The 144,179-nt window shown below is 44.3% G+C and overlaps 1 protein-coding gene across 1 annotated transcript; it reads right to left on the reverse strand.

Annotated features, from left to right (window-relative positions):
* Window positions 1–3,078: 3,078 nt before the first annotated feature.
* On the reverse strand, window positions 3,079–42,984 carry LOC121569816 (cadherin-10). The gene is made up of 12 exons (XM_041881036.1): window positions 42,764–42,984; window positions 34,004–34,356; window positions 19,103–19,397; window positions 15,119–15,238; window positions 14,269–14,436; window positions 13,064–13,251; window positions 12,203–12,462; window positions 10,910–11,046; window positions 10,456–10,577; window positions 10,255–10,363; window positions 5,779–6,027; window positions 3,079–3,664 (listed from the first exon to the last, which is right to left on the reverse strand). Exons 2-12 carry the CDS (start codon window positions 34,217–34,219, stop codon window positions 3,171–3,173), a joined length of 2,358 nt encoding a protein of 785 aa, XP_041736970.1. The 5' UTR covers window positions 34,220–34,356; window positions 42,764–42,984; the 3' UTR covers window positions 3,079–3,170.
* Window positions 42,985–144,179: the final 101,195 nt, after the last annotated feature.

A 144,179-nucleotide genomic window follows, 5' to 3' on the forward strand; every position in this document is an offset into this window, starting at 1 on the left:
TGGTGGAACAAGCTCCCTCATGACGCCAGGACAGCGGAGTCACTCACCACCTTCCGGAGACATTTGAAACCCCACCTCTTTAAGGAATACCTGGGATAGGATAAAGTAATCCTTCTACCCCCCCCCAAAACAAAAACAAAAATAAAATATTGTAAAGTGGTTAACCCACTGGCTATAGGGTGAGTGCACCAATTTGTAAGTCGCTCTGGATAAGGGCGTCTGCTAAATGACTTAAATGTAATGTAAATGTAATAAAACACTTCATGAGAGCCAATGAGCTCATGTTGCACAACATTTCTATAGGCTATGCAATTGCTTGAGAAAACAGAGTGATGGCCTCCATTAAAAAGAGGAGGATCCCATCAGCTAGGCCTACTACAGTGAGGGAAAAAAGTATTTGATCCTCTGCTGATTTTGTACGTTTGCCCACTGACAAAGAAATTATCGGTCTATAATTTTAATGGTAGGTTTATTTGAAAAGTGAGAGACAGAATAACAACAAAAAAATCCAGAAAAAAGCATGTCAAAAATGTTATAAATTGATTAGCATTTCAATGAGGGAAATAAGTATTTGACCCCCTCTCAATCAGAAAGATTTCTGTCTCCCAGGTGTATTTTATACAGGTAACGAGCTGAGATTAGGAGCACACTCTTAAAGGGAGTGCTCCTAATCTCAGTTTGTTACCTGTATAAAAGACACCTGTCCACAGAAGCAATCAATCAATCAGATTCCAAACTCTCCACCATGGCCAAGACCAAAGAGCTCTCCAAGGATGTCAGGGACAAGATTGTAGACCTACACAAGGCTGGAATGGGCTACAAGACCATCGCCAAGCAGCTTGGTGAGAAGGTGACAACAGTTGGTGCGATTATTCGCAAATGGAAGAAACACAAAATAACTGTCAATCTCCCTCTGCCTGGGGCTCCATGCAAGATCTCACCTCGTGGAGTTGCAATGATCATGAGAACAGTGAGGAATCAGCCCAGAACTACACAGGAGGATCTTGTCAATGATCTCAAGGCAGCTGGGACCATAGTCACCAAGAAAACAATTGGTAACACACTACGCCGTGAAGGACCGAAATCCTGCAGCTCCCGCAAAGTCCCCCTGCTCAAGAAAGCACATATACAGGGCCGTCTGTTTGCCAATGAACATCTGAATGATTCAGAGGAGAACTGGGTGGAAGTGTTGTGGTCAGATGAGACCAAAATTGAGCTCTTTGGCATCAACTCAACTCACCGTGTTTGGAGGAGGAGGAATGCTGCCTATGACCCCAAGAACACCATCTCCACCGTCAAACATGGAGGTGGAAACATTATGCTTTGGGGGTGTTTTTCTGCTAAAGGGACAGGACAACTTCACCGCATCAAAGGGACGATGGACGGGGCCATGTACCATCACATCTTGGGTTAGAACCTCCTTCCCTCAGCCAGAGCATTGAAAATGGGTCGTGGATGGGTATTCCAGCATGACAGTGACCCAAAACACACGGCCAAGGCAACAAAGGAGTGGCTCAAGAAGAAGCACATTAAGGTCCTGGAGTGGCCTAGCAAGTCTCCAGACCTTAATCCCATAGAATATATGTGGAGGGAGCTGAAGGTTTGAGTTGCCAAACGTCAGCCTCGAAACCTTAATGACTTGGAGGAGATCTGCAAAGAGGACTGGAACAAAATCCCTCCTGAGATGTGTGCAAACCTGGTGGCCAACTACAAGAAACATCTGACCTCTGTGATTGCCAACAAGGGTTTTGCCACCAAGTACTACGTCATGTTTTGCAGAGGGGTCAAATACTTATTTCCCTCATTAAAATGCAAATCAATTTATAACATTTTTGACATGCGTTTTTCTGGATTTTGTTGTTGTTATTCCATCTCTCACTGTTCAAATAAACCTACCATTAAAATTATAGACTGATCATGTCTTTGTCAGTGTGTAAACGTACAAAATCAGCAGGGGATCAAATACTTTTTTCCCTCACTGTAGCTCACCATGTAGGCAATACAGTGCCATTTTGGGACACAGCCATTTGCTACATTGGATTTGATTCCACTCGTCTCAAAATATGCATACAGCTACATTATCCATAATTGTGCTTGGACTAAACAAGTAGGAAGTTAATGTTGTGTGTAACATCGGAGGGAAGAGAGAGAAGGATAGCTGGAATATAATAAATTGGATGGGGGAAAAAAACAGAACACTAATTCAACAAGAGAAAATGTGTCCATAAAGGGAGATTCAAGAGCTATTGATCATATTATGAAAAACCTCCCTAGCAATACCCATGATGCTGATATATTACTGCTACCAGATTTATATTGCACCATAGTGCCTAACAATAAATTGAGGTGGTGGTTGTAGCTCGTGTAGTTTTCCGTAGTTCAGATGTGGCCATGTAAGATTTACAATGCGCATCATCTGCTGAATATTGTGGAACTGTGATACTATCAAATTCCACTGATATGATGTATCAATTTGTATTTCATAGAGGCCAAGGCATGAAATATGCACTTATCTATGGAAAAATAGGGAAAAAGTGAAGTGTTTTTTTTAGATTTTTTATTAATAAAATAAGTATAAAAATATAAATATAAAACAATTCGACTTGGCATTCAAACAACATGAATTCAGTGTGTGACAGTTACCCTACAACGTACACGTCCTTATTACATTGTATACCTATGATGAAATGGATCCACTGTTTGACGAATAAATCTTACCAACCGTTCACATGAACATTGCTTGTCAAACAAAGATAGCAAATAGGATATAGTATGTCCATCATGGAAAAACAGTTCATACATGTATCTATTTCAAATTCACTTTGCAAGAAAAGCTATTTTTTGAACTTTTTTTTTTAATGAATATGTTTTCCCATTAAACATTGATAGTATACAAGACTACTATCTCGCTCCTCAGTTACAAAACACATTGTCCACACCATTGTTCACAAATTTTCCTAAAATTTTAAATTCAAAGGCATCTTTACTGATTATACCAAAAACAGTAAAACTGTGAGAAATGTCACCACCAGTATTGAGTTTAATGTTCAAGTCTTGAATTCTACTTGACCATTCATATGAATCAATGGATTGGTGGGAGGAAAGTGTGTGAGAGATTATTGAGACATGACGTTGATGATGAGCTGCTTTATTATAGGCCTAACTGTGATCTAGGTTTCTCTCGCCGTGTCCTTCCCTATATACATGTCTGCTAGTTTTTTGAATGGTGGTCCCCAGTTGCTGAGGTAATCATACTCCTGGTCCCCCTCCGTACATCCAGACTCCAGGGAGCTGAGGGACTCGGCTAGCGAGCCGCTCCCCTCGTAGGCGTAGGTGGCCAGGGAGTCGTAGGGCGGTGCGGTGGGGTCCGAGTCGTTCTCATGGAGCCTCCCGTGAATGAATTCTCTGACGTCGGCGTTATCCTTTATAGGTGATGTCCTCTGGAAGGGAAAGAGCATCTCTGGGATGATGTCCCTGCGCAGCTTCTTAGCGTCCATCACCTCTGGGTTGCGCAGCGTGCCGATATCAAAGGCCTGGGTGTCCTCCTCTCCGCCCCCTTCATCGTTGTAGCTGACGACGTTGTCTCTCACATCCTCTTTGGAGATGATCAGAGGCTCCTTCTTCCTCTGCTGCCTCCTCAGGGCAGCGAACAGCACCACGATCACTATAGACACAAAGAGAGAGGGAAAGAGAGAGAAGAACTTGAGTATGAGATGGGAGAGGAGAGGAGTGTGCTTCGATACATGTGTCATGCATTAAGGAGACTCAGAAATTCACAGAAGAGAGAAAGACACATTTGCTATCTGGGATAAATCCGCTGCACTCACCTCCTTGTATTAAAGATTGAGCAGAAAAGATTTTCTTTCTCTTTTCCGCTTAACGTCACATTCACTGTAGAAAAGCTGTAGCACTTGAAAGAGTGCTTCCTTTTTTCTCTCTGAAGTCAGACTACCCTTACACACATGATTAAATGCATCTTATCATATTTTCATTTTTGAGCCAGACTTTTAATCAAAACTTGCCAGCATGTGCAGGAATTTGCATCCAGAGTGGCACTATGAGAGCGTGGGATTATTGTGGGATACAGCTCATTATTTTCATGAAAAAGGAGCAAAAATAGCAAAAAATATTCCCTCTCATTGGGGCTTCATGCTGAAGCCAGCCAGTGTTACTCCCTCCTCCTCCTCTTCCTCCTCCTCCTCTTTCCACCTCTCAGCAGGTGCTGTAGTGCTCTACCTGCCTCCCACTTAGGCGTTAATTATAAAGCTCTCTCTGCAGGAGGGGCTCTTTAGAGGCCCTGTTTCCAGACCTTTCTGACTGACCCATGCCGTGGTTTTGGGTTGTTTGGGGTGGCGAGGAGGAGGAGGAGGAGGAGGAGGAGGAGCAGGAGGGCAAACCGTTCCAGCCCAGCGCCTACTGACTGCCTGCCTGTCTGTCGGAGGCGTAGAAGAGGTAAATTAGACAGCCTGTCATAGGGGTTCAAGCGAGAAAACCATTGGATAATGAGCAGATGTCATGATATTTCGCTCAAGAGGCGAGCATGGGGTTCAACCTTCAGCACTTCCAATCTGCGTGAGCCAGAAGCCAGAGCTACAGTAGAGCTCTCTTCAGTGCGAGACAGACAAGTGAAGTGGGACTGCGAGGAGGAACAGGCATGCAGTGGAAGATATGTCAATACTTAATTTGCTAGCGAGGGATCAGTGGCTAGGTGAGGATGCGAACATGATTCTAGTTAAACGGAGATCATGGAACAAGTGTTTGTGAAAGAAAGAGAGCATACACATGAACAGGTGAACACGTCAATAGATGAGCTGGGTGTCTGCAGTATCGAGTGAGGAGGAAGAATGGCAAACACTCAGGCACATTAGAACCGTTGTAATATCGTGCATAACACTTGGCTAAGGGCTGTTCTTAGGTACGATGTGAAGCAAAACTGAGTGGATTGGTATTTATGTTGCCGTTAGGTCACTGTCATGACTTTTTATGGCTCCTAGATGATGCTCTTTAGGTGGCACTGGGTTATGCTTGGCCAAGTGCAGTATCAGGTTCAAAGTAAGTTTTTTGTCCATTACTTATTGATATACCCTTGAACATAAGCACTACATATTTTAGCTTTTTGCCGGGGAAAATTACATGCACACTTGCTGTTTTGCACTGTGTGCGTTTACATACTGCATTAGCTCACAAAGGGGGCTGAAGTGGTGCTTTAGGAAGTCAGGAAATAGCATGTGACCTACTTTAGCACGGAAAAACACAAAGACCTTTTTGTCAAGTGGATATATCCACTAATGAAAGCTTTCATCCCGCTGCACCATTTTCATGAGAAAACACACTATTTACACAAGCAGCCAGCAAAGTAATGTCTCAGCGAGTGGTCCTACTTTCAACTATCTTTAGTTGAAGAAGTTTGATAATGAAAGGAATAGACACAAAGAAGAACAAGGTGTAGAGTCACAGAGGTAGCACAGTGGATTTAAGTGCTGTCGAAGGACTTTGTGGCTACAGACCAGTTCAGTACAGTGCAGTATAGTTAGTTGTGGTAGAGTCCAACACAGCCCAGAATAATTGCCCCCACCTTTTAATAAGTGGATAAGTGGGTTCTACTGTACCGTATGTTTAGACTTAAGAAGAGTACTTGAGTGCTCTGACTCTGTTTGATTTGGGAGTCTCCCAAATGGCACCATATTCCCTAGATTTCTCTAAATTTGACCAGAGCCCTATGGGCTCTACACAAGGCTGTTGACTGTCTGTACCAGTGTGATTGATAGTAATACTTACTCAAGAGGATAATGACACAGAGCAGGATAGCCACCAGGGCTCCAGTGCTCAGCCCGGCAGACAGCAGAGCCTCAGTGTTGCAGGACTGCATGTTCCCCCGGCTGTCGCAGGCACACACGTTCACAGTCAAAGTGCTGGTGCTGCTCTGGATAGGGTAGTCATTGTCCGAGATCACTACGGGCAGTAGGTAGGTATTCATCTCATGCCGGCTGAATCCTGCCCTCCGAGTCAGGATCCTGGCTGTGTTATCTAAGGGGTGGATCGCAGAGGAAAGAAATAGAGGATATGAGAAATGAAAGGTAGTTTCTAATGTTTTAAACAAATGGTCCCCCTAAAGCTTGTATTGTTGCAGCTCCATAGGTTAAAAAAAGGACATAATACATCTCACACCATCACTGTAACAAATTGCTGTAAATTTACAGCAAAAATTGTACAGTTAGCTACTGTAATTCTATATTACAAAACAGTACTGTAAAGAGCAATGCATTTTGGGGGCTCAATGGCATTCCGCTACACTGACATGCAGCCAAAACAGGCCTATCGCAATATTTCAAATCCAATCGTGGGAAAAGACAGATTGGAAAGCAAATGGCTCCTGTGGAAAAGAGAAGACCAATCAGCCTGTAGGCTCACCAAATAGGCCTATTGAGCGAACAGCATTGTTTTACAAAGTAAAACAGGAGAGAGGCTTTTGACACCAGCCATCGCCGGTGAGTGAGCTGCGCATCATTGGGTGAGTCAGTGAAACTGTAAAGCTTTTTTAGAACTATATTTTCTTCCGCATATTGTACAATATACTGTATGTGTCTCCACACACCTAGCCCTAGGCTATTGATGGATTCAAGACAAGGTCGTTTTTATTGATCTCAGATTCTCAGTTTGTCTGTGTCAAAGTAGCCTGTCATTTCGATTTGTGAGGTATTAAAAACTATTCTGCTAAAGTCTTCAGTCATCTAAAAATACACTGCTCAAAAAAACAAAGGGAACACTTAAACAACACATCCTAGATCTGAATGAATGAAATAATCTTATTAAATACTTTTTTCTTTACATAGTTGAATGTGCTGACAACAAAATCACACAAAAATGATCAATGGAAATCAAATTTATCAACCCATGGAGGTCTGGATTTGGAGTCACCCTCAAAATTAAAGTGGAAAACCACACTACAGGCTGATCCAACTTTGATGTAATGTCCTTAAAACAAGTCAAAATGAGGCTCAGTAGTGTGTGTGGCCTCCACGTGCCTGTATGACCTCCCTACAACTCCTGGGCATGCTCCTGATGAGGTGGCGGATGGTCTCCTGAGGGATCTCCTCCCAGACCTGGACTAAAGCATCCGCCAACTCCTGGGTCTGTGGTGCATCGTGGCGTTGGTGGATGGAGCGAGACACGATGTCCCAGATGTGCTCAATTGGATTCAGGTCTGGGGAACGGGCGGGCCAGTCCATAGCATCAATGCCTTCCTCTTGCAGGAACTGCTGACACACTCCAGCCACATGAGGTCTAGCATTGTCTTGCATTCGGGGAACCCAGGGCCAACCGCACCAGCATATGGTCTCACAAGGGGTCTGAGGATCTCATCTCGGTACCTAATGGCAGTCAGGCTACCTCTGGTGAGCACATGGAGGGCTGTGCGGCCCCCCAAAGAAATGCCACCCCACACCATGACTGACCCATCGCCAAACCGGTCATGCTGGAGGATTTTGCAGGCAGCAGAACGCTTTCCACGGCGTCTCCAGACTCTGTCACGTCTGTCACATGTGCTCAGTGTGAACCTGCTTTCATCTGTGAAGAGCACAGGGCGCCAGTGGCGAATTTGCCAATCTTGGTGTTCTCTGGCAAATGCCAAACGTCCTGCACGGTGTTGGGCTGTAAGCACAACCCCCACCTGTGGACGTCGGGCCCTCATACCACCCTCATGGAGTCTGTTTCTGACCGTTTGAGCAGACACATGCACATTTGTGGCCTGCTGGAGGTCATTTTGCAGGGCTCTGGCAGTGCTGCTCCTGCTCCTCCTTGCATAAAGGCAGAGGTAGCGGTCCTGCTGCTGGGTTGTTGCCCTCCTACGGCCTCCTCCACGTCTCCTGATGTACTGGCCTGTCTCCTGGTAGCGCCTCCATGCTCTGGACACTACGCTGACAGACACAGCAAACCTTCTTGCCACAGCTCGCATTGATGTGCCATCCTGGATGAGCTGCACTACCTGAGCCACTTGTGTGGGTTGTATACTCCGTCTCATGCTACCACTAGAGTGAAAGCACCGCCAGCATTCAAAAGTGACCAAAACATCAGCCAGGAAGCATAGGAACTGAGAAGTGGTCTGTGGTCACCACCTGCAGAACCACTTCTTTATTGGGGGTGTCTTGCTAATTGCCTATAATTTCCACCTGTTGTCTATTCCATTTGCACAACAGCATGTGAAATGTATTGTCAATCAGTGTTGCTTCCTAAGTGGACAGTTTGATTTCACAGAAGTGTGATTGACTTCGAGTTACATTGTGTTGTTTAAGTGTTCCCTTTATTTTTTTGAGCAGTGTATGTAGAATTGCATGAAATCCGTTCATTAAAGGCCAATAATGTTCCTGTCCCTGGGCTACAAACTTTTCCCCCAATGTGTGCAAGCGCCTCTACTCTACTGCTGTATGCCAGTACACAAAAGCAATAATAATGCTTTATTATAAAGGTGATTTTTTTTCATGCGTTCTGGTACCTCAAAGCCCCTCAGGTCACCCCTAATATGTGTAGGGGACAGATCAGAGAGGCAGCAAATCTCAAACCTGTAATGGTTGTGTGTTTAGCCATATCCTTTTGATCTGTTTTGCCCTGTAGTCACTGCCAGTTTAGAAACATTTGTTAAGGCCTCTACAAGTGCAAGTAATATAAAACACCAAATATTCATTGGTATGCTGTAATATATAATTACATATTCAGTGTTAGCAATTGTTGTAATTGTATTACAATACAATTTAACAATGAAGTACTGTATTGCTGTTTTGCTCTATATTTACTGAAGCATTATGTAAATGAGGGTGCATTGTGGAAAAATGTTGTTGGAGGGGAAAGGATTGCTGGCTCATTAACATATTTAGAGGCGTGCCTTGTAAGTGGCTATATTCACCCGTTAGTGAGAATGCTGTACCAATTGAACTGATATGTGGTAGTAGTGTCCTACAAATGTATAAATGTAATGTGTATAAGAAACATATTAGAGTGGTAGCAAGTCTTAAACCTTTACTGGTTGCCTGTTTTGCTAAGTTCTTCTGGTCTGTTTTGCCTTGTACTCACGGCCAGTTTTGAAGCATTTGTTTAGATCTCTAGAAGCGCAAGTGATATAAAACACCTAATATTCATAAATATGCTGTAATATGGAAATACCTATAGTAGGCACATTTTACAGTATGGTACTGTAGCATTGCTCTGATATTACATTAACTTTAAGGACGCTGGTGGCAAGTTACTGTGAATATTATAGTAACATACTTGGCACTAGCCAGAGCTGGGCAAAGATGCATCAAAAGGTATCTTGTTACAAATAAAAAATATCTTGAAGACCAATGTATCCTTAACTACAACAACATTCTCAGTGATGGTTACAGAAACGTTTTACTTGCTATGACTGTGATATGTGTTTATTTATTTATCAACTTTAGTTTAATGCACTGACTGTAAGTCGGTCTAGACAAGAGCGTCTGCTAAATGACCAAAATGTAATTGTGAAAATGGACACTTGCAAAGTATACTGCTGGGTATTATTCTAATGAGTTCCACTCTCAAACTATTTGTATTTTGATCAAATGTGGCCTTCTTTGAGGGCGGAGCTCATTAGAATAATACCTAGCAGTGTGCTTTGCAAGTGTTTATTTTTAAATGTACATGTACATTTTGGTCATTTAGCAGACACTCTTATCCAGAGCAACTTACAGTCAGTGCATTAAACTAAGGTAGATAAACAAGAGCATATCACAGTCAAATTGTAGCAAGTAAAAATATTATGTTACCATGAATGTTGTTGTAGTTAAGCGGGCTACTTACAAGTTAATTTCTATATTTGAAAATACAAGATAGATGTATTCTAATTAAACTGTCACAAAATAAATAAATTGTACTTCAGGCCAATGATATACAAATTACAAAATAAGTATTGAAATACCTATATCAAATAACAGAAATACTGCCCATCTTTGGCACTAGCTGCCTTCACTGTAAGTCTACAACAGTTTCCTAACCTCTAGAAATACAGCATGTTGCTGTAGTCAGGTGTTACAGTAATATGCTGTAGGATTGTGTTTCTGTAAATGTCCTGTAAATCTACAGTAAGTTACTGGCTTCTGTGCTGCCAGTATTGTACTGTAAAAATGACAACATATTTGTTTACAGTGTACAGTATGAACAGATAATGGCCAGATACAAAGCATCATTGACTACTTGTAAATGCTACTAGTCAATAAAAAATGACAGAAGGCTAACGTTTACCTTCATTGTCAACGATAGTGAAGTTTGGATTGGAGGAGCTTATGCTGAAGACAAACTTATGTCCAACAAGAGGTTCATCTGTGTCAACCGCACTTATCGTCTGAATCAGCTGTGGATAGTGAAACAAAAAGGCATTCGAAAACATATGTACTTTCTTCAGGCTTTTCCTCAGCATTCTTAGTATTATGATGTCTACTTTACCTGTCCAGATTGGACATTTTCACAGACAAATGTCTCGTAATACATGGCAAATTCAGGTGCATTGTCGTTAACGTCCAGGACCCTGATGAACACTGGGACTCGAGTGGTTTGGCGAGGGTTACCTAAACAAGATGTTTGGAAGTGTGTTAGCAGGCCCATACAGTAGACCCCTTAAATTTAAATCTGGACCTCGAAGCCAGTTCCACTGCTTTTTTTATTTCTTCCCCTCTAATCAGGGACTGATTTAGACCTGGGACATCTGATGGGTGTAACATAAGCAGATATGTGAACATGTACAGCTTTCACATCCCATTTATGTGTCTTTGTCTATTTTGAAAAGTGCATAAAAGCCTCTAGCATCACCAATTTGTGTAATAACAAAGGCCACAAAATTGAGAGAACATGCACAAGATGTTTTACAAAAAAAGTTATAGAAAAGGGATGTTTATCTTACTTATTTCAGTTGCAACAACAGAGATGTTATGCCATCTTGACATCTCCCTGTCGAGGCCTTTCAGTGTTGTAATGGTGCCGTTTACAGAATCAATGTTGAACAGTCTCTCCAGATCGGTATGGCGGTCAATGGAGTATCTGCAGAGAGTAATATAAATACATCATATTTGATTGTGTAAAAAATATCCATATTTTGAATATACCCATACTAATCTACACATTAATCCAATCAAATTAATAATATAGACATGATGTCTTGCCCCAGACATAAAGCTGTTGTTCCTGTCTCCTGTGATCAATTCCATCATAATAATACAGGACTCTATTAAAAAATACATTACAAATCACCCAGCGTTGGCCCACACAGTATATCATACCTCTCCTTCTATTTCCTTTGTCAGGAAATAATGAATACTTCTATACTGCTGTCTCATTTATCATTGTCAACTTATATATTCTACTGACAGTCCTCATTGTGCTGCACGAGCAGAGACTGGCATGTCTCCATGTTGGAGAGACAGACGGACAGACGAACGGATAGTCAGACGGGTAGACAGGCAGGCAGGTAGATACACAGACAGATACACAGACAGACAAATACACAGACAGACATGTGCCATATGTGTGGAACAGAGCAGTGTTAATCGATAAAGCAAATTAGGCTCTTTCACTTTGACTTTGTGCCGCTACCGCACTGGGCTTGCTTACATAATTCTGTGGAGATAAACAGTGTCTGTATTCTCTTCCCAGTGCTGTCAACGAGGAGGGACCCATGAATCATTTACTTTTCTTCCACCCTCCCTCCACGCTGACACTCAGATACACTGATGGATTAGATTTAGCCAAGCGATCCGCATTTCCACCCCAAAAAACCTAATAAGAGGAAACTTTGAATGGTTGTTATAGACTTATTACCACACCAGGAATTGTTTGTTTCTATTGCTACCTTTTAATTATTGGTTTCTTACACCATAACAGTCCATTAGGTTATGAAAATCTAATTACCTAAATTAAAACAGCTTTATTCAGTGAGTGAACATTTATAAACAATCAGTAAGTCAACTAATCAACCAACTACATGTAGTCAATCAATCAACCAATCAAATCCTGTAGATTATCTGACTTTATAACAAAGATGCTGAGCCAGATCAGTTTAATGTATGGTCTGCTCCCAACTGGCACCATATTACCTATTTAGTGCACTCTTTTGACCAGTGCCCTATGGGTCCTGGCCAAAAGTAGTGCACTGTGTAGGGAATAGGGTGCAATTTGACATGCAGACACAATTACTTACTTGACTGGGTTGTTGTCAGCATCGGGGTCCCTGGCAGACACCACACCAACAAAGCTGCCAGCGGCTGTATCCTCGTGCACCTCAATGATATAAGGTTTCCTGCTGAACACTGGCGGCTCATCCACATCCTCTATCGTCACCCGCACCATGGCGTCGTCTTTGAATGGAGGGTTCGGACTGTACATGAACCTGGGGTCCAGATAGGTGTTAGTCACCTCCACTTTGAATGAGTATGTCCTTTGTCTCTCGTAATCCAGTTGCTATGAAGAAAAGGAAACAGATAAATGATCAATAATTATTCATAACTGAAAGTTGATACTTAAATTGATAAATTTGGTGGATTCTTGGTTGAAGTAAAAACTAGTGAATTAGTAAAGTAAAGCGGAGCTCCCCTACTTATCTCCTTACAGCTTTATACTTACTGTATCTATGAGTTTCTTGGTGGATGGTCAATTCCATTAATCTTTAGCGCACCTTTAGATATAAAGGACTGCTATCAGGGTGTCATTTCTAATCTGAGCCTATGTATACAGTATGTACGCACCGTCCTCTTTTCACTTAGGCTCTCCAATTTGCATAATTGGCTGAGGCTCTGAAAAGTATGGCCCTGGCTAAGAAAAGAGAAGCTAAACCTGGATTTCAAAAGTCTCAGACTCTTTATACAAATTCCCAGGAGGAATAAGGGTCTCTTGACAGTGAACAGAATTAAGTACTTTCATGAAGATGATAATAATAGAAGATGGGTTTAGTTTAGAGAGAGGATAACTCTCTCTATACACAAAGTGGTATCTTGTGATTTGAAGCAGTTGGGTCATAGGCGATTAAAACATGAGAGCATAGTATTGGAAGTTTAGGGCCTACCTTTTTCACCCTGATAACGCCCTCCTGTGTGTTTTGGTCGGTGATGATAGTGAACATATCCTGTCCATCTCGGTCGACGATGCTATACTGCATCTCAGCATTCCGCCCCACGTCCGCATCGTTAGCCTTGATCCGACCTATGGCCGCTCCCACTTCAGCCGACTCCAGAGTGCTCAGACGAAACGTATCTGGTGAGAAGAAGAAAATACGATTCAAAAAATGGAAGAGAAACAGAATAACCACTGGAGTTGTATCCCCCAGATTCTTTGCACTCTGGGACGATGTGATTTGTTGTGTATTTTTAAATGTTTGTTTATCTACGTCTCCTGGGGGAGAGGTATTATTGATTTATTTTTAAACTTTCAGCTTCAATTAAGTAGTGCAGATTCTTTATAGATGTGATGAGGTGGTGTTGAAGACGTCAGACGCAGGAGGGTAAATCACAGAATAACAGGCTTTAATCCGCAAAATACAGGTTTACGCAGAAATGCGTCAAACACACTCCAGGGCACAAAACAGGCACACTGGAAAATACAAGGCACACGGGAAAATACTCCCGTCGATACACAATACACGAGCTCACCGAGCTTCACAAACCTCCACAATAAACAATCACCCACACAGACAAGGAAACAGATTGAACGCTTATACCATGACTAATGAGGGAATAAGGACCAGGTGTGTGTGATTGAAGACAAGACAAATGGAGTGATGATAAATGGATCGGCAGTAGCTAGTAAGCCGGTGATGCCGAACGCCGAAACCTGCCCGAAGAAGGAAGGGAGGCAGCCTCGGCGGAAGTCGTGACAATAGAGTTTGTCTTGTGTCGAAATGTTCCGGTTTGTTATGTCATTAGTTGTGGGACTCCTTCAGAAAGGATTATTACATAAAGATTGTTACCTTTTGCCAGTCCTACCCGTAGGCTACGTACATAGCACAATATCTGCCTTTTAACTGACAAAGTTTCGGTATAATTGTAGTAAATGTGTTATTGGTTATGTCATAACACATTGCTCAAAACCAACTTTTGACAGAGCTCACAGGATACTGTCGATGCAAGCTAGATGATCCATTGTTGTCTCAGTTTTAAAAAATGTGCACAGTGATAGCAAAAAGAAAGCACATACAGTAGTATATGTACAGCACTTTTTGCCTTCACGAAAAACAGAATATCAACAAAGATGAGAAGAGGGAAGGTCTCTTACGGTTAGCAAAGCGGGGTGGGCTGTCATTCTCATCAGAGAGGGTAATTCTGACTGTGGTGGTCCCTGATAACCCACCCATCTGGCCAGCCATATCTTTAGCCTGGATCACAACCTGGTAGTTCTCCTTGGTCTCTCTGTCCATGTTAGGCAGGGCTGTCCTGATCGTGCCTGAATGAGAAAATAGACTATTATCAGTATGACTGGTCAGGTTTAACATGAGATTAAACTAATTTACAAGGACAAGATCTACTTAATTTAGAGTAAATACATTTGAATTGCCAGTCCTCATTAGTATAAGCGCAATATATCACAAGAATGTTGTAGTTATCAAAAGAAGGTATCAAAAGCAGAACACTACTGTAAAGTGCTATCTAGAACCTAAAAGGGTTCTTCGGCTGTCCCCATTGGAGAACCCTTTTTGATTCCAGGTAGAACCCCTTTGAGTTCCAAGTAGAACCCACTTGGGTTCCATGCAAAACCCTTTCCACAGAGGCTTGTACATGGAACCCAAAAGAGTTCTACCTGACACCGAAAAGGGTTATTCTATGGGAACAGCCATTGAACCCTAAGAGTTTATATTAACACCACAAGCCATTGAAGCTAAGAGTTCACAGCAGCCATTATATTCATCCACTATTAAAATATCATTTATTGATGCGACCTGACTAACATAGAGGTAGAGTAGAGAGGAAAACTATGAATCAGCTCAACTCACATCTCATTCCCTAAACAAACACCCCAAACTGAGTGCTGCTGGGTCTCTGTTTGCAGAGTAGAGGAGGAGAGATACACACATGATCGCTTCTTTCAAGTGTTTGCATGCCCGTTGTGGGTGTTGTGATTAGATTACCATTGTCTGAATCCACTGAGAAATATGGTTGACCCTGTAGAATACTGTACACAAGCTTGGCACTGTTCCCGTATGTTTGATCATCAGCATCTGTCGCGGTGACTTGAATAACTGATGTGCCTGTTGAGGAGAAGATAGAGACCTTACAGTACATAGCAAAATACAGATAATATAATTTGGTGGGTGCTTATATTTGTCCTATTTCACAAATGTACAAGTATGTATTAATATGCAATTGGAAATGTGTTTCTTGCATATCCCAACTCTCCCTGAGACACCCTCGGAGAGTGGGGTCACTGCCAGGGGCTGCCATTATTAACGGTGACCCTGGAGCAATTAGGGTTAAGTGCCTTGCTGAAGGGCACATCAACATATTTTCCCCTTGTTGGCTCGGGGATTCGAAATAACTACCTTTCGGTTATTGGCCCAACACTCTAACCGCTAGGCTACCTGCCGGCCCTATCTCTGCATCCAAGATAATGCACATCCATACATCCAACAAAATGCCCATAGCTATACATCCAAGATAATGCACATAGCCATACATCGAATTTAAGTACCCACAGAGCAATTACAAGGAATGATATAGCATGCATATAATAAAGTCATTATAACCACAATAAAATTTGACAAAATAATTTTAAATGCGATCCAGCTCAAAGGGAGGCTGAAGTTGTGTGAGGCTTTGCAATTGATGTTGCACAGTACCTTGTTAACCTTGCCTAGGGAAATATGCACAGCACATTGCTCTTGTCATTATAAATATAGCTAAAAATAATCAATTCCCCAAAAAGCATTTCCACAGAACGTATCATAATCATCTATGAGCGGGAAGTAAATTGAGCTGAAATTATCCAAGCTCTGCTGGGGTGAACAAGAGAGTACAGTTTATACTTTTTTGGGCAAAAATGTAATTCTTGTTCCAATACTAAGCCAAACTGTAGGTATACTTGGAGTTGCATCAGACCTCTAGTGGCTGGTTTCCCAGACACAGTCCTAGACAAAAAATCATGTTCAACTGATATTCTCCATTGAAAGTGCCACTTAGTCCAAGACTAGCCTTAATCTATGTCTGCGAAACTGACCCCTAGTGTGTGGATCATAGCCCTGTGATGTACGTCATAAATTGTCAAGCCACCGCTCAGATTATGTCTGCATCCCAAGTGGCATCCTATTCCCTATTTAGTGCACTATAGGGAATAGGGTGCCAGTTGGAACGCATTTGTCCTTGGCATTCTGGAGACCTCTGTAACGTCCTGGCTAAGTCTGACTGTCTTCAAGCATACTAATGACTGCAGGAACAGCTGTCTGCAATGAGAACATGAAAGGGAGCTAGCTGCTGACTCTTCGCGGATGCCTGCTCTGACAAACCAGTTTGCACCTTCTAAACACACGTGATGCATCCCTATGGGCCCTGGTCAAAAGAAGTGCACTAGGGAAAGGGTGCAATTTGGGCAATTTGGCCATGGGCAGTTTGTTCATCTGTTTGGTGAAGCATTGGTGACCGTGACCTACCATTTGGTAATGGCTATGCACTTAACACACAAGAAATCACATGATAAATGCATCATTCTGACATTACCGAGGGTATGTATGTATGAATGAATGAATGAATGAATGAATAATGAATGAACGAAATAACAAATTAATGAAAGAATGAATGAAAAAAATGGATGAATTAATTAATTAACAAACAAATAGACACTTCTCATTCTGGAAACTGGAAGCATCGACCTTAAAGGGAAGTCTGCCTCATAGTACTAGTGGTTTACAGTGCTTTTACTGTACAACTTTTACTTTTACAGTACACCTTTTCACAGTGCCCAAACCAGAACTTGTTGAGTCTGATCTTCAATAAATGGTGGTTGGTTACCTCCCAGAGAGACATGTATTCGATGCATGTTCCCAATGCTACGTGGTTTAACCTCAACATCCTCTCTCTGGAGTCAGTCAGTGATTCAATCATTATTTGAACACAATAGAGGACCATTATCTTCCATATTCGCAAATACGTTTTGATTCAATGGTGATTACACGTTCTATTAATTTGTGGGCTCATGAATGAAAATTGATTCCAGTTCTCCTGTTTGCATTTTTAAAGCTTTGTTGGTATTCATGCCTACAGGTTAGTCCATATTATCTTAATTAATTTCAGTGCAATGAGGCAAAACCTTCACTTTAATGACAGCTTTAATTTCAACCTTCCACTATTACTTAAGCATAGTATGGTGTGAATGACATGATTTGACTGATATGCAGTTCATTGATTAGAGTGGCTTGTGAAAATATTCACCCCCTTGGCATTTTTCCTATTTTGTTGCCTTACAACCTGGAATTTAAATGGATTTTTGGGGGGTTTGTATCATTTGATTTACACAACATGCCTACCACTTTGAAGATGCAAAATATTTTTTTATTGTGAAACAAACAAGAAATAAGACCCCAAAAAAACAGAAAACTTGAGCGTATATAACGATTCACCCCCCCAAGTCAATACTTTGTAGAGCCACATTTTGCAGCAATTACAGCTGCAAGTCTCTTGAGGTATGTCTCTATAAGCTTGGCACCTCTAGCCACTGGGATATTTATTCAAGGCAAAACTGCTCCAGCTCCTTCAAGTTGGATGGGTTCCGCTGGTGTACAGCAATCTTTAAGTCATACCACAGATTCTCAATTGGATTGAGGTCTGTGCTTTGACTAGGCCATTTCAAGACATTTAAATGTTTCCCCTTAAACCACTCAAGTGTTGCTTTAGCAGTATGCTTAGGGTCATTGTCCTGCTGGAAGGTGAACTTCCGTCCCAGTCTCAAATCTCTGGAAGACAAAAACAGGTTTCCCTCAAGAATTTGCCTGTATTTAGCGCCATCCATCATTCCTTCAATTCTGACCAGTTTCCCAGTCCCTGCCGATGAAAAACATCCCCACAGCATGATGCTGCCACCACCATGCTTCACTGTGCGGATGGTGTTCTCGGGGTGATGAGAGGTGTTGGGTTTGCGCCAGACATAGCGTTTTCCTTGATGGCCAAAAAGCTCAATTTTAGTCTCACCTGACCAGAGTACCTTCTTCCATATGTTTGGGGAGTCTCCCACATGCCTTTGGCGAACATCAAACATGTTTGCTTATTTCTTTCTTTAAGCAATGGCTTTTTCTGGCCACTCTTCCGTAAAGCCCAGGACTGTATGGCTTAAAGTGGTCCTATGGACAGACACTCCAATCTCCGCTGTGGAGCTTTGCAGCTCCTTCAGGGTTATCTTTGGTCTCTTTGTCTCTCTGATTAATGCCCTCCTTGCCTGGTCCGTGAGTTTTGGTGGGTGGCCCTCTCTTGGCAGGTTTGTTGTGGTGCCATATTCTTTCAATTAAAAAAAAAAATGATTCAATGGTGCTACGTGGGATGTTCAAAGTTTCTGATATTTTTTTATAACCCAACCCTGATCTCTACTTCTCACAATTTTGTCCCTGACCTGTTTGGAGAGCTCCTTGGTTTTCATAGTGCCACTTGCTTGGTGGTGCCCCTTGCTTAGTGTTGCAGACTCTGGGTCCTTTCAGAACAGGTGTATATATACTGAGATCATGTGACACTTAGATTGCACATAGGTGGACATAATTTAACTAATTATGTGACTTCTGAAGGCAATTGGTTGCACCAGATCTTACTTAGGGGCTTCATAACAAATGGGGTGAATACATATGCATCCACCACTTTTCCGTTATTTATTTTTTTGAATTTTTTGAAACAAGTTATTTTTTTCATTTCACTTCACCAATTTGGACTATTTTGTGTATGTCCATTACATTAAATCCAAATACAACTCCATTTAAATTACAGGTTGTAATGCAACAAAATAGGAAAAACGCCAAGGGTGATGAATACTTTTGCAAGGCACTGTATCTCTGCCTCTGTGAACTAAATAGGTTAAAGAAATAATTGTCATTCACATTTCTTCACAGAAATAAAGCATCACAAGAGGACCAATTACTCACCTACATCAGACATCTCTGGGACACTGGCGAAATAAATGTCTTTAGAGAACTTTGGCTCATTGTCGTTGATGTCGTGGATCTTGATGTTAAATTCAGTATCAGCCTCCAGTGTCTCATTGGTCCTCTTGTCCACCACCTTAGCGTGGAGTGTGTATATGGCCCTCTCCTCCCTGTCCAACCTCTTAGTGGCGTGAATGTCACCTGAGTTCTCGTCTATTAAAAACAAGCTTCCCACCCCGTCTCCAGTGAGAATGTACTTCACGTTACCATCGCCTCTGTCCATGTTGGAGTGCAGCTGTGGATAGAGAGACAAGCTTTTATTTGAGATGGAGAGAGCATTCAGTGTTAGTCAGGAAATGTGAAATGTACACGAAAATAAAAGAACAAGTACAGTTCGCAGGTTTAGGTAAAGAACAGATTCAACTTCAAATGTACCATTAAAACTTTACATCTGCCTTCGATTTGTCTCTCTGGACAGATAGCTAGTTTGGCTATATACAGTATGACTATCTTGCGATCTTGAGTTTGAAATCTTGAGCTATTTTGAGCTCACAATATTGTCCTTGGATACATTCAATCCACAGATATTTTATTTCAGTTATTTATTTACTATTGGCTGAAAATCACCATCCCTCAGAATTTCTTTAATTAATCTGTATATTTGAGAAATGGAAAAACAAGAATGCTAGGTCAGAGACTGCTCTAAAAAAATTGTCATTGTTTGTATCTTGTATTGTTCTTGTATGGACATGAATGGTTGCTCAGAGACTGCCCTAAACAAAAATGGTTCATGTTTGGCACAGAATTCCCATCTTGAATCTTGTATTCCAGCTGTTTCTTAGGAACATGAGTGTCTACTTAAAGTGTGTCCTTCAAATTGAATGCAATGCTTCTTATCCTGATTGTGACTGCCCCCTGAATTGGCCATTTCTAAAGCAGGATGTCCCTCTCTGATCAAAATAATTATATTCTGTGGGCAACTTCAAACGGACAACCCTTGAGGAGTCATGTATTTCATGTGACAACACACACACAATACTGTAACAAGTGCTGCCCCTTACATTTTAGTCATTTAGCAGACGCTCTTATCCAGAGTGCATACATATTTTTTTTTTATACTGGCACCCCGTGGGAATCGATCCCACAACCCTGGCGTTGCAAACGCCATGCTCTACAAACTGAGCTACATCCCTGCCGGACATTCCCACCCCTGCCCTTTCCCTCCCCTACCCTGGGCCAATTGTGCGCTGCCCCATGGGTCTCCCGGTCACGGCCAGCTACGACAGAGCCTGGATATGAACCAGGATCTCTAGTGGCACAGCTAGCACTGCGTTAGACCACTGCACCACTCGGGAGGTACAAACAAGTCATGCAGGAAAAAACCTACAGGAATCATGGAGGAAAATCATTCCTTTCCTGTGGCCACTTTCCTTCACAGGTAATAAACAAAACAAACATAGGGAATAAATATCCTACAGTATTCTTACAGCAAAAGGCAAAATCCTGATTGGAAATTTTAACATCAGCTTTTCCTTGAAGTAAAAACAGTCACAATGCACAGACCATTCTTATTTTCAGACTTCCATAATTCAAGACTTTGGTTGAAGACTAAAAATAGACAGAAGCTCAATCTGCTACCATATGCCAAGTAGCATAAAATCATGTCACTTTGACTCTAAATCCATTTAGCTCCCTAATATCTTCCATCTGCGACGTTGCCTTCAGGGCAGTTCCTAAAAATAAAGATTTCTAAGGAGATTAGATGAGAAGATTTGTTTCATATTTGATGGGCTATTTGTTTAGCTGAATGGTTACTTCATTCTTTAAGATACTGGCCTTTGCACTCGCATGTTACCATACTGTGTAGGCCTACAGCAGAGGATGACCCCCTCCTCCGCCTCTCAGTTTTAATGAGGTTTCTTCCTTCTAGGAAGTGTTTCCTTGCTACTGTGCTGATGCTTGCTCTTTGGGGGTATAGGATGGGCACTATAAGCGCTTTCTGACAAATGTTGTGGTAAAATGTCTGTGATTGATTGATAGATCTCAAGTGAGAGGCATGGGTCAAACAAATGGACCATTGTAAGCCTGCTCTGCGAGCACAACACCTCCACAGATATACACTCAAACTTCATAGAGAGCCATCAATCTTGATGGTGTGAACTCTACACAACCCCAGCCCATTGTTCTTCAATGGATGCTTGATACCTCCCCAATAACCCTCCACATGATCCGCAACACAAATGAAGCACCTTGCCGCAGTCCCAGACATGTTTTACAAATGAATGGTTCTCTCCCACAAAAATCCTCCCAAATGTATCACACTTCCGCTGTGTCACCAACACAGCCGCAAAATCTTCATATCGATGGCAATTACAACATGGCATCATAGGAGGAACATAAGCCGTCACCATGAAGCTCAGTTACCCTAGGACTGATCCTCTGTGGCAGGCAGGGTATCTTTGCCAAATGTCAGCAACGCACTCATGCTACCTGCTATCACTTTTTTCCTCCATGAGGAAAACTCTGAAATATATAGGCCTAAACAACCTGAAGCTCCCTTGAGAATATCCAACAACTCAGTAACCGATAATGTCCGGGGACACCTAATACACAGCACCTATAGGGAGGATAAAGCCCCTCTGGGAAAGACACCAAGGTTGCGTCCCAATAATCTCTCCTTCCTTCTGAAGTGTGCACTTTTTCACTACTACTCCACACACATTTAAAAACATTGGATTGGTGTAGGCATGGGATGGAAGGAGTTTCCATGTACCAGTCATTACCTTTCAAATCTAAGAAGGGAAATTAACACACTTGGCTACACACTTTGGGGGTAAAGGAAAGATACTTGGGACGCAACCAAAGCTCAGTGGTGTAAAATACTTAAGTAAAAATACTTTAAAGTACTACTTAAGTAGTTTTGGGGGGTATCTGTACTTTACTTTACTATTTATATTTTTGCCAACTTTTACTTTTGCTTCACTACATTCCTAAAGAAAATAATGTAGTTTTTACTCCATACATTTTCCCTGACACCCAAAAGTACTCGTTACATTTTGACAGGAAAATGGTCCAATTCACACACTTATCAAGAGAACATCCCTGGTCATCCCTACTGCCTCTAATCTGGCGGACTCACTAAACACAAACACTTTGTTTGTAAATTATGTCTGAGTGTTGGAGTGTGCCCCTGGCTATCCATCTGGTTTGCTTAATATAAGGAATTTGAAATGATTTATACTTATACTTTTACTTTTGATACTTAAGTACATTTGAGCAATTCCATTTACTTTTGATACTTACGTACATTAAAAACCCAATACTTTTATACTTTTACAAGTAGTGTTTTACTGGGTGACTTTCACTTTTACTTGAGTCATTTTCTATTAAGGTATCTTTACTTTTACTCAAGTATGACAATTGAGTACATTTTCCACCACTGCCAAAGCTGTAAAGAGCCATACTACTAGCATTCACCTCTTCCACGTGCCACACAGGAAGTCCTGTATGGTGTACATATTAAGAAAGAGGCACATGTACATGGATGTGTGACTCTGTCCTATTATTGACAACGTGCACCTGCATGTGTCGCTATACCCTACTACCTCAGTAGGTCGGCCACTTAAATCTCATCTGACAATAGACACAAGTAGCCTACAAGACCCGGCGACATGAACATGCAATCATTTAATGGAAAGACATAGGGGAAATCCATGCATCACAAGAACACAAGACAACATATATTCCTGTACTTTGTTTCTGTTAAGCTTGGTCCTATCTACCATCTAAGTGCCTCTTTCTGGACTACTCATCATCTTGAAAGAAAGTAGCATTACTTCAAGCAGGTATGATGAGTGACTGGCTTGAAGCTCATTACTGCACTGTTGATACTACAGTGTCAGAGGCTTATATTTAGCTCTGTATCTCATAGGCCCTCACATCCTAAATGACAAGCATTGAGGGACACAGCATCAACATCATAATATCATTAATATTAATATCAACATACTCAGGGAGAAACTAATTATTTTCTGCAATCTGAAAACTGCGATCAACAACATTGCAACTTGGGGAAGAAAGTGAGAAAGATGCACAATGTGACCCAACTATGGTTACGTCCCAAATGACACCCTATTCTATATTTGGTGCATGGCCCTGGTCAAAAGTAGTGCACTATATAGGGAATAAGGTGCCATTTGGGATGCAAACTATGAATAAAGCTGGGTCGTTCCCTAAATATATTTTAAGTAGAAATTGTGCACCAATATTGAGTTTTAAAAGCCTGATCTATTAAATTAAGTGCCCTTTAATATAGACCACATGGAGAATTCAATACATCTTATTTTTTATATGAATAAAGACTTGCTTCAATGCCACAATTCAGCATTTTTCATCAGTGACTTCTAGGAAGATTTTAACCCACATAAAACCTTTTACTGCAGTGGGCTAAATCAGGGTCACACATAGTGTTTCTTGGTAGTCTTAAACAAATCTACTTTAAAACAAACACATGGTTATGAGTTAAAAAAAAGAAGACACCAGTACCATGTCAGATATAGAGTTGAAACGTATTCCATTTTGAGTTTGCATTCCAATATGACACTTCATGTACATTACAGAAGACTGACATAACAAAAACGTTTGACATAAAAAATAGACAGACAGGCTAGAAATGTAAAAAATATACAATAAAATTGTAAAGCTTCATTCAATCGCCACTCCCTATTGCACACAACAAGCTTCCATTCATCCGGTCACAAATGGATTTATGGCTGATTTAACCCTCCCGTTGTCCTAGGGTCAAAATGACCCGCCACTGTGTTGAACCAACTTTATTTAATTTTTATATTTTTTGGATCATTTGTGAGAAGGAGGCAGTGATACTTTCTTTAAAGTCTCACTGCTTCCTTCTCACAAATGATCCCAAAAATATAAAAATTGAATAAAGTTGGTTCAACACAGTGGCGGGTCATTTTGACCCTAGGACAAAGGGAGGGTTAAGATGAAAATGTCAACCCTGTTACGGTCAACCCTGTTACTTTATTTGGCACTTAATAGGCACTTACTATAGTCATTGTCTTTAACCTCTTAAAACGGATTTGTTTATATTTGTTTTATAAAGTTGAACATGAGCTCTTTATGACAGAATGTTAAAATGAGGTGAAATCAACGTTTTTCTTGACCAAGTTACACTTTTCAAAAGGTACCGAATTGGTGGAACGACCCAGCTACAGTCTGTGAATAGTATTACTCATGATGCTCATTGTAGAACATTGAAGAATATGATGAAGTCAATATAATATTTCAACATAAAATGTACAGCACAAATGTAGGATCTTAATTTGATCACTCTTTTGTTGCCGGGAATTTTCCTGCACAGCAGGAAATGCAAACTTGTAGAGTATTTGAGGTTTGAAAAGGCTTCTAAAGTTTGTTATTTCCACTTAAAAATGTCAGACTTGATTTGCCTTAACGAAAAATGTATCAACCCCTACAAAATAACTTAATAAATTATGATCTACACAATAATTTATATTTCCTGTTGCTGCAGGATTGTTTTCCTGATGTAGCAAACTGGCTCAAATTAACATCATACATCTGTAGCTGCTCCTAAAATGCAGTCAGATTCTCCTACAGAACTAATTTATACCCTGTGTCTTTTCAGTTCCCAATGCACATTCCTCTGATGACTCCTGCAGTATGGCTGTGTCCAAAATGGCACCCTGTTTCCTATAGGCCCTGGTCAAAAGTAGTGCACTATAGAGGGAATAGGGTGCCATCTGAGACATAGTCTATGCCTCTCAGTCGTTAATCCCATAAAAAGAGAACTGACAGGAAGAAAACAAAGAGACAATCAAAGGGAAGGGAAGAGGGAACTCCATACAGTGGAGCCATACTGTCAGGTCTGCCAGCTAATTGGAGTTTGACAGTCCTCAGACAACACAGGCCTAAGGGATGTACTGTACACAGGCTTGCAATTATTGAATTAAAAAAGACAGAAGGTAATTGTTGGAGGTCCACTTATGGACAACCTCAGAAGCCACAAACCTCACAAGTTTTTGCACTGTCTGGCTGGATATTTGGCAGGCTGGCAGACTAGTATCTCAACATCAACTGGTCAGAGGAGACTGTGTGAATCAGGCCTTCACGGTCGAATTGCTGCAAAGAAACCACTACTAAAGGACACCAATAATAAGAAGAGATTTGCTTGGACCAAGAAACACGAGCAATGGACATTAGACCGGTGGAAATGTGTCCTTCGGTCTGGAGTTAAATTTGAGATTTTTGGTTCAAACCGCTGTGTCTTTGTGAGACGCGGTGTGGGTGAACGGATGATCTCCGCATGTGTAGTTCCCACCGTAAAGCATGGAGGAGGAGGTGTTATGGTGTGGGGGTGCTTTGCTGGTGACACTGTCTGTGATTTATTTGGAATTCAAGGCACACTTAACCAGCATGGCTACCACAGCATTCTGCAGCGATACGACATCCCATCTGGTTTGGGCTTAGTGGGACTATCATTTTGTTTTTCAACAGGACAATGACCCAACATGCCTCCAGGCTGTGTAAGGACTATTTTACCAAGAAGGAGAGTGATGGAGTGCTGCATAAGATGACCTGCCCTCCACAATCACCCGACATCAACTCAATTTAGATGGTTTGGGATGAGTCGGACGGCAGAGTGAAGGAAAAGCAGCCAACAAGTGCTCAACATATGTGGGAACTCCTTCAAGACTGTTGGAAAAGCATTCCAGGTGAAGCTCGTTGATAAAATGCCAAGAGTTTGCAAAGCTGTCATCAAGGCAAAGGGTGGCTATTTGAAGAATCTCAAATATAAAATATATTTTGATTTGTTTAACACTTTTTTGGTTACTACATGATTCCATATGTGTTTTTTTCATAGTTTTGATGTCTTCACTATTATTCGACAATATAAAAAATAGTAAAAATACAGAAAAACCCTTGAATGAGTAAGTGTGTCCAAACTTTTGCCTGGTATAAATAAACAAAAATGTCACGACTTCCATCGAGGCTGCCTCCCCTCCTTGTTCGGGCAGGTTTCGGCGTTCGGCATCACCGGCTTACTAGCTACTGCCGATCCATTTATCATCACTCCATTTGTCTTGTCTTCAATCACACACACCTGGTCCTTATTCCCTCATTAGTCATGGTATACAGTGGGGAAAAAAAGTATTTAATCAGCCACCAATTGTGCAAGTTCTCCCACTTAAAAAGATGAGAGAGGCCTGTAATTTTCATCATAAGTACACGTCAACTATGACAGACAAATTGAGAGAGAAAAAATCCAGAAAATCACATTGTAGGATTTTTTATGAATTTATTTGCAAATTATGGTGGAAAATATGTATTTGGTCACCAACAAAAAAGCAAGATTTCTGGCTCTCACAGACCTGTAGCTTCTTCTTTAAGAGGCTCCTCTGTCCTCCACTCGTTACCTGTATTAATGGCACCTGTCCACAACCTCAAACAGTCACACTCCAAACTACACTATGGCCAAGAACAAAGAGCTGTCAAAGGACACCAGAAACAAAATTGTAGACCTGCACCAGGCTGGGAAGACTGAATCTGCAATAGGTAAGCAGCTTGGTTTGAAGAACTCAACTGTGGGAGCAATTATTAGGAAATGGAAGACATACAAGACCACTGATAATCTCCCTCGATCTGGGGCTCCACGCAAGATCTCACCCCGTGGGGTCAAAATGATCACAAAAACGGTGAGCAAAAATCCCAGAACCACACGGGGGGACCTAGTGAATGACCTGCAGAGAGCTGGGACCAAAGTAACAAAGCCTACCATCAGTAACACACTATGCCGCCAGGGACTCAAATCCTGCAGTGCGAGACATGTCCCCCTGCTTAAGCCAGTACATGTCCAGGCCCGTCTGAAGTTTGCTAGAGAGCATTTGGATGATCCAGAAGAGGATTGGGAGAATGTCATATGGTCAGATGAAACCAAAATATAACTTTTTGGTAAAAACTCAACTCGTCGTGTTTGGAGGACAAAGAATGCTGAGTTGCATCCAAAAAACACCATACATACTGTGAAGCATGGGGGTGGAAACATCATGCTTTGGGGCTGTTTTTCTGCAAAGGGACCAGGACGACTGTTCCGTGTAAAGGAAAGAATAAATTGGGCCATGTATTGTGACATTTTGAGTGAAAACCTCATTCCATCAGGAAGGCCATTGAAGATGAAACGTGGCTGGGTCTTTCAGCATGACAATGATCCCAAACACACCGCCCGGGCAACGAAGGAGTGGCTTCGTAAGAAGCATTTCAAGGTCCTGGAGTGGCCTAGCCAGTCTCCAGATCTCAACCCCATAGAAAATCTTTGGAGGGAGTTGAAAGTCTGTGTTGCCCAGCGACAGCCCCAAAACATCACTGCTCTAGAGGAGATCTGCATGGAGGAATGGGCCAAAATACCAGCAACAGTGTGTGAAAACCTTGTGAAGACTTACAGAAAACGTTTGACCTGTGTCATTGCCAACAAAGGGTATATAACAAAGTATTGAGAAACTTTTGTTATTGACCAAATACTTATTTTCCACCATAATTTGCAAATAAATTCATAAAAAATCCTACAATGTGATTTTCTGGATTTTTTTTTCTCATTTGACTGTCATAGTTGACGTGTACATCGTTGACTATGATGAAAATTACAGGCCTCTCTCATCTTTTTAAGTGGGAGAACTTGCACAATTGGTGGCTGTTGGTGGCTTTTTTCCCCACTGTAAGTGTTCCATCTGTGTGGGTGATTGTTTATTGTGAAGGTTAGTGAAGTTCGGTGGAGCTCGTGTATTGTGTATCGACGGGAGTATTTTCCTGTGTAACTTGTATTTTCCAGTGCGCCTGTTTTGTGCCCTGGAGTGTGTTTGACGCATTTCTGCGTAAACCTGTATTTTGTGGATTAAAGCCTGTTATTCTGTGATTTACCGTCCTGCGCCTGACTCCTTCAACACCACCTCAGCACAGAATCACCCACCTTGATATGGAGTCAGCGGGAGAGACGCACATGCCTGGAGTCGTGGAACGGGTCCAGGAGAATTCAACTATGCTAGCCAGCTTGGGTGAAGTGATGGGTCGGGTTCTTCAGGTCATCCAACGCCTGGAGAGGAGAGAGCCCGATCTGTCGAGACCAGCTGGTCAACCGGATCCCGCCACCTACACCCCAGCACCCGGAGGGATCCATATATCCCAACCAGGGGAGTTTGACAGGACAGCGGCGCTGTGCCAAGGATTCCTTCTCCAACTGGAGCTCTACTTCTCCAGCATCCGGCCGGTTCCATCGGAGCGGGAGAAGGTGTCCGCCCTTGTCTCCTGCCTCTCGGGGAAAGCCCTTGAGTGGGCCAACGTGGTGTGGAACAAAGGAGGAGCCGCGTTGGAGAACTACGGGGAGTTCGCTCGCCTCTTCTGGGCGGTCTTCGATCACCCGCCCGAGGGTCGAGAGGCGGGCGAGCAGCTGGACCACCTGAGGCAGGGGACGGGGACTGCGCAGGACTTCGTATTGGAGTTTCGAACTCTGGCCACTGGGTCCAGGTGGAACGAGCGGGCCCTGATCGAGCAGTTCCGGTGCCATCTGCGAGAGGACATCCGACGGGAGCTAGCCTGCCCTGACACCATGTTGTCCTTCTCACAACTGGTGGACATGGTCATTCATTTGGACAACCTGCTGGCAACCAGAGGACGTCCTGGAGGAGGTCTGCCCGTTTCCATCCCGGCCGACTCGGATTAAGAACCGATGGAGATGGGTGGAACCGCTAGTCGAGAGAGCGGAGGACGACAGCGCCAGTGCCACACTGGTGGTGCGAAGGGACATTTCACCACACGTTGTCGTCAACGCTCTTCTGGGTTTGGAGGCGGCAGGCAGGGCACTCTCGCATCACCCACACTCGTTCAGAGCCCTCTGCTGCGCACTGTAAATTACTTGTCTCCTATCCTGAGCACATGGTAGTTCCCCAGTGTACGGCGCTAGTCGATTCAGGCGCAGCTGGGAACTTTATGGACAGGGCATTCACACACCGTATAGGCATTCCATTGATTCCCCTATCCATTCCACGCCCCGTCAGAGCACTTGATAGTCGACCATTAAGTACGGGTTGGTTAAGGAAGTTACTGCACCAGTCACCATGATTAACCAGGAGACTCATTGTGAGCAGGTTACTTTTTCCATGATTGAGTCTCCTGCTTTCCCTGTGGTATTAGGTATCCCTTGGCTAGCACTCCACAACCCCACCTTCTCATGGCCGCAGAGGGTTCTCACGGGGTGGTCGCGAGAGTGTCAGGGTAGGTGTCTAGGTGTTTCCGTTGGTGCAACCACCGTGGAAAGTCCAAACAGTACCTCCACCGTGCGCATTCCCCCTGAATACCTCGATCTGGCGCAAGCGTTCTCTAAAACGCAGGCTACTAAATTACCACCTCATCGGGTGGGGGATTGCACGATAAACCTCTGGGTAGACGCTGTACCTTGATTATCTACCACCGAACAGGGAGACGATAAGATTTAGTTATCCTCTCCCCCTCATTCCTTCAGTGATTGAATCAATGCATGGGGCGCGTTTCTTCACCAAATTAGATCTCAGGAGTGCGTACAACCTGGTGCGTATCCGAGAGGGAGATGAGTGGAAGACAGCATTCAGCACAACCACGGGGCATTATGAATACCTGGTGATGCCCTATGGTTTGATGAATGCTCCCTCCGTTTTCCAGTCCTTTGTGAACGAGGTGTTTCAGGACATGCTTGGTCACGGTGTAGTGGTCTACATCGATGACATCCTGGTGTATACCGCTACGCGCGCCGAGCATGTGTCCCTGGTTCGCAAGGTGCTGGCCCGACTGTTGGAAAATGGCCTTTATGCTAAGGCAGAGAAGTGTTTGTTTTTCCAGCAGTCCGTCTCCTTCCTCGGATACCGCATTTCCACCTCAGGTGTGGAGATGGACGGAGATCGCATTTCAGCCGTGCGTAATTGGCCGACTCCAACCACGGTTAAGGAGGTGCAGCACTTCCTTGGCTTTGCCAACTACTATCGGAGGTTATCCAGAGCTATTGGCTGTTGTCCGAGCCTTGACCGTGTGGAGGCATTGGCTCGAGGGGGCAAAACACCCTTTCCTCGTCTGGACAGACCACAATAACCTGGAGTACATACGGGCAGTGAGGAGGCAGAATCCTTGCCAGGCCAGGTGGGCCCTATTCTTCACCCGGTATGATTTCACTCTATCATACATCCCGGGTACGAAGAACGTGAAGGCAGACGCGCAGTCCCGGCTGTATGACACAGAGGAGAGGTCCAGCAACAACACTCCCATACTGCCGGCCTCTTGCATTGTAGTGCCGGTAGTATGGGCGATGGACGCGGATATAGATCAGGCATTACGCACGGATCCCTCTCCACCTCAGTGTCCAGATGGGCTGCAGTACGTGCCTGCTCTTATCTGTGATCGTCTGATCTACTGGGCACCCTCCTCTGGTCACCCAGGTATCAGCCGTACAGTGCGCTGCCTGACCGGAAAATACTGGTGGTCTACCTTGGCTAAGGACGTGAGGGTGTATGTCTCCTCCTGCTCATTGTGCGCCCAGAGTAAGGCACCTAGGCACCTCCCAGCTGGTAAGTTACAACCTTTACCAGTTCCACAACGACCATGGTCTCACCTAACTGTTGATTTTCTAACTGATCTTCCCCTCTCCCAAGGTGACACCACCATCCTGTTCGTTGTGGACCGCTTTTCTAATGCCTGCTGCCTCCTTCCTCTGCCCGGTCTCCCCACGGCTCTGCAAACTGCGGAGGCCCTGTTTTACACACATCTTCTGCCACTACGGGGTACCAGAGGATATAGTGTCTGACCGAGGTCCCCAGTTCACGTCCAAGGTCTGGAAGGCGTTCATGGAACATCTGGGGGTCTCGGTCAGCCTGTCCTCTGGGTTCCACCCCGAGAGTAATGGGCAGGTGGAACGGGTAAATCAGGACGTGGGTAGGTTCCTGCGGTCCTACTGCCAGGACCGGCCAGGGGAGTGGTCGGTGTTCTTGCCATGGGCAGAATATGCCCAGAACTCTCTCCGCCACTCCTCCACTAACCTAATGCCTTTCCAGTGTATTCTAGGTTACCAACTGGTTCTGGCACCGTTGCACCAGAGCCAGACCGAGGCTCCTGCGGTGGATGACTGGTTTCGGCACATGGAGGAGATGTGGGATGCTGCCCACGTTCACCTCCAACGCGCCGTGCATCGTCAGAAGGCCAATGCTGACCGTCACCGCAGTGAGGCCCCCGTCTTTTTACCGGGGGATCGCGTCTGGCTCTCGACCCGGAATCTGCCCCTCCGCCTGCCCTGCCGGAAGCTGAGCCCGCAGTTTGTGGTGCCGTTCAAAGTCCTGAGGAGAGTCAACGTGGTTACTTATAGATTATTACTTCCCCCTGATTACCGCATTAACACCTCGTTTCATGTGTCTCTCCTCAGGCCGGTGGTAGCTGGCCGCTCCAGGAGGCTGAGGTGCGGGAGGTCCCTTCACCTCCTCTGGACATCGAGGGGGGCCCCGGCGTACTCTGTTCGTTCCATCCCGGATTCGAGGCGTCGGGTGGGGGGCCTTCAGTACCTCGTGGAGTGGGAGGGTTACGGTCCGGAGGAACAGTGCTGGGTCCCGGTGAGGGATATTCTTGATCCCTCCGTGTTACGGGATTTCCACCGTCGCCATTTGGCTCGCCCTGCTCCGCGTCTTCCTCGTTGTACCCGAGGCCGGGGTTGGCGCACTGCTGGAGCCACGCGTCAAGGGGGGTGTACTGTCACGACTTCTGTCGAAGCTGCCTCCCCTCCTTGTTTGGGCAGGTTGCGGCGTTCGGCGTCACAGGCTTACTAGCTTCTGCCGATCCATTTATCATCACTTCATTTGTCTTGTCTTCAATCACACACACCTGGTCCTTATTCCTTCATTAGTCATGGTATAAGTGTTCCCTCTGCTTCCTTGTCTGTGTGGGTGACTGTTTATTGTGGAGGTTAGTGAAGCTCGGTGGAGCTCGTGTATTGTGTATCGACAGAAGTATTTTCCCATGTACCTTGTATTTTCCAGTGCGCCTGTTTTGTGCCTTGGAGTGTGTTTGACGCATTTATGCGTAAACCTGTATTTTGCGGATTAAAGCCTGTTATTCTATGATTTACCCTCCTGCGCCTGACTCCTTGAACACCACCTCATCACAAAAAATATGACAATTTAGACAGAGCTCCTGGGCCCACCCACCTTGCAGGTGCTGCGGGGCTTTCCACTACACCAGTGGAGAGGAGGAAGATACTGTAGCTGTGAGTGTGTTTAGGGAGGGGGTGGTGGATGGGGGACTTGATTGCATGTGAAATAAATAAGCCCTCCCACAGTACACTGTAAATGCCATAAAATTATCTTCATGAGAAAGACATGATGGCTTGGCGCTGGGCCTTTAAGTGCCAGTCCATCGGCCCAGTCTTTTCACCACTCCTCATCACAGACACCAACTCCAGAGTGATGCTGATGGAATTAGAGATAGTGATCACCACTAGCTTCAACAGTAAAAACAGCGTGTGTGGGCTTTGTTTTTTCACCCACTTTATTTATTGAGGCCTCATGACATTCTGACAGTTTAATTGTGAATGATATTGGACATCGGGTGAGTCAAGAGCCAGCGCATGTGATTGCTGTCATGCCAGGAAACTTGCCAGTGTACCAGCCAGAGACCATCAGAGTCAGGAAGTAAGCCAGAATTCAGCAGTAACTTACAACATCAGTGGAGGGCCTGTTTTGTTGCATTTTTACATTTACATTTGAGTCATTTAGCAGACGCTCTTATCCAGAGTGACTTACAGTTAGTGAGTGCATACATTTTTCATACTGGCCCCCCATGGGAATCGATCCCACAACCCTGGCGCTGGAAGCGCCATGCTCTACCATTGTCATTGGTCTGACTTGATTGATTCATTATTTTTCTCTCCATCACCCCCTTTCCCTTCTTCCCTCTTCTCTCCATCTTTGTCTTCTTGTTGTTCCCCTGTCTCCAACGCGTCAGGACGATGCTATCTGCCAAGCTGGTAGTCATATCCTCCTACATCAGACTGTACTCCACCCTGTACAGTGACACTTGTTTACTCCTGAGGATGAGGCAGGTGATGAAAGCCAGCTTCCTCTGAGAAAATTGGCTGTCGACAGTCACCTCGTTCCCCTCCCTCAGGATGATAACTGTAGCGTTGTCTCTAACACTGCGACTAGCTGTCTCTGTGTTAGCACTAACACTGGTGGCTTGACACGTCACTCCTTTGATCTAAAGTGGAGGGTTATAGCTCTGAGAAATATTTCAACTTTTATGTGTTCTTATCTGGTCCCTGACTGGCTAAAACAGGCCTCTGTCAGTTGAATAGCTGTATCATCATGATAGAGGAGGCTCTCAGGCCCTTGGCGATGTGAGGGACTGGGTCAGTGATTTTGTCTAGCCGTTATGTCCGCCCTCATGACTTGATTTGGTTAAGTTGTCTGTCGTATATGGAACATCTATTCCTCCTCTCTGTGTCATGTTACATCTCTAATTTGAGTGACTGATTATTAATTTTTTAACTCATTTATAACCAACTTTGTTGTTTTTGAATTGTGGTGTGAATGAGGGAAGGATGGCTGGAATTAGTTGCCTGTTGCTGGGATATAGGAGCCCATTCCCTTCACATATGATCATTGGCCTAACAAGCTAATACCTACATTAAGGGAGTTCTCATTTGGTGCACTCCTCTCTATTTATGTACACATTTTCAGAAACTATTGAAAGTTATGGCACGTCCAACAGGAACAGTCCTTTTGACTGAGTGTACTTCGACATAATCGATCATCTCAAGGCAGCATACAAAGAATGCCCCATAAAAACGGTGCACAAAACCCTTACCTTGCCAACATACTGGTTGTCATTCCCTGTGTACTCCTCCAGAAGAAAGAATTGATTCCACATCCATCCTCGTTTGGAGCGCTGGAGTATCCTTCCATCATCCTTCTCCGGCAATGTTCCCAAGAGATTCACAGTATTTCCAGGTGCCACAGGCAGGGCATTGATTGGCTGCAGGATGGAGAGCATCAGTAGACCCAGGAAGTGATTGGTTATCATGGTATCCAATCACACGGGGAAATAGTTCTGTATGTCTAATGAGTTATGGTAATGAGCTTCTGGTAGGATGCACGCTGGAATGAAATGTAACCAAATCAGGCATTGTAGTCCTCTTCCCTTTGATCCCTTATTGATCCCTGTGAAGAAGAAGAACATGGATGAATCAGAGAGATAACACAAGCAGGATATTGACTTCAGGCAGACATATTTGGTTTCAATATCCCCCCAAAGGTCATATCGTCTGAGTGTGTCTAATACAGATGTAGGATCTTAATTTGATCACCCATTGCAGGAGAACTTTCCTGCAATGCATGAAATAAAAAATGTGAGGTTTAAAAAGGCTTCTGAAGTTTGTAATTTCCACTTTGAAATTAAAGAACTCTCAAAAATGTACATTAATTATAATCCACATAATAAGTCACATTTGTTGCTGCAGGATAATTTTCCTGGTCTAGCAAATTGGCTCAAATTAAGATCTTACATCTGTATCAAGAGATAATATGCTTCAAAGCTGTTTAGTGTTGCCAGTGTTTTACATTGCTACTGTTTTATCTTCCTAGAGAAAAAACAAGGCAACAGTAAACATGTCGTCCCCCACGAATTATGTAGCGCCCCCCTCTTGGGCCAATTGAGATTGTGTGTCACTAACAAATTTCAGTTAATTACTATAGCTCCTGCCTTGGCCCAATCAGTGTAATTTTGTAAATTCCAGATCTCTATAGCAAGCCTCATCATTCACCCAAGCTTCATCAAAATCAGCCAGTGCTGTCTGAGATATCGCGTGACTAATGTTCGAACGGACGGACAAACGGAGACAGATCCACATGCCCCTCCCCTATTTCATAATGGGGGAGAATTATGAATTATATGGAATTTTAAACTTCCTTAAATGCGTTAATTGATTCTCTTGGGCTCTATTCAATCCATATCGCGGAAGTCCAGCGTTACAAAATGTAAGTTAGCTAAATTTAAAGGCAATGTTCCAGCGTTGGTGGAGACTGCATTCACGGTAAATGCTGCATATGTTGGCTAAATCTGAAATTACCTTTAATATTTCTATAGCGCAATCTGTAGTGCTTCAGCAATACAGACTGAATAGAGCTTTTAGTAAAGGAATTATAGTTCCAATCGGCATCTCAAACATTTTACCTAGGATTGGCTCTGGTAAGCTAGCTCAAACTTGCTGGCAGCCAAACTTGTAACACATTAGATCAATTTGATTTGTAGATTTCAATGGTAATAGAGTTATAGTAAGTAATACAGTCCAGTAAGTAATGCAGTCCAGAATAATATTAACCCGCAAGGCGTGCAGGTCAAATGATTTGCCATAAACATAAGCACCAACACTTGATAAATAGTGCATAAACAATTGTAAAGGATGAATTGCATAAATACATATTTGTGAAAATATATCCATGAAAATGTATAAAAACAAGAGTAATTTGTTTTTGGATAGATTCAAGGATATGTTTTGTATTATTCTACAAAGGCCTACTGCAACACACTGCTGAGCCTATTTTCGTTTCCCTTACAATAAAACATTACAATGTAATACATTGATCAATTGTTTTTTTAGATTTGATTAGAAATAGAGTAATATTAAGTAATACAGTCCAGTAACAGCTTCTTATTTATTTGTTGCTGCTGAAACAATAGGTATTGACAAAGTAAATTAAAATAGCGCCAACCTAGAATGAAATGGAAGGGAGCTAGCTAGCTTACTAGCTACTTAGCTAGCTAGCTAACTAAACCACCATTTTCCTAGCCTGCTTCATGTTCAGCTTAAGCTAGCCATCTTCCTGTGTATTGATAAATGGTGACTGACCACTGACAAAGCTGTATCTACTGGGCTTGCTGGCAGCCAAACCTTGGCTTCTAAACATAGCCATTGTATTATTGACTCCATGGCACGTGCTATGTAGACAGTGGGTTGTTTAGCAACAAAACCGATGTGTGCGCAACCGTGTAGCAAACAGGCTGGGTAGGCTTACACTCAAAGGAGTGTCGACAACATGTAAACTATATTTCCTCTCCAAATCTTTATTGAAAACATAAATACATTTCCCCAGTGAGCACGTGTTGTCTCTCAAATACATTGTTACAGTTGTCAAAACACCTCAAAACAAGACATGGTATCATAACAAGATACAATGAGCTGAAACGAGCCACCTACGATTCGCCACATGGCAGCTTCTTGTCATTGTTGTTAGCTATCTGACTGCCCAGAATCATAAAAAACACGGACCTCTGCCCCATCGACGCGCGCACATCGTTTTTGTGATGTTGTCAGCTAACCAGTCTATGGTACCTAGATGAAGGGGCCAGCCCACCAGGGCCAGCCTTGATAGGTTACTTGCGGATGCATGCATAATTTATGGGCTTTGGGAAGTTCATCCTAATAAATCTTGTCCTCCTTTTCTAAAAGAGCCCATTTAGTGTGAAGCTGGTGGAAAGGCCATAGTGCCAGCGCCATCCTGACAAGCATTCATTTTGTAACTCACGAGGGGCCTTGAACAAGCAAGGACCATATTTGATCATTTCTCTGCTTTTGTTCAACAATCAAAAAAATATATATAATGTCAATGAAGGCATTTGATTTGAATGAACAAAGGACCTTGTTTTTGTCTGTAACCAAATTGGTAAGGTTCCATTGATGAAACTGAAGCACCGCCACATGTAAATTAATATTATCCCATGAATGCAAATCAAATAATTCAGCTAATGAGATCCCAAAATGAAACATTATTCATTCCATCCAGTCTTAAAGAGCACTGTGGAATGTAATTCATGTCATTAAGGTTAATGTCTATACTGAATCAAAAAATTACTCTCATACAGGCAGGTTATGGCTTTTATCCAAATGTTAAAAGGTTAGGACAGTATCAGAGCGAGACAGTTGTGATTGGAAAAACTGGTATGGTCTCAGCTGTCATCCGAGGTCAAGCCTTCAAAATATAAAATGGAACTAGACCATTAAAGTTACTTTTGAGTCAGCAAGACCCGGTCTAGCGGTTTCCCAGATGTTTAACCTCGTTAAAGCACAAGAACATAAAACGATCCCTAATTTAATAAAAAGGTGCACTACATGAGGACAAAGTAATAATTTTCACAAAACATACAGTACGCTCAACAACATGTACTGTATGAACCAAGAAAATGTGATATCAACTGTGTGTGTCGCTCTCCCTACCACCCGATAGAAGATACAGAATGAAGCCATGACGATTGGGGGAAGTCGTGGGGTGCCAGTAAGCCATAAGCTGATGATGATGTGCAGTTATCACTTCACTACATGCCCAGGCTTTGCCATGAGTATGACAGGCGGCATGGCAGGCGCAGAATCCCGAAATCGGGAAACATTGACTGGCAATTAATCTGGTCTGATTCCTGTGATTGCATTTTCTAATTATCATTCAAGGCTGTCCTTGAGTTTTAATAGCATTCTGGATATTAATCTTTGATGCACCATGTCTATTAAGCATTAGGCCAGTGTGTCTTTTTAGAATTCCTCCAAACCCTCCATTAAAGGATGAGCTGAGCAGAGCGTACTGACTGGATTTCTTGGCCATATGCTATAGACTCCTCTCACTGAAGTATCTTGATTTGATTAGTCAATTAAATCCTGCAGTATTTTAAAAATGTTGTTTATGATTATTATTAGGTGGTAGGAAGCTTGAGAGGCTCGGCATGCAAACAGACAGAGATGCATGAAAGGACAAATCATTAAATGTGCTCTTAAAAGTTAAATCTTTGAGTAGAGCGTTTGGCAATTTATGGTTGTCCATTTTGGCAAAAGCTAGTGGAATAAACACTATTTCTATGAAGGCTTATATGGTTATCAACCATTTGTCTGTCCTTTGAGTATAACTTTTATGAACAATATCAGGAAATATTTAGAAACATACACAGTGTTGAAAAAGTTGGGAGTGTTTAGACATTTAACAATACACTGACAATTGCTCCCTAAGCCTCCCTTATAATGAAGTGTTTTTTATATATACAATGGGGGAAAAAAATGTATTTAGTCAGCCACCAATTGTGCAAGTTCTCCCACTTCAAAAGATGAGAGAGGCCTGTAATTTTCATCATAGGTACACGTCAACTATGACAGACAAATTGAAAAAAACAAATCAAGAAAATCTAATTGTAGGATTTTTTAGGAATTTATTTGCAAATTATGGTGGAAAATAAGTATTTGGTCACCTACAAAAAAGCAAGATTTCTGGCTCTCACAGACCTGTAACTTCTTCTTTAAGAGGCTCCTCTGTCCTCCACTCGTTACCTGTATTAATGGCACCTGTTTGAACTTGTTATCAGTATAAAAGACACCTGTCCACAACCTCAAACAGTCACACTCCAAACTCCACTATGGCCAAGACCAAAGAGCTGTCAAAGGACACCAGAAACAAAATTGTAGACCTGCACCAGGCTGGGAAGACTGAATCTGCAATAGGGAAGCAGCTTGGTTTGAAGAAATCAACTGTGGGAGCAATTATTAGGAAATGGAAGACATACAAGACCACTGATAATCTCCCTCGATCTGGGGCTCCACGCAAGATCTCACCCCGTGGGGTCAAAATGATCACAAGAACGGTGAGCAAAAACCCCAGAACCACACGGGGGGACCTAGTGAATGACCTGCAGAGAGCTGGGACCAAAGTAACAAAGCCTACCATCAGTAACACACTACGCCGCCAGGGACTCAAATCCTGCAGTGCCAGACGTGTCCCCCTGCTTAAGCCAGTACATGTCCAGGCCCGTCTGAAGTTTGCTAGAGTGCATTTAGATGATCCAGAAGAGGATTGGGAGAATGTCAAATGGTCAGATGAAACCAAAATATAACTTTTTGGTAAAAACTCAACTCGTTGTGTTTGGAGGACAAAGAATGCAGAGTTGCATCCAAAGATCACCATACCTACTGTGAAGCATGGGGGTGGAAACATCATGCTTTGGGGCTGTTTTTCTGCAAAGGGACCAGGACGACTGATCCGTGTAAAGGAAAGAATGAATGGGGCCATGTATCGTGAGATTTTGAGTGAATACCTCCTTCCATCAGCAAGGGCATTGAAGATGAAACGTGGCTGGGTCTTTCAGCATGACAATGATCCCAAACACACCGCCCGGGCAACGAAGGAGTGGCTTCGTAAGAAGCATTTCAAGTTCCTGGAGTGGCCAAGCCAGTCTCCAGATCTCAACCCCATAGAACATCTTTGGAGGGAGTTGAAAGTCTGTGTTGCCCAGCGACAGCCCCAAAACATCACTGCTCTAGAGGAGATCTGCATGGAGGAATGGGCCAAAATACCAGCAACAGTGTGTGAAAACCTTGTGAAGACTTACAGAAAACGTTTGACCTGTGTCATTGCCAACAAAGGGTATATAACAAAGTATTGAGAAACTTTTGTTATTGACCAAATACTTATTTTCCACCATAATTTGCAAATAAATTCATTAAAAATCCTACAATGTGATTTTCTGGAGAGAAAAAATCTCAATTTGTCTGTCTTAGTTGACGTTTACCTATGATGAACATTACAGGCCTCTCTCATCTTTTTAAGTGGGAGAACTTGCACAATTGGTGGCTGACTAAATACTTTTTTTCCCCCACTGTATATATATATTGGCCACTGATGCCAACATATTCTTCTGCAGTAATCAAACTTCAGTCACACACACACATCTTGCTCTGCAATCAGCAAACTCACTGAAGGGCACTAAAATGATATCTTACAGACCACCAGTGATCCACGTCCCACAGTTTGAGAATGTCTTGTTTATGCCATTACATTCTACAAAAGAAATATGACCAAATACATCCTGGGCTATATTTGGTTTATGTGATGTCCCTGTGGATAGACCTATCTTAGCAAGAAGGAGCGATGGTTTGAATACATATTTGCCAAAAACAGATTGTGGTGCTTCTTTTAGCAAAACGGTGCACTTGAGGTGAAGGCAGTTGTGGTGCATTGAGGTCAAGGACTATAAATGCCTGTTTTGTGATTGACAGATTGAGTGGCTGTAGCTACTGATTGCACACTGACAGACTGCACAATTGACAGACCACCACAGAGCCTAAGTGCTACTACAGTAGGGGCGGTGATGCAGCTGTGAAAAAGCAGCAGACCTGAAGAAAGTGTCCACTTGGTGGAGCCCTAGACCTTTCCAAGATCGCTAGCATCACGACTGCTGGCTGAAGTCTCTGGCAAGGCTTGACAGCCCTTTACAGAACCTGCCGCAATTTTGAAATGCTGTCTTCACTTTGTAACTTGAAAACTGGTCAAAAGGGGGTCGACTTCTAAAATATGTGAGGCCATGAACAGACAACATCCTTCCAATTGCATAAATCATCACTTAGAGTTAGTTGTGTAATTTTGATGCATATGGGATACAAACTGAGGGGAAAGCTTACAATTTCATTCACAATTTATTTTGCAGTCCATGTCAATTCATTGATCATATTTTGTGTTATGTGTTTTGGATGAGCCCCACTACACAAAATTAACTTTGTTGCCTGATCCAAGCATTTTATAACACTGACAACCCTTCTGATCCAAATGTCATTTTCTTCCTGATTTTCTATATAAATCCAACAGGTTCATTTAGAGATCGGTCTGTCATGTTTCAATTTGAGTCTGTTGAAAGCTTTGGTTGAGTGTTTGCAAGAGAGATAGAGAACCATGCAGTGTATGTGTAGGAGGGATACATGGTTTTGCTATTATTCATTCCAATGCTGAAAGGCCATTACATATCTGACAGTAATTCATGGGAAATGTTAGTGGTTAATGTGTGTTAAACAATAATGGCATTACCCAAATGACCCAGTGCAAACTGCACCCTTATAAATCACCTGTGTGACTATAAAGCTGTCTCTATCAAGCCCCATAGCACACAATAGCGGATAGGGAGAGAAAGAAAGACAAGGAGAGAGAGAAAAAGGAGAGAGAGAAAGAGACAGAGGGATGGAGAGAGAGATAGAGACAGAGACATGGGGATGGAGAGCGAGAGAGGGACAGAGACATGGGGATGGAGAGAGAGAGAGGGACAGTGACATGGGGATGGATAGAGAGAGAGGGACAGAGCGATGAGTTCTGTGCCTTAGGGTATATACAATATAAGCATCCTAACATACTTGTTGCCCCTCTTATTGCAGTGATTAAAACCCCATGATGAACCCTTTCACCCTTCCATGCATCTGAGCTGAGATAGGAGCAGTAGTAAAGTGCCTCACCATCAAACCTGCTCACACTTAATTACAGGTAAGGTTTTGCAATCCCTACCACACACACGGACACACACACACACACACACACACACACACACACACACACACACACACAAATCACTCTTGTAGCTGACATAAAAGCCTGAATATCAATTAGCTTATAGGAGGAGCATGAGTCCGTTCATGAAACATCTAATCAGAGTGATACCCTGGAGGAATCTGTAAATCTGTCGTATGAGCTAGCACAATGCTAGTCCTATTTTGTTTAGGAAAACTCTCTAAATGTACAGGTAACTGCCAAAATAAATTAAACTTGAGTAAATGAGGGATACATATAATTATAAGTATATTGAAAGTAGGTGCTTTCACACAGGAGTGGTTCCAGAGTTAATTAAGCAATTAACATCTCATCATGCTTAGGGTCATGTATAAAAATGCCCAGTTGCCCATTATTTTGGCTACCATGGTTAGAAGAAGAGATCTCAAGAGGGGTCTCAAAGGAGCATTGGGGTTTAAAGTGCGTGCGTGCGTGCATGCAGTCAGTCAGTCAGTCACCAGATCTCAACCCAATTGAACCCTTATGGGAGATTCTGGAGCGCCGCCTGAGACAGTGTTTTCCATGACAAAAACACCAAATGATTTGAAAAATGGGGGTCGCGTACCTCCAATAGAGTTCCAGAAACTTCCAGAATCTATGCCAAGGTGAGAAGCATTGAAGCTGTTCTGGCGGCTTGTGGTTGCCCAACGCCCTATTAAGACACTTTATGTTGGTGTTTCCTTTATTTTGGCAGTTACCTGTATGTAGCTACTGCCCTTCACATCTGTAATTCCGCTGCACGAGCACTGTGCCAGTCCTATTTTGTTGTTATGAAAAGTCTCTGAATTAATATAGTTACTGCCCTTCCCATTTGTAAATCTGTAGCATGAGCACTGTGCCCATCCTATTTTGTTTAAGAAAGTATCTGAATGCATTTACAGATGTAGGATCTTAATTTGATAGGAAATATAAAACCTGTAGTGTATTTGAGGTTTCAAAAGGCTTTAAAGTTTGACATTTCTGTTACCAAAAATGTATCAACCCATGTATCAACCCCAACAAAAATTTCCATTATTTATCATCCAAATAATAATTCACATTTCCAGTTGCTGCAGGATTATTTGCCTGCTGTAGCAAACTGTCTTAAATTAATATCTAGCACTTTTTATTTTGAAGTTTCCTAAGGCTGCAGTGGTTTTACAGAGATGGACAGGAGAGTTGACACCAGAGATTTGATATAAAAAATCCAGCAAAACAGAGAATAGAAAACTAAAAAACAGAACCTTACCTTTGTTATTTACAGCTTAATAGTATTGTCCATCTGTGTTTCTGAGTGTCATGGTTCTGTGTCCCCACTCCTCACGTAGTAGTGCTTAGTGGTGGCGCTTATTCTATATCCTCTCGGCTGCACTTACATCCAAGACTGAACAGTGCTGCGAGCGCTAGTGTGTGTGTTAGTGTATGTGTGAGCCTACTGCCTGCTTCCTCTGTCTCTCTCCATGCTCTTCTCCCTCTACCTCCCTCTCTTTCTCCACCTCCTGCCTCTCACTTTTGATCTTCTTCCCCCACCCTCTTTCTTTCTAACCTCTCTCCTCCTGCCTCTCTCTATTTTTTTATTTCCCTCTCTCCTTCTCTTTGTCCCTCTATCTGCCTCTCTCTCTGCCTCTCTCTCTCTCTCTGCCTCTCTCTCTCTCTGCCTCTCTCTCTCTCTCTCTCTCTCTCTCTCTCTCTCTCTCTCTCTCTCTCTCTCTCTCTCTCTCTCTCTCTCTCTCTCTCTCTCGCTGCACCACTTCTCGCTGTAGATGTCAGGGAGGCTGAAGCAAAGGGGACTGCTTCTGATTGGCTGCCATTCTCAAGTTTGGGATAAAGAAAGAGAGGGCAAGGGAGAGAAAAAAAAGAGAAAGAAAGAAAAGGAAGCAGAGAGGAAAAGGATAAGGGGGAAAAGCAAGTGCCCTTACTTACAGTGAGCAGCAGCAGTTGACTAAAGCAGCAGTGGAATTGAGGACGGGGAGGTAAAGTCTATACCTTTCGGTGGTCCACTATTGAATATATTCATACATGGCAACATAGAGAGTCAAAACATTTATCAAAAGGAAGTTTGTTTGTTTTGAACTGTCTGTCCTATATCTAAGTGATATAAGAAAGAAACTAAATTAATTTCAGATGAGGCTTGTGAGGCTTGTGGGCATCCTAGAGCAAAACAACCGACATGTACGTGGTTGAGTCTCACCTTTCAATGGTGGGGTCATATTAGTGTGTAGCCCAAACGGTTCAGACCCTACAGACGTTTTCGTGAGAAGACAGATTTTTGCCACCTTCCACCGCAGATGCGGAAGGCCGTCATCAGCGGGTGCGGTAGATTGAGACGCAGCCCATGCAAAACAAACTGATATCTCTAGCTTAAACAGACAGACTTTGATGGGGATTTTTTCATTTTGCTAATTAGATATCCGCTCGGGTATGGACATCGAGCTTCACTCAGTTGATCTATGTGCGTGAGTGGGATTTTTGGGGTAGCGGACACCTTTTGGTAACATTATATCATCACCGGTCCCACTCCCATTCACAAGGGGGCAATAGCAACGTTTTATTTTGAAACAAGGAAGAGTCGCCTTCCCTTGCTAGTAGTAGCGAGCAGCCTGGCTAAAAACATAGCAAGCTAGCTAGTGTTTTTAGCTTCCCACATCTCCATGTGAAATAATCAGATTTATAATAAAAAAATATGCTCTGGCAAATATTCTTATGTTTGCCGGTGTAACCTAAAACATTATCCCAGTTTGATATGCTGCTTGTGTATTCATTCCCATATCAGGTAAAAATAGAACGTCATCATGTTTTGAAAAAGAATGTCAACATGTTTTGAGTAAAAAAGCACATGGCTAGCTATTTGGCTATAGCAGGTTCTACCATTTCACAATAGGCTGTAATCACTAGTTATTACTTCTAAATAAAATACATTTTGGGGTGGATTCTTTTTGATTGGTTTACATTGATTCTTTTTTTAAATGGTCTACATTTTCAGGTAGTAAAAAAGTATGTTGAATGTCGGAGCATAGTACAAGGAGCCGCCCCTTTTATGACGAAAAACAACTTTGCAACACTCCAAATCTTGTGTCTGCGTAGAGCTTGTAGTAAGCTTTAGGAGGCTGTAGGGGGGGTGGACTCCTGGAAGGCACAGAATGATCTCCATGTGACTGCATGGAGAAAAGCAGCTCTGTAGAGAGGAGGCACGGTAGTCTAAGCTAGGTTATACTAAACAGTCCAGCTCCTCTGTGATGTTTGATGTCTCAAGCTATCGGCCCTATCTAATATCCTTTCAATGACATTGGAATGAAGGAGAGAAAGACCATAACTTGTAAATCACCCTTTCAGAGGGGGGGATGTTTCTCCAACTCCATCTCCATTGCTCTCTTGCCTGCCTGGGTGACTTGGCCAACCAGACTGCAGTGAAATTGAACGCGTGCGTTCAGGCATTTCGTCCAGGCAGGCAGCACTCCGTCATATCTTTTCATTATGTGCTTCGTCTTGGATGCATATCAATATAGCTCCTTCTCAATACCCTGCCTTTTGAAAGTGATATAGCATTTTAATTCAGTTGAGGGAAATGGAGAGAGTTAATATATCACAGGTGTGTTTGATTCTGAGGACAAAGAGGAGAGAGAGAGAGAGAGAGAGAGAGAGAGAGAGAGAGAGAGAGAGAGAGAGAGAGAGAGAGAGAGAGAGAGAGAGAGAGAGAGAGAGAGAGAGAGAGAGAGAGAGAGAGAGAGAGAGAGAGAGAGAGAGAGAGAGAGAGAGAGAGAGAGAGAGAGAGAGAGAGAGAGAGAATCAAATGCCAATACACATACGTGTACCCTGAGCTGATAAACAATGTGATGGAGTACCTTTGAAATGCATGGGATGCCACTCAGGGTCTGCAGTCTCAATGAATAATTTAAGGGAAGCAGCAGCTGTACCACTAGCCACCCTCATCCCACCGCAAGTTTTATCTCCCACTATCAGTGTGAATGGATGATTAACTCAACGTCCCAAATTGCCCCATATTCCCTACATAGTGCACTACTTTTGACCAAGGCCCATATGGGGAATTTGAGATGCAGACAAACTCTCACTGCAACAAATAAATAAATAAATTAAAAAGCAAACAAGCTAAACTAATTAACACAGGCACAGGCACTGAGGTACCATTTCTCTGATGCGAAGCCAAGTCCGCATCCTTCATAATTTACAATGTAGTTGTGTTGTTTATGCTGCCATGAGAGAGAGATAGTGTGTGTGTGTGTGTGTGTGTGTGTGTGTGTGTGTGTGTGTGTGTGCGTGTGTGTCTGTGTACATGACTGTGTGTGTGTGTGTGTGTGTGTGTGTGTGTGTGTGTGTGTGTGTGTGTGTGTGTGTGTGTGTGTGTGTGTGTGTGTGTGTGTATGCGTATGCGTGTGGATGTGTGTGTGTGTGCCGCCATGCCCCTGTGTCCTACACTAACAAGCCAGTGTAAGAACCAGGCTATTTTGTACATCTGTGCATATCCTTGGTTTTAATGTACTTGTTATTTACACCCCTGGGAGGTTTATGTTGTTATTATTGAGCCCAAACAACACAGTGCAATCAGAGAAAAACAGCCACATTGTGTGTCTGACTCAGGTTTACACCTTATAGGAGCATGACTATGTGTGCGAAAACTCTCTCACACACACCGTCACCGAATGATGTCCCTGCACTCCCCAAGGTGTAAGACTTATAACTCTTAAGTACATTGGTAGTTAGCTTAGTACAAGTACACCACTGAATATTTGTTGCATTAAAAAATATATATATTCCAGGGGCAAGGAAACAATTTCCTCCCAGTAAGAGCGTTTCAGGGATGCTATCCCAAGGCTCTGGGTCTGGTTCTATCAGTATTACAGGGCGACTGCAGCAGTAGCACTCCCATTCACCTCTACGGAGCTCACTGCTCCTTATTGAAACTGTGATCTGTCATCAGGTCTCGCCAGGATGATACTTAATGAAACACACAGATCTTGATGCTGTTGTTGTTCCACCGTCAGATGTGATGGCTACATACTCATTGATGACATACTCATTGATGGGAATGTGGTGTGCCAATGCACACTATTCCCTACTTAGTGCACTACTTTTGACCAGGACCCATAGGGTCTCAACCATTTGGGACACAACCATGGTCTGTAGAGAAAATATAGAATATAGAGCTATCAGTGAAATCCTATTTGGTAGTCTGGTCCCAGACTGTATGTGCTTTAGCCAACTGTTCTATAATTTTCATGCTATTCATGTTTGTCATGACATGACAATGAATAAAACACAGACAGGTTGTTGGCTTAAGCACAAACAGACTGGACCACTAAGCTAATCCTGTGGGGCATTATGTATTACATATTCAAATATTGTAGAGAGTTTTCTCTTTTCCTATTTTCATTATTTTTGTTCCAAGTTGCTTTGGTATTGGCTTGGTTTTATACTGACCTGTACCAATTTATTTATACAAAAAATGTAAACAAGTTATTGCCATGTCACCATGTTATGTCACCAGGACACAGAGATTTTCACTCAATTGATAGGAAGGGAAATTTGATTATAATTATTAGTACACTGTACTAAATACATCTAGTAAATTGAACTCAAAGTCAATAAAAATGCATTATTACTTAAAATGTTTATGTGGTACTGACTCAAAACTAAATGTGAAGTCATATCAACTATATTTTTTCTTAAAGTTATGATAACAAATTATAACTTTTTCCCAGCATGCTCTACTGCAGGTAGATTTTTGGGAATTGTTTTTAATATCTGTGTTTTTCCATGTACATTGAGTGATTGATTGATTGATTAATCTCATGCTACACAAAGATAAATAACATAAGTTTTTCTAAACTAATCCAATCATTTAGTTAGATTTGTTGCCGTTACTTAAATGGTTGTTCCAGTTTAAATGAGTCTCCTCACACTGTTACTAACCCTGGCAGGCATTATGAGTGATTGTGGATTAATAAAAATGTCACCTATTTTCCTAACTCTGGCTGGATCCCAATAGGAGTTACACCTCTTTGCAAGCCAGCATAATATGACTTGAAGGTAGGATTGCGAAGTTATCTTACATTTTTCAGGTTTTACAGAAATCCCAGTTGGAAGATTCCTGGAAATTCTTCAAACAGGAGTTTAAAGAAATCTGGTAATTTTTGGAAAGTTGATATAATTTTGCAACCCTACTTGCAGGCCTTATGTGGTCTGTAAACCATTAGTCATAAGAACTGTAATTAATAAGCTAACATCCCAGTCAGTTATTCAGTCAGAGGGAGGCGCTACAGGAGGCTAAAAGGGAGAAGGAGAGGCACGGCGAGAGGAGCTGGTTAGGCAGCAGAAGGAGCGGGGGTTAATAAAGGAACCCAGTCCTGCTCCTCGCACCAAGCAAGTGATGCGTGTCGCCAGTCCGGTCCGGCCCGTTCCTGCTCCCCGCACTAAGCCAGTGGTGCGCGTCGCCAGCACGGCCCGGCCTGTTCCTGCTCCTCGCACCAAGCCAGTGGTGCGCGTCGCCAGCCCGGCTCGGCCTGTTCCTGCTCCTCGCACCAAGCCAGTGGTGCACGTCGCCAGTCCGGCCCGGCCTGTTCCTGCTCCTCGCACCAAGCCAGTGGTGCGCGTCGCCAGTCCGGCCCGGCCTGTTCCTGCTCCTCGCACCAAGCCAGTGGTGCGCGTCGCCAGTCCGGCCTGGCCCGTTCCTGCCCCTCGCACCAAGCCAGTGGTGCGTTTTCCTAGTCTGGTCCGGCCCATGCCTGCTCCTCGCACCAGACCAGTGGTGCGTTTGTCCAGTCCGGCACGGCCCGTGCCCGTTCCACCAGTGCCTGGACCGGCACCAGTCAGCTGCTCCACTCTGGAGCCAGAGCAGTCTGCTCCACCGGTGCCTGATCCAGTTCCGGTCAGCTGTTCCACTCCGGAGCCAGAGCAGTCCGCTCCACCGGTGCCTGATCCAGCTCCGGTCAGCTGCTCCACTCCGGAGCCAGAGCAGTCCGCTCCACCGGTGCCTGATCCAGCTCCGGTCAGCTGCGCCACTCCGGAGCCAGAGCAGTCCGCTCCACCGGGGTCCAGTCCAGCTCCGGTCAACGGCTCCACTCCAGAGCCAGAGCAGTCCTCTCCACCGGTGCCTGATCCAGCTCCGGTCAACGGCTCCACTCCGGAGCCAGAGGAGTCCAGCGGTGCCTAGTCCAGCTCCGGTCAGCGGCTCCAGTCCAGACCATGACGTCAGCCCCTCTCCAGGTTCGGGGTCTCCCACACCAGGGTCCAGACAGGGCCTGGCGTATCGTGGGAGGAAGGAGAGGGGAAGCAGCGCGCCGAGGGATCTAGTATGTGTGGATCTATGTTGGCCGGTGTGGTTCCCAATCAGAGGCAGCTGTCGCTCGTTGTCTCTGATTGGAGACCATACTTAAGCAGCCTATTGGCACAGTCTAGTTGTGGGATCTTGTTCCGTGTAAGGTATGTTGTGTATTCTACCTTGGACTTCACTTCACGTTTCGTTTCGTTTTGTTTTGTTTTGTTTGTTGTTGTGTTTATTCGTTATAATAAACATGTATGCATATCACACTGCGCCTTGGTCCGACCTGTCATTCAACGAACGTGACACTCCCATTTCTTTTTTGACTAGCATTTGATTTTCAACAGCGGAGATTTGTAGAAACCTTGCTGTTTGTCTCTCCGACATTTGTTTCAATATTCAAATTTGTTCTCCAGCTGTCTCATAATAATGAACGTGTAGGGAGTAGGGACGAGACAAAGGCAGTCAGTGTTTCTCAGTCAATTGAAATGAATCAGCTGGAATCATTTTTATGGATATATACAAAGAAATGTCAATAGAAACAGGTAAAAAGAAACAAAATACAGCTAGTTTGCTGTCTTCCAGCTTCAGTTTGAAGTGATTGTGTTAGCTGTGTTGTTGGCTAGCTCCTCTGAACAACAGTGCCTTGACGAGAGGACACATTTTTTATGCCAGGCGAAATTGCGCCTAATTAGTTCATCCAAATAGTTGTATCCAAATAAGTGTCACTAGAAAACAGCTTAAACAAATGCAAATGTGGCTACTTTGCTGTTATTCTGGCTGCACTTTTTGACGTGACTATAAGTTAGCCATAGTTGGCTAGCTAGCAAGCAAGGGATAAGAACATTGCCAGCCAGTATGGCAATGGAACGTTTAGAACGAATGACTGTCCATAGTTACAGAACAAAAAGACTGAAGAACTGGGTCGTAAATTCATCAAAATAACGCTTTTAATGAAAATATGTTAATCATTGTTTGAATATGTTGGTAACCCGTTGTATAAAAGTGATAATTGGAGCAGTGTGGAGGACATATTGGCACGGTTTGCCATCCTCTTGGGCATTCTCCCTTAATTAATGCTGCGGATCTTAGATTACAAATGCTATAAATTGAGTTGGGTTCAATTCAATTGCCCCCTTCCATCAGTAGTCTACCCTGGACCTGGCCATATGAGGACATACATACAGTATGTTAGCTTTCAAGTTGTAACTATCCTCAAATTAAAATGTAGTTCATTCAACAACAAAAATAGGGACTTTGAATCATTTACTTTGTCATAGTGTGTAAAAAAAAAAAGATTTTAAAATCATTGAACCATGTCTTCTAAATATACTCCTCACTTAAAGCAAATTGTGCTGTTTTCATAGTAAGCTCTCATAATTTCCTCACGTTGGCACAAATTCCCACTAATGTATGTGACATTTGAGTGGAGTGAGGTTGTGAGCGGAAAGCAGGAAGAAGTGTTGCATGCTGCATGATGGTTTTATGAGAAAAGGCCAGAAGATGCCTCCGACTCCATCCCAGCCAAAGTGCTGACACTTCACTCAGCCTTACTGTGAACACTCACTTATGAAAATGTTCAGTTGGTGATACGTCCGCTTTATTGGATAAATTACCTCTCTACCATAAAACTTTACTGTCCTCTCACCTTTTGTCACTTACGATTTTCTAGCACTTCTCTGAGTAATATTTCTATTCAAACCGTAGTCGAAAAGTACTGAAATGCTACTGTACTGAATGTAAACGGCAAAGTACTGAATGTACTGAAATTACTGAATGCATGTATTGCAAACTCCAATTCAATAACTCCTAAATTCAATTTAATTAAACTCGCTTCACATTTCTTACAACAACATAGTTGAGAGCTCACTTGGGTCCAAACCAACTCATAAAAGCAATATTTTTTTACCTTTCATTTTATATTTATATAATATTATTTTTATCCCACCTACCAGACTTTTATATTCCTCTCATATCCAGTTAAAATTTTAATCTGAGTGGGATGGATGATGGATCCTGTGTGATATGAGTGAGAGGCAGACAGGCTGGGCCCCGTCCCAGAGGATGGCCTGCAGATACCCTGCAGGGTTTATTCACCAATCAGATGGGGGAGGAGGAGGTGACTAACATTTCAATCTGTTATCTAAGTGTCTGTGTGTCGCGTTTGAGTTGCAGTTTCCAGCCGACACCTTTCTGTTTCCCCTAGAGGTTTGCCAAGGCTCACTTCTCTCTCACTTCTCTCTCCCACACAGAGTATATCTGTACTGTATATGGTGTGATAGGACCTTATCAACATAGCTTAATAATGTCAGGGTTCTGAATTCTGATACATAGCCGCACCAAGGCAGGTACAGTAGGTTGGTAACATAGTTGAAAGACTATGCCATCTTGTTTTGGGTAGCATTCTGAATTCGGACAGCTGATGTCCAATACACATTTCTATATTATCATAATATAAATGTCAATAAATCAGCATTATTTTCCTCACCTTTGATCTCTCTGCTGCCTTCTCTCTGCATAGATCAATAAGAGCACCTGGGAATAAGTATTTGCAAATACTTACAGAATAAAAAAGTGCTACCTTGTCATTTCCACCCCCACCCATTTTTACCCTTGGAAGTGTATTATACTGTCCTGTACTGTCTGTCTTTCTCTTTGTGCTTAGCCACAAATCTGTACAATAAAAACACAGACATGGACTCTGACATGGACATGTGCCCAAATGTTTTTTCCTGTTAATTAATTTTCTAATTAATTTGTAATTTCCTAACTGAGGAGCTGATTAACCAGCAATCAAGACCGAGGCCTTGGGATATAAGGGTGTGCACAGTTTGTCTGTGGATTCCAAATAGCACCCTATTACCTATGTAGTTTGTAGTGCACTACTTTTGACCAGGCCCCATAGAGCTCTGCTCAAAAGTAGTGCACTATATTCGTAATACGGTGCCATTTGGGAGCCCAATATGATGAATATATTAAAGCACCAACACTGAATTTAATCTCATTTACCCTTACACATGAACCTAATAATTACTAACCATAGTAGGATGGCTGCATACATGAGGCATAAGACATAACACCAGCAGCATGGTATGCATTTCTAATGGTGCATTACTTTTTGCACTATTATAAATATCTTGGATTTTACACATTTGTTTTGTTTTCCTTTAATTTAATTGATTTAATTGATTTTTAATTGATTTAATAGATTTGCAAATACTTAATGCATCTATCAAGACATTAAAGCAATCCATGGGGGACCCGTAGGAGAATATATGCAGCTACTACTGTAATTCGCTCTGGATAAGAGCGTCTGCTAAATGACTAAAATGTACACGTAAAAATCTACTGGTACTCCTTTGGCCAGCTGAGCTGCCCATCATGTCCCAAATGGCACCCTATTCTCTACATAGTGCACTACTTTTGACCAGAGCCTTATGGGTCCTGGTCAAAAGTGGTATAAAATGTAGTGGTGTACTATGTAGACTAGAGGAATGCATACCATGCTGTTGGAGTTATGTCTTATGCCTCATGCATGCAGCCATCTTACTATGGTTAGTAATTATGTGTTCCTGCACTGAAGGCCTTCTGTCTATCACACTGGTCTTAACCTGGGAAGGATTATCAGTCTTTGTTTAGATAAATGACACACTCAGGTTCCGTCTGAGATACAGTGATCCACAAGTATGGGAATGTCAGCTCTGACCAATGGCCCTGCTCTACCAGGGATGTTGTCCACTCAGTCCCCTTCTACCAGGCCCATGTTGCATCCCAAATGGCACCATATTCCCTACATACTGTAGTGCATTACTTTTTACCAGGGCCCATCAGACCAAGGTTGTGTCCCAACTGGCACCCTATTCCCTTTAGAGTGCATTACTTTTAACCTGGGATCTAGTCAAAAGTAGTGCACTATCTATTGAATAGGATGCCTTTTAGGATGCAAATTAGTCCCTCTGTTGCATCCATCCACCCCTGTTGCTTCTTGTATTTAGCTTGTGATTTTCTGATGTATGAGAGTGTAATAAAATGTGTCAAAGGCTATTTTCACGGGGAGGAAGTGAGTTGGAAACAAAATGGAAGCAGATTGGACATAACATTTTATGTTAATGAATTCTGAAGCCCTGTTCTCATACCGATCAGCTTAGTATTAAGGAACAGGTGTTTGAAAGTGGAGGCGTCAACTGAAAATGATGTGATAACATACTGACTGCATGGCTTCCAATGACATAAATACACTCATCCCATCATGGGACCATGAGTGAAATTCAGCCAAAGACATAAAAAGACATACATTTGATATTGTTTCCCAAATAATGTTGTGCCACATTAGGGGTAAAACTGGACATACAATTGAATGGGCACAGTGAGTCAATTGGGTATGCGCTCTAACAGTGATGTCCCACATTAGTGTTTCACATTAGCAATCTGTTTCCTCTTTGGTAGTATCAATGTCACCCAATGTTATCAATTCTTTCAAAATAAAGCAACATTGTCAATCCTAAAACACGATATTGTAATAGGAATAGGAAAGGATCAGAATAAATACAAGTAGCTTGATTCTAAAGAGATGATTGCTCAATGACACCATACCTAAGTCTAACAATTGATCATTAAGTCTATAAAATGTGCCCTTGGCATCCCATATTTTGCAGGTAGTTAGCACCAAGACGAGACGGGGTGAAGTAACTTTGCTGAAGGGCGCAGGGCTAATGGACTATGCAAAATCCTCCTCGTTGACCCAGTGACAGTCCACAACCCCAATTCCTCATCCCCTATGATCACATTCACCTCCAGGACAAGCAAGATAAGAAAACGGATAAAACTGTAGTCATGCCATCTTATCGTCGCGACAATTACTGATTTATAACTTCAATATTACCTTGATGACTAAATCTCCTCAATGGCATCTATTCTCTGCTTTTTCTGTCACCTGCAATATGTAAAGTGCATTCGGAAAGTTTTCAGACCCCTTCCCTTTTTCCACATTTTGTTACATTACAGCCTTATTCTAAAATTGATTACATCTTTTTTTCTCTCTCATCAATCTACACACAATACCCAATAACGACAAAGCGAAAACAGGTTTTTAGACATTTTTGCAAATTAATATATATTTTATTTACATAAGCATTCAGACCCTGTGCTATGAGACTCGAAATTGATCTCAGGTGCATCCTGTTTCCATTGATCATCCTTGAGATGTTTCTACAACTTGACTGGAGTCCACCTGTGTTAAATTCAATTGATTGGACATGATTTGGAAAGGCACACACCTGTCTATTTAAGGTCCCACAGTTGACAGTGCATGTCAGAGCAAAAACCAAGCCATGAGGTCGAAGGAATTGTCCGTAGAGCTCAGAGACAGGATTATGTCGGGGTACAGATATGGGAAAGGGTACCCAAACATTTCTGTGGCATTGAAGGTCCCCAAGAACAAAGTGGCCTCCATCATTCTTAAATGGAAGAAGTCTGGAACTACCAAGACTCCTCCTAGAGCTGGCCGCCAAGCCAAACTGAGCAATCGGGGGAGAAGGGCCTTGGCCAGGAAGGTGACAAAGATCTGATGGGAGAACTATCTCTGCAGCACTCCACCAATCAGGCCTTTATGGTAGAGTGGCCAGATGGAAGCCACTCCTCAGTAAAAGGCACACGACAGCCCACTTGGAGTTTGCCAAAAGACACCTAAAGGATTCTTACACCATGAGAAACAAGATTCTCTGGTTTGATGAAACCAAGATTGAACTCTTTGGCCTGAATGCCAAGCGCCTCATCTGAAGGAAACCTGGCACCATCCATACGGTGAAGCATGGTGGTGGCAGCATCATGCTGTGGGGATGTTTTTCAGCGGCAGGGACTGGGAGACTAGTCAGGATCGAGAGAAATATGAACGGAGCAAAGTACAGAGAGATCCTTGATGAAAACCTGCTCCAGAGTCCTCAGGACCTCAGACTGGGCCAAAGGTTCACCTTCCAACAGGACAATGACCCTAAGCACACAGCCAAGAAAATGCAGGAGTGGCTTCGGGACAAGTCTATGAATGTCCTTGAGTGGCCCAGCCAGAGTCCAGACTTGATTCCGATCGAACATCTCTGGAGAGACCTGAAAATAGCTGTGCAGCGACGTTCCCAATCCAACCTGACAGAGCTTGAGAAGATCTGCAGAGAAGAATGGGAGAAACCCCCGAAATACAGGTGTGCCAAGCTTGTAGTGTCATACCCAAGTGTCATACCCAAGGCTGTAATCGCTGCCAAAGGTGCTTCAACAAAATACTGAGTAAAGGGTGAATACTTATGTAAAATGATTTTTCAGTTTCTTATGTATAAAAACCTGTTTTTGCTTGGTCATCATGGGGTAATGTGTGTAGATTGATGAGAGGAAAAACAACTACATTTTAGAATAAGGTTCTAACGTAACAAAATGTGGAAAAAGTCAAGGAGTCTGAATACTTTCCGAATGCACCTGTATATAATGTATATATTTAGCACATGCATATCCAGAGCGACTTACACACTAGCTTTTCTTCTGTTGTCATGGTCATACTATGTGCCTCCTTCAATTCTACCCCTTCTTTGTAACTGTATTCAGCAGACAGCTTCAGAATAGCATGTAAAACTCAACTTCCACAATGTACTTCTCCACTTTCCTGTCTGTTGAGCAGTGACAATAGACTGCCGATCATGACTCATCCATTAAGGAGAGGGTTGCACATTTCCACGCTGTGGGCTGCCAGCATTCTGCTCTTGTCTTAGTATTTTCTTTGAGACTTGTCATATACAGATAAATCAAATCAGGAAGTATCGAACTACACTGTTCTCTCACACTGGCTGCTCTGACAATGCAGGAGGCGAGCTAGGCAGGAGTGTGAACGGCATGTCTACTTGTGGAACAGAAGGTAACTATGAAAGAGACTGCCCTGGCAGTGCATGGAGAGAGAGCATAAAGTAAAAAAAAATGATGACTGGATTTGTGGTAACTAGGTACATCAAAACAACAAAATAGTAATTTTGGGTGAAATGCCATCCTCCAACACAATAAAAAAAAATACAAAAATTTTGTTCCACTGAGGTCTGGAGGAGATGCGTTAGACATTAGACACATGTTTAGTTTGTCAGCCCGACATGTGTAACCTAATACAGTGTAAGAGATATACATGTAAAACATAACACCCCATTTTTGTCAATAAGTATGCCTTGCCCAAGCCGGAACGGCCAACAGGGCAGGAGCCTATTTCCTGTTTTTGTAGCATAAGGCAGCTTGATGTAAGCACACTCCCTGGACAGGATGCTATTTTTGTTAATAGCATTATATTAATTATTGCCTATTGTTCCATAGTTTTCTGTAAAATGTTCTTCCCTGATGAGGGGTGAATCCTGTGTTAACCGCAGAGGGTACCCAGGTGCTGTCAAATCCTGGCTGTCTAACACTGGCTTGGAGACAGACCCCAGAGGGACCTCCCAGACAGTGTGTGTGTGTGTATGTGTGTGTGTGTGTGTGTGTGTGTGTGTGTGTGTGTGTGTGTGTGTGTGTGTGTGTGTGTGTGTGTGTGTGTGTGTGTGTGTGTGTGTGTGTGTGTGTGTGTGTGTGTGTGTGTGTGTGTGTGTGTGTGTGTGTGTGTGTGTGTGTGTGTGTGTGTGAGTGTGTGCATGCGCATGTGATTATGCATTTCCCTGGCTGAGGGATATTCCACGATTACTACTGGAATAACTCAGGTTTTTAGATTTTGTTATGTTGCACATTATAATTCACAGCTTCGATTCTCAGAGCCTTCAGAGCGTTCGGGCTTTGTCCCAAATGGCACCCAATTCCCTATGTAGTGCACTACTTTTGATTATCGGCCCATTGGGCTCTAGTCGAAAGGTAGAGCACTATTTAGCGAATAGAGTGCCATTTGGGGTAAATTCTAGGTGTATTGTTAGGTTCCACATGACGTGTCTCGTAGCCTATCGGATAAATACAATGGCTCGGGACTGTTGTGACGTCATGCACTTAACCAGAGCATAGGCAATTAAACAGAATGAGTCATCAAATTACAGTTAAATCTCAGTACATTTGCACAAAAGACCATCTATCTGCTAAACCACAAGATATATTTATTGAACAGAGATTGCTACTGGCATTGATTGTAGGCTATGGCATAATATCTAGCATCACTAACATTGATTGAAATGCATTATGGAGTATATATCTTTGCTCCAGGCTACTGTTTGTTATAATCTGTTTCCAACCATTGTCTACTTGATGATGTTTTGACAGATACAGTTGAAGTCGGAAGTTTACATACACCTTAGCCAAATACATTTAAACTCAGTTTTTCACAATTCCTGACATTTAATCCTAGTAAAAATTCCCTGTCTTAGGTCAGTTAGGATCACAACTTTATTTTAAGAATGTGAAATGTTAGAATAATAGTAGAGAGTAATTTATTTCAGCTTTTATTTATTTCATCACATTCCCAGTGGGTCAGAATGTCAGTAGCTGAGTGTAGATGCGGTGAGGAAATCAAGAGCAGGAAACACGGGCGTTCGTCAACAGACTTTAGTTAACAAAATGCAGCACCAAACAGGCGAACAGCCAACCCAACCAGGAGGCAAAATACAAATTACGCACAACACACACAGTGCGTAAAATGAAGATAGCGCACACAGTGCGGACTCTCGGAAAACAACAAACACAAGAGTAATACAAAAGAGCAACAGCTTGAAAATAAACAATACCACATAACACCTGCCCCCACACACGAAAACTAAATAGGCAACCAAATCAAACACTAACAAGGGACAGGTGTACAAACAGACAAAACCAAACAAACATGAAACATCGAACGGTGGCAGCTAGTACTCCGGGGACGACGACCGCCGAAGCCTGCCCGAACAAGGAGGAGGAGCAGCCTCGGCCGAAACCGTGACAGTACCCCCCCCTTGACGCGCGGCTCCAGCCGTGCGCCGATCCCGGCCTCGGGGACGACCAGGACGACGCGGAGCAGGGCGCGTAGGATGACCCCGATGGAACTCGGTCAGCAGGGACAGGTCTAATATGTCCCTCCTCGGCACCCAGCACCGCTCCTCCGGGCCGTACCCCTCCCACTCCACAAGATATTGGAGACCCCCCATCCGGCGTCTCGAATCAAGGATGGACCTCACAGTGTACGCCGGAGCCCCCTCGATGTCCAACGGGGGCGGAGGAGTCTCTTCTATCTCATAGTCCTGGAGTGGACCAGCTACCAGCTACCACCGGCCTGAGGAGAGACACATGGAACGAGGGGTTAATATTCCTGTAATCAATAGGCAGTTCTAACCTGTAACACACCTCGTTCAACCTCCTCAGGACTTTGAATGGCCCCACAAACCGCCGACCCAGCTTCCGGCAGGGCAGGCGGAGGGGCAGGTTTCTGGTCGAGAGCCAGACTCGATCTCCAGGTGCGTACACAGGCCCCTCACTGCGGTGGAGATCGGCGCTCGTCTTATGCCGACGGATGGCCCGCTGCAGATGAACGTGGGCAGCGTTCCATGTCTCCTCCGAGCGCCGCACCCACTCATCCACCGCAGGGGCCTCGATCTGGCTCTCGTGCCAAGCTGCCAGAACCGGCTGGTACCCTAACACACACTGGAAAGGGGTTAGTTGGGTGGAGGAGTGGCGGAGAGAGTTCTGTGCCATCTCGGCCCACGGAACGTATCTCGCCCACTCCTCCGGCCGGCCCTGGCAATAAGACCTCAGAAACCTACCCACATCCTGGTTGACACGTTCAACCTGCCCATTACTCTCCGGGTGGTAACCCGAGGTAAGGCTCACCGAAACCCCCAACCGTTCCATAAACGCTCTCCACACTCTGGAGGTGAACTGGGGGGCCTCGATCAGACACTATATCCTCGGGTACCCCGTAATGCCGGAAGACATGGGTAAACAGAGCCTCAGCGGTCTGTAGGGCAGTAGGGACACCCGGCATGGGAAGGAGACGACAGGCCTTCGAGAACCGATCCACAACGACCAGGATGGTAGTATTCCCCTGTGAGGGGGAAGGTCTGTAACAAAATCCACCGAGAGGTGGGACCAGGGTCGTTGTGGAACGGGCAGGGGTTGTAGCTTACCCCTGGGCAAATGTCTGGGCGCCTTACACTGGGCACACACCGAACAGGAGGAGACATAAATCCTCACATCCCTGGCTAACGTTGGCCACCAGTACTTAGTGCTAAGGCAGTGAACTGTCCGGCCGATACCTGGATGTTCAGAGGAGGGGGACGTATGAGCCCAATAAATGAGGCGATCGCGGTACTCGAGCGGAACGTACGTCCGACCCACTGGACACTGTGGAGGACTTGGGTCGGTGCGTAACGCCCGCTCGATCTCTGCATCGACCTCCCATACCACCGGTGCAACCAGACAAGACTTTGGTAGTATGGGAGTGGGCTCAACGGACCTCTCCTCCGTGTCATACCGCCGAGACAGGGCATCTGCCTTCCCGTTCTGGGACCCAGGGATGTAAGTGATTTTAAACACAAACCGGGCTTGAAACATAGTCCAGCGGGCCTGGCGAGGATTCAGTCTCCTAGCTGCCCGGATGTATTCCAGGTTACGGTGGTCAGTCAAAATGAGGAAAGGGTGTTGAGCCCCCTCAAGCCAATGCCTCCACACCTTTAGGGCCTGTACCACGGCTAACAGCTCCCTGTCCCCTACGTCATAATTCCGCTCCGCCGGACTGAGCTTCTTAGAATAAAAAGCACAAGGGCGGAGTTTAGGTGGTGTGCCAGACCGTTGTGAGAGAACGGCCCCAATACCGGCCTCGGACGCGTCTACCTCTACCTGGAATGGTAAAGCGGGATCCGGATGCGCCAACACCGGCGCCGAGGTAAACAGGTCCTTCAGTCTCCCAAAAGCCCTGTCCGCCTCAGCTGACCACCGCAAGCGCACCGGACCCCCCTTCAACAGAGACGTTATGGGAGCTGCCACCTGTCCAAAACCCCGGATAAACCTCCGGTAGTAATTCGCAAAACCCAAGAACAGTTGCACCTCTTTCACAGTGGTTGGGGTTTGCCAATTACGCACAGCTGACACCCGGTCAACCTCCATCTTCACCCCTGACGCAGACAACTGATAACCCAAAAAGGAGACCGACTTCTGAAAGAACAGACATTTCTCTGCCTTGACATATAGGTCATGCTCCAACAGCCTCCTCAACACTCGGCGCACCAGGGCTACATGCTCTGCTCGGGTAGAACTGTACACCAGAATATCGTCTATGTACCACGACTACTCCCTGCCCCTGCATGTCCCGGAAAATCTCATCGACGAAGGATTGGAAGACTGAGGGAGCATTCATTAACCCATATGGCATGACGAGATACTCGTAATGACCGGAGGTCGTGCTAAACGCTGTCTTCCATTCATCGCCCTCTCTAATGCGCACCAAGTTATATGCGCTCCTGAGATCCAATTTTGTGAAGAACTGAGCACCGTGTAATGATTCCGTCATAGTCGCAATCAGAGGAAGTGGATAGCTGTACTTCACCGTAATCTGATTGAGACCGCGGTAATCAATACACGGGCGCAGACCTCCATCCTTTTTCTTCACAAAAAGAAGCTTGAGGAAGCGGGTGAAGTGGAGGCCCGTATGTATCCCTGTCTCAGAGACTCGGCAATGTAAGTTTCCATCGCCTTCCTCTCCTCTTGAGACAAGGGATACACATGGCTCCGCGGGAGGGCTGCTCCTAACTGGAGATCTATCGCACAATCCCCCTGTCTATGAGGCGGCAGCTGCGCCGCCCTAGTCTTACTAAACACCAGTGTCAAATCCTCATACTCGGGGGAATATGCAGTGCAGGCATTAGATTCGGACTTTCCACCGAGGTCGCCCCTATGGAAACACCCAGACACAGCCCCTCACACTGAGCAGACCACCCTTTAAGAGCCTTCTCTCGCCATGAAATAGTAGGGTCATGGGTAATCAACCAGGGAAGCCCCAGCACCACCGGATACGCAGGAGAGTCAATCAGATAGAGCTGAATCGTCTCCTCATGACCCCCCTGCGCCTCCATCTTAAGGGGCGCTGTGACCTCCCTAATCAACCCAGATCCTAACGGACGGCTATCTAGGGCATGTACAGGGAAAGGCATATCAACGGGAAGGAGAGGAATCCCTAATTCTACACAGAACTGGCGATCTACAAAGTTCCCAGCTGCGCCTGAATCGACTAGTGCCTAATGCTGGGAACGAGGTGCTACCTGTGGAAAACAAACAGGCAAGGTTATGTGAACGACAGAAAGCTCTGGGTAAGTAGGGCGCCTACTCACCTGGGAGGACTCCCCCAATGCGTGGCCTGCCTTCACCTCCACCGGGGGACCTTCCCCAACACCTAGCCGCGGTGTGCCCTCCACGGCCACAGTTGGTGCAGGGGACGGCCCCCCTCGGGTTCCTACTCCTCCTTTCTCTAGCGCCAGCACCTCCGAGCTCCATAGGGCTCGGCTCGGAGGTGCTGTAGGGTGAAATGGGCGACCCCCATCCGGGACGTCCACGGGTGGCGAGCAGGGTGTCCAACCGAATGGCCATGTCAACTAGTTGGTCAAACGTCAACATGGTATCCCTGCACGCCAACTCTCTTTGGACGTCCTCCCGGAGGCTACAACGGAAGTGGTCTATGAGGGCCCGCTCATTCCACCCTGCATCTGCCGCTAGAGTCCGGAACTCCAGGGCAAAATCCTGTGCGCTCCTCATCCCCTGTCGGAGGAAGAACAGACGCTCCCCCGCCGCCTTCCCTTCTGGTGGATGGTCGAACACGGCCCGGAAGCGGCGGGAGAACTCCGCATAGGTGATGGTAGCGGCGTCCGTTCTCCTCCATTCGGCGTTGGCCCACTCCAACGCCTTGCCGGTGAGACAGGAGATGAGGGCGGAGACGCTCTCGTGTCCCGAGGGCGCCGGGTGTACGGTGGCGAGGTAGAGCTCCACCTGTAGCAGGAACCCTTGACACCCGGCAGCGGAGCCGTCGTACGCCCTCGGGAGCGAGAGCCGAATCCCACTGGGTTCCGGAATGTGGACAGGAGGACTGACCGATGGGGATGGTCCGGTAGGTGGGGGCGTGGGTACCCCGCTGCTTTCCCATCGGTGGAGAGTGTTCATCACCCGATCCAAGGCGTGACCGATCTGGTTAATCCGGTCCTCCTGTCCACGAAGACGGTTTTCCATGACCTCTGTCGGCGCGGGTGCTCCTGCTGACTCCATGATGTGATGTGGTATTCTGTCAGTAGCTGAGTGTAGATGCGGTGAGGAAATCAAGCGCAGGAAACACGGGCGTTCGTCAACAGACTTTAGTTAACAAAATGCAGCACCAAACAGGCGAACAGCCAACCCAACCGGGAGGCAAAATACAAATTACGCACAACACACACAGTGTGTAAAATGAAGATAGCGCACACAGTGCGGACTCTCGGAAAACAACAAACATGAGAGTAATACAAAAGAGCAACAGCTTGACAATAAACAATACCACATAACACCTGCCCCCACACACGAAAACTAAATAGGCAACCAAATCAAACACTAACAAGGGACAGGTGTACAAACAGACAAAACCAAGCAAACATGAAACATCGAACGGTGGCAGCTAGTACTCCGGGGACGACGACCGCCGAAGCCTGCCCGAACAAGGAGGAGGAGCAGCCTCGGCCGAAACCATGACACAGAAGTTTACATACACTCAATTACTATTTGGTAGCATTGCCTTTAAATTGTTTACTTGGGTCAAATGTTTCGGGTAGCCTTCCACAAGCTTCCCACAATAAGTTGGGTGAATTTTGACCCATTTGTCCTGACCGAGTCAGGTTTGTAGGCCTCCTTGCTCGCACATGCATTTTCAGTTCTGCCCACACATTTTCTATAGGATTGAGGTCAGGGCTTTGTGATGGCCACTCCAATACCTTGACTTTGTTGTCCTTAAGCCATTTTGCCACAACTTTGGAAGTATGCTTGGGGTCATTGTCCATTTTTGGAAGACCCATTTGCGACCAAGCTTTAACTTCTTGACTGATGTCTTGAGATGTTGCTTCAATATATCCACATAATTTCCCTTCCTCATGATGCCATCTCTTTTGTGAAGTGCACCAGTCCCTCCTGCAGCAAAGCACCCCAACAGTATGATGCTGCCACCCCCGTGCTTCACGTTTGGGATGGTGTTCTTCGGCTTGCAAGCGTTCCCATTTTTCCTCCAAACATAACGGTGGTCATTATGGCCAAACAGTTCTATTTTTGTTTCATTAGACCAGAGGACATTTCTCAAAAAAGTACGATATTTGTCCCCATGTGCAGTTGCAAACCGTAGTCTGGCTTTTTTATGTCGGTTTTGGAGCAGTGGCTTCTTCCTTGCTGAGCGGCCTTTCAGGTTATGTCGATATAGGACTCATTTTACTGTGGATATAGATACTTTTGTACCTGTTTCCTCCAGCATCTTCACAAGGTCCTTTGCTGTTGTTCTGGGATTGATTTGCACTTTTCGCATCAAAGTACATTCATCTCTAGGAGACAGAACGCATCTCCTTCCTGAGCGGTATGACGGCTGCGTGGTCCCATGGTGTTTAGGATGAACCAGACTTGTGGAGGTCTACAATAGTTTTTCTCAGCTTTCTTTTGATTTTCCCATGATGTCAAGCAAAGAGGCACTGCGTTTGAAGGTAGGCCTTGAAATACATCCACAGGTACACCTCCAATTGACTCAAATGATGTCAATTAGCCTATCAGAAGCTTCTAAAGCCATGATATCATTTTCTGGAATTTTCCAAGCTGTTAAAAGGCACAGTCAATTTAGTGTATGTAAACTTCTGACCCACTGGAATTGTGATACAGTGAATTATAAGTGAAATAATCTGTCTGTAAAAAATTGTTGGAAAAATTACTTGTGTCATGCACAAAGTAGATGTTGTAACCGACTTGTCAAAACTATAGTTTGTTAACAAGAAATGTGTGGAGTGGTTGAAAAAACGAGTTTTAATGACTCCAACCTAAGTGTATGTAAACCTCCGACTTCAACTGTACCTTTACGGAACCCTTAGAGATAGCCAGACACCATTAAGAGAGATAGGGACAATTTGCCTTTACTGTCAGATAGCTAGTAAACTGCTGGTATAGATTTTTCTGGAAAGGAAAGGAAACAACTTTATTGTTCAAGTACGTTAAGAGTAAGACAGCTCCAGAGCAGTGTGTCCTTGGCTATAAAAAAAACTTTGCTTGCAGACAGAGTATGACCTCTGGTCTCTATATAAAGCCACTGCAACCCTCCGAGCAGCATGATACTTTATACACAGGCTCTGTCCCAAATGGCACCCTCTTCCCTACATAGCCCTATGGGCTCTGGTCAAAAGAAGTGCACTATATTGTGAATAGGGTGTCATTTGGAAAGAATCCACAGTCACCACAGTCCCCATCCCCCTGGGAACAGTTGCAGTCTATACCAATGTGGTAAGCCTATACAGAAAAACAGCTACTGTCTTTCCAATTACATAAGGAAAGGAAACATTCAAATATTTATAATCAGAGTAGGCTTGTTTTTTGTGATTTTTAATCATTTGGAATGCCCACTAGTCATGGAGAGACAGCTCTTTGGGAGATAGTGCCAAGTAATGGCTGCCTTTCTCCTTTTTAAATGGAGGAAGAGACTGAACATTAAAGAATGATGCTAAAACAATGAAGACAGATATGTCACTGGATAGCAACCCAGAGTTGGTCTCCCATCTATTTCACTGTCTGCATCCAAAATGGTACCCCATTTTCTTACATAGTGCGCTACTTTTGACCAGATCCCATAGAGCTCTTGTCAGAAGTAGTGTTTTATGTAAGGAATTTGGGATGTATCCACTGTCAGAAATGTCTGGTCTCACAATGTTTCAATATGTTATGTTTCCTAGGCATAAATACAGTAGTATGAATGAGTCTGCATAATCTTGTGTAATATACATAGATCCAATTGAATAAAACTTTCAACAAATCTGCAGGCCTGTCATTGATCTCTCCCCTAACTTCATACAGAGAAGAGTGCACTTGTGGCAGCCAGACAGATAAGTGCAGTGTACTTTACAACAAGAAGAGTAGTACTCACACCATGAGAGGTGTGCTGGAGATATACTCTCATGGATCACTGCCTGTGCTACAGTTCCTTTCCCTGAACAACAATGGGCTATTTCTATTTTCATCGCTCTACTCCTTGCGTCACATTTGCTTTATTTTTGTATACACATCTTTATTGTCCCAGCCGGAAGACTGGATTGTGGAGATCAGGGTGGGGTAATTCATCACAATGCGAGATGGCAACATAAGTGTCCGAGATGGAGGCTCGTACATCATTGCCATGTTTGCCTGTGGATGATTCAATTTGAGGTTTGTCATCAGGTTCCCACAGATGGGATGCAGAGGGACAGTAGAGTTAACTGTGCTGTGTGTGCGCGTGTGTATTTGTGTCCGTGTTTGTCATGTCTGATGTACAGGAGATGTTGCTTTGTGTCTTATTGCAGGATATCCAGCAGGGGACACTATGGAGAGAGCTTGTAAAAGTAGGAAGTATTGGTTCCTAGCACATTGTTACAGTAATGTTTTATGTATGTAGACACTTACAGTAATCGGAAAATTGATGGGATTATTCACCCATAAACATTCAGCTTTTCATTACATGATGATTAAATGGATAAACCTGTAATAGGCCATGCTGATATTTATGAAGGTTGGGTTTATTACAAACAACACATTTTATTGACATTGCAAATTCTAAGTTTTCATAATGGAAATGCCTCCCATATAATTGTATTCCCCAATAAGAAGCAGTGCAAAAGGTAGTTCCAAATGGGTAGAAAGAGGACTCTGAAAGCCTGGTCTACACTCAGCTGTATTTGTATAATTCATTCAGCAATCACAAAGACACTGATGGCACTTACAGCACTGATCCTGTATGGTGCATCACTATGAGGACTGAGAGCTAGCTGGCTCAAGTATGACAGACTAATTGTGTTTCTCTTCCGGTGGAGACATCTCTCTGCTTGCCTACCTGTCTTTCTATGGGTTATTGTTTGCTGATCTCTCTTGCAAACTCATTGAATATTCACAAATAATTGGTTTCCTTCTCAAAAAACCCACAAATGTGACTTTGTTCAAGGGATTCATTATGTGTGCCTACAGACTCACCCCTTTGTTCATTTGCAGGGAGCTAAGAAGACCTTACGTCAGTGTGAGGGCACACTAAATGTCTAAATGTAGGACTTCATTTTGTCCTCGTCGATACTATTCTTGGAAGAGAGCGAAAAGTCCCCAGAATTGAAAGAGTATCATGCAAATTATATCTTCTCTCCGGCACTCTCCGACGCTCCCTTCAAACATCGGACATAAATAACTCCTGTCAGTTGGATCATTCACGAAATGCAAAGTCACAAAAGGTGGCGTAGTTGGTGAATACTTTTCAAATAGTAAAAAAAAAAAAAATGACGTTATTGTTTCTGAAGTTAAGCTTCCATCCTTCTTTTAATCCTCAATTACAGTGGCAGTTCTCAACAATGCTCTCACAAGTTCAATGTATGGCATGTTAAAAGTAGCTGGTTGGTTGTTTCCGATGAGCTGTCATAGAGCTGCCACTGTAATCCCCTCAGCACAGCCCTGTAGCACAGAGATTCTGCATTAGCCTGTTGATGACAGGCATTTAGGAGAACTCACTGGGTGCTAATCCTGCATCCACATCATACCCACCAAGGCCTCATGTCAAATATGCCCTATGTAGACCAATAGTACTGTACCCCTCGGTTGAAAATGAAGCACCATTTTGAAATGTTTCAATGCTGTCTTGTCCATTTAAAATGTTAGCTATGTTTATTTTGGCAAACTTCGTGTTTTCCATGGGCAGTTTTGACGATAAAAAATAGGTTTCCACATGGCACACAGTACACTTCCTTAGGTTAACTGTAGAAGATTGAGCTCACCTGAGGACTGATAATGGTATAGTGACACACATCAATCATTATTCAGTCAGGAAGTACAGGACAGAGGAGCATATCTATCCTCATTGAGCCTGTCCATACTAATTATTGTAACAAAGACATATGATGGAGAGACCATATATGAAGAATTTCAGCTCTCCAAAGCACTACTCTTTAGACACAAAAGCTCTGACTATACACTGTGTATGATTAGCCAAACGACTGGCTGATGATCTTAAACATGAAAACATTCAACATTAAACATGAAAAACGATGTACTACTGAAGTGCTTTCCCTATATTAAACATTAAGTATGATTACTGGCTGGATCAGACATGCATACATAAACAGCATAAATAATATCTATTGCGTTCATGTTTTTAGTAACATTGCATAATAATATCTATTGCCGCCATGCTCAATTGGTAGAGCATGGCGCTTGTAACGCCGGGGTAGTGGGTTCGATCCCTGGGACCACCCATACATAAAAATGTATGCGCACATGACTGTAAGTCGCTTTGGATAAAAGCGTCTGCTAAATGGCATATTATATTATTATTGTAATGCATGGCATACTGTAGAGCTTGGTGATCAACCAACAGTTTCTTATCTTTTGTCGAGTGCTTCAGCTGTCTGTATTCAGCTCATGTAGCAGAATGAAGGTCATTTCTGAATGCAGATAAATGTTACATAAGATAAAGAAATGACCCAAGATTAGATATATATTTTTTGAAAGGTCAAATTTACATTTCCCCGTTTGTGGACTTTCATATGACTTTTCCTAAGAACAGCAATCCAATGCAGAATTATTGTTCTCTCTCTCTCTCTCTCTCTCTCTCTCTCTCTCTCTCTCTCTCTCTCTCTCTCTCTCTCTCTCTCTCTCTCTCTCTCTCTCTCTCTCTCTCTCTCTCTCTCTCTCTCTCTCTCTCTCTCTCACACACACAAAAGTGGGCCATGAGTATGATTACAATATACAAGTAAACGTAGTTTACACACCTTCTTTAATTTGCGCAACCATTTATCATGGAAAAATGCGTTGAAAATATATGGACCATTACTTTATTCACTGCCAACTGTGATCTGCGTTTAACCAACAATTTTTTGGACCACTACATCACTGACTATATCCTCTAAACTGTTGTTGATCACCCTGATGTATTTTTCCTTTTCACAGTTGGATTCTCCCTTCATCAAATTCAGGAAGGAGTTACCGTTTGCTTGCTGCCATTAAGCGCTCTGGCCAGAGATTCAGAGAGGGGGATCTAAAAATGATTTTTTAAATCTAGGTGTATGCATAATTAACGATACGGTCATTTTACATTTGAAGCGGAGAGTTATCTTTATCATTGCCCTTGCCAATCACAGTAATGTCACTTCGGCTTCACGGAATGTACACTCGGCCAATCATCTGGGTCTGACGGGCAACATGTTCGATGACATAAACATCCTGGCACCCTGATAATCTCCATGTATGCGTCCCAAATGGCACCCTTTTCCCTATATAGTGCACTACTTTTGACCAGAGCCCTTTGGGGAATAGGGTGCCATTTGGGATGCAGACCATGATACGATGAGGGAAGTAATTTATTTCCAGTTCTATATGAGCCATCCCTCTGCAACCTCCAGGTCATTATTGACTGCAAGCATTTTCATGTTCACTTTGAGGCCAGATATCATTCAGCCATAACAGCAAAAATGAAATCAGCTTGAGTTTATCAGTCTGTGAAAATAATCAATGGAAGGGAATTTATGGACAAATATTAAACAGATATGCACACACATAGACTCTCACTCACGTCGGTAGCCATGAAGTGCTTTGAACGGCTGGTCATAGCTCACATCAACAGCATCATCCCGGATACCCTAGACCCACTCCAATTCGCATACCGCCCCAACAGATCCACAAATGACGCAATCTCAATCGCACTCCACACTGCCCTTTCCCACCTGGACAAAAGGAACACCTATGTGAGATTGCTGTTCATTGACTACAGCTCAGCGTTCAACACCATAGTGCCCACAAAGCTCATCACTAAGCTAAGGAACCTGGGACTAAACACCTCCCTCTGCAACTGGATCCTGGACTTCCTGATGGGTCGCCCCCAGGTGGTGGTAAGGGTAGGCAACAACACGTCTACCACGCTGATCCTCAACACTGGGGCCCGTCAGGGGTGCGTGCTTAGTTCCCTTTTGTACTCCCTGTTCAGCTACGACTGTGTGGCCAAACACGACTCCAACACCATCATTAAGTTTGTTGACGACACAACAGAGGTAGGCCTGATCACCGGCAAGCGGTACCGGAGCGCCAAGTCTAGGACCAAAAGGCTCCTTAACAGCTTCTACCCCCCTACATGTACAAATTATCTCGACTAACCTGTACCCCTGCACATTGACTCTGTACAGGTACCCCCTGTATATAGCCTCATTATTGTTATTTCATTGTGTTACTTTTTAATATAATTTTTTACTTTAGTTTATTTTGTAAATATTTTCTTAACTGTTTCTTGAACTGCATTGTTGGTTAATGGCTTGTAAGTAAGCATTTCACGGTAAGGTCCACACCTGTTGTATTTGGTGCATGTGACAAATAAAGTTTGATTTGATTTGATAGACATAAACTCTGGGGTTTATATCATTGAGGGGGAGAATGGGGTGCCTAGAACAATATACAATACAATAATCTTGGGGATACAAGTATATTGAGGACCTATAGTTAAAATGATGTGTGAACTACAGTACATTAATGAGAACGGACAGGTGGTCAGTGGCCTTTCTGTATATATTCATAATTTTCTAAGTAACTGTAAGTATGTTTAAGCAATAAGGCCTGAGGGGTGTGGTATTTGGCCTACAGTGCATTCGAAAATGTATTCAGACCCCTTGACCTTTTCCACATTGTGTTACGTTACAGTCTTATTCTAACATGGAGTAAATTGTTTTTTTCCCTTCATCAATCTCCACACAATACTCCATAATGACAAAGCAAAAACTGGTTTTTAGAAATTTTTGCAAAAATGTATTACAAATAAAATAATAAACAGAAATATCACATTTACATAAGTATTCAGACCCTTTACTCAATACTTTGTTGAAGCACCATTGACAGTGAATACAGCTTCGAGTTTTCTTGGGTATGACGCTACAATCTTGGCACACCTGTATTTGGGGAGTTTCTCCCATTCTTCTCTGCAGATCCTCTCAAGCTCTGTCAGGTTGGATGGGGAGCATCGCTGCACAGCTATTTTCAGGTCTCTCCAGAGATGTTCGATCGGGTTCAAGTCCAGGCTTTGGCTGGGCCCCTCATGGACATTCAGAGACTTGTCCCGAAGCCACTCCTGCATTGTCTTTGCTGTGTGCTTAGGGTCGTTGTCCTGTTGGAAGGTGAACCTTCGCCCCAGTCTGAGGTCCTGAGCGGTCCGGATCAGGTTTTCATCAAGGATCTCTCTGCACTTTGCTCCGTTCATCTTTCCCTTGATCCTGACTAGTCTCTCTGCCGCTGAAAAACATCCCCACAGCATGATGCTGCCACCACCATGCTTCACTGTAGGGATGCTGCCACGTTTCCTCCAGACATGACACTTGGCATTCAGGCCAAAGAGTTCAATCTTGGTTTCATCAGACCAGAGAATCTTGTTTTTCATGGCCTGAGAGTCCTTTTGGCAAACTCCAAGTGGGCTGTCATGTGCCTTTTACTGAGGAGTGGCTACCGTCTGGCCCCTCTACCATAAAGGCCTGATTGGTAGAGTGCTGCAGAGATGGTTGTCCTTCTGGAAGGTTCTCCCATCTCCACAGAGGAACTCTGGAGCTCTGTCAGAGTGACCATCAGGTTCTTGGTCACCTCCCTGACCAAGGCCCTTCTCTCTCTGTACCCTTTCCCAGATATGTGCCTTGACATAATCCTGTCTCAGAGCTCTACGGACAATTCCTTCAACCTCATGGCTTGGTTTTTGCTCTGACATGCGTTGTCAGCTGTGGGACCTTATATAGACAGGTGTGTGCCTTTCCAAATCATGTCCGATCAATTGAATTGACCACAGGTGGACTCCAATCAAGTTGTAGAAACATCTCAAGGATGATCAATGGAAACAGGATGCACCTAAGCTCAATTTCGAGTCTAATAGCAAAGGGTCTGAATATTTATGTAATACGGTATTTCTCTTTTTTATTTTTAAATAATTTGCAAAAATGTCTAAAAACCTGTTTTAGCTTTGTCATTATGGGGTATTGTGTGTAGATTGATGAGGAAAATGTTTCATTTAATCAATTATAGAATAAGGCTGTAACGTAACAAAATGTGGAAAAAGTCAAGGGGTCTGAATACTTTCCGAATGCACGATGGAACGCAGAGTGCCTGGGTAAAGCTCTTAGCCGTGGTATATACAGTGGGGAAAAAAGTATTCAGCCACCAATTGTGCAAGTTCTCCCACTTAAAAAGATGAGAGAGGCCTGTAATTTTCATCATAGGTACACGTCAACTATGACAGACAAATTGAGATTTTTTTTCCCAGAAAATGACATTGTAGGATTTTTTATGATTTTTTTGCAAATTATGGTGGAAAATAAGTATTAGGTCACCTACAAACAAGCAAGATTTCTGGCTCTCACAGACCTGTAACTTCTTCTTTAAGAGGCTCCTCTGTCCTCCACTCGTTACCTGTATTAATGGCACCTGTTTGAACTTGTTATCAGTATAAAATACACCTGTCCACAACCTCAAACAGTCACACTCCAAACTCCACTATGGCCAAGACCAAAGAGCTGTCAAAGGACACCAGAAACACAATTGTAGACCTGCACCAGGCTGGGAAGACTGAATCTGCAATAGGTAAGCAGCTTGGTTTGAAGAAATCAACTGTGGGAGCAATTATTAGGAAATGGAAGACATACAAGACCACTGATAATCTCCCTCGATCTGGGGCTCCACGCAAGATCTCACCCCGTGGGGTCAAAATGATCCCAGAACCACACGGGGGGGCCTAGTGAATGACCTGCAGAGAGCTGGGACCAAAGTAACAAAGCCTACCATCAGTAACACACTACGCCGCCAGGGACTCAAATCCTGCAGTGCCAGACGTGTCCCCCTGCTTAAGCCTGTACATGTCCAGGCCCGTCTGTAGTTTGCTAGAGTGCATTTGGATGATCCAGAAGATGATTGGGAGAATGTCATATGGTCAGATGAATCCAAAATAGAACTTTTTGGTAAAACCTCAACTCGTTGTGTTTGGAGGACAAAGAATGCTGAGTTGCATCCAAAGAACACCATACCTACTGTGAAGCATGGGGGTGGAAACATCATGCTTTGGGGCTGTTTTTCTGCAAAGGGACCAGGACGACTGATCCGTGTAAAGGAAAGAATGAATGGGGCCATGTATCGTGAGATTTTGAGTGAAAACCTCCTTCCATCAGCAAGGGCATTGAAGATGAAACGTGGCTGGGTCTTTCAGCATGACAATGATCCCAAACACACCGCCCAGGCAACGAAGGAGTGGCTTCGTAAGAAGCATTTCAAGGTCCTGGAGTGGCCTAGCCAGTCTCCAGATCTCAACCCCATAGAACATCTTTGGAGGGAGTTGAAAGTCCGTGTTGCCCAGCGACAGCCCCAAAACATCACTGCTCTAGAGGAGATCTGCATGGAGGAATGGGCCAAAATACCAGCAACAGTGTGTGAAAACCTTGTGAAGACTTACAGAAAACATTTGACCTGTGTCATTGCCAACAAAGGGTATATAACAAAGTATTGAGAAACTTTTGTTATTGACCAAATACTTATTTTCCACCATAATTTGCAAATAAATTCATTAAAAATCCTACAATGTGATTTTCTGGATTTTTTTTCTTCTCATTTTGTCTGTCATAGTTGACGTGTACCTATGATGAAAATTACAGGCCTCTCTCATATTTTTAAGTGGGAGAACTTGCGCAATTGGTGGCTGACTAAATACTTTTTTTCCCCACTGTAGGCCATATACCACTATCCCCGAGGTGCCTTATTGCTTTTATAAACCGTTGCCAACACAGTAAGGCAAAGAACAACACATCTAAATTGAAAATGTTGCTTTAATAAATACATTCATGATAAGTACGTTCAGCCAGAAAAAGTAGTTCGGACAAAAGTCTCGTTGCTAGACTGGTTGCTATGCAACATAACCCCAGGCTAGCTAGCAAGCTTACATTAAATGTATGCAAAAACTGAGCATTAGCGCCACTTCTAGAGTGACTAACACACACTAATTATTTATTAATGTTGATCTGAATGTTGGCATTTATTGTGCACAAATGAAAAAATTGTCCCATGTTATCATTTGTTGTTGGCTTGCCCATGTTATCATTTGTTGGCTCCACGCTGATTAAAATGGATGCCATTCTTTTAGCTGGGGGAGCTGCTGCTGTGTTGTCAGAGAGAATAGTGCTCCACTGCTTCCTCGCTTCCAGATTTGGCCTCCAGTAACTTTGAAGAGAGGTTTTAGATCTGTGTCCATCGTGCCTCTAGTCCAGCATCTGACAGTTTCTGGATCATGGTGGTTCGGAGGCAGTGGTTTGTGTAAATCTGTGACGTGCAAGCTATTTTGCAGATCTTTGGCAACATTGTTGCAAGGGTGATTACACCCATCGGCTCTTTTGTGTACCTGAAACATATAAGACAAAATAACGTTAGCTAATAGTTAGGCCTACATAGCTACCGGTTATATTGACAGGGTAAATTAGATTTAGCTAGCTAGCTAACAGTTACATACCATATGGTATCTGTTCACTGCTTTCAGTTTCAGATGGAGGTACAACGCCGGGGCGTCGGAGGGAAGGAGGGACAGATACTTCTTAAGGGAAGCTAACGGGCAGAGGGGATCACCCGGCAGTTCAAACATGAATGCCTGCCCACTCTCCCTGTTCTTCTCCTTCGGGTCCTTTGTTTTTTTGTGGGTTCGTTGAACAAGAGATTCGCATACTGTAGGCCGTTCTCGTCTGTACATATTTTAAATGAGTCAGGTTTCAGCAGACACATTCCCTCCTTCCCCCTTTGCTCAAAATGAAGTTGAACATCAAACCACACTTTGTTCTCTAAACTCTCAGGTGTTTCAGTGTCCAGAGCCTTGGATTGTTTGATGAGCTGCATGTTGTGTTCAGTTATGGCTGCTTTGTCACGCCCCTCTTTCTTCAACTTTTTAATTACGCCGACAAACACATTGTTGCTCGTTGTGAATTCAGTGTCCTTCTGTATATTCCATGCCAAACTAAGAGGGGGGTCGTTGATATGTCGGTTCAAACCAGCTCTGAGTCCAGCGTAGCTGCTAATCCCATATTCTTCGCCATTCATGTTTCTCACTGAACCATAAAAGTCCCCTAGAATGACATTCAGCTCCATTTTCTGCACACCAGTCAGTGAAGCAGGTAAGTGCCCACTTTGTTTGTTTCACTGTGTTCTTTTTGTTTCGGTTTCTCTCAAGTTCATCTAAACGCTTATTTCTTACATCAGCATGTCAAACTATTGTTGATGTAGCCATTTTATCAAGGTGAAAAGGCGCAATGATATCAAGGTGAAAAGGCTAAACGTCATAGTCATGGTATACGGTCTCACATACACACGACTGAATGATGTTTTAGCCAATCAGCATCCAGTATCCAAACTACCCAGTTTATAAAGACAAATGAATTCCCACTGTAACAGTTAATTATTACTTCAACTACAGTATGTTTTGTAAATTAAGCAAGAAATAAAGGATACCGTGTCCAGGGGAAATCTAGGAACGTTCCAGTGTTATTTTTATGCTGAAAGGTTTTCTTGCTTGATTAAATCCTTGTGCGGTTCTAGGGAATATAAAATAAGAAATAAAATATTGCTGTTGTCAAGTAAGACCAATCTCATTAGGCTTGTCTTGAGTGGCTTTGACAAGCCAAAGGTACAAATAAATGATGCCACTGGTGTGCGTGGCCAAACTCTATTTTCATGTCATCTGACCATAGCACCGGTTCCAATCCAAGTACCAATGCCATTTAGCACACCAGTGGTGGGTTTGGCGTTGAAATAAGCATGCATAAGCGGAAAAGAACCCCATACCTACAGTAATATGGTGGTGGATCTTTGATGTTATGGAGCTATTTTGCTTCCACTGGTCCTGGGGCCCTTGTTAAGGTTAACTGGATCATGAACTTTACCCAGGACATTTTAGCCAAAAACCAGGTTGCCTCTGCCAGGAGGCTGAAACTGGGCCACAAGTGGATATTCCAGTAAGACACTAACTCCAAGTACACATCAAAATCCACAAAGAAATTGTCAATTTTGCAATGACAATCTCCCTGTGGAAACTATTATCCATGTTTCTATGTCTGAGCATCCATCTCTTCTCTGACATTTATTTATTTTACAAAAAGTTGTCACGGTTCTGTATAGCTTCAAATATGAATTACTGAAAATGAGGTGGTGATTGCTTGCCATCCCATTAAGAATCTGTCATGGAAAGTTTCTACTAGTGACAGAACCGACTGGGAGCTGTCTACTTCCATTTGTCAGCACATGTCGATTGAGAGAGAGAGAGAGAGAGCGAGAGAGAGAGAGAGAGAGAGAGAGAGAGAGAGAGAGAGAGAGAGAGAGAGAGAGAGAGAGAGAGAGAGAACCTCTCAGCTTCCCTATCAAATCTAAAAATCTCTAACAGAAAACCAAAGAAAAGTAACAACAGTGATAAATGGTTTGATGAAGAATGCAAAAACCTAAGAAAGAAATTGAGAAACCTATCCAACCAAAAACATAGAGACCCAGAAAACATGAGCCAAGCCTTCACTATGGTGAATCACTAAAACAATACAGAAATACACTACGGAAAAAGAAGGAACAGCATGTCAGAAATCAGCTCAATGTAATTGAAGAATCCATAGACTCTAACCACTTCTGGGAAAATTGGATAACACTAAACAAACAACAACACGAAGAGCTATCTATCCAAAACGGAGATGTATGGGTAAACCACTTCTCCAATCTTTTTGGCCCTATAACAGAGAACAAACAGAAAAAAATATACATGATCAAATGCAAATCTTAGAATCAACTATTAAAGACTACCAGAACCCACTGGATTCTCCAATTACATTGATTGAACTACAGGACAAAATACAATCCCTCCAACCCAAAAAGGCCTGTGGTGTTGAATGTATCCTCAATGAAATGATAAAATATACAGACCACAAATTAGCTATACTTAAACTCTTTAACATCATCCTTAGCTCTGGCATCTTCCCCAATATTTGGAACCAAGGACTGATCACCCCAATCCACAAAAGTGGAGACAAATTTGACCCCAATAACTACCGTGGGATATGCGTCAACAGCAACCTTGGGAAAATCCTCTGCATTATCATTAACAGCAGACTAGTTCATTTCCTCAGTGAAAACAATGTACTGATCAAATGTCAAATTGGCTTTTTACCAAATTACCGTACGACAGACCACGTATTTACCCTGCACACCCTAATTGACAAACAAACAAACCAAAACAAAGGCCAAGTCTTCTCATGCTTTGTTGATTTCAAAAAAAGCTTTTGACTCAATTTGGCATGAGGGTCTGCTATACAAATTGATGGAAAGTGGGGTTGGGGGAAAAACATACAACATTATAAAATCCATGTACACAAACAACAAGTGTGCGGTTAAAATTGGCAAAAAACACACACATTTCTTTCCACAGGGCCTTGGGGTGAGACAAGGATGCAGTTTAAGCCCCACCCTCTTCAACATATATATCAACGAATTGGCGAGGACACTAGAACAGTCTGCAGCACCCGGCCTCACCCTACTAGAATCTGAAGTCAAATGTCTACTGTTTGCTGATGATCTGGTGCTTCTGTCACCAACCAAGGAGGGCCTACAGCAGCACCTAGATCTTCTGCACAGATTCTGTCAGACCTGGGCCCTGACAGTAAATCTCAGTAAGACAAAAATAAATGTGTTCCAAAAAAGGTCCAGTTGCCAGGACCACAAATACAAATTCCATCACCGTTGCCCTAGAGCACACAAAAAACTACACATAACTCGGCCTAAACATCAGCGCCACAGGTAACTTCCACAAAGCTGTGAATGATCTGAGAGACAAGGCAAGAAGGGCCTTCTATGCCATCAAAAGGATCATACAATTTGACATACCAATTAGGATCTGGCTAAAAATACTTGAATCAGTTATAGAACCCATTGCCCTTTATAGTTGTGAGGTCTGTGGTCCGCTCACCAACCAAGAATTCACAAAATGGGACAAATACCAAATTGAGACTCTGCATGCAGAATTCTGCAAAAACATCCTCCGTGTACAACGTAAAACACCAAATAATGCACGCAGAGCAGAATTAGGCCAATACCCGCTAATTATCAAAATCCAGAAAAGAGCCGTTAAATTCTATAACCACTTAATAGGAAGCGATTCCCAAACCTTCCATAACAAAGCCATCACCTACAGAGAGATTAACTTGGAGAAGAGTCCCCTAAGTAAGCTGGTCCTGGGGCTCTGTTCACAAACACAAACAGACCCCACAGAGCCCCAGGACAACAACAACAACAACAACAACAACACAATTAGACCCAACCAAATCATGAGAAAACAAAAAGAGAATTACTTGACAAATTGGAAAGAACAAACAAAAAAACTGAGCAAACTAGAATGCTATTTTGCCCTAAACAGAGAGTACACAGTGGCAGAATACCTGACCACTGTGACTGACCCAAACTTAAGGATAGCTTTGACTATGTACAGACTCAGTGAGCATAGCCTTGCTATTGAGAAATGCCGCCGTAGGCAGACCTGGCTCTCAAGAGAAGACATGCTATGTGCACACTGCCCACAAAATGAGGTGGAAACTGAGCTGCACTTCCTAACCTCCTGCCAAATGTATGACCATATTAGAGACATATTTCCCTCAGATTACAGCGATCCACAAAGAATTCGAAAACAAACCCAATTTTGATAAACTCTCTTATCTACTGGGTGAAAAACCACAGTGTGCCATCACAGCTGAAAGATTTGTGACCTGTTGCCACAAGAAAAGGGCAACCAGTGAAGAACAAACACCATTGTAAATACAACCCATATTTATGTTTATTTATTTTCCCATTTGTACTTTAACTATTTGCACATTGTTACAACACTGTATATATACATAATATGACATTTGAAATGTATTTATTCTTTTGGAACTTCTGAGTGTAATGTTTACTGTTAATATTTATTGTTTATTTCACGTTTGTTTACTATCTACTTCACTTGCTTTGGCAATGTTAACATACGTTTCCCATGTCAATAAAGCCCTGAGAGAGAGAGAGAGAGAGAGAGAGAGAGAGAGAGAGAGAGAGAGAGAGAGAGAGAGAGAGAGAGGAAGCTAAAAGAGTTCTGGTTTACTTTAATCTAGAATTTCTGAATCCACAGAACTAGAATGATTCACTCTTTTTTTATGTCTGAATCTGAGAATGACAAACCTGCAGGGAGGAATTTATGTAAACAGCTTAACAAAAAAATGCCTGTTGGGACTTCTATGACACACACATCCTCAGTGTATGAGGATCCCCACATTCATTGTTGATCAACTGAACTGTTTTCTAAGCAGTAATCCTGGCACCTTGTGTAATCAACACATCAAATGTTCCATTTCAGACATTTTAAATAAAAAGCCACCATTGAAAATAATTTATATCAACTAAGAATAAGACCCTGGAGTCTCATCAAACACGAGGTGATATTTGTGCATTTCAAAATTAAACATCAAAATTTGTATACATCCTCACTGTGCAGAATTATTACCTGTGAAATCACCAATACCATTGTGATATCATTATTTGATTTGAACGAAAAGCAGCAACATGGGCTAAGATTATTCTAAAAAGCCCCTCCAATTTGATTGGAGAGAGAAAGCCTGAGGAAAATGAGAGCAGTTTGTGGCTTACCCTCCAAGCATCCCTCGCTCTTGTAGGCCCTATTTCAGGGCACCACTGTCAAACTAATCAAACAACAGCACCACCAACACTCCTCCCTCTCATCCCTCTCTTCTCACATTGTTGTCCAATATTACACACTGGTTATGTATTGTAGGCCTAATGGGCATGATAGATTCGCTAGCTGATTGGTGGTGATGATGGTCATCTTCAAGATACATTTGCCCCACTTTCAGAGAGATGAATTATGATGGCGATGATGATGGTGAAAATAATAATGAAAGGGAGGATGATGACAATGGTGGACTGTAAACATTGTTCTGTTATTTCTGATTGGTTGGACAACAATATAAATAATTAAATAATAATAATTGGTCATTTAGCAGACGCTCTTATCCAGAGCGACTTACAGGAGCAATTAGGGTTAAGTGCCTTGCTCAAGGGCACATCGACAGATTTTTCACCTAGTCGGCTCGGGGATTAGAACCAGCGACCTTTCGGTTACTGGCACAACGCTCTTAACCACTAAGCTACCTGCCGCCCACTAACATACGTAAGTGAGCAATGTTCACCCAGCATGCCCCTGTAGATGAGGCCCTGTACATTCTAATTGTCATATGACGACATCACCAATGTTTTTTTAAATAGGTCATGTTCAATTTAACATGTGTACATCCTACCATCTTAGCGTTCCCCTTCTATAGAGAGGAGCATCCATAAGACAGGACAGTATATGCACTATACATAGTCTCAATTTCTGGGGCATATACCCCATCATAGACTAATTAAACTTGCCAGCCCTTTTGAAAAACGACTCTAAATGGACTCATTAGAAAATAAAGTAGGTAAATTAATGGTCTGGAGAGAATAAGGGGAAAACTGCTTTTGCTGTTCAAGATGTTCCATTCTCTACTGGGGGAAAATATATGACTTAGGCCTCTATAAAAGCCAAACAACCTGTTTTTGTAGTTGAAGAAGCAGCCAATACCTTTTAAAACATGAAAATGGTTCATAATGGGAAAGCTACTTGTGACAGAAAGTGTTAAGAGACCAGCCCAAACTCCTAAGGATTACATGCAATAGATTGTTGCAAAAAACTATGTATTTGAATGTTTTTGGCATTTTACCAAAAACATCTAATGAGGTCCTTTAGGCGTTGTGTTGCAAGGTACATGGATATCCATAAATCGAAGACAGAGGATACATTGGATGATGCAACATCATCAGCTACTCATCCAGTTCCAGCCTTTAGGCTAATGGATTCCAATAGAATTATTGATAAAGTGCTTGCATCATCGACATTGTCCTCATCATCTTTATAATTTCACATGACATATTCCAAAAAAAGTGGATAGCAATGTCAATGCTTCCTAAATGAGGTAATTTCCGAAAATCAAATACTGTCCATCCCTCATCCCTAGAAGATGTATTTATCAGGCTGTGGAGAGACATGGAAGGCATACTGAACGAAGGCATGAAATATGCTGACCATTATTTGTTAATCACTTTCAGAGAAATTGGGATAATCAGCACTTTAAAAAATTTGACTGTCAATCATAAATAAGATGAATGCACTTCTATATTCATGATAATTGACTATGCATTAGGAAACGTAGATCCATGATATACAGTACCGGCAGGCCATCCAAAATGATCAACTAATGAGTACTGTAGACCTCAGTGGCAAAATAGAATGTACACTGCTCGAAAAAATAAAGGGAACACTAAAATAACACATCCTAGATCTGAATGAATGAAATAATCTTATTAAATACTTTTTTCTTTACATAGTTGAATGTGCTGACAACAAAATCACACAAAAATTATCAATGGAAATCAAATGTATCAACCCATGGAGGTCTGGATTTGGAGTCACCCTCAAAATTAAAGTGGAAAACCACACTACAGGCTGATCCAACTTTGATGTAATGTCCTGAAAACAAGTCAAAATGAGGCTCAGTAGTGTGTGTGGCCTCCACGTGCCTGTATGACCTCCCTATAACGCCTGGGCATGCTCCTGATGAGGTGGCGGATGGTCTCCTGAGGGATCTCCTCCCAGACCTGGACTAAAGCATCCGCCAACTCCTGGACAGTCTGTTGTGCAACGTGGCGTTGGTGGATGGAACGAGACATGATGTCCCAGATGTGCTCAATTGGATTCAGGTCTGGGGAACGGGCGGGCCAGTCCATAGCATCAATGCCTTCCTCTTACAGGAACTGCTGACACACTCCAGCCACATGAGGTCTAGCATTGTCTTGCATTAGGAGGAACCCTGGGCAAACCGCACCAGCATATGGTCTCACAAGGGGTCTGAGGATCTCATCTCGGTACCTAATGGCAGTCAGGCTACCTCTGGCGAGCACATGGAGGGCTGTGCGGCCCCCCAAGGAAATGCCACCCCACACCATGACTGACCCACCGCCAAACCGGTCATGCTGGAGGATGTTGCAGACAGCAGAACGTTCTCCACGGCGTCTCCAGACTCTGTCACGTCTGTCACATGTGCTCAGTGTGAACCTGCTTTCATCTGTGAAGAGCACAGGGCGCCAGTGGAGAATTTGCCAATCTTGGTGTTCTCTGGCAAATGCCAAACGTCCTGCATGGTATTGGGCTGTAAGCACAACCCCCACCTGTGGACGTCGGGCCCTCATACCACCCTCATGGAGTCTGTTTCTGACCGTTTGAGCAGACACATGCACATTTGTGGCCTGCTGGAGGTCATTTTGCAGGGCTCTGGCAGTGCTCCTCCTGCTCCTCCTTGCACAAAGGCGGAGGTAGCAGTCCTGCTGCTGGGTTGTTGCCCTCCTACGGCCTCCTCCACGTCTCCTGATGTACTGGCCTGTCTCCTGGTAGCGCCTCCATGCTCTGGACACTACGCTGACAGCCACAGCAAACCTTCTTGTAACAGCTCGCATTGATGTGCCATCCTGGATGAGCTGCACTACCTGAGCCACTTGTGTGGGTTGTAGACTCCGTCTCATGCTACCACTAGAGTGAAAGCACCGCCAGAATTCAAAAGTGACCAAAACATCAGCCAGGAAACATAGGAACTGAGAAGTGGTCTGTGGTCACCACCTGCAAAACCAGTCCTTTATTGGGGGTGTCTTGCTAATTGCCTATAATTTCCACCTGTTGTCTATTCCATTTGCACAACATTATGTGAAATGTATTGTCAATCAGTGTTGCTTCCTAAGTGGACAGTTTGATTTCACACAAGTGTGATTGACTTGGAGTTACATTGTGTTGTTTAAGTGTTCCCTTTATTTTTTTGAGCAGTGTAGTTTAGACCCTTACGGGAAAATTACATGATTTCAAATGTGGAAAAGCACATGATTTCATATATGACATTTTCAAGTTTTTTTGCACATGTGAAATCATGTGAAACCATGTGTTTTTGGAACACTTCAAATGTGATATCTCAATGAGATGTCACATGTGAAGTGTTCCAAAAACACGTTTTCACATGTGAAATGTCACATGAAGTGTTCCAAAAACAAGTTTTCACATGATTTCACTTGTGAAATGTAACGTGACCTGTTCCAAAAACCCGTTTTCACGTGTGAAATGTCACATGAAGTGTTCCAAAAATAAGTTTTCACATGATTTCACTTGTGAAATGTCACATGTGACCTGTTCCAAAAACACGTTTTCACGTGTGAAATGCCACATGAAGTGTTCCAAAAACACGCGTTTACATGTGAAATGTCACTTGTTAAGTGTTCCAAAAACCAGTTTTCAAAAAATATATACAGTGGGGAGAACAAGTATTTGATACACTGCCGATTTTGCAGGTTTTCCTACTTACAAAGCATGTAGAGGTCTGTAATTTTTATCATAGGTACACTTCAACTGTGAGAGACGGAATCTAAAACAAAAATCCAGAAAATCACGTTGTATGATTTTTAAGTAATTCATTTGCATTTTATTGCATGACATACGTATTTGATCACCTACCAACCAGTAAGAATTCCGTCTCTCACAGACCTGTTAGTTTTTCTTTAAGAAGCCCACCTGTTCTCCACTCATTACCTGTATTAACTGCACCTGTTTGAACTCGTTACCTGTATAAAAGACACCTGCCCACACACTCAATCAAACAGACTCCAACCTCTCCACAATGGCCAAGACCAGAGAGCTGTGTAAGGACATCAGGGATAAAATTGTAGACCTGCACAAGGCTGGGATGGGCTACAGGACAATAGGCAAGCAGCTTGGTGAGAAGGCAACAACTGTTTGCGCAATTATTAGAAAATGGAAGAAGTTCAAGATGACAGTCAATAACCCTCGGTCTGGGGCTCCATGCAAGATCTCACCTCGTGGGCCATCAATGATCATGAGGAAGGTGAGGGATCAGCCCAGAACTACACGGCAGGACCTGGTCAATGACCTGAAGAGAGCTGGGACCACAATCTCAAAGAAAACCATTAGTAACACACTACGCCGTCATGGATTAAAATCCTGCAGCGCACGCAAGGTCCCCCTGCTCAAGCCAGCGCATGTCCAGGCTCGTCTGAAATTTGCCAATGACCATCTGGATGATCCAGAGGAGGAATGGGAGAAGGTCATGTGGTCTGATGAGACAAAAATAGAGCTTTTTGGTCTAAACTCCACTCGCCGTGTTTGGAGGAAGAAGAAGGATGAGTACAACCCCAAGAACACCATCACAACTGGGAAGCATGGAGGTGGAAACATCATTCTTTAGGGATGCTTTTCTGCAAAGGGGACAGGACGACTGCACCGTACTGAGGGGAGGATGGATGGGGCCATGTATCACGAGATCTTGGCCAACAACCTCCTTCACTCAGTAAGAGCATTGAAGATGGGTCGTGGCTGGGTCTTCCAGCATGACAACGACCCGAAACACACAGCCAGGGCAACTAAGGAGTGGCTCCGTAAGAAGCATCTCAAGGTCCTGGAGTGGCCTAGCCAGTCTCCAGATCTGAACCCAATAGAACATCTTTGGAGGGAGCTGAAAGTCCGTATTGCCCAACGACAGCCCCGAAACCTGAAGGATATGGAGAAGGTCTGTATGGAGGAGTGGGCCAAAATCCCTGCTGCAGTGTGTGCAAACCTGGTCAAGACCTACAGGAAACGTATGATCTCTGTAATTGCAAACAAAGGTTTCTGTACCAAATATTAAGTTCTGCTTTTCTGATGTATCAAATACTTATGTCATGCAATAAAATGCAAATGGATTACTTAAAAATCATACAACGTGATTGTCTGGATTTTTGTTTTAGATTCCGTATCTCACAGTTGAAGTGTACCTATGATAAAAATTACAGACCTCTACATGCTTTGTAAGTAGGAAAACCTGCAAAATCGGCAGTGTATCAAATACTTGTTCTCCCCACTGTATATAACATTTTGTAAAGTGGTTGTCCCACTGGCAATCATAAGGTGAATGCACCAATTTGTAAGTCGCTCTGGATAAGAGCGTCTGCTAAATGACGAAAATGAAAATGTAAATGTAATAGTGTTTCACTATGTATTTACTGTGAATCACAATGCAGTTGGAAACTTGTTGGCCCGTCCTGCAAAGTAACTTGGCACGCCTCACTTGCAATTGCATTTAAACTTTTAGGATACTTGTTGGATGCCAGCAACCTGAATTGTCTGCTTCACCACCAGATCTGTAGCCATGACAGAGATCGGCCACAGATTTATTGGCAAGAATACACTTCTGCACTTAAAGGTTGCCTAGAATCAAGTCAAGTAAAGGCAATTACCTGACAACACCAACGAAAAAGTAGCTATGCTCAGGTACACTTTACATTATTTTAAGGTCTAAATTCAATCAGATCAAGCATAAACACACAATTGCAGACCTGATATAATCTAGCCCTAAGTGTGCATCAATGCTCTCAGGATTTGAACTTGCAACCTTTTGGTCTGGAGTGCATTAATGTCACAAGATGGTTATTTGTTACCAAGAACATATATCACACACTCAAATATAAGAGTACAGTTACGGTACAGCGTTGTTCCTTGGTGTACAAAAAGGCCAGAGGTACACATAAGGTACCTTCAGAGGTGCACATACAGTGAGGGAAAAAAGTATGACACTGACAAAGAAATGATCAGTCTATAATTTTAATGGTAGGTTTATTTGAACAGTGCGAGACAGAATAACAACAAAAAAATCCAGAAAAACACGTCAAAAATTTTATAAATTGATTTCCATTTTAATGAGGGAAATAAGTATTTGACTCCCTCTCAATCAGAAAGATTTCTGACTCCCAGGTGTCTTTTATACAGGTAACGAGCTGAGATTAGGAGCACACTCTTAAAGGGAGTGCTCCGAATCTCAGTTTGTTACCTGTATAAAAGTCACCTGTCCACAGAAGCAATCAATCAATCAGATTCCAAACTCTCCACCATGGCCAAGACCAAAGAGCTCTTCAAGGATGTCAGGGACAAGATTGTAGACCTACACAAGGCTGGAATGGGCTACAAGACCATCGCCTAGCAGCTTGGTGAGAAGGTGACAACAGTTGGTGCGATTATTTGCAAATGGAAGAAACACAAAATAACTGTCAATGTCCCTCGGCCTGGGGCTCCATGCAAGATCTCACCTCGTGGAGTTGCAATGATCATGAGAACGGTGAGGAATCAGCCCAGAACTACACGGGAGGATCTTGTCATTGATCTCAACGCAGCTGGGACCATAGTCACCAAGAAAACAATTGGTAACACACTACGCCGTGAAGGACTGAAATCCTGCAGCGCCCGCAAGGTCCCCCTGCTCAAGAAAGCACATATACAAGCCCATCTGAAGTTTACCAATGAATATCTGAATGATTCAGAGGAGAACTGGGTGAAAGTGTTGTGGTCAGATGAGACCAAAATCGAGCTCTGTGGCATCAACTCAACTCGCCGTGTTTGGAGGAGGAGGAATGTTGCCTATGACCCCAAGAACACCATCCCCACCGTCAAACATGGAGGTGGAAACATTATGCTTTAGGTGTGTTTTTCTGCTAAGGGGACAGGACAACTTCACCACATAAAAGGGACGATGGACAGGGCCATGTACCGTCAAATCTTGGGTGAGAACCTCCTTCCATCAGCCAGTGCATTGAAAATGGGTCGTGGATGGGTATTCCAGCATGACAATGACCCAAAACACACGGCCAAGGCAACAAAGTAGTGGCTCAAGAAGAAGCACATTAAGGTCCTGGAGTGGCCTAGCCAGTCTCCAGACCTTAATCCCATAGAAAATATGTGGAGGGAGCTGAAGGTTCGAGTTGCCAAACGTCAGGCTCGAAACCTTAATGACTTGGAGAAGATCTGCAAAGAGGAGTGGGACAAATCCCTCCTGAGATGTGTGCAAACCTTGTGGCCAACTACAAGAAACGTCTGACCTCTGTGATTGCCAACAATAGTTTTTGCCACCAAGTCCTAAGTCATGTTTTGCAGAGGGGTCAAATAGTTATTTCCCTCATTAAAATGCAAATCAATTTATAATATTTTTGAAATGCGTTTTTCTGGATTTTTCTGTTGTTATTCTGTCTCTCACTGTTCAAATAAATCTACCATTAAAATTATAGACTGATCATGTCTTTGTCAGTGGGCAAACGTACAAAATCAGCAGGGGATCAAATACTTTTTTCCCCTCACTGTAGGTACTCACATGTTACTGGCTGGTACCTTTTAGGGTCCATGTGTGGATAATCTAGTATAATGGTAAATGCTTCTACCCAATATGGTCAATATAATGCTGTGTTCTTAACCACGTGGGAGGTTGGAATTTACCTGTTGTGAAGTCATAAATACCAGTTGTATGCATTCATGTGCTTTGAACTTGTTGAGAAATGCCAATTTGGCTAATAAACTAAACTAAAAGTACAGCTATCATTCTTATAAACACATTATAGAGTTAAAAAAACATATGAATAAATTGCTTTTTATAAATAATGTTTTATTGTTACATTTAACTGCCGAAAATGCTGTTATAGAGGTAATTTCCTTAGTAGGTGATGTCAGAGGACAGCATGTGTGAGAAGTCAGAGCTCAGGGATGATAGACACATTTCCCACTACTAATTAACAGTTGGAGGGCAATTCAAGTGGATTTTTCACAGTCATATGTGGTAAATTCCCACTTCCCACTTGGTTACGAATGCAGGATTAGGTACAATCATTACTGCATTTTTAAATTTAGGTTGGGGCAATGTCCTGGCGGGTCTATTAGCATATTTGGGGGCATGGTCCAAAATATGTTGTATTTGTGCCAATAGTCAGTAGAAATGTTATACCAGTTTAAGTGGTTTTATCATTATGGTGCTGACAGTTGAGCACCTCTTTTGACACTGACAGTTCTGCAATCTTTGTAAGAACTTGTGACAATGCACTAGTAAGAGGTTATTGCTATCAACTGGATACATGTGTGTTATTGTACAATTCACATTAATTTACTGTAGTTAAACTGTCACACTCACCGACCTGATAGTCTGGTAGGTAAGTGAGTATTACAAAAATATTAAAACATTTATTTAATTTGACTGTGATATGTGGTTGTCCCGCCTAACTATCTTAGGATGAATGCACTAACTGTAAGTCACTCTGGATACGAGCGTCTGCTTAATGACTAAAATGTAAACATTTTATATTCAAAATATTGGGTAAAAAATCTCCCATACCTACAAGGTACCAAACTGTACCATGTGAGTTTGTATATGTACCTGTGAAGTGTACCTTTTACTTTTCTGTACCCAAGGGAACAACACTGTACCCTAACCATAGCCTTACTTTTGGAGAGTGTGTTAATACATTTACATTTACATTTACGTCAATTAGCAGACGCTCTTATCCAGAGCGACTTACAAATTAATATATGTTCCAAATAACCTGGTGGCACTGCAGAAACATCGATGCACTCCCAACCAAGAGGTTGCAAGTTAAAATCCCCCAAGATTTATTGTGTACTCTTTGTCAAGTGTCCTTGAACACTGCTAGTTTCATGTTGATGTTACATTGGTGGTGATAATTGTTCAATTATTTACTTGATTCTGGGAAGCTTTTAGCAAAGTGCAGAAATGCATTCTTGCCAATAGGTCTGTGGCCATATATCTTTCACACTCACAGCTCTGGTAGTGTAGCTGTGCTGTAGCAGGACATTACAGGTTGGTAGCGAGCAACAGGTTATTAGTTCTAATCCCATTTAAGGCTGAGTCCCAATTTTATTCAAAGTGCAAAATTATGCAAGATTTTACAATAATTGAAATCAGAATACAGCAGCATACTGTAGAAATAACACCTTCAAGTTGTTGTATATATTTACTTAATTTTTACTGCAACTTTAGGCAAAGTGCAGATATGTATTCTTGGCAATAAATATATAGCCAGTCGCCATTATGTCCATAGACCTGGTGGCTCAGCAGGAACTTCAGGTAGCTAGCTCACAATCCCAAGTAAGGTTGGTCCCAAGTAATCACAGCATACTGTTCATTAACACCTTAATTTAGCTGTAAAAATACAGTAATTAGTTGTAGATTTACAATATTTTCACCGCAACTTGACAAAAACCTCCAGTGGACCATGACACAACATTCTGAATAGGTAATTTAAAAAAAAATAACATCTGCAGTGGACCATAACTGTTTAAAATGATTTAATGTCAATTATGCCTTTTAAAGTAAGGTTTTCTAAATGACATTTGACATCTCAGTTTTCACATGTGCTCAAATGTCACATGTGTAGTGTCATGGTATCACATGTTGAAATTTTGCATCCTCATGTACTCACATTTATTTCACACAAGATAATCTTTTCACATGTGCTCACGTGTAGTTTTATGTCATCACATGTTGCTTCACATGTTGTCACGTGATCACATTAACTTCACATTAAATAACGTGATCACATGAGATCACCCAAGATCACATGTGATCACCTGTGAAATTAATGTGTTTTTTTTGTAAGGGGATTGACGCACCCATAGTCTTGTACCAACAATTTGGGGATGCTTGTTGCCGTTACACTGCAGCCAACAATTAGAAGTCTTCTGTCCAGTGGTGAATAATCAATCCTATTGATTTCCCTGTTCCAGTAAAAGAGCACAGGGGTGACTTGATACTCTGTGTGTGTGTGTGTGTGTGTGTGTGTGTGTGTGTGTGTGTGTGTGTGTGTGTGGAATATGAAGTAAGCAATAGAGCCTGGGCTCACCAACAACGAAATGGATGCCTCTTTAATATACAGTACATTATCCCCACCAGCAGAGAGAGGAATTACCTAAGTAAAATAAATAACCATTATAAAGAGCTAATCTGAGGTCTATTCCTTTTCAATTTTGTCATAGCTGTATTTCATAGTAACTGAAGGAGATAGATAGTCACACAACCATAACACCTGTGGTGCGGACAAAGCAATGTACAGCCTCGGTCTGTGGTACCAGACTCTGAAACCCACCAATTGGGTTCCCATTGATTTTAGATACTATCTACCCTCCCTTGTTTACACATACTTAAAGTAATGAAAAAAGACAGAAGTACTGGACCTTTCGTCCACAACTCCAGACTTTTTCACAGATTGATGTTTATTGTCTTGAGTCTTGCCCTGGAGGCAGAAATGAGCGGTTTCCGCTAGATGGGCCAGCTTCAAAGTCTAAATTGGTTACATCGTAAAAATTCATGAAAACAAACATTTGCTTTTTGGTTTTAATTTAAGGTTAGGGTTAGGCATTAGGGTTAGCAGTGTGGTTAAGGTAAGGCTTAAGGTTAGGGTAAGGTTTAAAATCTGATTATATGACTTTGTGGCTGTGCCAGCTAGTGACCACTCTGCAGAGCTCCCTCCAGTACACGAGTCATCTCAATAAATGCCAACCTGCAACTTTTTCATGGTCAATTGCTAAAAAGTTCATGTGCACACAGTCCCCACCAACCCAAGTTTATAAAATATGATAATCCTTTATCATCCTTATAATGATTATAAAATGTATAATGATCAGGGAAAATAGCCAATCCACTACAAGTCAGGTGACTTTTCATGTCTACTTGGCAACCAAAATATGTCAGATGTTGGCTCTAATACCTTTTCAGGCATTAACCATCAGTCTCAGTGCACAATAAATCAACAAATTCTCATTACGAGCATACATTTATTGTCTGCTTTTCACAATTATTGATTGGGCTTATTCTGATGCTGAGACAGGCGCGTCGTATATGTGCCTCTCTGTTATAAGCAGCCGACAAAGCACTACGGCAGCAGACAGCCAATTCATCAGCCAGTAATTATGGGGCCTTATCACGCTACAAAAAAAGTAGAGAGAAAGCCTTAAAATAAATGATCATTCATTACATACTTTGTTTGTGGCATTAGGTTGAACTAATTTCACGGCTATTATTCTCGGAGGGACAAACACCAGATACACCAGCCTCATATTAAGAGCACTGATATGGTCTGGATTATACTGTATCATTCTAGCAATGCCAAATCTGAAAATGCAATTAAAATGTAAATGTATTTTAATTGTTAAAAACCTAGCCAGAGGTCCCACACATGTCTGTGTAGCCCACATGCCTCCTTTTTTCTATATCCTCCTCTCTTTCTTCACAATCATTTATATGCAAATCTGATGCCATCTATTAGCCTTTCATCAAATCAGTTTAGATTATTGGAGAAATTGAGTAATGCCTTAACCTGACCTTCAGTACATTGGATCCCCCCAAAGAGGGAAGTGTATGGGCATAAAACCCCATTTTAAACAGCACCTGGAGATGTTTTAACAGATTACTCATGGTCCTGATGCAACATTACATCATAATCCCCATCTCCAGGGCAACTTTGATTGATGTGCTATGGAAATATTGTCAATAAAACCCTAGGATAATGACGCCGGAGGAGATTGCTGCCGTTTTATGGGCTCCTAACCAATTGTGCTATTGTGTGTGTTTTTTCGCTTTATTTGTAACCTATTTTGTACATAATGTTTCTGCCACCGTCTCTTATTACTGCTGAAAAGAGCTTCTGGATATCAGAACATCGATTACTCAGCTCGTACTGGACAAAGATTTTTTCTTTAACGAGTCGGACTCAAAGGATTTAATTCAGACACCGGCAAGGCCCAAATCCCTGTCATTCGCATGAAGAAGAGACGGAGATATAGGGGTCGTAGGTCGGGGTGCCGACGGTGAGTGGGCAACCTGCCTCTACCATCATTCCTATTAGCCAACATGCAATCATTGGATAATAAAACGGATGAGCTCCGATCAAGACTATCCTACCAACGGGACATTAGAAACTGTAATATCTTATGTTTCACAGAGTCATTGCTGAAGGAAGACATGGATAACATCCAGCTGGCTGGGTTTTCCATGCATCGGCAAGATAGAACAGCTGCCTCCGGTAAGACAAGGGGTGGCGGTCTGTGTCTATTTGTCAATAACAGCTGGTGCACGAAATCTAATATTAATGAAGTCTCAAGGTTTTGCTCGCCTGAGGTAGAGTATCTCATGATAAGCTGTAGAGCACACTATTTACCAAGATAGTTTTCATCTATAATTTTCGTAGCTGTCTATTTACCACCACAAACCGATGCTGGCCCTAAGACCGCACTCAACGAGTTGTGGCGCTCCTATGGCCGGGGACTGTAATGCAGGGAAACTTAAATCCGTTTTTACCTCATTTCTACCTACATGTTACATTTGCAACCAGAGGGGAAAAAAACTCTAGACCACCTTTACTCCACACACACAGACGCGTAAAAAACTCTCCCTCGCCCTCCATTTGGCAAATCTATCCTCCTGATTCCTGCTTACAAGCAAAAACTAAAGCAGGAAGTACCAATGACTCGCTCAATACGGAAGTGGTCAGATGACGCGGATGCTAAGCTACAGGAATGTTTTGCTAGCACAGACTGGAATATGTTCCAGGATTCTTGCGATGGCATTGAGGAGTATACCATCTCAGTCACTGGCTTCATCAATAAGTGCATCGACGACATCGTCCCCACAGTGACCGTACGTACATACATTTACATTTGTACATTTTAGTCATTTAGCAGACGCTCTTATCCAGAGCGACTGCATACATTATTTTTATATTTTTCATATTGGCCCCCTGTGGGAATCGAACCCACAACCCTACCAACTGAGCTACATCCCTGACGGCCATTCCATCCCCTACCCTGGACAACGCTGGGCCAATTGCGTGCCGCCCCATGGGTCTCCCGGTCACGGCCGGCTACAACATAGCCTGCATTGGAACCAGGATCTCTAGTGGCACAGCTAGCACTACGATGCAGTGCCTTAGACCACTGTGCCACTCGGGAGGTATATCCTCCAACCAGAAGTCATGGATTACAGGCAACTTCTGCACTGAGTTAACGGGTAGAGCTGCCGCTTTCAATGAGCAGGACTCTAACCCGGACGCTTATAAGAAATCCCGCTATGCCCACCGACGAACCATCAAACAGGCAAAGTGTCAATACAGGACTAAGATTTAATCCTACTACACTGGCTCCGACGCTCGACGGATGTGGCAGGGCTTGCAAACTATTACGGACTACAAAGAGAAGCACAGCCACAAGCTGCCCAGTGACACGAGCCTACCAGACGAGCTAAATGACTTCAATGTGCGCTTCGAGGCAAGCAACACTGAAGCATGCATGAGAGCACCAGATGTTCCGGACGACTGTGTGATCACGCTCTCCGTAGCCGATGTGAATAAGACCTTTAAACAGGTCAACATTCATGCGCTGACCAACTGGCAAGTGTCTTCACTGACATTTTCAACCTGTCCCTGACCAAGTCTGTAATACTAACATGTTTCAAGCAGACCACCATAGTCCATGTGCCCAAGAACACCAAGGTAACCTGCCTAAATGACTACAGACACATAGCACTCACGTCTGTAGCCATGAAGTGCTTTGAAAGGCTGGTCATGGCTCACATCAACACCATTATCCCAGAATCCCTAGACCCACTCCAATTTGCATAACGCCCCAACAGATACACAAATGACGCAATCTCTATTGCAGTCACTATCCACACTGCCCTCTCCCACCTGGACAAAAGGAACACCTACGTGAGAATGATATTCAATGACTACAGCTCAGCGTTCAACACCATAGTGCCCTCAAAGCTAAGGACCCTGGGACTAAACACCTCCCTCTGGAACTGGATCCTGGACTTCCTGACAGGTCGCCCTCAGGTGGTAAGGGTAGGCAACAACACATCTGCCACGCTGATCCTCAACACGGGGGCCCCTCAGGGGTGCATGCTCAGTCTCCTCCTGTACTTACTGTTCACCCATGACTTCATGGCCAAGCACGACTCAAAACCATCATTAAGTTTGCCGATGACACAACAGTGGTAGGCCTGATCACCGGCAATGATGAGACAGCCTATAGGGAGGAGGTCAGAGACCTGGCAGTGTGGTGCCTGGATAACAACCTTCTCCATCAACGTGATCAAGACAAAGGAGATGATCGTGGACAGCAGGAAAAGGAGGGCCGAGCACGCCCCCATTCTCATCGACGGGGCTGTAGTTGAGCAGGTTGAGAGCTTCAAGTTCCTTGGTGTTCACATCACCAACAAACTGTCATGGTCCCAACACACCAAGACAATCGTGAAGAGGGCACAACAATGCCTATTCATCCTCAGGAGATGGGTGGGTTTGGACCATGACAGATCGTTGGTGATGTGGACACCAAGGAACTTGAAGGCATGGGTCCTCAGCATGGGTCCTCAGATGCTCAAAAGTTATACAGCTGCACCATCGAGAGCATCCTGACTGGTTGCATCACCGCCTGGTATGGCAACTGCTCGGCCTCCGACCCAAAGGCACTACAGAGGGTAGTGCGTACGGCCCAATACATCACTGGGGCCAAGCTTCCTGCCATCCAGGGCCTCTATACCAAAAAATTGCCAAAGACTCCAGCCACCCTAGTCATACTGTTCTCTCTGCTACCGCATGGCAAGCGGTACCGGAGCGCCAAGTCTAGGTCAAAAAGGCTTCTTAACAGCTTCTACCCCCAAGCCAGAAGACTCCTGAACAGCTAACCAAATGGCTACCCAGACTATTTGCATTGACCCCCCCACCCCCACCATTTTTACGCTACTGTTAATCTCTGTTTATTATCTATGCATAGTCACTTTACCTATACCTACATGTACATACAGTGGGGGAAAAAAAGTATTTAGTCAGCCACCAACTGTGCAAGTTCTCCCACTTAAAAAGATGAGAGAGGCCTGTAATTTTCATCATAGGTACACGTCAACTATGACAGACAAAATAAGAAAAATGTTTCCAGAAAATCACATTATAGGATTTTTAATGAATTTATTTGCAAATTATGGTGGAAAATAAGTATTTGGTCAATAACAAAAGTTTCTCAATACTTTGTTATATACCCTTTGTTGGCAATGACACAGGTCAAACGTTTTCTGTAAGTCTTCACAAGGTTTTCACACACTGTTGCTGGTATTTTGGCCCATTCCTCCATGCAGATCTCCTCTAGAGCAGTGATGTTTTGGGGCTGTCGCTGGGCAACACAGACTTTCAACTCCCTCCAAAGATTTTCTATGGGGTTGAGATCTGGAGACTGGCTAGGCCACTCCAGGACCTTGAAATGCTTCTTACGAAGCCACTCCTTCGTTGCCCGGGCAGTGTGTTTGGGATCATTGTCATGCTGAAAGACCCAGCCACGTTTCATCTTCAATGCCCTTGCTGATGGAAGGAGGTTTTCACTCAAAATCTCACGATACATGGCCCCATTCATTCTTTCCTTTACACGGATCAGTCGTCCTGGTCCCTTTGCAGAAAAACAGCCCCAAAGCATGATGTTTCCACCCCCATGCTTCACAGTAGGTATGGTGTTCTTTGGATGCAACTCAGCATTCTTTGTCCTCCAAACACGACGAGTTGAGTTTTTACCAAAAAGTTATATTTTGGTTTCATCTGACCATATGACATTCTCCCAATCCTTTTCTGGATCATCCAAATGCACTCTAGCAAACTTCAGACGGGCCTGGACATGTACTGGCTTAAGCAGGGGGACACGTCGGGCACTGCAGGATTTGAGTCCCTGGCGGCGTAGTGTGTTACTGATGGTAGGCTTTGTTACTTTGGTCCCAGCTCTCTGCAGGTCATTCACTAGGTCCCCCCGTGTGGTTCTGGGATTTTTGCTCACCGTTCTTGTGATCATTTTGACCCCACGGGGTGAGATCTTGCGTGGAGCCCCAGATCGAGGGAGATTATCAGTGGTCTTGTATGTCTTCCATTTCCTAATAATTGCTCCCACAGTTGATTTCTTCAAACCAAGCTGCTTACCTATTGCAGATTCAGTCTTCCCAGCCTGGTGCAGGTCTACAATTTTGTTTCTGGTGTCCTTTGACAGCTCTTTGGTCTTGGCCATTGTGGAGTTTGGAGTGTGACTGTTTGAGGTTGTGGACAGGTGTCTTTTATACTGATAACAAGTTCAAACAGGTGCCATTAATACAGGTAACGAGTGGAGGACAGAGGAGCCTCTCAAAGAAGAAGTTACAGGTCTGTGAGAGCCAGAAATCTTGCTTGTTTGTAGGTGACCAAATACTTATTTTCCACCATAATTTGCAAATAAATTCATGAAAAATCCTACAATGTGATTTTCTGGATTTTTTTGGGTCAATTTGTCTGTCATAGTTGACGTGTACCTATGATGAAATTTACAGGCCTCTCTCATCTTTTTAAGTGGGAGAACTTGCACAATTGGTGGCTGACTAAATAGTTTTTTCCCCCACTGTATTACCTAAATTACCTCGACTAGCCTGTGCCTCCGCACCGGTATCCGCTGTATATAGCCTCGTTACTGTTATTTTATTGTTGCTCTTTAATTATTTGTTATTTTTCTAATTTGTTATTTTTTTAATTTGTATTTATTTATCGTTTACTTCAGTTTATTTAGTAAATACTTTCTTAACACTTATTTTTTCTTAAAACTGCATCATTGGTTAATAAGGATCGGACCCTTTTATTACATTTTCAACCTAAAATGACACCCAAATTTAACTGTCTGTAGCTCAGGACCTGAAGCAAGGATATGCATATTCTTGAAACCATTTGAAAGGAAACACTTTGAAGTTTGTGGAAATGTGAAATTAATGTTGGAGAATATAAGACATTAGATCTGGTAAAAGATAATACAAACAAAATAACATGCCTTTTCTATTTATTTTTTTCTTCCATCATCTTTGAAATGCAAGAGAAAGGCCACAATATAAAATTGCTGTCACGGATTTAGCCGAGGCTGCTCCTCCTCGCTCGGGCAGGCTTCGGCGTTCGTTGTCCCCGGAGTACTAGCTGCTGCCGATCGATGTTTCAGTGTTTGTCTAGTTTAGTCTTTATTGTTTACACCTGTTCCCCATTATGTTTGATTGTATTCCATGTATTTACCCGTCTCTCATTTGGAATTTGTGTGTTATTGTTCATTGTTACGTGTATCGTTGGTGAGTGGGTTAGTTCCTCCCTGTGTGGAGGTTTTCTGTGTTCTGTTCTTTACTTCGTTTAGTAAAGTACGTTTCTTAGAGTTTCTGCGTCCTGCGCCTGACTTCTTCCACCGCATTACACTGACATTCGTGACAGAATAACACACCACGACATGGAGTCAGCAGGAGCGGCGGTGCCTACGGGATCACTGGAGGAGTGCGTTTTACAACAGGCGTCTATGATCCAGGATCTTGGCACCGCCATGGAAGGGGTGATGAACACTTTGAGGCGATGGGAAAAAGGAGGTTTGCCCACACCTCCTCCAACGATACCACCACCATCAGCTATACCCATCGCTTCACCTCCGGAGTCCAGTGGGATTCGGCTCTCGCTCCCGAGGGCTTATGATGGCACCGCGGCCGGGTGTCAGGGTTTCCTTCTCCAAGTGGAACTCTACCTGGCAACCATCCACCCGGCGCCCTCGGGATACGAGAGCGTGCCCGCCCTCATCTCCTGTCTGTCCGGCAAGGCACTGGAGTGGGCCAACGCCTAGTGGGGGGGGATAGACGCCGCTACAGTAAACTATGCCGAGTTCACCCGCCGCTTCAGGGCGGTGTTCGATCATCCCCCAGAGGGGAAGGCGGCGGGTGAGCGTCTGTTCCACCTCAGACAGGGGAAGAGGAGCGCGCAGGAGTTCGCACTGGACTTCCGGACTCTGGCTGCCAATCCGGGATGGAATGAGAGGGCCCTCATCGACCACTACAAGTGCAGCCTAAGGGAGGACGTTCGTCGAGAGTTGGCCTGCAGGAACACCAACCTAAGTTTCGATCAGCTGGTGGGCATGTCGTTTCGCCTAGATACCCACGGGCGTCCGGAGTTGGGGCCGTCCATTCCATCCCCCAGCACTTCCGAGCCGAGCCCTATGTAGCTCGGGGGTGCTGGTGCTAGGGAGACTAGGAGAGAGGCCGTCCCCTGCACCAACTGTGGCCGCAGAGGACACACTGCGGTTCGGTGCTGGGGAGGGTCTCCTAGGAATCGAGGCAGTAGGCAACGCACTGATGAGTCATTCCAGGTGAGTAAGCACCCAACTCACCCAGAGCTCTCTGTTGTACATATGTGTATTAAAGTTGTGTTTCCCGAGGTTTCTTCTCACTCCCAGCATAAGGCGCTAGTAGAATAGGGATCCCTAACTTATATGTGAACCGGCGATCGATAAAATTCCCAGCTGCGCCTGGGAATTTTATCGATCGCCGGTTCCATACAGTGGGGAAAAAAATGTATTTAGTCAGCCACCAATTGTGCAAGTTCTCCCACTTAAAAAGATGAGAGAGGCCTGTAATTTTCATCATAGGTACACGTCAACTATGACAGACAAATTAAGAAAAAAAATTCCAGAAAATCACATTGTAGGATTTTTAATGAATTTATTTGCAAATTATGGTGGAAAATAAGTATTTGGTCACCTACAAACAAGCAAGATTTCTGGCTCTCACAGACCTGTAACTTCTTCTTTAAGATGCTCCTCTGTCCTCCACTCGTTACCTGTATTAATGGCACCTGTTTGAACTTGTTATCAGTATAAAAGACACCTGTCCACAACCTCAAACAGTCACACTCCAAACTCCACTATGGCCAAGACCAAAGAGCTGTCAAAGGACACCAGAAACAAAATTGTAGACCTGCACCAGGCTGGGAAGACTGAATCTGCAATAGGTAAGCAGCTTGGTTTGAAGAAATCAACTGTGGGAGCAATTATTAGGAAATGGAAGACATACAAGACCACTGATAATCTCCCTCGATCTGGGGCTCCACGCAAGATCTCACCCTGTGGGGTCAAAATGATCACAAGAACGGTGAGCAAAAATCCCAGAACCACACGGGGGGACCTAGTGAATGACCTGCAGAGAGCTGGGACCAAAGTAACAAAGCCTACCATCAGTAACACACTACGCCGCCAGGGACTCAAATCCTGCAGTGCAAGACGTGTCCCCCTGCATAAGCCAGTACATGTCCAGGCCCGTCTGAAGTTTGCTAGAGTGCATTTGGATGATCCAAAAGAGGATTGGGAGAATGTCATATGGTCAGATGAAACCAAAATAGAACTTGTTGGTAAAAACTCAACTCGTCGTGTTTGGAGGACAAAGAATGCTGAGTTGCATCCAAAGAACACCATACCTACTGTGAAGCATGGGGGTGGAAACATCATGCTTTGGGGCTGTTTTTCTGCAAAGGGACCAGGACGACTGATCCGTGTAAAGGAAAGAATGAATGGGGCCATGTATCGTGAGATTTTGAGTGAAAACCTCCTTCCATCAGCAAGGGCATTGAAGATGAAACGTGGCTGGGTCTTTCAGCATGACAATGATCCCAAACACACCGCACGGGCAACGAAGGAGTGGCTTCGTAAGAAGCATTTCAAGGTCCTGGAGTGGCCTAGCCAGTCTCCAGATCTCAACCCCATAGAAAATCTTTGGAGGGAGTTGAAAGTCTGTTGTCCAGCGACAGCCCCAAAACATCACTGCTCTAGAGGAGATCTGCATGGAGGAATGGGCCAAAATACCAGCAACAGTGTGTGAAAACCTTGTGAAGACTTACAGAAAATGTTTGACCTGTGTCATTGCCAACAAAGGGTATATAACAAAGTATTGAGAAACTTTTATTATTGACCAAATACTTATTTTCCACCATAATTTGCAAATAAATTCATAAAAAATCCTACAATGTGATTTTCTGGATTTTTTTTCCTCAATTTGTCTGTCATAGTTGACGTGTACCTATGATGAAAATGACAGGCCTCTCTCATCTTTTTAAGTGGGAGAACTTGCACAATTGGTGGCTGACTAAATACTTTTTTTCCCCACTGTATAAGTTAGGGATCCCTATTGTACCAGTTGATGTGCCCTTCCCCATCCATGCCTTAGATAGCCGCCCTTTGGGGTCGGGATTGATTAGGGAGGTCACAGCGCCACTTAAGATGAAGACGCAGAAGGGCCATGAGGAGATTATACAGTTGTTTTTGATTGACTCTCCTGCGTTTCCCGTGGTGTTGGGGCTTCCCTGGTTAACATCTCATGACCCCAACATTTCATGGCAACAGAGGGCTCTCAAGGGATGGTCTGATCAGTGTGTCAGGCGGTGTGTAGGTGTTTCCATAGGGGCAACGATGGTGGAAAGTCCGAACCAAATTCCCACAATGCACATTCCTCCTGAGTATGCCGATTTGGCATTCACCTTCTGTAAAAAGAAGGCGACTCAATTACCACCTCATCGACAGGGGGATTGTGCGATAGACCTCCAGGTAGGCGCTGCGCTTCCTCGTAGTCATGTGTATCCTCTGTCTCAGGAGGAGACGGCAGCTATGGAGACATACGTCACCGAATCTCTGAGACAGGGATACATACGGCCGTCCACTTCCCCTGCGTCCTCAAGTTTCTTTTTTGTGAAGATGAAGGATGGGGGTTTACGCCCGTGTATTGATTACCGTGTTCTCAATCAGATTACAATTAAATACAGCTATCCTCTCCCTCTGATTGCTAGTATGACGGAGTCATTACACGGGGCGCGATTCTTCACAAAACTGGATCTCAGGAGCGTTTACAACCTGGTGTGCATTAGGGAAGGAGATGAGTGGAAGACAGCATTCAGTACCACCTCGGGTCACTATGAGTACCTCGTCATGCCATACGGCTTAATGAATGCTCCTTCAGTCTTCCAATCATTTGTGGACAAGATTTTCCGGGATTTGCATGGACAGGGTGTAGTGTTGTATATTGATGACATTCTAATATACTCCTCTACACGAACCGAGCATGTGTCCCTGGTACGTCGGGTGCTGGGTAGACTGTTGGAGCATGACCTGTATGTGAAGGCGGAGAAATGTCTGTTTTTCCAGGAGTCCATCTCCTTCCTGGGACATCGGTTGTCCGCGTCAGGGGTGGAGATGGAGATTGACCGCGTTTCAGCCATGCGTAATTGGCAGACTCCCACTACGGTGAAGGAGGTGCAGCGGTTTTTGGGTTTTGCCAATTACTACCGGAGGTTTATCCGGGGTTTTGGACAGGTAGCAGCTCCCATCACCTCCCTGCTAAAGGGGGGCCCGGTGCGTTTGCAGTGGTCGGCTGAGGCGGACAGGGCGTTTAGACATCTGAAGGACCTGTTCACCTCGGTTCCGGTGCTGGCACATCCGGATCCCTCTTTGGCGTTCCAAGTTGAGGTGGATACGTCCGAGGCGGGGATCGGTGCTATACTGTCTCAGCGCTCGGGCACGCCTCCAAAACTCCACCCCTGTGCTTTCTATTCTAAGAAGCTCAGTCCGGCGGAACGCAATTATGACGTGGGGGACAGGGAGCTGCTAGCGGTGGTTCAAGCCCTGAAGGTGTGGAGACATTGGCTTGAGGGGGCTAAACACCCTTTTCTCATTCTGACTGACCATCGTAACCTGGAGTACATCCGGGCAGCGAGGAGACTGAACCCTCGTCAGGCTAGGTGGGCCATGTTTCTTGCCCGGTTTGTATTTAAGCTCACTTATATACCAGGGTCACAGAACGCTAAGGCAGACGCCCTGTCCCGACGATATGACACAGAGGAGAGGTCCATTGAGCCCACTCCCATACTTCCGGAGTCTTGTCTAGTGGCACCGGTGGTGTGGGAGGTCGATGCGGAAATCGAGCGGGCGTTACGTGCCGACCCTACTCCCCCAGAGTGTCCAGAAGGGCGGAGGTACGTGCCGCTCGAGTTCCGTGATCGACTGATATGTTGGGCTCACACGTCACCCTCCTCTGGTCATCCTGGTATTGGTCGGACGGTGCACTGCCTTAGCGGGAAGTACTGCTGGCCCACCTTAGCTAGGGAAGTGAGAGTTTACAATTCTTCCTGCTCGGTGTGCGCCCAGAGTAAGGCGCCTAGAGACCTGCCCAGAGGGAAGTTACAACCTCTACCCGTTCCACAACGGCCGTGGTCTCACCTATCGGTGGATTTTGTCACGGACCTTCCCCCCTCCCAGGGGAATACCACGATCTTGGTCGTTGTGGATCGGTTTTCTAAGGCCTGCCGTCTCATTCCAATGCCAGGACTTCCTACAGCCCTACAAATGGCCGACGCCCTGTTTACTCACGTTTTCCATCACTACGGGGTGCCTGAGGATATAGTGTCTGATCGGGGTCCCCAGTTCACCTCTAGAGTTTGGAGGGCGTTTATGGAACGTTTGGGGGTCTCGATTAGCCTTACCTCGGGTTTTCACCCTGAGAGTAATTGGCAGGTGGAGAGAGTAAACCAGGATGTGGGTAGGTTTCTGAGGTCCTATTGCCAGGACCGGCAGGAGGAGTGGTCGGGGTATATCCCCTGGGCAGAGATAGCCCAAAACTCACTCCGCCACTCCTCTACTAATCTTACGCCTTTTCAGTGTGTGTTGGGTTATCAGCCAGTCCTGGCACCCTGGCATCAGAGCCAGATCAAAGCTCCTGCGGTGGATGAGTGGTTTCGGCGCTCGGAGGAAACATGGAACGCTGCGCATGTCCATCTGCAGCGGGCTATCAGACGGCAAAAGGCGAGCGCCGATCGCCACCGCAGTGAGGGTCCGGTTTATGCACCGGGAGATCGGGTCTGGCTCTCGACCCGAAACCTGCCCCTTCGCCTGCCCTGCCGGAAGCTGGGTCGGCAGTTTGTGGGGCCATTTAAAGTCCTGAGGAGATTGAACGAGGTATGTTATAGATTACAAATTACATTAATTACTGCATTAACCCCTCGTTCCATGTGTCTCTCCTCAGGCCGGTGGTAGCTGGTCCACTCCAGGAGAATGAGATACATTTTACATTTTACATTTTTGTCATTTAGCAGACGCTCTTATCCAGAGCGACTTACAGGAGCAATTAGGGTTAAGTGCCTTGCTCAAGGGCACATTAACGTCATTTAGCAGACGCTCTTAGCCAGAGCGACTCACAAATTGGTGCGTTCACCCTATAGCCAGTGGGATAACCACTTTACAATTTGGGGGGGTAGAAGGATTACTTTATCCTATCCCAGGTATTCCTTAAAGAGGTGGGGTTTCAAATGTCTCCGGAAGGTGGTGAGTGACTCCGCTGTCCTGGCGTCGTGAGGGAGCTTGTGTAACGATCCCGGCTGTCTGAGTCGGGTCCTGTCTGGTGACTAGTGTTCCGGTTCGTAATCTCCAGTTTCCCGAGGGTTCGGGAACGCTCCGGGGAGCGCTCTTGTTTTCCGCACCTGCATCCCATCAGCAATCTGCACACCTGGTCCTGATCATCACCCTTCTTAGGCTCTGGCCTAACATCCAGTTCCTGCCGGATCGTTAGCTATGAACAGTATGTTTGTCAGCGTATCAGCCTCTGAGCCATTAGTGTTAGTTTTGTTGTTTTGCACCTTGTGACTTGCTGTGTACTGACCTCCGTTTTTGTTCTGTCTGCAGTCTCTCACCCGAACCTTCACCCAACCTCTGCCTGATGGTCGGCGGCTGCCGAGCCAGTACCGGACCAACCACTGCACCCTCAACAACCCATCCACGCCACCCGCTCTGTTCCCTGGATTATTCAGCCTCACTCGGAATCTATTAAATAAACACTCACCTTTCTCTCAACGTACCTTGTCCTGGTCTGCTTCTGGGTTCTGGCATAGTAAACCGTGACAGAACGATCCGGCCAGTAATGAACCCAGCGGACCTGGACTCTGTTCGCCATGCTATTACCCAGCAGGAGAAGATGTTGGGCCATCATAGCACGGTACTACGGGAGATCGCGTTGTCAGTTCGGAACCTTTCTACCGGTCTGACGGAGGTCCAGAACCAACGTAAGTGTCCGGTGGAGGATCCACTACCGGTTTCACCCATCTCGCCTGCCGCTTCTGAAGCTGTGTCCATCCGTGAGCCCAAGGTTCCGACGCCGGATAAATATGAGGGGGAGCTGGGAAGATGCCGTTCCTTCCTTATGCAGTGTGGATTAGTGTTCGATCTACAGCCCTACTCTTATGCCACAGACAAGGCTAGGATAGCCTTTGTGATTGAGTTGCTGCGTGGTCGAGCGCTGGAGTGGGCTTCAGCCGTTTGGGAACGACAGGATCCCTGCATGGCTTCATACCAGGGGTTCACGGCCGAGATGAGGAAGCTCTTCGACCATTCCGTCCGAGGGAGGGACGCAGCTAGGCGCCTGTTTTCGCTTCGCCAAGGAACTCGCAGCGTGGCCGACTTCGTGATCGAGTTCAAGACGTTGGCTGTGGAGAGTGGGTGGAACGAGGAGTCTCTGCAAGCGGCCTTTTACCAGGGTCTGTCGGAGCAGCTCAAGGATGAGTTGATCTCCTATCCGGAGCCTAGTGACCTGGACAGCTTGGTAGCCTTGTCTATTCGGGTGGATAATCGAGTCCGAGAGCGAAGGAGGGAGAAGCAATGGGGTCCGTCCAATCGATCAGCTTCTCAGTTCCCAGTCGGGTCGGGTGGTGGACCAGAACACGTCGATCATTCTCCACCACAATGGATTAGTGGAGAGGTCCTCTCTCCCGATTCTGAACCCATGCAAGTGGGGCGGCACGGGTTAACCAAGGAGGAGCGTCAACATAGACGTAAGACCAACTGCTGCCTCTACTGTGGTAGCTCGGGACATTACTTCTCCACTTGTTCCCGGCGGTCGTCAAACTGCCCGGCTCGCTAAAGTTGGGAGGACTTTTAGCGAGCCAGTTTCAACCTCTCAGTACCTCTGTCAGACCCCGTTTCCCGGCTACCCTTGTGAACAGGAATCAGAGCTTAGCGCTTAACGCTTTTATCGATTCAGGTGCCGATGGAAGCTTTCTTGATGCCGAGTTGGTGGAACAGCTGGGGCTTTCCAAGGAGCAATTGCCGGAAGCCATTGAAGCGACCACTCTGAACGGCAGTAGTCTGGCACGTATCACGATGAGGACTGAACCGGTTAAGATGCGGTTGTCGGGGAATCATTCTGAGATGATTTCATTCTTCATTCTGCCGTCTTCCCATGTTCCTCTGGTCCTTGGATACCCCTGGCTGAAGGAACACAATCCCACGTTCGATTGGGTGACGGGCAAGGTAACGAGTTGGAGCCTTGATTGTCATGCTAACTGTCTCAAGACTGCCTGCCCCCATTCGGTTCCCAGTCAGGTGATTGAGGCTAAACCCCCAGATTTGTCCCTGGTTCCCGAGACATATCACGATTTGGGGGAAGTTTTCAGTAAGCAGAAGGCTCTGTCACTCCCTCCCCACCGACCATATGATTGTGCCATCAACCTGGTCCCTGGAGCTGTCTACCCCAAGGGAAGGTTATACAGTATCTCCCGACCTGAACGTGAGGCGTTGGAGACCTACATCAAGGAGTCCCTAGCTGCTGGTCTCGTTCGTCCCTCGTCATCACCCCCTGGGGGGCAGGATTCTTCTTTGTGGGTAAGAAGGATGGCTCTCTTCGACCGTGTATTGATTATCGGGGGTTGAATGACATCACGGTCAAGAACAAGTATCCCCTGCCCTTGATGAGTTCTGCCTTCGACTCTTACAGGGTGCTACGGTGTTCACCAAGCTAGACCTACGCAATGCGTATCACCTGGTCCGGATCAGAGAGGGGGACGAGTGGTTGACGGGTTTCAATACACCGATGGGTCACTCGAGTATCAGGTGATGCCGTTTGGACTGACCAATGCTCCAGCGGTATTCCAGAGTATGGTGAACGACGTCCTGAGAGATATGATCGGTCTCTTTGTGTTTGTTTACCTGGATGACATTCTGATCTTCTCGAAGGAACCTTCCGACCACGTCCAGCATGTCCGGCAGGTTCTGCAGCGATTGTTGGAGAATCGCCTGTTCGTGAAGGCCGAGGAGTGCGAGTTTCACGCCCACACGACATCCTTTCTCGGGTACATCATCTCCAGGGGAGAGATTAGGATGGACCAGGAGAAGGTTAGAGCGGTTCTGGAATGGGCCCAGCCCGGTACGAGATTGCAGCTCCAGAGATTTTTTGGGGTTTGCGAATTTCTACCGCAGATTCATCCGGGATTACAGCCGTGTGGCCGCTCCGTTAACTGCCTTGACTTCCAGTATCAGGACCTTCAAGTGGAATCCGGAGGCGGATCGAGCGTTTATGGATTTGAAGAGGCGATTCACCAACGCACCGATTCTCTCTCAACCGGACACGGCCCGTCAGTTCGTCGTTGAAGTGGACGCGTCTGATGTGGGAGTTGGCGCCATCCTGTCGCAGCGATGCTCCACGGACAGTAAACTCCATCCCTGCGCCTACTACTCGTCGCCTTTCGCCTGCGGAGAGGAATTACGATGTGGGTAACCGGGAGCTTCTCGCGGTGAAACTTGCCTTGGAGGAGTGGCGCCACTGGTTGGAGGGGGCGGAGCAACCGTTTATTGTCTGGACTGACCACAAGAATCTTGCTTACGTGCAATCGGCTAAACGTCTCAACTCCCGTCCAGGCCAGGTGGGCGTTGTTTTTCGGACGATTCAAGTTTGCCCTGACGTTCCGACCTGGATCTAAGAACGGCAAGGCGGACGCCTTGTCCCGGATGTTCTCCAAGACAGAGGAGAGTGGGTCCAAGACCGAGACAATCCTCCCCCGGAACTGCGTCGTGGGAGCAGTTATGTGGAAGATTGAGGAGGAGGTGCTGGCGGCCCTTCGGACTCAGCCCGGTCCCGGTAACGGTCCACCCGGTCGGTTGTTTGTGCCTGAGTCGGTTCGTCCTGCTGTCCTCAAATGGTCCCACGCCAGCAAGATGGCTTGTCACCCTGGCGTGGCTCGGACAATGGCGTTTCTTCGCAGACGTTTTGGTGGCCTGCCATGGCCGAGGATACTCGGGGTTTTGTTGCTGCCTGTCCAGTGTGTGCGCAGAATAAGAGTACCAATCGGCCCAGCTCTGGACTACTTCACCCCCTTCCTATTCCCCGGCGACCATGGTCGCATCTGGCCCTGGACTTCGTCACTGGGTTGCCCGCTTCTGAGGGGAACACGGTCGTTCTGACTATCGTGGACAGATTCAGCAAGTTCGCCCACTTTGTGCCTATTGCCAAGCTTCCCTCTGCCTCGGAGACGTCCGAGATCCTGGTTAGGGAGGTTTTCAGGGTCCACGGGTTGCCCAGTGATATCGTTTCCGACCGTGGCCCTCAGTTTACCTCTGCTGTCTGGAGGTCCTTCTGTTTGGCCATTGGAGCTACAGTCAGTCTCACATCTGGTTTTCACCCCCAATCCAATGGTCAGGCGGAGAGAGCCAACCAGAAGATGGAATCCACGCTACGCTGTCTGGTCTCTTCCAACCCCACCTCCTGGGTCTCTCAGTTGCCTTGGGTTGAGTATGCCCACAATACTCTTCCTACATCTGCCACTGGGATGTCTCCCTTCCAGTGCCTGTATGGCTACCAACCTCCCCTGTTTCCTTCTCAGGAGAAGGAGCTCTCAGTGCCTTCTGTTCAGGCCCATATTCGTCGTTGCCACCGGACCTGGCATCGGGCCAGAAAGGCACTCCGTGAGAGTTTCGGACCGGTATCAGCTCCAGGCGAATCGTCGCCGGATCCCCGCTCCCACCTATACCATCGGAGATAGGGTTTGGTTGGCCACACGGGATCTTCCGTTACGGACTGAGTCTAGGAAGTTGTTACCGAAGTTCATTGGTCCGTTTGTGGTGGAGAAGGTGATCAATCCAGTGGCAGTTCGACTCAAACTACCGAGGACGCTCAGAGTCCATCCCACCTTTCATGTCTCCTGCCTCAAGCCTGTCTTCCTCAGTCCTCTGTTGCCTCCTCCGCCTCCTCTTCCTCCTCCTCGGATGATCGGAGGTGGTCCTGCCTACACGGTGCGTCGCATCATGGATTCCAGACGGCGGGGCCGGGGTTTCCAGTATCTCGTGGACTGGGAGGGGTATGGCCCCGAAGAGAGGAGTTGGATTCCGCGGCGACAGGTCCTAGATGCGGACCTCATCAGTGACTTCTACCGCCTCCATCCTGGCGCTCCGGGGAGTCCGCCCGGTGGCGTTCGTCGGAGGGGGGTACTGTAACGATCCCGGCTGTCTGAGTCGGGTCCTGTCTGGTGACTAGTGTTCCGGTTCGTAATCTCCAGTTTCCCGAGGGTTCGGGAACGCTCCGGGAGCGCTCTTGTTTTCCGCACCTGCATCCCATCAGCAATCTGCACACCTGGTCCTGATCATCACCCTTCTTAGGCTCTGGCCTAACATCCAGTTCCTGCCGGAACGTTAGCTATGAACAGTATGTTTGTCAGCGTATCAGCCTCTGAGCCATTAGTGTTAGTTTTGTTGTTTTGCACCTTGTGACTTGCTGTGTACTGACCTCCGTTTTTGTTCTGTCTGCAGTCTCTCACCCGGAACCTTCACCCAACCTCTGCCTGATGGTCGGCGGCTGCCGAGCCAGTACCGGACCAACCACTGCACCCTCAACAACCCATCCACGCCACCCGCTCTGTTCCCTGGATTATTCAGCCTCACTCGGAATCTATTAAATAAACACTCACCTTTCTCTCAACGTACCTTGTCCTGGTCTGCTTCTGGGTTCTGGCATAGTAAACCGTGACAGCTTGTTCCACCATTGGGGTGCCAGAGCAGCGAACAGTTTTGACTGGGCTGAGCGGGAACTATGCTTCCGCAGAGGAAGGGGAGCCAGCAGGCCAGAGGTGGATGAACGCAATGCCCTCGTTTGGGTGTAGGGACTGATCAGAGCCTGAAGGTACAGAGGTGCCGTTCCCCTCACTGCTCCATAGGCAAGCACCATGGTCTTGTAGCGGATGCGAGCTTCAACTGGAAGCCAGTGGAGTGTGCGGAGGAGGGGGTGACGTGAGAGAACTTGGGAAGGTTGAACACCAGACGGGCTGCGGCATTCTGGATGAGTTGTAGGGGTTTAATGGCACAGGCAGGGAGGCCAGCCAACAGCGAGTTGCAGTAGTCCAGCCGGGAGATGACAAGTGCCTGGATTAGGACCTGTGCCGCTTCCTGTGTAAGGCAGGGTCGTACTCTCCGAATGTTGTAGAGCATGAACCTGCAGGAGCGGGTCACCGCCTTGATGTTGGCGGAGAACGACAGGGTGTTGTCCAGGGTCACGCCTAGGCTCTTCGCACTCTGGGAGGAGGACACAGCGGAGTTGTCAACCGTGATGGCGAGATCATGGAACGGGCAGTCCTTCCCGGGAGGAAGAGCAGCTCCGTCTTGCCAGGGGTTCAGCTTGAGGTGGTGATCCGTCATCCATACTGATATATCTGCCAGACATGCAGAGATGCGATTCGCCACCTGGTTATCAGAAGGGGGAAAGGAGAAGATTAGTTGTGTATCGTCAGCGTAGCAATGATAGGAAAGGCCATGTGAGGATATGACAGAGCCAAGTGACTTGGTGTATAGGGGAGAAAAGGAGAGGGCCTAGAACTGAGCCCTGGGGGACACCAGTGGTGAGAGCACGTGGTGCGGAGACAGCTTCTCGCCACGCCACTTGGTAGGAGCGACCGGTAAGGTAGGACGCAATCCAGGAGTGAGCCGCGCCGGAGATGCCCAGCTCGGAGAGGGTGGAGAGGAGGATCTGATGGTTCACAGTATCAAAGGCAGCAGACAGGTCTAGAAGGACAAGAGCAGAGGAGAGAGAGTTAGCTTTAGCAGTGCGGAGAGTCTCCGTGACACAGAGAAGAGCAGTCTCAGTTGAATGACCAGTCCTGAAACCTGATTGGTTTGGATCAAGAAGGTCATTCTGAGAGAGATAGCAAGAGAGTTGGCTAAAGACGGCACGCTCAATAGTTTTGGAAAGAAAAGAAAGAAGGGATACTGGTCTGTAGTTGTTGACATCAGTGGGGTCGAGTGTTGGTTTTTTGAGAAGGGGAGCAACTCTCGCTCTCTTGAAGACGGAAGGGACATGGCCAGCGGTCAAGGATGAGTTGATCAACGAGGTGAGGTAGGGGAGAAGGTCACCGGAGATGGTCTGGAGAAGGGAGGAGGGGATGGGGTCAAGCGGGCAGGTTGTCGGGCGGCCTGCAGTCACAAGTTGCAGGATTTTATCTGGAGAGAGAGGGGAGAAAGAAGTCAAAGCATAGGGTAGGGCAGTGTGAGCAGGACCAGCAGTGTCATTAGACTTAACAAACGAGGATCGGATGTCGTCAACCTTCTTTTCAAAGTGGTTGACGAAGTCATCCACAGAGAGAGAGGAGGGGGGGGAGGATTCAGGAGGGAGGAAAATGTGGCAAAGAGCTTCCTAGGGTTAGAGGCAGATGCTTGGAATTTAGAGTGGTAGAAGGTGGCCTTAGCAGCAGAAACAGATGAAGAAAATGTAGAGAGGAGGGAGTGAAAAGATGCCAGGTCGGCAGGGAGTTTAGTTTTCTTCCATTTCCGCTCCGCTGCCCAGAGCTCTGTTCTGTGAGCTCGCAATGAGTCATCAAGCCACGGAGCTGGAGGGGGAGGACCGAGCCGGCCGGGAGGATAGGGGACACAGAGAGTCAAAGGATGCAGAAAGGGAGGAGAGGAGGGTTGAGGAGGCAGAATCAGGAGATTGGAGGGAGAAGGATTGAGCAGAGGGAAGAGATGATAGGATGGAAGAGGAGAGAGTAGTGGGAGAGAGAGAGCGAAGGTTGCGGCGGCGCATTACCATCTGTGTAGGGGCAGAGTGAGTAGTGTGGGAGGAGAGCGAGAGAGAAAAGGAAACAAAGTAGTGGTCGGAGACATGGAGGGGAGTTGCAGTGAGATTAGTAGAGGAGCAGCATCTAGTGATGATGAGGTCAAGCGTATTGCCTGCCTTGTGAGTAGGGGGACGGTGAGAGGGTGAGGTCAAAAGAGGAGAGGAGTGGAAAGAAGGAGGCAGAGAGAAATGAGTCAAATGTGGACATAGGGAGGTTGAAATCCCCCAAAACTGTGAGGGGTGAGCCATCCTCAGGGAAGGAACTTATCAAGGCGTCAAGCTCATTGATGAACTCTCCAAGGGAACCTGGAGGGCGATAGATGACAAGGATATTAAGCTTAAATGGGCTAGTGACTGTGACAGCATGGAATTCAAATGAGGAGATAGACAGATGGGTTAGGGGAAAAATTGAGAATGTCCACTTGGGAGAGATGAGGATTCCTGTACCACCACCCCTCTGACCAGATGCTCTCGGGGTATGCGAGAACACATGGTCAGACGAGGAGAGAGCAGTAGGAGTAGCAGTGTTTTCAGTGGTGATCCATGTTTCCGTCAGCGCCAGGAAGTCGAGGGACTGGAGGTTGGCATAGGCTGGGATGAAGTCAGCTTTGTTGGCAGCAGAACGGCAGTTCCAGAGGCTGCCTGCGACCTGGAACTCCAGGTGTGGGGTGCGTGCAGGGACCACCAGGTTAGAGAGGCAGCAGCCACGCGGTGTGGTGCGTTTGTGTAGCCTGTGCAGAGAGGAGAGAACAGGGATAGGCAGAGCTATAGTTGACAGGCTGTAGCAAATGGCTACAAAAATGCAGAGGAGATCGGAATGAAATGAGCTAAGCATCTGGGAGAGGAGAGAGCAGGGCCTCCCTCACCAAAAACTTCTACCTCAGAAACTAAAATTGTTTCACTGAACCACCCGAACAAAAACTCTCCCAACTTCCACCTTTAGAAATCAGAATTGTTGTGAACCACAGCGGTTCAATGTTTAAAGGAATAGACTCAACCCACTTTATTCAGCTAGCTAACTATGACACCATAGCTAACTAGCAAGCTAGCATCCAATAACAATAACACACCGTTTAGCACCAACACTTGGTCACAACAAACCACCAATAGTGTGATAACACACTAAACAGATCATTCGTGTCTGTGTCAAGTTCCTTTCATGACGCAGCAATGATTAAACGTTGGCTAGCTAGGACAAGTATATTGTATTTGGCTACTACCGTACAGTTAGCTGGTCGTGTTGGGTAGCTAGCAATGGCCACTGTGTTGACTTTGTTTGAAGAAAGGCTAGCTAGCTAGCTTCGTGCTACACCCGGCACACAATGGCTATTGTGTTGACTCTGACTCTGTTCGAACAGCCGGCACGGCCGAAGACACTGCCAAGACACACCAATAGTGTGATAACACACTAAACAGATCATTCGTGTCTGTGTCAAGTTCAAGGGGCTCCTCCGCCCCCACTAGACATCGAGGGGGCTCCGGCGTACTCAGTCCGTTCCATCGTGGATTCGAGGCGTCGGATGGGGGGTCTGCAGTATCTCGTGGAGTGGGAGGGGTATGGTCCGGAGGAACGGTGCTGGGTCCCTAGGAGGGACATCCTGAATCCCTCCCTATTGAGGGATTTCCACCGGAGTCATCCGACTCACCCTGCTCCGCGTCCTCCTGGCCGTCCCCGAGGCCGGGGTCGGCGCACGGCTGGAGCCGCGCGTCAAGGGGGGGGTACTGTCACGGATTCAGCCGAGGCTGCTCCTCCTCCTTGCTCGGGCAGGCTTCAGCGTTCGTCGTCCCCGGAGTACTAGCTGCTGCCGATTTGATGTTTCGGTGTTTGTCTAGTTTAGTCTTTATTGTTTACACCTGTTCCCCATTATGTTTGATTGTATTCCATATATTTACCCCTGTCTCTCATTTGAAATTTGTGTGTTATTGTTCATTGTTACGTGTGTAGTTGGTGAGCGGGTTAGTTCCTCCCTGTGTGGAGATATTATGTGTTGTGTTCTTTACTTCGTTTAGTAAAGTACGTTTCTTAGAGTTTCTGCGTCCTGCGCCTGACTTCTTCCACCGCATTACACTGACATTCGTGACAATTGCAGTTTAGGCGCAATTTAGATTACCAGCGTGTGTGCAAAGTTTCAGATTGATCCAGTGAAGCATTGCAATACTGTACTATTTTGTATCAAGTCTGCCCAAATGTGCCAATTGGTCAATTGATATATGTTCAAGTACATAACTATAGAGAACATACAAGTAATACAAAATGTAAGTTTACACACTCCCAGGAATGTCATACAGTGAGGGAAAAAAGTATTTGATCCCCTGCTGATTTTGTACGTTTGCCCACTGACAAAGAAATGATCAGTCTATAATTTTAATGGTAGGTTTATTTGAACAGTGAGAGACAGAATAACAACAAAAAAATGAACACACATGTGCGCAACAGGGAGCTCTGGGTGAGTCGGGTGCCTACTCACCTGGGATGGTCCACCAGTGCCCTGCCTGCTGCCTCGACTCCCTGAGGATCCTTTCCAGCACCGACCAGCAGTGTGTCCTCTGCGGCCACAGTTGGTGCAGGAAACAGCCCCCCTTCAGGTCTCCCTTAGATCAGCACCTCCGAGCTCCATCAGTATAGGGTCGGAAGTGCTGGGGAATGGACTGGACGGACCCTGATCCGGACATCAGCGGGTGGCCAACAGGTTATCCAGTCGTATCGATAAATCCACCAGCTGGTCCAGGTTAAGGGTGGTGTCACTGCAGGCCAGCTCCCGACGAACGTTCTCCTGTAAGCTGCATCGGTAATGGTCAATCAGGGCCCTCTCATTCCATCCCGCGCTGGCTGCCAAGATCCTGAAGTCCAGTGCGAAGTCCTGTGCGCTCCTCTTCCCCTGTCTGAGGTGGAACAACTGTTCCCCCACCGCTCTCCCCTCCGGTGGATGATCAAATACCGCCGGGATCGTTTACCTTGCCATATACATTTTGAAACCGCACTATTCATTGTATCCCAATAGCCAGAAGGGGGAGCCATGGGAATCATTGATCTACAGAAATTTAGCTGTGGCTATCTACTGTATTCATTTTGACAATAGATATTCTGGCGGTTAAAGCAACTGGGATATTATTCCATCTACTGAGGTCGGCTTGAATTAATTTGAGCGTTCTGTTAAAGTTCTGGAAATGGTTTTATATAAGGAAAGAAATATATCTACTCCCAAATATTTAAAATGGGAAACAATTGGGATTCCATAAGTAAAGATGGAGTCCTCCATTGGGGTCTTAAGAGGCAGTAGGACTGATTTGGTTAGACATTTTATAACTTGAGATGAAGCTGAATTTATTTATGATCTTCAATGCTTTTTGGAGTGATTGAGATGCATTGTCTAGATATAGTAAAATCTTGTCTGGTATAATGAGATGAGGTGATCAGTAGAGGGAAATTGGTGTTATTCCCTTTGATTGCCGAATTGCGTGGGCCAGGCGTTCCATGGATAATAAGAATAGCAAAGGTGAAATTGGATTGCCTTGTTTGCTGCTTCTAGTGATTCTGAACAAAGCAGAGCAGATATTGCATGTTATAACAATGGCTGAGGGATTGGCATATAGTATTTTAATTATATGAATGAAATTGGAGTTAATTCCCATATGTTCCAAAACAGACTAGAGATATGACCATTGTAGTCTCTCAAAAGCTTTTTCTGCATTGATAATACAGCCCAAGGAGCTGATGTTTCTGATGAAGCATCTAAGACTAGGTTATCTGAGGATAAACCGAGGATTATCCGGTTATCCGAGGATAAACGCTTTTTAACAAACCTGCTTTGGTCCGTGTGGCCCAATTTGGGTAAGTAAGTCTCAACATTTTGGAAAACAGTTTAATATGTGTGTTTATCAAAGCTAGGGGGTGATAGTGAGAACACTGGGTGGCATCCTTATCTTATTTTAACAGAAGCAAAATGTGTGCTTTATTCACGTATCTCCCAAATGAACCTTTGTGGCTAAATTAATAATTTCGAGCAATAGTCAACCTAATTGATTCCAAAATGTTAAATAGACCTAAGAAGGAATACCATTCCATCCAGGTGATTTTCTAGGGCTGTTACGGTGACCGTATTACCGCCACATCGTTGGTCACGAGTCATGACGGCAGTCAAATTCCACGTCACCGTTTAGTCAAGGTAATTAGGCTTCTCCAAGCTCTGATGCTGCTGATGGTCAATAGTAGTCTACCAAACTTGCTAACTGCCTAGTAGTCAGCACTCTATTGTCCCTCTAATCACTCTTCCATCAATGCAAATGTAATCGAAAATCTAATAAAAGACTTCATGAGAGCCAATGAGCTCATGTTGCACAACATTTCTATAGGCTATGCAATTGCTTGAGAAAACAGAATGATGGCCTCCATTAAAAAGAGGAGGATCCCATCAGCTAGGCCTACTACAGTGAGGGAAAAAAGTATTGGATCCCCTTCTGATTTTGTACGTTTGCCCACTGACAAAGAAATGATCAGTCTATATTTTAATGGTGGGTTTATTTGAACAGTGAGAGACAGAATAACAACAAAAAAATCCTGAAAAACGCATGTCATGAATGTTAAAAATTGATTTGCATTGTAATGAGGGAAATAAGTATTTGACCCACTCTCAATCAGAAAGATTTCTGGCTCCCAGGTGTCTTTTATACAGGTAACGAGCTGAGATTAGGAGCACACTCTTAAAGGGAGTGCTCCTAATCTCAGTTTGTTACCTGTATAAAAGACACCTGTCCACAGAAGCAATCAATCAATAAGATTCCAAACTCTCCACCATGGCCAAGACCAAAGAGCTCTCCAAGGATGTCAGGGACAAGGTTGTAGATCTACACAAGGCTGGAATGGGATACAAGACCATCGCCAAGCAGCTTGGTGAGAAGGTGAGAACAGTTGGTGTGATTATACACAAATGGAAGAAACACAAAATAACTGTCAATCTCCCTCGGCCTGGGGCTCCATGCAAGAACTCACCTCGTGGAGTTGCAATGATCAAGAGAATGGTGAAGAATCAGCCCAGAACTACAAGGGATGATCTTGTCAATAATCTCAAGGCAGCTGGGACCATAGTCAACAAGAAAACAATTGGTAACACACTACGGACTGAAATCCTGCAGCGCCCGCAATGTCCCCCTGCTCAAGAAAGCACATATACAGGGCCGTCTGAAGTTTGCCAATAAACATCTGAATGATTCAGAGGAGAACTGGGTGAAAGTGTTGTGGTCAGATGAGACCAAAATCGAGCTCTTTGGCATCAACTCAACTCGCCGTGTTTGGAGGAGGAGGAATGCTGCCTATGACCCCAAGAACACCATCCCCACCGTCAAACATGGAGGTGGAAACATTATGCTTTGGGGGTGTTTTTCTGCTAAGGGGACAGGACAACTTCACTGCATCAAAGGGATGATGGACGGGGCCATGTACTGTCAAATCTTGGGTGAGAATCTCCTTCCCTCAGCCAGGGCATTGAAAATGGGTCGTGGATGGGTATTCAAGCCAAGGCAACAAAGGAGTGGCTCAAGAAGAAGCACATTAAAGTCCTGGAGTGGCCTAGCCATTCTCCAGACCTTAATCCCATAGAAAATCTGTGGAGGGAGCTGAAGGTTCGAGTTGCCAAACGTCAGCCTTGAAACCTTAATGACTTGTAGAAGATCTGCAAAGAGGAGTGGAACAAAATCGCTCGTGAGATGTGTGCAAACCTGGTGCCCAACTACAAGAAATGTTTGACCTCTGTGATTGCCTACAAGTGTTTTGCCACCAAGTACTAAGTCATGTTTTGCAGAGGGGTCAAATAGTTATGTCCCTCATTAAAATGCAAATCAATTTATAACATTTTTGTTGTTATTCTGTCTCTCACTGTTCAAATAAACCTACCATTAAAATTATAGACTGATCATTTCTTTGTCAGTGGGCAAACAAACAAAATCAGCAGGGGATCAAATACTTTTTTCCCTCACTGTATGTGTACCTCTGAAGGTACCTTATGTGTACCTCTGGCCTTTTTGTACACCAAGGAACAACGCTGTACCGTAACTGTACTCTTATGTTTGACTGTGTGATATATGTTCTTGGTAACAAATAACCATCTTGTGACATTAATGCACTCCAGACCAAAAGGTTGCAAGTTCAAATCCTGAGAGCATTTATGCACACTTAGGGCTATATTATATCAGATCTGCAATTGCGTGTTTATGCTTGATCTGATTGAATTTAGACCTTAAAATAATGTAAAGTGTACCTGAGCATAGCTACTTTTTCGTTGGTGTTGTCAGGTAATTGCAGTTTTTCAGGATTGTTTTTGTTGTTATTCTGTCTCTCACTGTTCAAATAAACCTACCATTAAAATTATAGACTGATCATGTCTTTGTCAGTGGGCAAACGTACAAAATCAGTAGGGGATGAATACTTTTTCCCCTCACTGTACAATTATATATATATATATATATATATATATATATATATATATATATATATATATATATATATATATATTTTTTTAACCTTTATTTAACCAGGTAAGCCAGTTGAGAACAAGTTCTCATTTACAACTGCGACCTGGCCAAGATAAAGCAAAGCAATGCGATAAAAACAACAACACAGAGTTACATATGGGGTAAAACAAAACATAAAGTCAAAAATACAACAGAAAATATATATACAGTGTGTACAAATGTTGCAAGTTATTGAGGTAAGGCAATAAATAGGCTATAGTGCAACATAATTACAATTAGTATTAACACTGGAATGACAGATGTGCAAGAGATGATGTGCAAATAGAGATACTTGGGTGCAAATGAGCAAAATAAATAACAATATGGGGATGAGGTAGTTGGGTGGGCTAATTTCAGATGGGCTGTGTTCAGGTGCAGTGATCGGTAAGGTGCTCTGACAACTGATGCTTAAAGTTAGTGAGGGAGATAAGAGTCTCCAGCTTCAAAGATTTTTGCAAGTCGTTCCAGTCATTGGCAGCAGAGAACTGGAAGGAATGGCGGCCAAAGGAGGTGTTGGCTTTGGGGATGACCAGTGAGATATACCTGCTGGAGCGGATACTACGGGTGGGTGTTGCTATGGTGACCAATGAGCCAAGATAAGGCGGGGATTTGCCTAGCAGTGATTTATAGATGGCCTGGAGCCAGTGGGTTTGACGACGAATATGTAGTGAGGACCAGCCAACAAGAGCATACAGGTCACAGTGGTGGGTAGCATATGGGGCTTTGGTGACAAAACGGATGGCACTGTGATAGACTACATCCAATTTGCTGAGTAGAGTGTTGGAGGCTATTTTGTAAATGACATTGCCGAAGTCAAGGATCGGTAGGATAGTCCGTTTTACAGGGACATGGGCAAGTTGCAGCGGAGGGTGCAGAGCTGGTGGCCGGGGTAGTGGTATCCAGGTGCAAAGCATGGCCAGCCGTAGCAAAATGCTTGTTGAAATTCTCGATTATTGTAGATTTATCGGTGGTGATAGTGTTTCCTAGCCTCAGTGCAGTGGGCAGCTGGGAAGAGGTGCTCTTATTCTCCGTGGACTTTACAGTGTCCCAAAACCTTTTGGAGTTAGTGCTACAGGATGCAAATTTCTGTTTGAAAAAATTAGCCTTTGCTTTCCTAACTGCTTGTGTATATTGGTTCCTGACTTCCCTGAAAAGTTGCATATCGCGGGGGCTATTTGATGCTAATGCAGTACGCCACAGGATGTTTTTGTGCTGGTCAAGGGCAGTCAAGTCTGAGGAGAACCAGTGGCTATATCTGTTCTTAGTTCTGTATTTTTTGAATGGGGCATGTTTATTTAAGATTGAGAGGAAATTACTTTTAAAGAACAACCAGGCATCCTCTACTGACGGAATTAGATCTATATCCATCCAGGATACCTGGGCCAGGTCAATTAGGAAGGCCTGCTCACTAAAGTGTTTTAGGGAGCGTTTGACAGTGATGAGGGATGGTCGTTTGACCGCGGACCCGTTACGGACGCAGGCAATAAGGCAGTGATCGCTGAGATCCTGGTTGAAGACAGCGGAGGTGTATTTAGAGGGTAAGTTTGTCAGGATGATATCTATGAGGTTACCCATGTTTACGGATTTAGGGTTGTACCTGGTAGGTTTGTTGATAATTTGTGTGAGATTGAGGGCATTTCGTTTGGATTGTAGGATGGCTGGGGTGTTAAGCATATCCCAATTTAGGTCACCAAGCAGTACGATCTCTGAGGATACATGGGGGGCAATCAATTCACATATGGTGTCCAGGGCACAGCTGGGGGCTGAGGGGGGTCTGTAGCAAGTGGCAACAGTGAGAGACTTATTTCTGGAAAGGTGGATTTTTAGAAGTAGAAGCTCAAACTGTTTGGGCACAGACCTGGATAGTATGATAGAGCTCTGCAGGCTATCTCTACAGTAGATTGCAACTCCACCCCCTTTGGCAGTTCTATCTAGACGGAAAATGTTATAGTTGGGGATGGAAATGTCAGAATTTTTGGTGGCCTTCCTAAACCAGGATTCAGACACTGCTAGAACATCAGGGTTGGCGGAGTGTGCTAACGCAGTGAATAACTCAAACTTAGGAAGTAGACTTCTGATGTTAACGTGCAGAAAACCAAGGCTTTTACGGTTACAGAAGTCAACAAAGGATAGCTCCTGGGGAGTAGGAATGATACTGGGGGATGCAGGGCCTGGGTTAGCCTCTACATCACCAGAGGAACAGACGAGGACTAGAATAAGGATACGGCTAAAGGCTTTAAGAACGGGTCTTCTAGTGCGTTGGGTACAGAGAATAAAGGGGGCAGATTTCCGGGAATTGTAGAAAAGATTCAGGGCATTATGTACAGACAAGGATATGGAAGGATATGAGTACAGTGGAGGTAAACCTAAGCGTTGGGTAACAATGAAAGAGATAGCATCACTGGAGGCACCGATTGAGCCGGTCTCTGCGTGTATGGGGGGTGGAACAAAGGAACTATTTGAGGCAGTTTGAGAGGGACTTGGGGTTCTACAGTGAAATTGAATAATAAGAACTAACTGGAACAGCAATAGGCAAGGCATATTGACATGGGAGAGAGGCATAAAGCAATCATAGGTGTTATTAGAGAGAGCTAAGACAACAACTGGTAATGGCGATAAAGTTTGGGCTGAGGCTAAACAGAATAAACAGGACAGGGTACTGTGTAAAGGAACAGTCCAGCAGGCATCCGCTGTGCAGCTGAGTGATCATAAGGTCCAGTGAACAGCAATATGTGCATCTGAGAGCAGTTGAAATTGGTGCTTCAGCACAGCGAGCAGGAAGCATGGTTGTAGTTTGCGTGTGCTAGCGGGCCGGGGCTAGCAGATGGATCTTCGTGGTCGTCGCAACAGGAAGCCTGTTGAAACCACAGACGATTACGTCGGCAGACCAGTCATGATGGATCGGCAGGGCTCCGTGTCGACTCTAGGAGGTCCCGTTCGGTTGACAGAGAGGTAGATAGCCGGGAGATGTGCTTGACTCAAGGCTAGCTCAAGGCTGATTAGCCAACAACAACGTTCATTTGGTTGCAGCTAGCTAGTTGCGATTATCCAGAGTTAAAGGTCCAGTGATTCAGTGATTCCGGCAGAAAATCCGATTCTGGGTCGATAACTCGCTGTGCAGACAGTGCAGACTGGCCGATAATAGTCCAGGCTAGAGCTGGCTGGTAGGTAGTGCAGGCCACGGACAATGGAGAAAAAGCCGCTAACGGTGGCTAATAGCAAGTAGCTAGTTAGCTGGTTAGCTGGCTACTCCTGTCCGGTAGACAGAGAGGTAGATAGCCGGGGCTAGCTCAAGGCTCAAGGCTAACTGGTGCTACAGGGGCAGTGGTGATTAGCCTACAGCAACATCCATTCGACATCCATTCGGTTGCGGCTAGCTAGATCCGGTGTTATGGTCCAGTGATTCAGTTATTGCGACAGAAAATCAGATGTTCTGGGTGGAAACCGCTAACGGTGGCTAATAGCAAGTAGCTAGTTAGCTAGTTAGCTGGCTGGCTAGTTTCAACTGGAGATTCTAGATAAAGGTGAGTAAATAATAGAATCCGTTCCACATTGAGTGAGGCGAGTTGCAGGAAAGTATATTTAGTAGAAGGATAAAAAGTGTGATAGGGAAATGTATACGTAAAATACAAAAAAAGTACAAAAAACAGGCTATTTACATGGACACACAAGAGAACACGACCGCACTGCTACGCTATCTTGGAAGAAGGATGATGGATCATTAGCTTATACACTAACTTTCACACATTTAGATGACCAGGCGGGGTGGGTGTGGAGCCAGAGACAGCAGGGGTTCAAACTGTAGAGCCCAGTTCCTACATTTGAATATAAAATTGATTTTATCAAGCAAAACTCTGCTACATCTTATCTCTGGGACCCTTAGGATGACAAATCAGAGCAAGATTACTGAATGTCAGTACATTACTTACCTTCAAAGGTGAATGTATCAAACCAGTTGTCGTGATACGTTTTTTGTTCTTGTGCACTCTCCACAAACAACAGCATGGTATTTCTTCACTGTAATAGCTACTGTAAATTGGACACTGCAGTTAGATTAACAAGAATTTAAGCTTTCTGCCCATATAAGACATGTCTATGTCCAGTAAAGTTTGCTGTTACTTACAACAGTCATGCTAATCACATTAGCACATGTTAGCTCAACCGTCCCGTATACGGGACACCGATCCTGTATAGGTTAAGGGCTTGTAAGTAAGCATTTCACTGTATTTGGCACATGTGACAAATAACATTTGATTTGATTGCCATTGAAATATCTTCATGTGTAGGATAAATTCTAACCCCTTTTAGTTAGTAGACAATCTATGAACTGTAATCGATACCTGTAAAGATGGATATTCTATGGATTAATGATTCTCAGTCAAATGAAATCATGAATTATCAAGCCCTGAGATATCTCACAGCTAATATGATTTTAACTACATGCATGAACCGATAAAAAAAAAAAAATGCTAAAACTATACCTCAGGTCATACTGTGCACTGGAAGGTGAAGAGAACCTTGCATACTAGAACAGCTAATTGCAGGCCTAACACAGAACATACAATAATTACGATATAATCCTGTATAGATTCGCTAAGCCTACACACAAAAAAATTAGCGTTCCTCAAGGGTTCTTTGGAAGAATGATGGTTCTCTGTGGAATCATACTGACCCAAAGAACCCTTTCAGCCCTTCAATGGTTCTTTGCAGTTCACGAAAGGGGTCTCTCCTCTTTTAGTCATCATTTAAATGTAATGGCAGAACCTCATTCGAATATTTTGGGTTGTTGTTAGTTCACAGCTCTTTTTGTGCAACCGTGATTGAGTGTCATTCCAGTTAATCTAATCTGTTGTGTTATGGAATGACATGTTATGTATGACTATGCCCAGTGACAGCGTCTTGTGAAAGACTCATGTAAGGCCTTGTGTCACTTGAAAACCCTTGACAAAGTCAATAATTTTAAATTGTCTCCTCAGAAACAGCTGTTCCAGTGTCACGTTCGTTGTGTAAAGGATCGGACCAAGGTGCAGTGTGGTATGCGTACATATTTAATAAATTAAATGAACACTTGACAAAATAACAAAATGTGAAGTTCAAGACACTAAAGATCCAACAAGCCAAACAGAAACAAGATCCCACAACTAAAGGTATGCAAAATGGCTGCCTAAGTATGAACCCCAATCAGAGACAACGAACGATAGCTGCCTCTGATTGGGAACCACACCCGGCCAACATAGAAATAGAATAAACTAGATTATATCCAAATCACACCCTGACCTAACCAGAAAGAGAATAGAGGTAACCCCTAATGTCAGGGCGTGACAGTACCACCCCCCCCCAATGGTGCGGACTCCGGCCGCAAAAACCTGACTCATTAGGGGAGGGTCTGGGTGGGCCTCCAGCCGCGGTGGCGGCTCCGGCTCCGGACGTGACATAGGCAGTAAACGCCTCTCCCATCCTGCCTCCCCGTTGCACGCCCGGTCCGGTCTGGACCCCGGCGCGATGCTCCCCTTCTCAGTCCTCCCACGATGCACCAAGCCCTGTCTGGACCCTGGTGTGGGAGCCCTCAACCCTGGAGAGGGGCTGACGTCTGGTTCCGGCTCGGCAGTCCTCCCGCGATGCACCAAGTCCTGTCTGGACCCTGGTGTGGGAGGCCCCGATCCTGGAGAGGGGTTGACGTCTGGTTCCGGCTCGGACCCCGGTGGAGCAGATGGCTCCGGCATGGAGGAAGAGTAGACGACCGGACCGGGCACCGGTGAAGTCGACTACTCTGATACTGGAGTTGAGCCGTTGACCGGAACTGAACTTGACCCCGGTGGAGCGGACTGCTCTGGCACTGGACTGGAGCCGCTGACCGGAGTTGAACTGAACCCTGGTGGAGCGGACTGCTCTGGCACTGGACTGGAGCAGCTGACCGGAACTGGACTAGGCACCGGTGGAGCAGACTGCCCTGGCACTGGAGTGGAGCAGCTGACTGGAGCTGGACTAGGCACCGGTGGAGCGGACTGCTCTGGCTCCGGTAGGGAGTGGCTGACCAGAGCTGGACTGGGCACCGGTGGAGCGGACTGCTCTGGCACTGGAATGGGCCGTACCGGGCTGGGCATGGTGCGAGGAGCAGGTACGGGGCATACCGGGCTGGCGACACGCACCACTGGTTTAGTGCGAGGAGCAGGCACGGGCCGTACCGGGCTTGGGACACGCACCACTGGTTTGGTGCGAGAAGCAGGTACGGGGTGTACCGGGCTGGCGACACGCACCACTGGTTTGGTGCGAGGAGCAGGTACGGGGCATACCGGGCTGGCGACATGCACCACTGGTTTAGTGCGAGGAGCAGGCACGGGCCGTACAGGACTGGAGACAAGCACCACTGGTTTGGTGCATGGCGCAGGCACAACCCGTCCTGGCTGAACGCTCATTTTAGCCCGACAAGAGCGGGGCGCGGGCACCAAGCGCACCAGGCTGTGAATGCGCACTGGAGATACAGTGCGTATCACAGCATAACAGGGTGCCTGTATGGTCCCACGCTCGTAAACGCGAGTGCTCTACTCTGAAACCTGGCTCCGCCAGCCTCTGCTCTAAGGACTGCGTTCTCTTTTGATGTAGGGTTAACTCCTCTCTCAGCTCCTCCTGTTGCCTAGCCAGCTCCTCTCTCGGTGCATCCACTGACTCCTTCTCCCTGAGGGCCTCCTGCAGCGCCTCCTTCTGAAGGGAGAGCTCCTGCTCCCTCTTATCTATCAGCCCCCGTAAGGTGGTGGTCTCCTCTCTCAGAGTGCTGAGCTGCAGGTCTTTCAGGGCCTCCTGCTGCTTCGCCCACCACCTTGTGTGCCCCCCCAAAAATGTTATCTTGGGGATGCCTCTCGGGCTTCCTTAGTGATCGGGACCTTTTGAGTCGCCGTTTTTTCTCCCTCGCCGTCTCCGTCTACTCCCAAGGAAGGCGATCCATACCTGCCTGGATCTCCTCCAACGTCCATGATCCTTTTCCGTCTAATATCTCCTCCCATGTCCATGATGTCTGCTCCTCCTGTTCATGCTGCTTGGTCCGTTGGTGGTGGGATCTTCTGTCACGCAGCGTGGTATGCGTACATATTTAATAAATAAAATAAACACTTGACAAAATAACAAAATTCAAGAGGCTAAACATCCAACAAGCCAAATAGAAACAAGATCCCACAACTAAAGGTAGGCAAAATGGCTGCCTAAGTATGATCCCCAATCAGAGACAACGATCGACAGCTGCCTCTGATTGGGAACCACACCCGGCCAACATAGAAATAGAATACACTAGATTCTATCCAAATCCTGATTTGGCACGATATAGAGCCATTTGATTTTAGTGTGTAATCTTTTAACTCAAGTTGCAGTGCACCTGCAGAGAGATATAACATTTGGCTAATCTGCATAGCATGGTAATGATTTCAGTTATAAATTATGTCAATTTTGGATAGAGGCAAGGGAGAGTAATGGCTATGTGTGTAGCTTCTCTCATAATTAAATGATGGGGACTAGGCAGATGAGAGAAATGGCTTACTTTTTCAAAGATGACAAGTAACCTAGAATCATTATGCGCCAGATATCAACGCATGTATAACAGGTGCCATCAAATGTATTATCATACTTAGCCGACAGGGCTTCTAATGAAAGGTTTATGGTAAAATATATCTTCTCTCTCTGTTGTCAAATCATCTACCCAAATATGAAGCACATATCAAATAATGTGTGCTTGTTGTAATTGTTTGCACTGTTGTAACCCACAAGCAGTCCCTCCAGGATTTCACAATGTTTTTTTTGTGATATCTGCGGCCAAAAATGCTTGATTTTTTTGGCGGCATTACAGAAATGTTGCAATGCAATTTGGAATGCTTTTTGTTTTGATAATGTTAATTTCACATAAAGCAATAAACATTAATATGTGCTCAGTTCTAGTATGATTTTACACAGAATACTTCACATGATACAGTTCTCTGAGCATGTCTCTGGAGCCTCTGAACTGGAGGAGTGTATATCAATATTTCAATGCTATTGATTAATTGTGGCCAGCAGTTCAAACAAAACATAATTATGATTCTCGAGTCAATAAAAATAGTCAGTAAAAAAGAAGGAATCGTTTGCAAAATGCACATCACTACCACAGATTTCCCTGCTATTGCTTCGGTCACGGTGATCTGCCGCTGCTGTGGTGGCTGTTGGGACATTATTTTCACATGCTTGCTTTGATGATTCGAAGTGACTTTCTCAACATTGCTTCACATGCTGACGGGGAAAAAAGTTTGTTCACGTGTGGTTTGATTGGGCTGTTTACTGCAGTAACAGTGGTCGAAATTGCAAACCCTCTTTTGATTGGACCCTTTTATGCGGTAAAAGTGCAGTGATTGTTCAAACTTGCCAGCTCATCTATAATATGCATGGTTTGGTTGATTTTGCATTGAATTGTGCGATAGCAGAATCACGGAATCCTGAGGGGTATACTACGAAGCAATCTAAATTAGATTTTGATCCATCAATGCATGTTAAATTGACTTTTTCCTCTCCTCTTTTCTCCGTCATATTCCCTAATGAAAATCCAAATACACTACACAGTCCAACAGCGGAGAGTCCAACCACTCCAGCCGACTCTTGGCATTGCACTTGGTGATCTTAGGCTTGTATGCGGCTGCTCAGCCATGGAAACCCATTTCATGAAGCTCCCGATGAACAGTTATTGTGCTGACGTTGCTTCCGTTGCTTCTAGAGGCAGTTTGGAACTCGGTTGTGAGTGTTGCAACCAAAGACAGGCGATTTCTACGCACTACATGCTTAAGATTTTCGGTCCCGTTCTGTCAGCTTTTGTGCTTCCACTTCACAAAAACAGCCCTTAAAGGTCCCGGGGCAGCTCTAGCAGGGCAGAAATTTGACGAACTGACTTGTTGGAAAGGTGGCAGGCATCCTATGCCACGTTGAAAGTCACTGAGCTCTTCAGTAAGGCCATTCTACTGCCAATGTTTGTCTATTGCGATTGCATGGCTGTGTGCTCGATTTTCCACACCTGTCAGCAACGGGTGTGGCTGAAATAGCCGAATCCACTAATTTGAAGGGGTGTCCACATACTTTTGTATATATAGTGTATCAACTGAGAACTCCATTCCCTAAATTGTCACAAGATTGCACATTAACCCAAAAGCGAGATCTCAGGAGATATTTAAGAAATTCCACTAATTTGTCAACAGTGACACTCGAATGACAGAGAAAGATAAATTATGGCCTTCAACTTCTGTTGGAATATTTCAAAAAGTGGTTGTTAATTTAATTAAAACCAATATTTTCTCTGCTATCTTTTACAGTAAAAAATGAAGGAAAGCTAACTAACTAAATGGGGGCTAACAGGCTAATAATACATTTTGGTTGAAAGAGAAACAGTAACGAGTAACTAGCTACTTGTTTGTAGTACACAAGCAATATAACATTATATCCTGACAACACTGAAGCTAAATACAGTATATATGTTGGTTCTCAGCCATATTCAAAATTGAATTCAAGCCACATGGCCTGCATTTGTACTGTATGTGTATTTGTATTTATTAGGGATCCCCATTAGCAGCTGCCAAGGCAGCAGCTACTCTTCCTGGAGTCCAAACACATTAAGGCACTTACATTACATATACAACAAAATATAAAACAGTACATCATATAACATTATTACACCATTACATATCTACAATACAAAATGTATAATACCACCATACAACAATATTACAATGTACGTGTGTGTAGAGTGCATGTGCTAGCGCTTGTGTGCGTACGCGTGTGTCTGTACCTTTGTGTGTGTCTCTTCACAGTCCCCGCTGTTCCATAAGGTGTATTTTTTACCTGTTTTTTGTATCTGGTAACTGCTTGCATTAGTTACCTGATGTGGAAAGGAGTTCCATGTAGTCAGGCTCTATGTAATATTGTACGCCTCCCATAGTCTGTTCTGGACTTGGGCATTGTGACATGTCTTGTGGGGTATGCATGGGTGTCCGAGCTGTGAGCTAGTAGTTTAAACAGACAGCTCGGTACATTCAGCTTGTCAACACTTCTTACAAAAACAAGTAGTGATGAAGTCAATCTCTCTTCCACTTTGAGCCATGAGAGATTGACATGAATATCATTAGTGTTAGCTCCCCATGTACTTTTAAGGGCCAGCCGTGCTGCCCTGTTCTGAGCCAATTGTAATTTTGCTAAGTCCCTCTTTGTGGCACCTGACCACACTATTGAACAATAGTCCAGGTGCGACAAAACTAGGGCCTGTAGGACCTGCCTTGTTGATAGTGTTAAGAAGGCAGCGCAATGATTTATTATGGACAGACTTCTCCCCATCTTAGCTACTGTGGTATCAATATGTTTTACCAGGACAGTTTACAATCCAGGGTTACTCCAAGCAGTCAACTCAACTTGCTCAATTTCCACATTATTCATAAAAATATTTAGTTGAGGTTTAGGGTTTAGTGAAGGATTTGTCCCAAATACAATGCTTTTAGTTTAGGTAATATTTAGGACTAACTTATCCTTGCCACCCATTCTGAAACTAATTTCAGCTCTTTTTTAAGTGTTGCAGTCATTTCAGTTGCTGTAGTATCTGACGTGTATACTGTTGAGTCATCCGGATACATAAACACACTGACTTTACTCAAAATGGAAGATATGGCAAATAGGAGTGGCAATATTGTCCACTATTATCCTCAGTAATTTTCCATCCAGGTTGTCAGACCCCATTGGCTTGTCATTGTTGATAGACAACAATAATTTTTTCACCTCTTCCATACTCACTTTACGGAATTCAAAAGTACAATGCTTGTCTTTCATAATTTGGCCAGATATACTTGGATGTGTAGTGTCAGCGTTTGTTGCTGGCATGTCATACTTACATTTTCTAATCTTGCCAATGAAAAAATCATTAAAGTAGTTGGCAATATCAGTGTGTTTTGTGATGAATGAGCCATCTGATTCAATGAATGATGGAGCCGAGTTTGCCTTTTTTCCCCAAATTTCATTTAAGGGGCTCCAAAGCTTTTTATTATTATTCTTTATATCATTTATTTGTGTTTCATTGTATAGTTAATTTTTATTTGTATTAAGTTTAGTCACATGATTTCTCAATTTGCAGTACGTTTGCCAATCATTTGGGCTGCCAGACTTATTTGCCGTACATTTTGCCTCATCCCTCTTAACCATACAATATTTCAATTCCTCATCAATTCAAGTGGATTTAACGGTTTTTACAGTCATTTCCTTAATGGGTGCATGCATATTAGTAACTGGAATAAGCAATTTCATAAATCTGCAGCGTCTGGTTGCTCCTCATTACACACCACAGACCAGCAAATATTCTTTACATCATCAACATAAGAATCACTACAAAACTTATTGTATGACCTCTTATACACGATATTTGGCCCAGCCTTTGGAACTTTGGTTTTCCTAGATATGGCTACTATATTGTGATTACTATGGATTTGGATACTGCTTTAAAGCAAATTTCTGCAGCATTAGTAAAGATGTGATCAATACATGTTGATGATTTAATTACTGTGCTGTTTGTAACTACCATGGTAGGTTAACTGACAACCTGAACCAGGTTGCAAGCACTGGTTACAGTTTGAAGTTTGTTCTTGAGTGGGCAGCTTGATGAAAGCCAATCAATATTTTAAATCACCCAGAAAATATACTTTTCTGTTGATATCACATACATTATCAAGCATTTCACACATATTATCCAGATACTGACTGTTAGCACTTGGTGGTCTATAGCAGCTTCACACAAGAATGGGCTTTAGGTGAGGCAGATGAACCTGTAGCCATATTACTTCAGCAGTATTTAACATGAGATCCTCTCTATGCTTTACAGTAATGTGGTTCTGAATATAGACCACAACACCGCCCCGTTGGCATTTCTGTATTTTCGGTAGATGTTATAACCATGTATTGCTACCACTGTATCATCAAAGGTATTATCTAAGTGAGTTTCAGAGATAGTCAGAATATGAATGTCATCTGTTACAAGCAAGTTATTGACTTCATGAACCTTGTTTCTTAGGCAACATATGTCAATATGGGCTATTTTTAGCACTTTTCTCGGTTGCTTGATTGTTTTTAATGCTTTACTGGGAAGCTTATCAGAAGTAGACTTGCTCATGTTATTTATATTGTAGCTGATAGTGCACGGTGAGATGCACAGAGTGGACTTCCTACTAATGCACACCGCCTCAGTGCCAACAGTGTAACTAATTTTCAGAACTTCCGAGCTAGCCCTCCTGATGTCGTTTGACCCCACATGGACTACGACAGCGTCAGCTCCCGGCATCTGTCGTAAAATGGTCGGAAGCAGCCTTGTAATGTCCTGTACTCGTGCTCCTGGGTAGCACATGGTTTTTGCACTGGGAACCAAGATGTTTCTCACCATAGAGCTGCCGATGATGACAGCTGGTGAAATAGCCGAGGAGGTCCGGCCGTTCTTTCGCCACGACTGGTTTAGAAGACCGATGCACCCGAGCCGGCTGTAGTATCTATCGTGGATGACAAATGGGCCAGTCTCAGGCAGCCTCACGGTCTGATGAGGGTGGGAACTCTGAGGATCTGAACCTGAGGTTGTATCATTTCATTTACACAACATGCCTACCACTTTGAAGATGCACATTATTTTTTTTGTGAGACAAACAAAAAAATACAAAAATGAAAATTTTAGAGTGCATAACTATTCACAACCCCAAAGTCAATACTTTGTAGAGCCACCTTTTAAAGCAATTACAGCTGCATGTCTCTTGGGGTATGTCTCTTTAAGCTTGGCACATCTAGCCACTGGGATTTTTTGCCCATTCTTCAATGCAAAACTGCTCCAGCTCCTTCAAGTTGGATGGGTTCCGCTGGTGTACAGCAATCTTTAAACCATACCACAGATTCTCAATTGGATTGAGGTCTGGGCTTTGACTAGGCCATTCCAAGAGATTTAAATGTTTCCCCTTAAACCACTCGAGTGTTGCTTTAGCAGTATGCTTAGGGTCATTGTCCTGCTGGAAGGTGAACCTCCATCCCAGTCTCAATTCTCTGGAAGACTGAAACAGGTTGCCCTCAATAATGTCCCTGTATTTAGCGCCATCCGTCATTCCTTCAATTCTGACCAGTTAACCAGTCCCTGCCAATGAAAAACATCCCCACAGCATAATGCTGCCACCACCATGTATCACTGGGGGGATGGTGTTCTCGGGGTGATGAGAGGTGTTGGGTTTGCGCCAGACATAGCGTTTTCCTTGATGGCCAAAAAGCTCAAGTACCTTCTTCCATGTGTTTGGGGAGTCACCCACATGCCTTTTGGCGAACACCAAACCTGTTTTCTTATTTTTTTTCTTTAAGCAATGGCTTTTTTCTGGCACTCTTCCGTAAAGCCCAGCTCTGTGGAGTGTACGGCTTAAATTGGTCCTATGGACAGATACTCCAATCTCCACTGTGGAGTTTTGCAGCTCCTTCAGGGTTATCTTTGGTCTCTTTGTTGCCTCTCTGATTAATGCCCTCCTTGCCTGGTCCGTGAGTTTTGGTGGGCGGCCTCTCATGGCAGGTTTGTTGGGGTGCCATATTCTTTCAATTTTTTTAAATGATGGATTTAATGTTGCTCCGTGGGATGTTCAAAGTTTCGGATATTTTTTTATAATCCAACCCTGATCTGTACTTCTCCACAACTTAGTCCCTGACCTGTTTGGAGCGCTTATTGGTGCCGCTTGCTTGGTGGTGCCGCTTGCTTAGTGGTGTTGCAGACTCTGGGGCCTTTCAGAACAGGTGTATATATACTGAGATCATGTGACAGATCATGTGAGACTTAGATTGCACACAGGTGGACTTTATTTAACTAATTATGTGACTTCTGAAGGTAAATGTTTGCACCAGATCATATTTAGGGTCTTCATAGCAAACGGGGTGAATACATACATACAGGGAGGGAAAAAATGTATTTGATCCCCTCCTGATTTTGTACATTTGCCCACTGACAAAGAAATAATCAGTCTATAATTTTACTGGTAGGTTTATATTAACAGTGAGAGACAGAATAACAACAAAAAAATCCAGAAAAACACATGTCAAAAATGTTATAAATTGATTTGCATTTTAATGAGGGAAATAAGTATTTGACCCCCTCTCAATCAGAAAGATTTCTGACTCCCAGGTGTCTTTTATACAGGTAACGAGCTGAGATTAGGAGCACACTCTTAAAGGGAGTGCTCCTAATCTCAGCTTGTTACCTTTATAAAAGACACCTGTCCACAGAAGCAATCAATCAATCAGATTCCAAACTCTCCACCATGGCCAAGACCAAAGAGCTCTCCAAGGATGTCAGGGACAAGATTGTAGACCTACACAAGGCTGGAATGGGCTACAAGACCATCGCCAAGCAGCTTGGTGAGAAGGTGAGAACAGTTGGTGCGAATATTCGCAAATGGAAGAAACACAAAATAACTGTCAATCTCCCTCGCCCTGGGGCTCCATGCAAGATCTCACCTCGTGGAGTTGCAATGATCATGACAACTGTGAAGAATCAGCCCAGAACTACAAGGGAGGATCTTGTCAATGATCTCAAGGCAGCTGGGACCATAGTCACCAAGAAAACAATTGGTAACACACTATGTTGTGAAGGACTGAAATCCTGCTGCGCCCGAAAGGTCCCCCTGCTCAAGAAAGCACATATACAGGCCCATCTGAAGTTTGCCAATGAACATCTGAATGATTCAGAGGAGAACTGGGTGAAAGTGTTGTGGTCAGATGAGACCAAAATCGAGCTCTTTGGCATCAACTCAACTCGCCGTGTTTGGAGGAGGAGGTATGCTGCCTATGACCTCAAGAACACCATCCCCACGGTCAAACATGGAGGTGGAAACATTATGCTTTGGGGGTGTTTTTCTGCTATGGGAACAGGACAACTTCACCGCATCAAAGGGATGATGGACGGGGCCATGTACCGTCAAATCTTGGGTGAGAACCTCCTTCCCTCAGCCAGTGCATTGAAAACGGGTCGTGGATGGGTATTCCAGGATGACAATGACCCAAACACACGGCCAAGGCAACAAAGGAGTGGCTCAAGAAGAAGCACATTAAGGTCCTGGAGTGGCCTAGCCAGTCTCCAGACCTTAATCCCATAGAAAATCTGTGGAGGGAGCTGAAGGTTCGAGTTGCCAAACGTCAGCCTTGAAACCTTAATGACTTGTAGAAGATCTGCAAAGAGGAGTGGAACGAAATCCCTCCTGAGATGTGTGCAAACCTGGTGGCCATCTACAAGAAACGTCTGACCTCTGTGATTGCCAACAAGGGTTTTGCCACCAGGTACTAAGTCATGTTTTGCAGAGGGGTCAAATAATTATTTCCCTCATTAAAATGCAAATCAAGTTATAACATTTTTGACATGCGTTTTTCTGGATTTTTGTTGTTGTTATTCTGTCTCTCACTGTTCAAACAAACCTACCATTAAAATTATAGACCGATCATGTCTTTGTCAGTGGGCAAACGTACAAAATCAGCAGGGGATCAAATACCTTTTTCCCTATCTGTAGTTGATATGCATACATGTGCACAGTCACATATATTACATTTACAACAATATCTAGCCTAATATAAATAAATATGGCATAACCCTCAACCTTTGCACAGTCACCAGACCGTACAAATGAGCCTAGATAGGTAGGCCAACCTGGTCTGAGCAATTTGTATTATTCTGTACATAAATCCGAGACACTCCATTTAGTATGATATGTTATGTTTTGTATGGTAGGTATTAATTTGTGGATGTCCATCACACATTTATTATGATATGTTACGAATTACAATTCATATTATATGTTATGATTTTGCAAAACGTATTATATTTTACGATATGTTTTAGCTTGGTGGCTAACGTTAGCTAGGCTAGGGTTTAGGGTTAAGTTTAGGAGTTAGGGTAAAGGTTAGGGGAAGGGTTAAGGTGAAGGGGTTAGCTAAAAGGGTTACGGTTAGGGTTAGCTAACATGCTAAATAGTTGCAAAGTAGCTAAAAGCAGTAAGTAGTTGAAAAGTTGCTAGTAATGTAAAATGCAAGTTGTCTGTGATGAGATTCGAACAACCTTACGCCCACCCATCCACCTTGACCAACCACCCTCCTTTCGTTTTGCCTTAAGTAGCCATCTGTCTTATGTAACCATACCAAACGTTACAAATCATACTAATTTGAGTGTTGGATTTACTTTTACTATGTTACATCTAGTCTATGAGACCAGGCTGGGTAGGCAGACACTATCTACCTACAACCATGTCTATCAGGCATGCTTAGGCAAATCTTTTTTTATAGTACAACCAGCTTCTGTTTTAGAGATTTACAACAGTAAATTGTTGTATTGTTGTTTCTCCTCACTGTTTGCTATTAAACTTAGCTAGCTTGCTGGATTTGCAATACTTGTTATTTACATCTGTTTGGAATAGTATCTTGCGTCATGCCTATAATTTTGTGAGATTGAAATTAATCAATCAAATGTGTTTATAAAGCCCTTTTTACATCAGCAGATGTAAAAAGAAACCCAGCCTAAAACCCCAAACAGCAAGCAACGCAAATGTAGAAGCACAGGGACTAGGAAAATCTCCCTAGAAAGGCAGGAACCTAGAAATAAACTTAGAGAGGAATCAGGCTCTGAGGGGTGGCCAGTCCTCTTCTGGCTGTGCCGGGTGGAGATTATAAGAGTACATGGCCATTAAGGACTGATTGTTCTTCAACGTTCATAGATGACCAGCAGGGTCAAATAATAATCACAGTGATTGTAGAGGGTGCAACAGGTCAGTACCTCAGGAGTACATGTCAGTTGGCTTTTCATAGCCGAGCATTCAGAGGTCGAGACAGCAGTTGCAGTAGAGAGAGAGAGAGTCGAAAACAGCAGGTCCGGGACAAGGTAACACGTCCAGTGAACAGTTCAGGGTGCCTTAGCCGCAGACAGTTGAAACTGGAGCAGCAGCACGATCAGGTGGACTGGGGACAGCCAGGAGTCATCAGGCCAGGTAGTCATTAAGCATGGTCCTAGGGCTCAGGTCCTCCGGGAGGGGAGGGAGAGAGAGAGATTTAGAGGGAGCATACTTAAATTCACACAGGACACCAGATAAGACAGGAGTATTACACCAGATATAAAAGACTGACCCTAGCACCCCTGCACAAAGACTATCGCAGCATAGATACTGGAGGCTGAAACCGGGGGGGCAACCAGCCAGCCAGGATATAACCCCACCCACTTTGCCAAAGCACAGCCCCCACAACACTAGAGGGATATCAACAGACCACCAACTTACTACCCTGAGACGAGGCTGAGTATAGCCCACGATGATCTCCTCCACCGCATGAGCCCGAGGGGGGCGCAAAACCGGACAGGAAGATCACGTCAGTGACTCAACCCACTCAAGTAAAGCACCCCTCTTAGGAATGGCATGGAATAGCACTACTAAGCCAGTGACCCAGCCCCCGTAATAGGGTCAGAGGCAGAGAATCCAAGTGGATAGAGGGGAGCCGGCCAGGCAGAGACAGCAAGGGTGGTTCATCGCTCCTGTGCCTTGTCGTTCACCTTCGCACCACTGGGCCGGACTACACTCAATCATAGAACCTACTGAAGAGATTTGTCTTCAGTTAAGACTTAAAGGTCGAGACCGAGTCTGTGTCAAGATTCTAGCAGCCGTGTTTAGCACTAACTGAAGTTTATTTAGTACAGTTTTATTTGAGATGACTGTACAACCATCAAACCGAATTGTCAGATCCTAAAGCTGATTTCTTTGTTTCTTGGGATCTAGAACTAGCATCTCTGTTTTGTCCGAGTTTAAAAGTAAAACATTTGTCGCCATCCACTTCCTTAAGTCTTTAACATAAGCTTCCATGGTCGGCAATTTTGGGGCTTCACCATGTTTCATCGAAATGTACAGCTGTGTGTCATCCGCATAGCAGTGAAAGTTGACTTTGTGTTTCCAAATGACATCACCAAGAGGTAGAATATATAGTGAAAAAATGGTGGTCCTAAAACGGCACCTTGAGGAACACCACAACTTACAATTGATTTGTCAGAGGACAAACCATCCACAGAGACAAACTGATATCTTTCCAAAAGATAAGATCTAAACCAGGTAAGAACTTGTCCGTGTAGACCAATTAGGGTTTCCAATCTCTCTAAAATAATGTGGTGATCGAAAGCAGCACTAAGGTCTAGGAGCACGAGAACAGATGCAGAGCCTTGGTCTGACGCCATTAAAAGGTAATTTACCATCTTCACGAGTGCAGTCTCAGTGCTGTGATGGGATCTAAAACCAGACTGAAGCGTTTTGTATACATTATTTGTCTTCAGGAAGGCAGTGAGTTTCTGCGCAACAGCTTTTTCAAAAAAATTGTAGAGAATTGGGAGATTCGATATAGACCAATAGTTTTTTTAATGTTCCGGGTCAAGGTTTGGCTTTTTCACGAGAGGCTTTATTACTGCCACTTTTAGTGAGTTTGGTACACATCCGGAGGATATGGAGCCATTTATTATGTTCAACATAGGAGGGCCAAGCACAGGAAGTAGCTCTTTCAATAGTTTAGTTGGAATAGGGTCCAGTATGCAGCTTGAAGGTTTAGAGGCCATTACTATTTTCATGAATGTGTCTCCTGAGTGGCGCAGTGGTCTAAGTGCTAGCTGTGCCACTAGAGATCCTGGTTCGAATCCAGGCTCTGTCGTAGCCGGCCGCGACCGGGAGACCCATGTGATGGCACACAATTGGCCCAGGGTAGGGGAGGGAATGGCCGGCAGGGATGTAGCTCAGTTGGTAGAGCATGGCGTTTGCAACACCAGGATTGTGGGTTCGATTTCCACAGGGTGCCAGTATGAAAAAAAATATATAAAATGAAGTAAATGTAAATGTAGAGATACAGGATTAGAAAACTTTAATGTCTCCAGTGATCCTAGGTCCTGGCAGTTCTGTGCAGACTCAGGACAACTGAGCTTTGGAGAAATATGCAGATTCAAAGAGGAGTCCGTAATTTGCTTTCTATTGATCATGATCTTTTCGTTTAAGAAGTTCTTGAATTCAACACTGCTGAAGTGAAAGCCATCCTCTCTTGGGGAATGCTGCTTTTTAGTTAGCTTTGCGACAGTATAAAACATTTATTTTTTATATTATTCTCCTCAATTAGGTTGGAAAAATAGGATGATCGAACAGCAGTGAGGGCTCTTTGATATTGCACTTTACTGTCTTTCCATGCTAGTCGGAAGACTTCCAGTTTGGTGAAGCGCCATTTCCGTTCCAATTTTCTGGAAGCTTGCTTCAGGGCTTGGTTATTTTCTGTATACCAGGGAGCTAATTTCTTGTGAAAATTTTTTTGTTTTGTTTTTAGGGGTGCAACTGTGTCTAGGGTTTTATGCATGGTTACATTTAGATCCTCAGTTAGTTGGTTAACCGATTTTTGTACACTGATGTCCTTGGGTAGGTGAAGGGAGTCTGGACGGGCATCTAGGAATCTTTGGGTTGTCCAGATTATTTGTTGCAATTGCAAACGTAATAAGATTGCAGTCCGATAGTCCAGGATTATGTGGAAAAACATTTAGATCCACAATATTTAATCCACGGGACACAACTAGATCCAGGGAATGACTGTGGCAATGAGTAGGTACGGAGACATGTTGGACAAAACCCACTGAGTCGATGATGGCTCCGAAAGCCTTTTGGAGTGGGTCTGTGGACTTTTCCATGTGAATATTGAAGTCACCAAAAATTATAATATTATCTGCCACGACTACAAGGTCTGATAGGAATTCAGGGAACTCAGTGAGGAACGCTGTATACGGCCCAGGAGGCCTGTAAACAGTAGCTATAAAAAGTGATTGAGTAGGCTGCATAGATTTCATGACTAGAAGCTCAAAAGACGAAAACGCAGTCTTTAAATTTTTTTGAAATATGCTGTCGTAAATGTCAGCAACACTTCCATCTTTGCGGGATGCGCAGGGGGATATGGTCACTAGTGTAACCAGGTGGAGATGCTTCATTTAACACATTAAATTAATCAGGCTTGAGCCATGTTTCAGTCAGGCCAATCACATCAAGATTATAATCAGTGATTAGTTCATTGACTATGACTGCCTTGGAAGTGAGGGATCTAACATTAAGTAGCCCTATTCTGAGATGTGAGATATCACAATCTCTTTCAATAATGACCAGAATGGAGGAGGTCTTTATTCCAGTGAGATTGCTAAGGCGAACACCGCCATGTTTAGTTTTGCCCAACCTAGATCGAGGCACAGACACGGTCTCAATGGGGATAGCTGAGCTGACTACACTGACTGTGCTAGTGGCAGACTCCACTAAGCTGGCAGGCTGGCTAACAGCCTGCTGCCTGGCCTGCACCGTCTCAAAGCTAGAGGAGTTAGAGCCCTGTCTATGTTGATAGAGAAGATGAGCGCACCCCTCCAGCATTGGATCCTCACACAGGACAGTCATGATAGCACGAACAGATCAAATAAGCAAAGAGAAACAACAGTCCATCATTACTTTAAGACATCAAGGTACGTCAATACATTTCAAAACTTTGAATGTTTCTTCAAGTGCAGTCGCAAAAACCATCAAGCGCTATGATGAAACTGGCTCTCATGAGGACCACCACAGGAAAGGAAGACCCAGAGTTACCTCTTTAGTGTTACCAGCCTCAGAGATTTCAGCCCAAATAAATGCTTCAAAGAGTTCAAGTAACAGACACATCTCAACATCAACTGTTCAGAGGAGACTAAGTGTGAATCAGACCTTCATGGTCGAATTGCTGCAAAGAAACCAATACTAAAGGACACCAATAATAAGAAGAGACTTGCTTGGGCCAAGAAACACGAGCAGTGGACATTAGACGGGTAGATATTTGTCCTTTGGTCTGGAGTCCAAGTTGGAGATTTTTGGTTCCAACCGCCATGTCTTTGTGAGACGTGGTTTGGGGAACGGATGATCTCCGCTTGTGTATTTCCCACCGTAAAGCATGGAGGAGGAGGTGTTATGGTGTGGGGGTGCTTTGCTGGTGACACTGTCTGTGATTTATTTAGAATTCAAGGCACACTTAAATAGCATGGCTACCTCAGCATTCTGCAGCGATATGCCATCCCATCTGGTTTGGGCTTAGTGGGAAAATCATTTGTTTTTCAACAGGACAATGAACCAACACACCTCCAGGCTGTGTAAGGGCTATTTTACGAAGAAGTAGAGTGATGGAGTGCTGCATCAGATGACCTGGCCTCCACAATCCACCGACCTCAACCAAATTGAGATGGTTTGGGATGAGTCGGACGGCAGAGTGAAGGAAAAGCAGCCAACAAGTGCTCAGCATATGTGGGAACTCCTTCAAGACTGTTGGAAAAGCATTCCAGGTGAAGCTGGGTGAGAGAATGCCAAGAGTGTGCAAAGCTGTCATCAAGGTAAAGGGTGGCTATTGGAAGAATCTCAAATATAATATCTATTTTTATTTGTTTAACACTTTTTTGGTTCCATATGTGTTATTTCATAATTTTGATGTCATCACTATTATTCTACAATGTAGAAAATAGGAAAAATAAAGAAATACCCTTGAATGAGTAGATCTCCTAAAACCTTTGACCGGTAGTGTATATTTCCCCCCACTGTAACACAGTAGTATGTTAGCCAGCAATACACAATATGGGTTTCAGTAGATCAACTAAAGTTAGCTAGGTGGCTTGCAGGAAAAATAACTAGATTTTGGATTTTGGCATTGGTTGGTAAGATGTCTATTTCACCAGACACGTTGGCGGATGTTCAGGGCTGTACAGTGCGAGAACTTCACTCGCATTTGTGAATAAATATAGTCAAGTATGATCACATTTATAGTAAAATAAATATGCTGTAGCTGTTTTCAAAGAATTTTTGCCGTTTTGTTTCATAGCTGGTTAATCGCACAAAGTCAAAGAACTATGAATCCTATATAGCCTATTCCACCTCGCGCTGCAACACTGCATGGCTGGGGCCTGTGCGCACGTGAAGAGCTGAGTGAAAATATTCATTTTTAGAAGAGCTGCGCATAAACGTTGGTCTAATTTACTTGAAACTAAAGTCTATTGAAGTGAGTTATTGTGTTTTTTGGCTATTTACATTGTTTTGTTCACAAGCTAGGTTGTTTTTCTATGTTTGATTTTCAACTGCCAGACACAATCTCACAGGCACAAACATGACTCGAGTAGCGCTACCGCGGTAGCCTCCCGCCCTTAAAGGGGCAGGTGAACATGTTTGTCTCATCTGTGATATTTAAAAGACTCAGGTCACCAAAAATGAAATTAAACAATATACCAACTGTCACGCCCTGACTTATGGGACTCTAGTATGTTGAGTCAGGGTGTGGAGATCTTTGTCATTATTTCTATGTTCACATTCTAGTTATTGTATTTCTATGTTTGGCCGGGTGTGATTCCCAATCAAAGGCAGCTGTCGCTCGTTGTCTCTGATTGGGGATCATACTTAAGTAGTCTGGTTGCAATCATTAATTGTGGGATCTTGTTCCGTGTAGAGGCTTGTAATTGTGTTTGAGACGGACACTAACAACAATCCTTTGGGCAAAACTGAAGGCACTGACCAGACGCAATGGCTTCAAGTGATTCCTCTCATCAACACGAATTTGACGATGCAGAATCTATTAGCTACATTGTGACATTCAACCATACCTGTTTCAACTGGAATATAGCGAAGAGGATTCTAAAAAAATTGTTGGATTTAGTTCACTTTAGAAGCTCAGCTACAGCTGATACCAGCAATATTTTCTTACCGCTAAAATTACACTAACAAAACAGGAAAAAAACTAACACTAACAAACAATATATTACTAGTAAGAAGTAAGTTGGTGTCACGTTCGTTGAAGGACGGGTCAGACCAAGGCACAGCGTGAAATGCATCCATGTTTATTATAAAGATTTTTTTTTAAGTGTCTGCTTGTATATTTAGCAATGAATCTGACGATAGTAACATCGCTGAAAGACTCCAATGGCTCTATCGAACAAGAATAATAATATCTACACCCACAAAAAGCCTTCATTGGGTGTATCATTCACCGCGCGAAGCCCTGACCTGCCTTCCTCCAGGGCAATTATATGTGAAACACATCTCACTGTCCTAGAAATGCCTCAGACATGATGAAAACAAGCCCAGATTCCCCCATGGTGAAATTCCCCTTTAAGTACTTTACACCACTCGTTTTCATCCGTCTCAGTGTCCTAGTGCAGTGAAGATTGACTTGGACTAGGGCAAGCTTCAGAAAATGTCATGTTGCAGTGATCAGATAATACTGGATCTTAAGTGGATACTGAGACCATTGAGTCTGAGCCTCTGGTTGGCATCTGGATCTAGTCATCCTCATCATACAGCTTTGTGGTAGACTGTCACCATTATCATCTGGAAAACATACATAATGTCACAATGACATACAGTGAGGGAAAAAAGTATTTGATCCCCTGCTGATTTTGTACGTTTGCCCACTGACAAAGAAATGATCAGTCTATAATTTTAATGGTAGGTTTATTTGAACAGTGAGAGACAGAATAACAACAAAACAATTCAGAAAAACGCATGTCAAAAATGTTATAAATTGATTTGCATTTTAATGAGGGAAATAAGTATTTGACCCCCTCTCAATCAGAAAGATTTCTGGCTCCCAGGTGTCTTTTATACACGTAACGAGTTGAGATTAGGAGCACACTCTTAAAGGGAGTGCTCCTAATCTCAGATTGTTACCAGTATAAAAGACACCTGTCCACAGAAGCAATCAATCAATCAAATTCAAAAATCTCCACCATGGCCAAGAACAAAGAGCTCTCCAAGAATGTCAGGGACAAGATTGTAGACCTACACAAGGCTGGAATGGGCTACAAGACCATCGCCAAGCAGATTGGTGAGAAGGTGACAACAGTTGTTGCAATTATTTGCAAATGGAAGAAACACAAAATAACTGTTAATCTCCCTCGGCCTCGGGCAAGATCTCACCTCGTGGAGTTGCAATGATCATGAGAACGGTGAGGAATCAGCCCAGAACTACACGGGAGGATCTTGTCAATGATCTCAAGGCAGCTGGGACCATAGTCACCAAGAAAACAATTGGTAACACACTACGCCGTGAAGGACTGAAATCCTGCAGCGCCCTCAAGGTCCCCCTGCTCAAGAAAGTACATATACAGGCCCGTCTGAAGTTTGCCAATGAACATCTGAATGATTCAGAGGAGAACTGGGTGAAAGTGTTGTGGTCAGATGAGACCAAAATGGAGCTCTTTGGCATCAACTCAACTCGCCGTGTTTGGAGGAGGAGGAATGCTGCCTTTAACCCCAAGAACACCATCGCCACCGTCAAACATGGAGGTGAAACATCATGCTTTGGGGGTGTTTTTCTGCTAAGGGTACAGGACAACTTCACCACATCTAAGGGACGATGGACGGGGCCATGTACCGTCAAATCTTGGGTGAAAACCTCCTTCCCTCAGCCAGGGCATTGAAAATGGGTCGTGGATGGGTATTCCAGCATGACAATGACCCAAAACACACAGCCAAGGCAACAAAGGAGTGGCTCAAGAAGAAGCACATTAAGGTCCTGGAGTGGCCTAGCCAGTCTCCAGACCTTAATCCCATAGAAAATCTGTGGAGGGAGCTGAAGGTTCGAGTTGCCAAACGTCAGCCTCGAAACCTTAATGACTTGGAGAAGATCTGCAAAGAGGAGTGGGACAAAATCCCTCCTGAGATGTGTGCAAACCTTGTGGCCAACTACAAGAAACGTCTGACCTCTGTGATTGCCAACAAGGGTTTTGCAACGAAGTACTAAGTCATGTTTTGCAGAGGGGTCAAATACTTATTTCCCTCATTAAAATTCAAATCAATTTATAACATTTTTGACGTGCGTTTTTCTGGATTTTGTTATTGTTATTCTGTCTCTCACCGTTCAAATAAACCTACCATTAAAATTATAGACTGATCATGTCTTTGTCAGTGGGCAAACATACAAAATCAGCAGGGGATCAAATACTTTTTTCCCTCACTGTAGTTTGCACACTGTAGTAACACAACCACCGTACAAGTATACTATGTACTGTAACAGGCATAAAGGACTAACCTGAATGCATGCTCTCATATCTATCTTACTTGTTGTATCATGTTTGTCTAGAGATGCTTACATAGGGTAGCCAGGGAGTGTGCACCTGCAGGTGCTGCTGGAAGCTTGTGGTGTGCAGAGTTCTGTTGGTCTGTACAGGTTTCTCTGGGCCTTAGGGGAAGTTCTGGATGACACTGAGGATGAGGGGGTGGGGCTATGGGAAGGAGAGAAAATGTTAAATAAAATGATCAACAAGGTACCAGTATAAATACAGGTATACCAGCAGGGAATGGGGTGTTTGTCGAGGTAAATACTCAACTTTTAAAAAACAGAATAACGAGATTAAGGGAGAACATGTTGAACATCTCACTGGAATCCCAACCATTAGACTAACAGAGAGAAATACAAGGGAATATAGTTAGTGTGTGTCTCACTGTGTCTGTCACCAGGATAAAGCCCTCTCTGTTGCCGTCTCCTCTGTCACACCAGCTACAGCACTGTGCTCCCAGTTCACACCAAGGGTCCAGGGTTCCGTTCTGGAAGCACGCTTTGACTGCACCTACAGTATTGCTTCGGTATTGCAGTTTAACTGAATGACGGCCCCATAGAGAAGTAACATTAGAAAATTCATAATAACACACTTTAGTCATCACCTTTATGCACAAATGTTTTGAGCAATATTTGGACTCCTCAGTCCAAATTTGTTTTTCTCATAATACAGCTCACAGCGAGAGAGACAGAGAGAGGAGAGACATAGCTGTAAATCAACCATACACTAACACTAACACTAACTACAAACAATTAAAAACACAATCAGTAATTAGGAATTGATGATTCATCATAATGAGATGAGAAGTGAGTACTGAATGATGCCAACTACTCACCATCACTGAGATAGAGTTGTAATATATCATGAGGTCATAATAAAGACAGATGGAAACATGCTCACCTCTTGTCTATTGTACCTGGCTGTCCCTCTACCTCTTTCTCTTTCTTCCCTTTTTTGCTTTTCTTTTCTGGCTTCCACTCCTGAAAGAGAGGTTTCATTAGACTAAATTAAACAACAAGGCAGGCCGGTCCAGTATATTACCCTCCAGCAGTCGCTAATAACGGTCACATTGTTGGACCATAAACTACTGTTATACAGTCTGCTTCATTAGTTTGTAACACTGTTTACTACAATAGACTAACTCTGACAATAACACAGGGCTGAAGTCTACATCATCCCATATTACAGTACACTCCATTAGACCCATGGGGCGGCGCACAATTGGCCCAGCGTTGTCCAGGGTAGGGGAGGGAATGGCCAGCAGGGATATAGCTCATTTGGTAGAGCATGGCGTTTGCAACGCCAGGGTTGTGGGTTCGATTCCCACGGGGGGCCAGTATGAACAAAATAGTGTATGCACTCACTAACTGTAAGTCACTCTGGATAAGAGTGTCTGCTAAATGACTAAAATGTAAATGTAGTTAGTGTGTGTGTGTGTGTGTGTGTTGCACCTGGAACTGAGGCCAGTTGGTGGGCATGCCCGGTCTGTGGGTGTTCTTCCACCAGAGCAGGTCGTCCTGATGGCCATGAGTGTTGTGGAGCTCATTATACCCAGCTTTTATACTGGGAGAGAGAAAGATAGAAAGGGGAAGGAGAGAGAGGGGGAAGGAGAGAACAGGGCATGACAGAAATGATGAGTGAGAGATGAGATAAAAACATTTACACAACGCAACTACTCAAAACACACACACACACACACTGTTAGTAACAGTCTGACTGCAGATGTAGACTACCGCTCATTGTTAGTGACGTCAAGGTGTTTGGATGGACAGGAAGGCCTGTTTGAGGAAGCCTCTTCATCTCTGATTGGTAAAAAATCTCTTCCATGTAGCGAGGGGCATAGTGGGTCACCTCCTCCAGAACCTTATACTCATAGCGGGCTCGCAGTTGAGCACCTCCTTTGACACTGTCTGTTCTGCAAAGTTTGTAGGATCATGTGTCACTAATGAACTGCACTCTAAAGAGGTTATTGTGCATTTTCCAGTAATTTAACAGCAACTTGTTGCTAGAAGTTGCTGTGAATTTGTCATTTATTAACTGGAAACCATTTGTCAGTAAGTTATTGTAAATGTTGACAGTAACTTACAAGCAACTGGCTGCCAGTAGAAATACATGCCAGTAACCTACTGTGCCTACACTGACTCTTCTGTTGACAAGATGCACCATGACTTACTAATTGGCAGCATGCTGAGCAGCAGCAGCCTATCAGAATATTGCAGGTGTGGCTTATTGGAGGCGTAGCTTACCACTAGCTCTTTTTGGTCTCCTATGAGAGTTAATGTATTTTGTTGTATTTTGTTCATTACCTTTAAGTGTTTACACAGTCTGTTTTCCAGCCTTAATAAAGACTTTGAATTGCTTACTTACTGTTTGAATTGTTTATTATTTGGAATTTTAAAATAATGATTGACCAAATTTTAACTTGTTGAACGTTTTAAGCTGTTTTAATTTAAATAAGTGTCACCTTGTAACCAACATCGGATAAGTCGTGTTTGCAGAGGGGTGTGGTTTATATAACTAGATAGCCACTCTACTGGTGCCAACATTTGACTGTAGGGTGTCAGAAATATATAATTCAAAGTTTACCCTATTCATCTATGGCGAAGATACTTATATGCTTCCCTTTCATCTGTGTCTGGTGTTACCTATACTGGCTAGCTCGGTCTTCAGCCAGCACGGAACAAAGGGGGGGGAAGGAATGTTCAAAACTCTGACACAGTTGTCTAGTCAACACATCCGTCAGTGCTGCTGTGAATTCCATCACAATGGGAGCTGTATAAAACATTTTTAGATTTTATTGATGCAATGTCAATGTTTGTGTTGCTTTGTGTATTACCAAATTTGCATGAGATGATTTTACAGCAACACTGCTCACTGCATCCAAGTTGCTTGACATAGGTGTTTCAAATAGCTGTCA

This window comes from Coregonus clupeaformis, chromosome 7 (genome assembly GCF_020615455.1).
Source record: "Coregonus clupeaformis isolate EN_2021a chromosome 7, ASM2061545v1, whole genome shotgun sequence".
Classification (NCBI taxonomy): Eukaryota; Metazoa; Chordata; class Actinopteri; order Salmoniformes; family Salmonidae; genus Coregonus; species Coregonus clupeaformis.

Excerpts from the sequence above, each read along its gene's own strand:
- LOC121569816 (XM_041881036.1), bottom strand. The coding sequence starts at position 34,219 with ATGATAACCAATCACTTCCTGGGTCTACTGATGCTCTCCATCCTGCAG. Across the intron at positions 11,047-12,202 it reads GCTGACAACAACCCAGTCAA|ATACTCCATTGACCGCCATA; the intron begins GTAAGTAATTGT and ends TACTCTCTGCAG. Across the intron at positions 3,665-5,778 it reads CTGTGTCATTATCCTCTTGA|TGATCGTGGTGCTGTTCGCT; the intron begins GTAAGTATTACT and ends TTGTGTCTATAG.